Source organism: Onychostruthus taczanowskii, unplaced genomic scaffold (assembly GCF_017590055.1).
Source record: "Onychostruthus taczanowskii isolate IOZ18803 unplaced genomic scaffold, ASM1759005v1 scaffold74, whole genome shotgun sequence".
Classification (NCBI taxonomy): domain Eukaryota; kingdom Metazoa; phylum Chordata; class Aves; order Passeriformes; family Passeridae; genus Onychostruthus; species Onychostruthus taczanowskii.
In genome coordinates this window covers 330,044-469,648 of record NW_024505229.1, presented here as the reverse complement: position 1 = coordinate 469,648, position 139,605 = coordinate 330,044, and the positions used below count along the sequence as shown (strand labels likewise).

The 139,605-nt window shown below is 54.3% G+C and overlaps 5 protein-coding genes and 2 non-coding genes across 8 annotated transcripts in view; 4 read left to right on the top strand and 3 right to left on the bottom strand.

Moving 5' to 3' along the window:
• The window catches only part of NFASC (neurofascin), a 77,484-nt gene extending 63,248 nt beyond the window's left edge, over positions 1-14,236 (bottom strand). The window contains exon 1 of the mRNA XM_041422635.1: positions 14,123-14,236. The gene's annotated coding sequence lies outside the window, so the exon portion shown is untranslated. The remainder of the gene's footprint in view (positions 1-14,122) is intronic.
• Positions 14,237-49,810: 35,574 nt separating this feature from the next.
• Positions 49,811-53,538, top strand: LRRN2 (leucine rich repeat neuronal 2). The gene has a single exon (XM_041422616.1). The coding sequence runs from the start codon at positions 51,511-51,513 to the stop codon at positions 53,536-53,538; it is 2,028 nt and encodes a 675-aa protein (XP_041278550.1). The 5' UTR covers positions 49,811-51,510.
• A 1,695-nt stretch (positions 53,539-55,233) lies between these two features.
• Positions 55,234-74,388, bottom strand: MDM4 (MDM4 regulator of p53). The gene is made up of 11 exons (XM_041422637.1): positions 74,352-74,388; positions 71,233-71,338; positions 69,088-69,162; positions 67,500-67,633; positions 66,099-66,148; positions 62,175-62,236; positions 61,369-61,465; positions 60,016-60,176; positions 59,020-59,154; positions 58,416-58,496; positions 55,234-57,014 (listed from the first exon to the last, which is right to left on the bottom strand). The coding sequence occupies exons 2-11, from the start codon at positions 71,305-71,307 to the stop codon at positions 56,472-56,474; spliced, it is 1,413 nt and encodes a 470-aa protein (XP_041278571.1). The 5' UTR covers positions 71,308-71,338; positions 74,352-74,388; the 3' UTR covers positions 55,234-56,471.
• A 1,298-nt stretch (positions 74,389-75,686) lies between these two features.
• TRNAK-UUU lies at positions 75,687-75,759 on the top strand. The gene has a single exon. It is a non-coding gene; the product is annotated as a tRNA-Lys (tRNA).
• Positions 75,760-75,943: 184 nt separating this feature from the next.
• TRNAK-UUU lies at positions 75,944-76,016 on the bottom strand. The gene has a single exon. It is a non-coding gene; the product is annotated as a tRNA-Lys (tRNA).
• Positions 76,017-87,567: 11,551 nt separating this feature from the next.
• PIK3C2B (phosphatidylinositol-4-phosphate 3-kinase catalytic subunit type 2 beta) lies at positions 87,568-110,740 on the top strand. Its single transcript, XM_041422604.1, has 32 exons — positions 87,568-88,461; positions 89,455-89,555; positions 90,051-90,205; positions 91,185-91,305; positions 94,735-94,846; positions 95,729-95,808; positions 96,261-96,324; positions 97,002-97,148; positions 97,802-97,835; positions 99,092-99,287; positions 101,170-101,292; positions 102,337-102,504; positions 102,913-103,024; positions 103,106-103,248; positions 103,886-104,074; positions 104,165-104,258; positions 104,335-104,429; positions 104,798-104,978; positions 105,512-105,619; positions 105,718-105,810; positions 106,314-106,443; positions 106,632-106,768; positions 106,861-107,030; positions 107,336-107,492; positions 108,525-108,634; positions 108,718-108,919; positions 109,007-109,131; positions 109,210-109,327; positions 109,494-109,575; positions 109,668-109,774; positions 109,858-109,986; positions 110,068-110,740. The coding sequence occupies exons 1-32, from the start codon at positions 87,598-87,600 to the stop codon at positions 110,254-110,256; spliced, it is 4,836 nt and encodes a 1,611-aa protein (XP_041278538.1). The 5' UTR covers positions 87,568-87,597; the 3' UTR covers positions 110,257-110,740.
• Positions 110,741-111,249: 509 nt separating this feature from the next.
• Positions 111,250-118,308, top strand: PPP1R15B (protein phosphatase 1 regulatory subunit 15B). Of its 2 annotated transcripts, none has more exons than XM_041422630.1 (2): positions 111,250-112,905; positions 115,475-115,833. In XM_041422630.1, the coding sequence occupies exons 1-2, from the start codon at positions 111,496-111,498 to the stop codon at positions 115,823-115,825; spliced, it is 1,761 nt and encodes a 586-aa protein (XP_041278564.1). In that variant the 5' UTR covers positions 111,250-111,495; the 3' UTR covers positions 115,826-115,833. The 2 variants fall into 2 exon arrangements, with proteins under 2 accessions (XP_041278564.1, XP_041278565.1); XM_041422631.1 differs by lacking the exon at positions 115,475-115,833 and adding an exon at positions 115,843-118,308 and having other exon boundaries at positions 111,273-112,905.
• The last annotated feature ends 21,297 nt before the right edge of the window (positions 118,309-139,605 follow it).

The following is a 139,605-nucleotide window of genomic DNA, read 5'->3' as shown; positions in this document are numbered from 1 at the left end:
TTTTGGGAATTAAAAAGCCGGGTTGGAATTTAGGGTTTCCTTGGGAAAGGTCGAAGGATGGATTGAACCAGGGACGAATCAAGTGAGGATTTTTATCTGCCAAAACTTTCCAAAATCCCTGGAAAAGGTGGAATTCTGCAAATCTTTGGAAACACAAACACTACTGGAAGCAGGAGGGAAAATCCACAGGAAAATCGCGGAGTTTAAAGTCGAAGGAAAAAACAAAGGAAAGGGAAATTTCAATATTTAGCTCCTCCCACCTCATCTCCAATCCACCAAAGTTTCCTGCTGGGAATATTCAATGGGGAAAGCGTGAAAATCCATTAAAACCTCGGAGCTGAGTGAAACAAAGAGCAGAGGTTGGGACTGAGGGTTGGATCAGCAAATTCCTTGAATTCTGCACGTCGGAATTGGAGCTGGAATCCAACTTTGGTAAAATACTGAGAAGGTTTTCCATGAAAAATTCAGGAGAGGAGGAAGGATCCCACCTCTGGCACAGCTCGGGCACAGGATCCGGGCACGATCTGTCCTAAAAAATCATCCCAAGTTTTTCCATTCCTTTCCCAGGATAATGTAGGAATGTGCATTTTGTCCCACCTTGGATGAGGTGATGTGGAAAACTGGGAATCTCCCTCACATGGCTTTGGAAAGGATTTCTCTCCCTTTTTCCAAGCTCAAGATGGAACAAGTGCTCAGAGCATGGAAAAACCTGAATTTCCATATGGGAGGGATGAATCCCAAAAAATCCAGGCACAAAGAACATTTAGCATCTCACAGAATCCCACTAAAAGCTCAGAGTGGGATTACCTGGAGCATCCCTGCAGGACACCAGGCCCCTTTTTGGGATTTTCCCATTTTCCCAACCCTTTTCCCGCCGCTCTCCCGCATCCCTCAGGATCGCATCCCTCACTGGTGGCCATGGCAACGCCAATCCATGCAGGAAAGGGGAGGAATCTGGAAAATTATTCATGAAGAATGAGGAAGAGCTCGGAGCAGACCCTCTGGAAGCTGGTGGGAAAAGGCCCTTCCTTGGCGTTCCCATCGGGAAAACACTCCTGATTTATTATTAAAGAGGGAAAAATTCCTTTTTGTTGTTGTTGTTGAGCTTAATTAGGAGGAAAATCTTCCTGGAGGAATTCTCGGTGATCCCAGCCTTGCTCCCAGCCCCTTTCCCACTCCCCTGGTTTTCCAGAGACTCTGGGGTCAGAGCATCTGAGCAGGAGGGGAGTTTGGGAAAGCAGAGCAGGCAAAGCCTGCCTTTAAACAGTCCTGGAATTGTCCCATTCCTGGGTGCTGATTCCCTGCTCCCAAGGGAATTCTGCTCCATCAGCTCCCGCTCCGAATTTCCAAACCTCCTCCAAACCTGTGCTTCCTGCTGCTCCATCCCTGCCCTTGAAGGGGCACCCTGGCTGCTCTGGAATTACCCCCATCCCAAAAATCCTGCTTCCCTCCAAATTCCTGGAGGCTGCAGGGAGCTCCAAACCTTCTCCTGTGTCCTTCCCACTGCTCTGGAATGACCGCATCCCACAGCAGGGCAGATCCCACAAGGATTTGATAAATTCCACCTCCTCCTCCTCCTCCAAGGGCAGGGAGTCGCCTCCCTTTCCCTCTCCCATGCCCCGCACAGTTTTCCCTCTCCAGAGCTCAGGCTGAGGTTTCCCCTCTCTTTATCCCCCCAAAAATGTCTCAAATCCAAGGATTTATGGGAAATTCCCGCACAGTTTTCTCTCTCCAGAGCTCAGGTTGAGGTTTTCCCCTCTCTTTATCCCCCCAAAAATGTCTCAAATCCAAGGATTTATGGGAAATCTCCACCTTGTCACAGGTTATTCCAAGGATGGGGAGCCACTTCCCTTTCCCTCTCCCACATCAGGCACAGTTTTCCCCTCCAGAGTTCAGGCTGAGGTTTTCCCTCTCTTTATCCCAAATTAAAAAATGCCTCAAATCCAAGGATTTATGGGAAATCTCCACCTTGTCACAGGTTATTCCAAGGATGGGGAGCCACTTCCCTTTCCCTCTCCCACATCAGGCACAGTTTTCCCCTCCAAAGTTAAGGCTGAGGTTTTCCCTCTCTTTATCCAGATTAAAAAATGCCTCAAATCCAAGGATTTACAGGAAATCTCCACCTTCTCCCACATTATTCCAAGGGCAGGGAGACACCTCCCTTTCCCTCTCCCATTTTTTCCCCTCCAAAGCTCAGGTTGAGCTTCTCCTTCTCTCTATCCCAAACTCAAAGATTTTCCACATCCCGGGAAGGACGCCCTGAGCCCCCCACACCCAAAAAAATACCCATTTCCCTCTAAGGTTTTCCACATCCTGAGGACTCCCTGAGCTCCCCACATCCCAAAAAATCCTCACTTCCCTCTGAGGTTTTCCACATCCCAAGAAGGACTCCCTGATCTCCCCACATCCCAGAAAATCCCTGTTTCCTCCTAAGATTTTCCACATCCTGAGAAGGAACCCCAAGCTCCACACATTCCAAAAAATCCCTATTTCCCCCTAAGATTTTCCACATCCTGAGGACACCCTGAGCCCCACACATCCCAAAAAAAATCCCCCTTTCCCTCTCCCTGTCCTCCCCTGGCTTGTCCCAACCCCTCCACCCCGGAGAAGCACCGAGGCTTCACAGCCTTGATCTGTAATTCTGACTTTCTCCGCCCTTCCCTTCTTTCTCCCTTTTCCCGCGGGAACAATGGGGCCGTGGCATGGACACTGCCCACTCTGTGCCCTCCCCGTGCCCGAGTGCCAGCCTGGGCCTGTCCCCGTGTCCCCGGCGGGTGACAGCGTTTTGTTCCCAGATGCAGCTTCCTTTTGTTCCCAACCCTGCGGAAAAGCAGAGCAGAGACGTCCCCACCACTGAGAATTCCCAGCCTGGAGTTTCGGGCTATCCCACCCATATTCCAGCTTGGAATTGTTGGGTTTTCACCTCTGCAATGGAGCACAGCAAGAAAATTCCAGAGAAATTAGGGAGTGTATCACAGGGATCCGCATTTCCCAACCTCCCGCACCCTCGTCGCTCATCCAAGGATTTTCCAGCTGGGAAAGAGCCAACCCCAGCCAGGGAAAAGGGGGAATTTCACTGAAAATAAAATTAAAACTCCAGATGAGGACTGGCTGTGTATCCTGGCTCCAGCAGAAATTCGGGAATAGATGGGGGAAGGAGGAAGTGGGGAGAGGAATCTTTGTTGGGATAATTTTCCGGGATTTCCCTGGAGGGTGGTGCAGGAACTTCAGGAGAGACTTCCCAGAGGATAAAAGCGGGAATTTCCCAGTGAAGGGCAGCGGGAGATTAGAACTAATCAGGCGGGCCCAGGAGCGATAAACCCGCCTTAAAAACAAAGCTCCGCTTTGTAGCTTTAAATGAGGAGTCGCCGATCCCATCCACGGCTTCGTTAGCATCTCATTAATATGCAATTCTCATTTGCCTGATTAAACGGTTGGGAGTAGGGAAGACAGGGAGGAGGAGGTGCCCCGGTGCTGGCTCCGAGCCCTGGGGACACTTTTTGGGGTAAGAATTCCTGTTTTCCTGCTTTCCAAGGTGCTCTCCAAGGATTCACCTTTTTCCTGGCCTGGGTGAATCCAAACCCTGATATTTGGGAGTGAACACAGCAACATTCCCAGTTTTCCAGCTCCCCCATCCCAGTATGGAATGAACGTCGTGCCAGGGGGAATGTTCTTATCTCCGCCACCAAAATTCCCTCTTTAGGGCGACTCTGAGAATTGGAGCTTCCTGGAGCCGCTCCCGAGGTTTTGGCGCTTCCCCGAATCCCATCCCAGCTCCCTCCATCTCCAGGACCCCCCAAATCCTCCCTCCCCCACCACAAACCCTTTTCAGTTCCACTCTGAGCCTCATTAAACCCCCGGGAGCTGCCAGGATAATTCCAGCCTTGCTGATCTCGGATTTTCTGAGATTGGGCGATGCCCACCAGGCACGGCAGAGAGATTTCCAACAGCTGGAAAATTGGAATGGAGTCATGAGGGAGAAGGATGGGAAAGCAAGAGGAGCAAAACTCAGGATTTGAAGCCATCAAACCCCATCCCTGTTGATGGATTTGTTCCTTCTCCTGCTTTTCCCTGGGTTTGCTGGAATTAAAAGCTGCTCCAGCCTCTCAGAGAGAGAACATGAAAGGGAAGCAAGATCTGAGTGAGGGCAAGAAGGTTTTAATTTCATTCCCTAAAGCAGCTCCCAGGATGTTCCGTTGGGATATCAAAGGAAAAATGAGATGTTTTTGAGAGGATCTGTTCCTGCCCTGGGCATTCTGGCCGTTCCATGATTTCTGAGGGAGAGCAGGAGGAGGAGGAGGAGGGAACAGCAGCGTTCCCAAGGGTGCCCATGGTGGCACTTCCCAGACTCCCCCAGGTCACTCTGCCCAGTGCTGGACTGGTCCTCCACAAAGATTTTGGGATTTCCCAGTGCCCAGAATCGGAAATCCCACCTGGAGAAGCCTCAGCTTCCCGATTTCCCGGGTTTGGCTCTGGCTCTGTGGGGCTGGAGCTGCGGTGGCCCTGGGACATCTCCTGGTGGTGTTCCCAGGATCTTCCCTGAGGAGCGGAGATGTCCCCAGAAATTTCTCCTGATCCTGGAGATGTCCCCAGGAATTCCCCCTGACCCTGGAGATGTCCCCAGGACTTTCTCCTGATTCTGGAGGGTGGAGATGTCCCCAGGACTATCCCTGATTCCGGAGACACCCCTGGGACCTTCCCCGACTCTGGAGAGTGGAAATGTCCCCAGAAATTTCTCCTGACCCTGGAGATGTCCCAAAAATTTCTCCTGGGGGGAATAAAGGGAAGAACGAGGGGGAATAAAGGGAAGAATAAAGGGGGATAAAGGGAAGAATCTTCCTGATGAGGACTTGAGGCTGAATCCCGAATCCTCCGGAAATCCCAATTAACACTTCAGAAATCCCAATTATCGCTTCGGTGCACCTTGAACTTCCTGCTCCTCCTCCAGCATTCCCAGCTATTCCTGCATTCTCATTTCATCTTTCCCTGCTTAAAACCACATCCCACCACTTTCCCTGGCTCCCAGGGGAACCCTTTGGGTCATTTTCCCCCCAAAAAGCCCCTGAGATGAGGTTTTGGGATGAGATTCCAAGGATGTGGCTGGAACAGCTGGGTGAATCCCACACCGCTGGATCAGAGGGCTCAGCTCCACCTCAGGGCACAGTTCCCACTCTTTCCTCTCCTCCAGCAGAGCATAGGGTTAAAATTATCCCTGAGCAGCTCAAATCCCAACTCCTGGGGTTTTTTATGGCCTCTGGAGCCCAATCCCGAGGACAACTCCGGCTGCGGCACAGATCGGGGGCAGAAATAGCAGGAGGGTGGCACGGAGCGCTCCGAGGTGGCACAGTTTGGGATTGGCACATCCTGAATTGGCACATCCACCTGCACCTGGGGGATCTCCCAGGAACGGCCCCTTCAAAGCCTCACCTGGCTCAGGTTGGTGGGAATAAGATCCTAAAATTCCCAGTGCCCCTCCCTTAGTGGGAAAGGGATCCCAAAGCCCCTCCATGGCTTCTTCCAGATCTGGTTTAGTGGGAAAAGGATCCTAAAATCTCCCAAAGCCCCTCCATGGCTTCTCCCAGGTCAGATTTAGTGGGAAATGGATTCCAAAGTCTCCCACATCCTCTCCTGGCTCAGGTTTACAGGGAAGGGGATCCCAAAATCTCCCAAAACCTCTCCTGTAGTGAAAATGGGATCCCAAAATCTCCCAAAGCCTCTCCTTTAGTGAAAATGGGATCCCAAAATCTCCCAAAGCCTCTCCTTTAGTGAAAATGGGATCCCAAAATCTCCCAAAGCCTCTCCTTTAGTGAAAAGGGGATCCCAAAATCTCCCAAAGCCTCTCCTTTAGTGAAAATGGGATCCCAAAATCTCCCAAAGCCTCTCCTTTAGTGAAAAGGGGATCCAAAATCTCCCAAATCTCCTCCACAGCCTCTCCCAGCTCAGGTTTCCGGGAAAAAGGATCCCAAAGCCTCCCAAACCCCACACTGCCCATCCCATTCTGGATATAATTGAGCCATCTGTCCTCCCACATCCCAGCAGCTGTTTGGGATCAATCCCAGCCATTCCCACCCCCTTTTCACCAGACAATAGGGCAGGAACTGCTTTTCCCTTGGGAGAAAGGGTTTTGTTTTGCTTCCTGGGGGGTTTCATCCCTGGATGCTCCTGGATATCCATGTTTTTCACCTTGCTCTGGTTTGGAAGAGGAATTCTGCAAACCATCCATGGATGGGAATTCCCAAGAAGTGTCCATTCCCACCTCCATCCCAAATCCAGGATTCGGGTCAAAATCCTGCCAGGAACACTTTAAAAACCCCAAATTCCCCCCAGCTCCACCATGCCACTCCCAGGAATCATTCCCACCCCCATCCCAAGCCCAGGCCTGTCCAAAAAGGCTGGAAAAGGGAGACAAAGAAGCCAGAATTCCTGGAATCAAACATCCGGGAGCAGCCTGCTGTCCTGGGCCAGGGCCAGCTCAGCCTCGCAGCTGTCACCAGGGCCAGCATCATTCAGACGAGGTCAACCAAAAATCCCCAGGCTGGTCCCAGCTGCTGGGATGGCCAGGAATAAAATCCCTGGGGAGCGCTGGCAGCTGGATCCCGGAGCTGTCAGCAGGAAATGGCAGCCTGGGATGTGCAGAATCAGGTTTTGAAGGACATTCGGGAAAAATCCGCCCTCTAAAATGTGCAGTTCTGGTGTTGGGTGTAAAAAAATACGTGGATGAATTCGGCCGAATTCCAGCTTTTCTGGAAATTAAGGGGGTTTGGACAGGAAGTTTGGGTTTAAGATATTTTCTGTTAGAATGGAAATTTTCCAGGTACAGGGGAAGAAGGAAATGGGATTACCAATTTGTTGAGTGGATTTGAGGCGGAATCGTGGAATCACTGAGTGTTTGGGTTGGGAGGGAGATTAAGATCTTCCAGTGCCACCACAGGGACACCTTCCACTATCCCAGGTGGCTCCAACCTGGCCTGGGACACTTCCAGAGCGTGTGCCACCCATGGTTCTCTGGGAATTCCATCCCAGGGCCTCCTCACCCTCACAGGGAAAAATTCCTTCCCAATATCCCACCCAATTTTCCCCTTTTTCAGCCTGAACCCATCCCCTTGTCTTGTCACCCCAAATCCTGCAGCAGATTCCATTTTCCTTCCTTGTAACTCCTTCAGATCCCGAGGTTTCCAGACAAATCAAATCCCGAGGTTCCCATACAAATAAAATCCCAAAGTCTCCACCCAAATCAGATTCTGATATCTCCACTCCAAGGGATGGGGCAACCATGGATTCTCTGGGAATTCCATCCAGGGCCTCTCCACCCTCACAGGGAAAAATTCCTTCTCAATATCCCACCCAAATCTCCCTGAACCCATTCCCTTGTCCCATCACCCCAATTCCTGCTGCAGATTCCCTTTTCCTTCCTTGTAACCCCTTCACATCCCGAGTTTTCCACACCAATCAAACCCTGAGGTCTCCACACAAATCAAATCCTGAGGCTTCCACACAAATCAAATCCTGAGGTTTCCACACAAATCAAATCCCAAGGTTTCCACACAAATCAAATCCTGAGGTCTCCACACAAGTCAAATCCCGATATCCCCACACAAACCAAACCCCAGTTTCCTCACACAAACCAAATTCCATTATCCCAACACAAACCAAATTCCATTATCCCAACACAAACCAAATCCCAGTTTCCCCACACAAACCAAGTCCCAGTTTCCCCACACAACATTCCCTTCTCCATTCCCACCATCCCCAGCCTGTCGGAAGTGCCACCAGAGGAGCTCCCTGAGCGTCCTGGCACGTGCGGGTGGCACAAAGCCCCGTCCTGTCCCTCCTCTCCTCCTCCTCCCAGCTGGGATTGCCTCAACCGCATCCCAAAGGAGACCCCAACAAGGAGCCTTTGTGGTCGGGTCTGCTGGGAATGTCAAAGCCAGATTTCAGGAATGTGACAGCACCGAGGTGACAGCAGGGACGGGAGCGTCTCCCGCACCCCGCACTCCATCGGCCCCCGCCGCGCTCACAGAGGAGCCTTTATCCCGCATGGAGCGGGATTGGGAACCATCCCGGCCCCACAAATGGGGCTGTGTCTGCAAATCCAGAGTGGCTGGCGGTGTCACCATCCTGGATAGCTGAGAAGGCTTCGGGAAGAGGGGGGAAAATGGAAAAGATGGAGCAGAAGTCATCCAACTGCATGGAAAATGAAGTTGGAAAGGAATTCCCTTTGGGGCAGGAAGGAATCCAGAGCTCCCTGACAAGATTTGAGAAAGATTGTAAAGGAATCCAAAACCTGGATGGATCCTGGTGGGTTTAAAATCCAGGGGAATACTTTGGGAAGGGCAAATGAAACCCAGAGGAAGAGCCTGCGGAATTGGGAAGAGCCTGCAGGATTGGGAAGATCCTGTGGGATTGGCTGATTTTCACGTGGGGAAAAAGAGAGGACTGGGATTCTTTTCCTGCCCACAGGTTGGTGGATTATCCTATAAAAACTGCTGGGATTATCAAATAAAACCTGACAGGAATACAAAAAAAAAACCCTGCTGGGAATATCCAAAAGAACCACTCTGAATATCCAACAAAACTTACTCTGAATTTCAACCAAAAACTGTTGTGAATATCCAATAAAACCGCTGTGAATATCCAATGAAACTTGCTCTGAATATTCAATAAAAACTGCAGGGAATAGCCAATAAAAACTGCTGTGAATATCCAAAAAATCTGCTCTGCATATCCACCAAAACCTACTTGGAATATCCAATAAAAACTTCTGGGAATATCATAGCCAATAAAAACTTCTGTGAATATGCAAAAAAACTGCTCTGCATATCCACCAAAACCTACTTGGAATATCCAATAAAAACTTCTGGGAATATCCAATAACTCTGCTCCTAAATGATGGGCAGCTAAGCTCTGTCCAGGAGGAGAAAATTCCCCAAAGCCACAAAAAGAGGGAGCGGATTTTGTTCCCTGCTCCCAAAAATCCCGGATGCAGCCAGATCCCCAAACAATTCCAGCTGGAATTACCTCAGGGGTTCACCACCATCAAGATCAGCCCTAAGCTCAGCCCAGCAGAGCCAGGCTTTACCCACGTGGGTTTTTTAATCTGTCCTAAATTGTGGAGACCACCCAGCATCCAAACTGCAGCTTAAAAACCACACTGGGGGTGGAAAAGGGGGAATTCCCACATTCCCTGCATTCTGTTGTTCCAATGTGTCCCCGTTTTCCCTTTTCATCCTGGATTGCAGTGGGAGCAGGGAGATGGGAACTCAGGGAATAACGTGGAGTTCCCAAATCCCCCGGAGGGGCTTCAGCACCCTGGAGAGCGGCCGGATCCAGGAGGATTTTCCTACCCACTGACATTCCCAGCTTTGGCATTCCCACGTTTTCCAGAGAATTTGTGGCTGCCCCATCCCTGGAATTGTCCAAGGCCAGCTTGGAGCAACCTGGGATAGGGGAAGTTGTCCCTGCCTGGAATGGGATGAGCTTTAATTTTCCAACCCAAATTATTCCATGATTCTGCAGCTCTTTGAACTCGGAGATCTGTGGGATAAGCAGGAAAAGGGACCAAGTCAGAGGGGAAAAGGGAATTTTGGTGCATTTTCCACAGATCCGAGCAGAACCTTCCCACCCTCCCAGCTCCCACTGGAGCTGCCAGCCCGGCCTATCCCTGCCAGGAAATTTCAGGAGGAATTTGGGATTCAGGCTGACAGAGCCGCGGGATCAGATTCCGACTGTCCCTGGGAAAAGGAGCAAAATTCCGCTGCCAAGGAGGCAGAAAGCGGCGGAAAACCTGCCAGGAATTGCGATGAACCTCCGGCTTCACCTTGCACCAACCCCGGGGGTTGTGCTCCTGTTTTCCCACTCCCTGTGAGGATCCAGGTTTGCTTCCAGAGGTGGGAAAGGAGCATCCCGGAATCCAGGACAGGGATTTATCAGCTTTTCCCAAGGCTGGATTGCACAAAGCTCCCCCTTCCCTTTGGATTCTCCTCCAGCAAACTGGGAATGCGCCAACCTCTTGCTTAAGGCTCGCAGGCAGAGGAATGCAAGGGAAAAAAAACCCCAAATTCTCCTTTTACGGGAAATTCTCCGCTATTCCCTCTCTCCTGTGCCCTTTGGATGCTCCCTCCCAGTTGCATCCCTGAGGAAAACAGGACTGGGTCTCAAAATTCCAGAATGAAATCCAAAGGAACATAAGGAGGCGTTGTCAGGAATTTCTGTCCACGCGAACTCATCCCTGGTTTTTTCCGTGGATAATCCTTGTCCCCCGATCTCATTAAGTGGGAATGGTGATCCCAATAAGCCAAGGGATAAATCCTCCTCTTTTTTAATCCGTAATAACTCAGCCCGGTTTCTTTCAGCTCAGGATTAAAGGGGAAAAGAAAGGGAAAGGGAGGGGGACACGGATTATGGAACATTTCAACTTCCAGCAAGTTCATTCCAAGCCGGAATCCCTGGAATTACGCAATAATTATCCTGGACAGCCCAGAAAGGAACGAAGGGGCTTCGGGAAGAGGAGGGGGAAATGGAAAAGGTGCAGCAGAAGTCATCCAACAACACAGAAAATGAGGAAAATGAGGTTGGAAAGGAATTCCCTCCGGGGCAGGAAGGAATCCAGACCTCCCTGACAAGATCTGACAAAATTGTAAGGGAATCCAAGCCCTGGATGAATCCTGGCAGGGTTTAGGAATATTTTGGGAAGGGCAAATGAAACCCGAGGAGTAAAGGAAAGTGCCAGAGCTTTTTTCCTTGTTTTTTTTTAGGAGTCTCCCCACAGGTTTTGATTCTTAAATTCAAATAAAATCTGAGGGTTTTTTCTGAAAATCTGATTTTCTCACTGGGTTTGAATCCTCCCAATTCAGCTGCACCAGAAAAGTGAGGAAAACAGGGAATTCCACAGCTCCCAGAAAGCAAAGAAATGAAGGAACTCTGCCTGAACTTCCAGGTTTTTCTCCCTGGGAATGAAGTTCTGCTGGGATTTCAAGGGTTGGTGCTGCCCAGACGAGTAAATTACAACCCCACAGAAAATCCACCCCCACGTGGAAAACAAATCCAGAAATTCCTGCCGAGTGCTCCCAGATAAAATCAGAGCCTGAGGAACGTCCTGGGAATGGGGCTGTTCCATTTTCCCAGATTCCTCAAACAAATCCCAAACTTTTCCCCCGGAGACTCCTCCTTCCCTGAGCAAGGGCAGGATGGAGCCAAAAAATTCCAAAGCTCCAGATGGAACCAACAAATTCCAAAGTTTCCAGTTCCCTTTACAAGTCCTCCCTCCCCAGGTGAGCTCCACTGGTCTTTATCCAGAGAATATTTCCTTGGAGCATCCCATAACCACCAAATTCCTGATAATTTCTGCATTTCTGAATAACTCTGATCTTTACCGGGGGATGTTTCAATGGAACATCCCAGAACTGTCCCGTTCCTGCCATATTCTGAATTTCTGGATAAAAGTCATCTTTATCCAGGGAATATTTCCTTGGAGCATCCCAGAATTTCTCCACTCCTGCTATATTTTGAATTTCTGGATAAAACACATTCTTATCCAGGGAATATTTCTTTGGAGAACCCCAGAACTTCCCCATTTTTCTCAGCAGGGCAGAGCAGGTGACAGGACCAGAGGCAGGATCTGATCCAGGACCATGATCCCTGTGGATAATTCCTTTTCCCAAGGTCACCCCACCTGGGATGGAGCACTGGGATTAAGAACAGCTCCAGTAGGAAGTGAAATTTCCTTAAATCCATTTATTCCCCCTTTTCTCCACAAAGGAAGCACCCAAAAAAAAATCCTTTTTCCTGCTGCTCATGTCCATCCCTTTTCTCACATTCTTGGGAATCTCCAAGAGTTTCCTGGGATGGAATTCCCAGATTCCCATCCCCATTCTGCTCCAGACTCACTTTGTGGTTCACACCTGATCCCAACCCCTTCCCAGCTCATCCCTGAGATTTCAGGGTACAACCCCTCTACACCCAGGAGTATCCCATGAGTATCCTACTCGGAGTACCCCAACCACCTGCCAGGAGCAAAAACATGGAGAGAAATCCTCATTTTTCCCATTATTATTCAATATTTTTCCCCATTTTTGGGATCCTTTGTGGTGGACTTTTTCCAGCGGATTTTGGTGGATTTTATACCTCCCTCAAAACCCCTGGAGAGAATGAGAGGGAAACAAATCCTGCTTCATTCATTTGGAAAACTTTGGATATTCTCCATTTAATCATCAGTTGGGAGAAAGGAAGATTGGATTGGGCTGGGGTTAAACCAAATCCCTTGGGATGAGGACGAGGATGAGGATGGAGCTTTGTTAAGCCCGGAATTAACACAAAACCAGGCCCAGGTCCCAACTCCTGTAAACAAAGTCACTTTTCCAACCAAACAACTTCTCCCTGCCAGCCAAGCGCTTTTCCATGCATTATTTATGTTGGATTCACGTTACAACCACACCAAAAAAAAAAAAAAAGGGAAAATCAGCAAAGGCCCAGCCCTGAACTGGGAAGCAGCAAAATTTAAAATAGAAATCGAGCAGAAAATGCCAAATTTGAGTTTTCTTTCAGGAGAGAAAACAAAGTTTTCTTGGAACAAAGCAGCCCCTCGGTGTCTGCCAAAGAGGGGGAGGTTTTCCAGGAAAGAAAGGAGTCAGCATCCCTGGAAAAGTCACAGGATTCCTGCTTTTGTCCTCGGCAGCTGCCAGGAGCACCCCGGAAACACCACAGCGCCACAGGATCCATCTTAAAGCAGCCGGGCCCCTGCTGGGCATGTCAGAATTCCAGCTTTTCCCGCAATTCCCGCATCCCCCCGGCCCTCGGCACTGCCCCTCCGCCGGGACCCAGCCGGGAACAGCCCGAGGTGACTTTGGGGAGTGCTCCAGAGCCATCCCGAGGAGCTGACCTTGAGGAAGCAGCATTCCAAAGGGAAAAGCAAAACCCACCCGAGCAAGACGCACCGGTCATGCCCAGTTTTAGCAGGGATGGGATTTTCTGGGCAAAAACCCTATTTTCCCACTCAAACCTCCGGGTGCCATTCCCAGAGGCCTCCCCGGGATGGAATGCGCCCTTTCCCTGCTCCCTGCCCTCCAAGGAGCACCTGAGGCCATGGAAAAGGGAGGACCCCGCTCCATCCCCGCTCCATCCCAACAATCCCTGTCCCCCAGGCCCCAGCGCTCCCACGGCCTCCCCTCCCTCCTCACCCCATTCCCGAGCTTCTCGCGGCCGTGGAGCCGGGATCCCAATGATTCAGCACTTTCCCCGCTGTTCCCGATCGGGATCGATCCCCGGGAGCGGCTGCGGGAGGATGCGGATCCCGCACCCGCCATTTTCCCACCCAGACCTCCTCTGGGTGCCATTCCCAGAGGCCTCCCCGGGATGGAATGCGCCCTTTCCCTGCTCCCTGCCCTCCAAGGAGCACCTGAGGCCATGGAAAAGGGAGGACCCCGCTCCATCCCCGCTCCATCCCTCTCCATCCCAACAATCCCTCTCCCCCAGGCCCCAGCGCTCCCACGGCCTCCCCTCCCTCCTCACCCCATTCCCGAGCTTCTCGCGGCCGTGGAGCCGGGATCCCAATGATTCAGCACTTTCCCCGCTGTTCCCGATCGGGATCGATCCCCGGGAGCGGCTGCGGGAGGATGCGGATCCCGCACCCGCCACTCACCGCTCGCCGCCGGGCCCCGCCGCTTCCCGGCGCCGCATCCCGAGCCAGGTGCGTTTTCCCGATGGATTTTTTCCGGCCCAGGATGTTCTTCCGGAGGGAAGGCGACGGGGAAGGAGCGAGGCGCGTCCCCCGCAGAGCAATCGCCGCCCCCCGCGAGCTCTCGGCGCCCCAAAGATGCGCTGTCACCCCAAGGTCCCCACCCGGGCTGCGCTCGCCGTGCCCCCGCACTGCCACCGCGGGGTTTTGTCACACGCAGGGACACGAAGCCGTGACGTAAGAGCCAAAATCCCATCACATGCCCCAGCTCCCCCCTCCCGGGGTCCTGACAGCAAAAACCGGGAGATTCTGGGGGTCACCGAGCACGTTTAGGACCCCAAATCCGCGCTGAGGATGCGCGGACCCCCCCTCCCCCGCCCCGTGCGCATCCCCGAGCATCCCGGAGATCTTCCCGCATCCCGGCGCGTCCCCATCCCGGTTTGTCCTTACCGGGAGGAGCTGAGGTGGCCGCAGCCGGGGCTCGGTGCGGGCTCGGTGCGCCGCACTGCGCGCTCCCGGGCGCGGCCGCGCCGCACTGCGCGCTCCCGAGCGGGCGGAGAGCGAGCGCGGCCCGGCAGCGGCGGCAGCGGCAGGAGGAGGAGGAGGAGGATGAGGCAGGGAAAGGAGGGAGGAAGGCACGGGCTGGAGGGGAGGGGGCAGAGCAGGGGGAGGAGCTCATTAGCGGCGCCCTTAATGAGCAGCCGCAGGCGCTCAGCGCGGGGCTGAGCCCTTCCAAGGCTGAAGGCGCAATCCGGGGACAGAAATGAGAATTTTGGGCAAGGAAAGGAGGAGTTTGGCTCACCCCGAGGAGCTGAGCCCTCCCAAAGCCCCGCGCGCAATCCGGGGACAGAAACGCGGATTTTGGGCAAGGAGGGTGCAGAGAACCCCCCAAAGGCGAGGAGCTGACGCCTCCCTATGCCTCGCGTGCAATCCGGGGGCAGAAACGCGGATTTTGGGCAAGGAGAAGACGCGTTTGGGTCACCCCGAGGGTGCGGAGGGTCCCCGGGGGGTTGTGTGCCCCCCAAAAGGGCGAGGGGCGTCCCCCGGGGCTGCTGGAGAGGAGCGCGAGTGGCACCGCTCGGCTGGGGGGCGACATCGGCTGCTGGCACTGCTGGCACCGCTGGCACCGCTGGCACTGTCCCCTCGGGTGACCCCGCAGAGGTGACCGAACCGCTGGCACCGCTGGCACTGGTGGCACTGGTGGCACCGCTGGCACCGCTGGCACTGCTGGCACTGTTGGCACCGCTGGCACTGTCCCCTCGGGTGACCCCGCAGAGGTGACCGAGCCCGGACGTCCCCGCAGCCCCTCGGCCATCAGAGCTCTCTGTTTAATTAAAGCTCCCCCCGCTCCCAGGGAGATTTGTGGCCTCGCCTTCCCGGGTTTTTTATTAAATTCCCGGTTTTCTGCTGAGGCTGCAGGGCTGGAATTGATGGAGGTGGATGTCGGGAAGCGCCAGAGGGAGCCTGGGGTTCATCTCGCTGCTGAATGGAATATAAAATATGAAATATTTGATTTTAGAGATGGATTAATGTATGAATTAAATATATTAAATATGCCAGTGGAAATCATGGAGTCAGGAATCAGAGAACAGGTTGGGTGGATCCAATGGGTCCAATTCCATGGAATTCCATTCCATGATCCCAGGTTTTTCCAACGTGCTCTGGGACACCCAGGGACAGATTCTCTGGGAATTCCATCCCCACCCTGCCAGGGAAGGATTTATTCCCAATATCCAACTGAACTTTCCCCTTTTCCAGTCTGAGCCCATTCCCCCTTTCCTGTCACTCCATCCCTTGTCCAAAGTCCTTTTCCATCTTTCCTGTCGCTCCCTCAGCTCCTGGAAGGACACAGCTGGATCATCCCAAAGCTTCCCTCATCCAGACAGAACAATCCCAATTTCCCAGCCTGGAATTCCAGCTGGGAATTCCAAGGCTGGAGCAGCTCTGCAGGGGGGTCTCACCCAAGGGGACAGAGGGGCCGAATCCCCCTCTCCCGCTCCATTTTTATCCCAAAAATCCATTTCCAGGTGTCACCATCCCACGGAAATGAGGGAGGAATTCCTGTGGCAGAAATTCCATGGGGATCCCTCCATTTGCTGGATCGCCAGAGGGGGAAAAACTTCCTGGGGGGATGTGGGGACACAGCTGGAAACCCCAGGTTTGGAAATCTCAATTTCCCAATGGAATAAAACAGGAGCAGCTGCTGGGAAAGGAGGGAGATAAATCAATCAGGAATATTCTGGGATGGAGCAGAGTTCCAGACACCTGTCCCCAGCTGCTGGGAGCTGGGAAAAACCAGGAAAAAGCCATGGGGAAAAACAGGGAAAAGCCATGGGGGAAAATGGGGAAAATCCATGGGAAAAACAGGGAAAAAACCCTGGGGAAAATCAGGAAAAAGCCATGGGGGAAAACAGGGAAAAGTCATGGGGAAAAATGGGGAAAATCCATGGGGAAAAGTGGGAAAAAATCCCTGGGGAAAAACAGGGAAAAGCCATGGGGAAAACAGGGAAAAAAACATGGGGAAACCAGGAAAAAGCCATGGGGAATACTGGGGAAAAAACATTAGGAAATTTGGGAAAAAGCCATGAGGAAAAGCAGGAAAAATTCATGGGGAAAATTGGGAAAAAAAAAAGATGGGGAAACCAGGAAAAAGCCATGGAGAAAACTGGGAAAAAAACATGGGGAAAATTGGGAAAAAAACATGGGGAAAACTGGGAAAAAATCATGGGGAAAACTGGGAAAAAACCAAACCATCCTCAAGGATCAGCAACAAAGGACAAAAAAAAATCCAGGAGTTAAATTTGGGGACGTTTCTCCATGGATGTCACGGAAGTCAGGGACCTTGTCCCTGACACTGCAGCTCTGGGAACATCAGATTTCGCCGGGCTGTGCCTTTTCCACCCAGATCCTGCTGGATTTCGGGTGGGAGAAGGGAATTTCACTCCGAGCTGCCTCTCCAGCAGTGCTGACTGCTCCTCCAAGATGCTGATCCCGGAGAATTCCAGAGAGATCCAAGGGCACGCTGCATTTCTGAAGATGCTCAATGCCTTGTAAAGGTTTTTCCTCTTTTTTCCCCTATTTTCCCCTTTTCCCCCCCTTTTTCCCCTCTTTTTTTTCCCTTTTTTCCCCTTTTTCCCCTTTTTCCTGCAAGGGTTTTCCCACCTCTCCCATTCATGGCCACAAATGGCTGGGAAGGAATTGAAATGTCCCTTTTTTGGTGCAGTTTCCATGGGAAATCCCATCTGGAAGAGGCCACAGCCCTCACAAAATCTGATTTACACCACAAAAAATCTGATTTATTCATCACAAAATCTGATTTACAGGGCTGAGCTCTTTGGGCGATGAGCCAAAATTCCTTAATTTTTCCATGTAGATGCCTCTGGAAGAGGGAGAGAGCAGGAGGAAAAGCTTGGAATTTGCTCATGGAGGAAAGAAAACCGGGATGCATCTCCTGGCTTTATGGGAACAACTAAATCTGGTGTAAAAATGACCAAAATTCCCCCCCAAAAAATAGTTGGAAACACAAAAAATCACATAAATGGGATGGAAAATGCATCCTGAAATTCCAGGATCCGTTTGGGACAGGGGAGGGCTGAGATCAGCTGGAATTTGGGCGTTTCCCAGCAGGGAAATCCTTTCCCAGACCCAGCCTGGATCTTCGTCCTCGCTCCAGACCCTGTGGAAGGTCCCTTCCCTTGGCTTCTCCCTGGAGATTCCCAGCAATCCAATTATCCCGGTGAATCATGGGATGGAAAAGCGGGAAAATGAGTTTCTCCAGTCTCTTTGGGAAAACATCGATCTGCCTGAAAGCCTCAGGAATGATGGATTCGTGGGGAGGCTTTAGGGACAAGATGGTGACGGATGCGGGTCCCAGAATCTCGGATTTTATGGATGCGCATCCCAGGAACTCAATTTTCATGGATGCACATCCCAGGAACTCAATTTTTATGGATGCACATCCCAGAATCTTGGTTTTCACGGATGCACATCCTAGAATCTCGGATTTTACGGATGCACATCCCAGGAACTCAATTTTCATGGATGCACATCCCAGGAACTCAATTTTTATGGATGCACATCCCAGAACCTTGTTTTTTATGGATGCACATCCCAGAATCTTGGTTTTCATGGATGCATGTCCCAGGAGCTCAATTTTCATGGATGCACATCCCAGGAACTCGGATTTTATGGATGCACATCCCAGAATCTTGGTTTTCATGGATGCACGTCCCAGGAGCTCAATTTTCATGGACGCACATCCCAGACTCTCGGATTTTACGGATGCACATCCCAGAATCTTGGTTTTCATGGAGCAGCAGCTTCTCCTGCCCCAGGACATGGATGATCCCATCCAGGAAATCCTGGGATATGGAGCTTTTCCAGGAAATCCACAGGAGCACAGGCAGAGGGGTCATCTACTGTTTTTCCCAGTTAATCCAGGAATTAAAACCTGGAGTGGGATTTAAATGAACTCATCCTGAGTTTGTTATTCCAATACCAACTGGAAAACCAGCACAAATTCCAAAGTGGATTCCCTTGGGAGCCAATTATTGAAATTAAAGGAGAAGGGATGGCTCCTTTCAGCAATCCAGCTCCAGAGCTGTTGGAATTCCCAATCCCAGCACAAAAGGATGGAAAATCCCATTTGAAATTCCCCAAAATCCCAGAAAAATCCATGTTTGGAGCTGCCCGCAGTCAGGGAGTGCCACCTGCTGTCCCCGCCTGTCCCCGCTCCAGGGATTGACCCATCCCAAATCCCGGTACCAGGAATTCCCGACCATTCCCAAACATTCGGGAAGGGCCAAAAAGCAGGATGGGAAAATCGTCACCTGGAAAAATTGGTGACCAAGGGGGGAACCCAAAATTGTTCCCTTCATCGTGCTGGGATGGCAGCAGGAATTTCCTCCTGGAAAAGGAGGAATCCAGGCTTTGGAAGGAGCTGCTCAAAAAGCTTTGAAATCCCGGAATTCCTGGAGGTATCCAAGGAATTCTTGGATGCGGCGCTCAGGGTGGGGATCGGGCACGGGTTGGTGATCCTGGAGGGATTTTTCCACCCTCAGGAATCCGGGAATTCTCCATGGCCACGGCTCCTGGATTCCATCCCTGGCATCAGGGGATATCCAAAGGAAAAGGCCAAAATTCCCAGGAAGCAGAGGATGGGATGGGGCCAGAGCTGAGCAGGATTTGGGGGAAGGAAAATCACCGCAGAGAAAAGGGAAAAAATTCCAGCAAGGTAAGGTCAGGGAGTGCAGGAAAAGAGGGAAAAGCAACAAAGCTGAGCTTGATTGTTAATTAAAAACCTGCCTCTAATTAAGGATATTCCCCCTTGGGCAGAGGGATGATCCAGAGCTGATCCCATGGCAAAATTCCCACTTGGATTTGGTGATCCAGAGCTGATCCCATGGCAAAATTCCCACTTGGGTTTGTTTCCTGGGATGTGTCTGGAGCGTTTTTGGAGGGATCCGTGCCCGGGCAGGATTTGATGGAGGAACTGGAATCTCTTGGATCCTGCAGAAATCAGATTTTCCCGGGAAAACGGCCTGGAAAATCCTGCTTGGGAAGGCTGGTTCCATCCTGGAGAGAATTCCAGGATCTTCTTTCACCACTAGATCGCAGCACATCCTCAATTTCTGCTGCCAGAACATTCCCGGGCAGGGGAAAGGAGCCGCTGGAACATCTTGGAATTACTGGAGCAAAAATCCAGGTGGGAAATGGTGTGGAAAGAAGGACACGGCCGAGAACATTCCTGCCCTTAGGATGAATCCAACCCGCGGGAATTTCCTGGATGGGCTGGGAAAAAATGCCCCGGGCAGTATCCACTGTGTCCAGGGCTTCCCAGTTTCCCTTTTTCCACGGGGAAAAAGGTTGGAATGGGATCACTGGAGTCTGCTGGTCTCCCAAAATCCTTGGGTAAACTTGTCAGTATTCCCAAAATCCCAACCCCGGCCAAAAAAAAGATAATCCCTTTGGGAATGCTGAGCCCTCTCCTTGGAATTTGTGGGATTTGGTGGCCACAATCCTGGGAAGGCATCGAATGGCTCCAGAATCCCTCTCCTATGGGGTTTTTTTGGGATATTTCTCCCAGTTTTAACCCAGATCCCATTAATCCCATCTATTCCTCAGCAGGGAGTTGTATCCAGCTCCAAACTTCCATTTATTCCCATCAGCAAGCAAAGAAATCCCAGAACATCCCTCAGTTCATAAAATCAACATTTAAAATATCAGGGTTTTGTTCCCTTTTCCTCCTTTCCGAGCAGATCTTTGGAGTCATTTCATGGAGAAGCTGCCGTGATTCCAATCGATCCCAACCCCCTTCCCAGCAGAACCCACTGAATTTAAAACACTTCCAGCGCTGCCTTTCCCTCCGGAGGAAGATGGGAATAAATCCTGGGAGCCGGCCATAAATCAAAAATTAATCTCCTGAAGCGCCCGGCCTGTCCCAATCCCTCAAACAACAAAACAGCGGGAATTTATCACGGGAATTCATCCCGGTGCCTGCCAGGGGAGGATGGATGAGGGTGGAAGAGCAGGGAGTTAAAAAACATGGAAAAAAACCCCATGGGATTGTGGCTCTGAGAGGGTTAAATGTCACCTTCCATGGGATTGTCCCCCCAGATCCCTGGAATGCTGTCCCAGAATTCCCAGGGGAGCTCCAAGGAATAAATATCCATGGGGGTTTTTTGGGATTCAGCACTCACAGGGAGCAGAACAGGGAGGAGGCGAATTCCAAAGTCTTTCCATGGAGAAGGGAAATGAGGAAGAGAATTCCAAGGACTTTTCCATGGAAAAAGGACACAAGGAAGGGAATTCCAAGGTCTTTTCCATGCCCAAGGTGATTTTTATGTCCCAAATATTCCCATCCCGTTGGCACATCTGGATAACAACCCATTTAATCTCATTTTTTGGGAACATTTCACTTTTCCTTCTCTGTTCGTTCCCAGGATCAGGGATTTATCCCAAAATTGGGAATTTCCCAACTCTAAGGTGCTGCAGGAGGGCTCAGGTCGCATCCCACGGGTAGGAAAAAGTCCTGGAAAAAGGAATTGCTCCAAGTTTTCCAGAAAAATCAGAATGGAAACAGAACAGGAATGATTAGGGGAAGAAATCCCAGGATTTTTGAGGCTGGAAAAGCCTTCCAAGGTCACCGAGTCCAATCCCTGTCACCCAGAGCCCAGAGGAATTCCTTGGACACCTCCAGGGATGGGGATTCCAGGCAGGATGAGATTCCAGGAATTTTGGCTCCTGGAATTCCGAGGGGCTGAGCTCCAGCTCTCCCTGCCATGGGGTCATTCCTGGCCTTCCAGAGGGGCAGAAATCCCAGATTTTCCAGGGAAGAGGAGAAAATCTGCCTGGATTTTTGTTTGGATGGGAACAGTCCCGCAGCCAGCGGAGCTCCAAGGAATCCTCGGATGCTTTGATGTGGGAATCTCGTGGGAAGGGGAGAGAGGGGAACAAAGAGTTCCATGAATTCTCCAAAGGTCTCCAAGGAATATTTTTCCAGGGTGGGAAGCAGAGGAGAGCCCCAGCTCCTGAGCTGCAGCCTCCTCATTCCCACATCCCAAATCCCAATGGATCCATCCCAAACTCTGGCAATTTTCAAGCTGATTCCTATGAATCCCAAAATAGCTTTTCCCCCCCACAATTCCCAGCCTTTTTCGCCACTTTTCCTGCAAAAAAAAATTCCTTTTGATCTTTATTTTTCCCTCCCTCTCTTCAACAAACGAAGCCCAAACTCAGCAGCAGGAATAATTCCCATTGGAATTCCTCCGGGAACCTCTGGATCAGGACAGAGTTGTTCCATCTTCTAAAAAAATGGATTAAGGAATTAAAGGAATTTGTTAAAATATTTTCCTGGAAGTGGCTTTGGAGTCCCCTGGAGCTTTTGGGGACAGCTCGGACACTTCTCCCTCAAATTTGACTTTTATTGGAACTTCTCCTCCCCTTCAGTCAGGATTTTTTGGGATGTTGCTCCCAAATATTGGATAATTTAAGGAATGGGATTTAGAAGAGTTGGGGCTCCGAGGCTGCCTGGGTCATTCCCAGAGGATCCATCCAGTGCTTCCATTTCCCTTCTACCCACCCATTCCCACCCATCCCCACCCATCCCCCCCCCAATTCCCAACCCTTCCCACCCATTCCCACCCATTCCCACTCCTTCCCTTGCATTCCCACCCTTTCCCACCCCCATTCCCAAGGATTTCCATGCCACCATCCCACGTTAACCCTCGGAGCCCGGCACGTTCCTTTGCTGGATGCACAAACACGAACTCATTAGCAGCGCTAATTAGCAGCCCTAATTAGCGGGATGCTCCAAAGGGAAGGGAAATGAAGGAGAGGCGAAGGAAGGGATGGAGAAGAGGGGGGAGGGATTGGGAAGGGGGAAAAATGGGAATACAAAAGGCACGGAGAGAAAAGGTCAGGATAAAAATAGAACCGGGGCTGTTCCCTGGTTCTGCTCAGCTGGGATCTGGGATCTGGTACCAACAGCTCCGGAATATTCCTGATATTCCCAATATTCCCAATATTCCTGATCTTCCTGATATTCCTGATATTCCTGATATTCCCAATTCCCAGCTGGCACTCAACGTTCCAGGGAATTCAAACTGCCCAAGAGGAGTGACAGACAAATCCTTCCTCTCCCTCCTTCCCTCATCCTCATCCTCATCCTCATCCTCCTCTTCCTCTTCCTCCAGGTACCAAAAGCTGGATTTTATAGGATCCAGATCCCAATGGGGATGGGATGGGATGGGATGGGATGGGATGGCATGGGATTCATGGGATGGGATCCATGAGATGGGGTGGGATGGGATTCATGGGATGGGATCCATGGGATGGGATCCATGAGATGGGGCGGGATGGGATTCATGGGATGGGATCCATGGGATGGGATGGGATGGGATGGGATGGGATGGGATGGGATCCATGGGATGGGATGGGATGAAGTCACAGAGCCCAGGGCCCTGCAGCAGCCTGGAGCTGAGCTCCCTCTCCTTTTCCCATCAGGATCATTCCCATCTCTCATCCCATCCAGCAAATCCACATCTGCAGAAGCCGGGAAAGCTGAATTTTCCTAAAACACCTGGAAATTCCAAAACTCCAGCACTGGCACAAAAATCTCCACCTGTAGAAGTCATTCCCTCTGCTCCAAGACTCCAAGCATTCACCCACTCCAACCCCAATCCTGTGGAGCACAGGACAGATCCCAGCTGGAACCTGGGAATTTTGGGGTTGATATTTTTCCTGTTTGCCCTCTTTTTTCCCCTGTTTTTCCTGTTTTTTTCCCGTCCCTGTTTTTTGACCTGTCCCTGTTTTTTTCCCCTGCTTTCCCTGTTTTTTCCCCCTGATTTCCCTGGATTTTCCCATTTTCCCTGGGTTTTCCCCCCTGTTTTCCATCTTTTTTTCACCTGTTTTCCCTGGTTTTTTTCCCCCGTCCCTGTTTTTCCCCTGTCCTTGTGCCAGAGCCATTCCAAAAAACCTTAGGAATGACAAACGCCGCCCTCGCCTGCAATTCCGCTCACGGCACACGCGAAGGATTCCTGACCTTGCGGCCCTTTTTGACGGCATTCAAATCCTTCTTTCCGTCCCTCCCGGTGACTCCACAGCCATCAGGGCCGTTAATTGCCAGAATATTCCGAAGGGCGACGGAAAATTGCGGAACAACGGCCTCTCCCACCTCGCTGGAGGAATAATTGGGGACCCAGAGGTTGTCCCACGTGTCCCAGCCCAGCTCGTTTTTCGGGATTTGATGCCCCCTGTTTTCCCTGGTTTTTTTCCCCCGTCCCTGTTTTTCCCCTGTCCTTGTGCCGGAGCCGTTCCAACAAAACCTTAGGAATGACAAACCCCGCCCTCGCCTGCAATTCCGCTCACGGCACACGCGAAGGATTCCTGACCTTGCGGCCCTTTTTGACGGCATTCAAATCCTTCTTTCCGTCCCTCCCGGTGACTCCACAGCCATCAGGGCCGTTAATTGCCAGAATATTCCGAAGGGCGACGGAAAATTGCGGAACAACGGCCTCTCCCACCTCGCTGGAGGAATAATTGGGGACCCAGAGGTTGTCCCACGTGTCCCAGCCCAGCTTGTTTTTTGGGATTTGATGGCTCGGTGTTGCAATGGGAGCGCGGATGTAAATCAGTGGGAATGTGGCAGGGAGTGGGAAAACTGGGATTTTGGGATTTATGGCACGGTCTGTGATGTCTGTAGGGGTTTGGGATGATCTGTATGGACACGGAACCAAACAAAACCATTCCTGTGGCTTTATTCCCAATAAAAAAGCCTCATGATGAGTTCCATTCCCATCAGGGGGGCAGGAAAGTGGGATTTTCCCGTTGCTCCAGACCCTAAATTGGTAAAAAAATCCCTTTTTTGGGGCAGAAGTTCATTGGGATTTAATTAGGAAGAGAAATTGGGTTAATAAATCCAACATTTCATCCTGGAAATGCCTCTTCCCTCGGATCAGGGCTCTCTCCTGCCTTTCTTCTAGGATTGGGATTCTTGTCCTGCATTTTCCATAGGATCAAGGCTCTTTTCCTGCTTTCTCCTGAGCCCCCAGCAGGCCTGCAGTGAGGATTTGATTCCCAACCGAAATCTGAGCAGCAACAAATCAAGAATTAATCAGGTGCTATAAATATCAGTGTCCCTCTCCCCTTCCCTTCCAGCAAACCTCAGGATCTGCACATTCCCAAAAATTTCCAGATCCCTCCCGGCCTCCCATCATCCACCTTTTTTCATTCCACATTTTTCCTCCAGCTAGCCCAAATTGCAGCCACAGGAAGAGAGGGGGAATTTCCATTCCCAGTTCCCGGGCACTGCGGGTTTAACAGGTGGATGAACTTCCCAAGGATATTCCAGAGCCCTTCATTATCCTGGAATTCCTGGTTTCCTGCATCCAGGAGCCCCCAGCGTGGCCATGGCAACTGGTTTTGCTTAAGTGCAGCTCGAGAGCGGAGTTAATTTTAGATGGAGTGAGGAGGGAGCTGCTGCAATCCTTGGATTTCTCCTCCCAGAATGATTCCCAGGAATTCCTGCACCACGGCAGCCGCCTAAACTTCATTATCCAGAGAATAATTCATTATCCGTGGAATTACAATGAGGTTTGGGTTGGGAGGGGCCTTAAAATCATGTTCCAACCCCAAATTATTTAATTCTGACTGATCCATGGAGCTGATCCTGAGGAAAGGGAATTATCCATTATTCCCTCAGTTCAGGGAGGACATTTTGGGGCTGGAGCATGTCCAGGGAAGGGAATGGAGCTGGGGAAGGGTTTGGAGAATCCTGAGGGAGCTGGGAAGGGTTTGGAGAGTCCTGAGGGAGCTGGGGAAGGGGCTCAGCCTGGAGAAAAGGAGGCTCAGGGGGAATTTCTTGCTCCAAATATTTCCCAATATCTGAATTCCCAACATTTCTCAGTGTCCAGAGTCTGAATTCCCAACATTTCCCAGTTTCCAGTCACCAATCCCCATGGAGGAGCCAAATCTCTCCTCTGTGAGCTCCTCCAACTCAGTTTTTTTCCATTAATATTTTGCTGATGGATTTCTTGGCTCCTGTGCTGGAGCCAACAGCCAAATCCAAAGGAACTTTTGGAGAGAGCTTTCCAGAAAGTGCATCCAGAGCTGCCCATCCTCAGCAATCCCAGAGCCATCCTGCTGGGAAGGGGAAGGGAGGGAAGGAAAACGGAGCCAGAGCTCAGAGTTCATCCTGAAAATCTCCTCCTGTGCAGCTGCTGCAGGAGTCATTCCATCATTTATTTTTATCTGGCCAGGAAAATCCAAAGCTGCTCACAAGGAAGTTTTCCAGGTGAAATTTGTCCATGGAATTATTTTCTGGGAGGAATTCTCTCCGTTCCAGCCTTGCCCCAGCAAATCCAAGCTGGGGCTCCCGATGCTTCCAGCAGCACCAGCCCCGGGATAATTCCATGGGAACAATTCCATCCTGGATGGTTTGGGACTGGCCTGGAGCATCTCCAAGGACTTTCCATGAGTCCTGAGTTTCCCAAAAATCCTAGGGCAGCACTGGATGCATGGAGCTGTCTCTTCCCAAGGAGTGCTCTGCAGGATTTGCCCTCATTAAATCTCACCTTGTCATTAACCACAGGATTTAATTAATAAATTAGCATCTGGTTAGGCACAGGCAGGACGTGGAATGTGTCTCCAGAGGCCATGGATCTGCTGCAGTGTTGGGAATACCGGGCAAGGACAGGAAAATCCCGTGGGAAGTGGCGTGAGATGGATCCGGGATGGTCTCGCTGTGGTCGCCTGCCAGGATAATTCTTGGAATCTGGAAAGGGAATCTTCACCAGGAGCTGGAGCACCAGGACACAGGGAATGGCTTCCCACTGCCAGAGGGAAGGGATAGACGGGATATTGGGAAAGAATTCCTGGCCGTGAAGGTGGAGAGGGGCTGGGATGGAATTCCCTGGGGAGCCGTGGCTTCTCCTGGATCCCTGGAATGTCCAAGGCCAGGCTGGATGGAGCTTGGAGCAATCTGGGACAGCGGGAGGTGTTGGGGGATGAATAGGATGAGTTTTTGGGATCCTTCCTGCCCAAGCCATTCTGGGATAATGCCATTCCAGCCAGGAAAGGAACATGGATGCATCCCAGCTCCAGCAGCAACATTCCAGTGCTTCCATCCCATTCCAGCGCTGTCCCCTCTCCCCTGAGACCTCAGGATGATCCCAGCCAGGATCCCAGCCCCATCCTGGGTTTGGGATTAGCAAACGGGATTTGTCCCTCTCCCTGGTCCATTTACAGCTCATTTCCCCCATTTCCCTTTCACCTCCAGCTTTCCTGGGAATGCTCTGCCGGTGTTGCAAAAGCCAGGAATTATTATTCAGGGAAGGAGTGGGAGAGAGGCTCGAAATGCAAAGCGCGGGAGCAATCCTTAATCATCCCCATCATTAGTTAATTGCCGAGTCCATTCCGAGGAGAACATGGAATGCTAAATTTAGACGGAGCAACGGGATCTATTTTGGGGGATTCATGCGCTCCCCACCACGGATTCTGCCTCCCGCTCTTCCCGGGAATGTCAACACCGGGGACTGGCGGAGCAGCGCCAGCCTCGCCTTCCGTGGGCTCCCAGCAGGAGTTCCTGGGGATGTGGGAATGCAGCAGGGCCTGGGAAGTGGCTGGAAGGAGGATCCTGCTGGATCCTGCACGCGGCTTTTTGGGGAAAAACCTGCTCCATGCCCCGTTCTGATGGTGCAGTGTCCAAAAGAACATTGGGATGGGATGGGATCCATGGGATGGGATCCATGGGATGGGATCCATGGGATGGGATCCATGGGATGGGGTGGGATAGGATGGGATCCATGGGATGTGATCCGTGGGATGGGATCCATGGGATGGGATGGGGACAATCCCCCCCCAGTGCTCCACTGAGGAGGAAACTGTGGATCCATTTTCCTCCATTTCTGGTGTCCCAGCCTGGTAAATTCCTTCTTCTCCTCATTCCCTGCTCCCTGTTTTCAGAGCCATTTTCCAGGTCCTCCTGGAGACTTTCAGATGGAGCTCCAGGAGCAAGACTGGGATCTCCCACCTTGAGCCCTGATTCCCATTGTCCTCCAGGAGCAGGACTGGGATCTCCCACACCCATCCCTGATTCCCATTTTTTCCCATCAGTAGGGCTGGGATCTCCCACCTTGATCCCTGATTCCCATTTTTTCCCATCAGTAGGGCTGGGATCTCCCCCACCCATCCCTGATTCCCATTTTCCTCCAGCAGCAGCACCTCCCAAAAATTCGCCAGTGTGGCCACGCCCCCTCCTCTCCCTGTTCCCCCACCTCAACCCACACATTCCCAATTTTTTTGGGAGTCTGGCAGGAGCTGTGCCGCCCCTGCCCCTCACACCTCCCATCCCTCTGGATGCTGCAATTCCCAGGAAAACTGGCTGCAGGGGGGGAGGGGGAAAGTCAAAACTTAATAAGACATTAAGACAACAGATTCATTAAAAAGTCGTTAATCCCTGTCAGGAGCAGCTTTAATTAACAAATGCCAGGAACTGCGGCACTGCCACCGCTCCTGTGACCACCTGAGTGCCGCTAATTAAATGCCAGTTAAAATTCCCCGGAATCTGGCAGCGCGTTTTCCGCCCGCTGCCAAGATTTTCTCTGCAGCCTCCGAGTTCACCTCGTTTGTCATTGTCCTCCCCGTGCCAGAGCAGGGGGGTTCTTGGAAAACATTCCCAGCTTTCTCCTCCCCTTCCCAAGAAAGGCTGTTTGCTTCTCCCCGGGGTTTTTTGCCAAATTCTGGTTTTCTCCTGGATTTTTGGAGCTGTGGGAGTGTTGGCTGTGCTGTTTTCCATGGAATATCATCCTGCTGGTGCTGGGATAAGGTTTAGCAGGAGATGTCCCTGCTCAGGGACTCAGTGACTTCCCTTCCAAACTATTCCATGATTTTGGGAAGATTTTCTTCATCCAAGGCTCCTTCAGCATCCACAGCCAGGGAAAACCCTCATTCCTCCTCCTGCCCGTGAGTGACAGCTCCGGTGGGACCCTCATTCCCTGAGGATGCTCCTTGGCCTTCCCAGAAATCCCTTGGGGAGGGAATGGGGCCCATCAGCCTCGCTGGGAATGTGGGGAAAGGGATTCCCTTCCCTTCCTTTCCTTTCCCTTCCCTTCCCTTCCCTTCCCTTCCCTTCCCTTCCCTTCCCTTCCCTTCCCTTCCCTCTTTTCCCCTTTTTCCTCCTTTTTCCCTTTCCCCCTTTTCCATTTTCCCTTTCCCCTTTTCCCTTCCCTTTCCCCTCCCTTCCTCCTCTGAAAACATTCCCAGAATAACAGGATTTTTTCCCCAATTCCAGCCTTCTCCCCACTTCCCGCCGACCTCTGTTGGCAAAACCAAACTATTTTGAAATCAATTTTTCCACAGGGCTCCCGATTTCCCGGAGTCATTTTCCCTTTGATGTGACAATCCAAGGTGTCCCCTCAGCCGCACGAACTCCGCATCCATAAAATCCACAGCATTCCCACGCTGGGATTTACATAACGGGGACACTGGAGGCATCAAAAGGAATTGGAGATGAGGTTTAGGAGCAATTACGGATCCCTTGGAAAGGAGGGAGGGGGAGGGGGGACATGGCAAACACCGGGATGTTCCCAGCTCTGTCAGTGCATTTCTCCTGTTTTATCCCAAAATTCCAGCCCCAGACACCCCCAAGTGTCCCGGTTTTCCTTGGGAGTGGCAGCAGATGTGCAGGGACACATCTGGAAGGAGCATCCTGAATTCTTGAAAGAATTCCTGGAATGTCACCAGCCTGGCACAGGGGGCTGAGCCCCAAGGAAGGGACATAGGGTGGTTCTTCCCGAGGGGATTTGCAGCTGGATACAGCTGGAAACGCCTGGGATGCCCCAGTGCTCCAGGAAGGGACTGAGGGAGGCAATGTTTAATCCCAGGAATTGGAGGATCACTCCATCAAGCTCCTCTGGAATTCGGGAAATGGCTTTGGAAAGCGTTCCCAGCATCCAGCTGGCTCCACAGACAGGGCCAGAGCCTGATCCAAATCCATCCACACACCCAAATTATTCCCAATAAAGCCTGGACTCCATGGACCAGATCCCACAATGGAAATCCGGGGCAGATTTGGGATCACAGGATCCCTGAGAGGGCAAAAGCCCCATAAAACATCCCGAACTCCCCAATTTTGCTGCTCCAAAGGTGGAGCTGAGCCCCAGAGCTGGAATTTTAGGATTTCTCCTCTAGGATCAGAATTCCTGGACTCCCACACTCCTCTTCCTCACATCCCAACCCTCTTCCCACCCTCAAGGCTTTCCCTCAGCCTAAACAAACCCGGGGATAAATAATCCGAGGATTTGGAGATGCTGGATCGCCATGGCAACCTTGCAGGCCTCCTCCTCCTCTTCCTCCTCCTCTTCCTCCTCCTCCTTTTCCAGCCAGGAGCATTCCCAATCTCCCACCACCTTTCCAGGGTTCCCCTGCCGGGAACTGGGGCAAACTGGGAGCAAAACCTTGTCCTGCCCAGTCTGATCCTCATCAGCCCCTCAGGATGTGCCTGAACCACAGAAAAACATTTCAGTGCCCCCCCAAAAAAAGCAGCTCCCAGGTTTTTCTCCCATTTTTCCGGTTCCTGTGGATTATTCTCCCTGCTCCACCCTCTCCATCCCGATGGGTTTTGCCTCTCAGCAGTGCAGTGGTTTAGGCTGATCCCAACAGGCAGGAGCTGGGATTGGAGCCCTGGGAAACCCGCTGGGTTTGCGGGAGTTGTGCTCAGAACCATCCAGGGGTGAGCCCTGACCTGGGGAGCAGCTCAGAGGGAACGATCCAAGGAATCCCTGGAGGGGCTGGAGTAGGAGCAGGAGCTCCTCAGGGAGGGTCCCACCCTGCTGGGGCAGTGTTTCCTCTGGGAAAAGCTGCTCCAGGGATACCCCCAAACCTCTCAATCCCATTGAGATCCCATGGATGGGGCCTGTGGGGGGACCCGGAACATCTCAATGCCATGGACCTGGAACATCAGCATCCCGTTGGATGGGGTTTGGGGGGGACCAGGAACATCTCAATCCTGTGGATGGGGTGTGGGAGGGACCAGGAACATCGGCATTCCATGGATGGGGTCTGTGGGGTGACCTGGAACATCAGCATCCCGTGGATGGGGCCTGGAACATCTCAATCCCGTGGATGGGACCAGGAACATCAGCATCCTATGGATGGGCCCTTGGCATGGAACCGATGGGAGGGACAAGGATGAGGTTGAGGATGAGGATGAGGAATAAGGAACAAGGACAAGGATGAGGGTGAGGGCGAGGATGAGGATGAGAACAAGGACAATGATGAGGACAAGGACGAGGACAAGGACAAGGAAGAGGACAAGAACAAGGACAAGGACAAGGACAGGGACAAGGGCTGCTCACGGATGAGTCATTCCCGGTGATTAAAAAGGGCTCCTGGCTTTTTCCCTGTGAAGGAGCTGTGGGAAGTTGCCAGGGAACCCAGCCCCTGTCACAGCTGCAGGATCCTGCCGGGGAGCCGGGATGAGCAGCACGGGAAAACACCAGGAGTGGATCCAGAAAACTTCCCATTAAAAAAACAAACAAAAAAAAAAGCTAAAAAAATATCAACGAGGTGGGAAGAAAGTGCCACTCCTGGGATGTGGAGGGCACAGCACCCCTGATAAAAGACCTGGGAAACTTGGGAATGTGATGGGAATTCTGGGTGATGATTAATGAGGGATCTGCTTCAGGAGGTGACAATGTCACAAAGTGTCCAACCCCAGACAATGGGGACAATGACATTCCCAGCATCACCTGGATTCCCATTCCCAGCATCACCTGGATTCCCATTCCCAGCATCACCTGGATTGATGAGGGTGAGGACGAGGACAAGAACAAGGACAAGGACAAGGACAGGGACAAGGGCTGCTCACGGATGAGTCATTCCCGGTGATTAAAAAGGGCTCCTGGCTTTTTCCCTGTGAAGGAGCTGTGGGAAGTTGCCAGGGAACCCAGCCCCTGTCACAGCTGCAGGATCCTGCCGGGGAGCCGGGATGAGCAGCACGGGAAAACACCAGGAGTGGATCCAGAAAACTTCCCATTAAAAAAACAAACAAAAAAAAAAGCTAAAAAAATATCAACGAGGTGGGAAGAAAGTGCCACTCCTGGGATGTGGAGGGCACAGCACCCCTGATAAAAGACCTGGGAAACTTGGGAATGTGATGGGAATTCCGGGTGATGATTAATGAGGGATCTGCTTCAGGAGGTGACAATGTCACAAAGTGTCCAACCCCAGACGATGGGGACAATGACATTCCCAGCATCACCTGGATTCCCATTCCCAGCATCACCTGGATTTCCATTCCCAGGATTACATGGATTGAGCTCCCCACCCTCACTGGGATATCCAGAGGAATTCCCAGCTCCCCCTCACCCCTCAGCTCAGACCATTCCCACTTCTCCCTCCTGCTCCAGCTCTTCCAGCAGACATTCCCAAACCAAACCTGCTTCCAACCACGAGGAAACCCAGAGCTACTCCCAGTAATTGCTCCCTTTACTGGGCATAAAAACCAAAAAAAAAGCTGATTTTTATTATAATATTTTTGGAAATCCCAGTAATGAGCCATTCCCTGGTGAGCTGGGGCAGTGCCAGCATGGGAAGAGCAGAGCCAGGGAATGTGAGTGAGGAGAAATAAATAAATTTGGGGGTTTGTAAACACAGTTTTGGCCTGGTTTAGCTGGGATTTATCCCTGTCCAGCCTCCAGCGAGGGTTTGTGAGGAGCCAGAGGAGCCTGGAGCTCTGGGATGGGCGGGAAGGGCTGGGAAAAGGAGAGGGAGGCAACTCCGAGGGTGTGAAGAGTCAGGGATTCATGGAATGGATTGGGATCAAGAACCTAAAATTCCAGTTTTAGGATTTGCAATGATCCCATTCCATGAGCAGGAACATTTCCACCATCCCAGGTTTTCCCAGGCTGGCCTTGAACACTCCCAGGGATGGAGCAGCCCCGAATCCTCTGGGAATTCCATCCCAGCCCCTGCCCGCCCTCCCAGGCAGGAATTCCTTCCCAAATCCCACCGCACGCCCCCACCCCGGTTTGTGGCACTCAGGTGTGTCCCCACAGCTCGGAGGGAGGGGCGAGGTGGCTCCCGTTGCCATGGGAACGGTGGCACCGCCAGCGCGGGCTCTGCCGCCCACCCGGAATGTCCCCAGTGGGAAAAATGTCCCCGAGCAGAGCTCCGGGGGAAGGGAGGGAAACACGGCTGGGGTGAGGGGGTCACGGGGCCGGTGACACCCCCGTGATGGTGACACTGACACCCCACTGTCCTCTGTGATGGTGACACTGACACCCCACTGTCCTCTGTGATAGTGACACTGACACCCCACTGTCCTCTGTGATGGTGACACCCCCGTGATGGTGACAGAGACACCTCCATGATGGTGACAGAAACGCTCCACTGTTCTCTGTGATGGTGACAGTGACACCCTGCTGTCCCCTGTGCCACTGACACCCCTGTGATGGTGATGGTGACGGTGACACACCCATGGTGATGACAGTGACACCCCTGTGATGGTGACAGTGACACCCCACTGTCCCCTGTGATGGTGACACCCCCATGATGGTGACATCCCATGGCCCCTGTGACAGTGACACTCCACATTATCCGTTGAAAAATCCCCCACATTATCCATAGAAAACCCCCCATGTTATCCATAAAAAAACCCTCATTATCCATAAAAAACCCCACGTTATCCATTAAAAAATCACATGTTATCCATAAAAATTCCCCCATGTTCTCCATAGAAATTCCCACATTATCCATAAACCCCCTCCATGTTATCCATTAAAAAACCCATGTAATCCATAAAAAACTCCCATGTTATCCATTAAAAAACCCATGTAATCCATAAAAACCTCCCATGTTATACATAAAAAAATCCCATGTTATCCATAAAAAAAACATGTAATCCATAAAACCCTCCATGTTATCCATTAAAAAAATCCCCTGTTATCCATAGAAATTCCCATATTACCCATAAAAACCCCCATCATGTTATCCATTTAAAAAATTCCCATGTTCTCCATAAAAAAAAAAACCCATAAATGGGAGACTCCACCAGGTGTGTTCACCCTGGAATTGCTTCCCAAGGGCACATGAAGATGTCTGGGAATGAGGAAAGGAAAAATCCCGGCACATTCCCAGTGCTGGCAGAGGGAGCCGGTCCCGTTTGGGCCCTAATTCCAGTTATTCCTGGTTTTTATGGGATCGGCCCTGATTTATGGGCAGCTTTTATGGCAGCCATAAAGCAGCCCCAAGATGCAGGGGGAAAAGGGAGCAGAGGAACATTTCCCACCCCTGGATCATGGAAATTCCAGAGGATTCCGGGATGTCTCTGTGGGAACAAGCAGGAGGTGGGAATTTGGGGAGGCTGCTGTGATTTGGGATTGGGGTTGAAAATGGGATTTGGGAAGGGGTGAAAGGGTGGGGAATTCTTGGAATGTGGGAAGGGAGAGGGACAGCCCTGAATTCAGGGCTCTGGATTTGGGAATTCACCTCCAGCTTGGGAAAGGGGATGGGATCCCATTCCCACCCCTGCCACAGCGGTGACCTTGGCTCACCCCAAATTTATGGGAATTAAATTTGGGATGGGGAGAGGAGTTAAAAAAGGAATTTGGGATGCCTGCAGGATTCCTCCATCCATGGGGTTTTCCTGATCCAGGAGAGAATAAAAGGTGCTGGAGCCCTTTGTTCATCCGGGTCTGGTAGAGCTGAGCTTGGCTGAGCCTGGCTTAACCCCCTAAATCCCATGGTTCTCCAGGAAAATTCCTCAGGGCAGCTCCCCGAGGAGCTCACCTCGTGTCCTAAGGGATAAAAGAATGGGAATATCACAACCCCACAAGTGTGAGAGAGAAAAACCCACTCCAGACTCCAAGACTTTGAGGTTTTTTTCCTGATTCCAAGGAACATTTTTAACCCTTTCCCAGGGAATATTCTCCAGGTGGATCCCGGAGCCGGCCGGGGAGAAGTGCTGGCGCAGCAGGGAGGATAAATCAGAGCCATCTCGGCTGCAATCCCACGCAATTAAAACCTGGATCGGGATGTGCTCGGCAGCCTGAGGAGCATCTCGGGAGCCTCAGGAATTACTCAGCCTCTGCAGCAGCGCGGCAGGAGCCGGGCGAGGCCGGATGGGGCACGGACACGGCTCCGGGACATCTGGGAGCGGCTGCTCCATCCCCCGGGAATGTCTGGAGCAACAAAAAATCCACCTGGAAGGGTTTTTCCAGGAGTTCCACAGGACCTTGCACAGGGATTTGGGAAATTTCAAGGGGTATTTCCCTGCCAGCCCCACAACACAGGGGGTTCAAACCAGCCCCTGCTCCAGGTACCCCCAGCCCTGGCAGCGAGCACGGGCACAAAATCCACCTGGAAGGGCTTTCCCAGCCCATCAAATCCCTCTGGAAGGGCTTTCCCAGCCCACCAAATCCACCTGGAAGGGCTTTCCCAGCCCATCGGGAGCTCCTCAGCAGTTTCCACAGGATGCTAACGGGATTTGGGAAAAAATAAATGGGAATTTCCTCGTATGACCCAGCTCCGATTTTTCCTTTCGCTGTTGGAGAATCCTGGAGGGGCCGGTGCAGCTGAGCCCCCCGACCCCGGGGACGCGCTGCAAAGCCCGGCAGTGACGCTAAACCCGAGCCCAGCTCCCGCAGAAGGGCTCTGCCGAGGGGGGCGGGCAGGGACTCGATGCCATTGAAGTGCTGCCAATTAAATCAGGTCACTCCGAGCTCTCTGCGAGCTCTCCTCGGCGTGTGCGCGGCCCCGCTCCAGCCCCGCTCCAGCCCCGAGCTCCAACCCTGATCCAGCCCCCAGCCCCGCTCCAGTCCCGATCCAAACCCAATTCCAGACCCATGCTGGTCCCGATCCAGACCCAATTCCAGCCCCGAGCTCCAGCCCCGAGCCCAAACCTGATCCAGCTCCTAGCCACGCTCTGGCCCCGCTCCAGCCTCGAGTTCCAACCCTGATCCAGCCCCCAGCCCCGCTCCAGCCCCGCGCTGGTCCCGATCCAGCCCCGAATTCCAGCCCCGCTCTGGCTCCTCTCCAGCACCAGCCCCGAATTCCAGCCCCGCTCCAGCCCCGGGGCGGTGGCTCTGGGAAGGAGCCAAACCCCGGCTCCGCTCGCCAAGCCGGTGCGCGGCCCCGCTCCAGCCCCGCTCCAGCCCCGAGCTCCAACCCTGATCCAGCCCCCAGCCCCGCTCCAGCCCCGAGCTCCAAGCCTGATCCAGCCCCCAGTCCTGCTCCAGCCCCGAGCTCCAACCCTGATCCAGCCCCCAGCCCCGCTCCAGTCCCGATCCAAACCCAATTCCAGACCCATGCTGGTCCCGATCCAGACCCAATTCCAGCCCCGAGCTCCAGCCCCGAGCCCAAACCTGATCCAGCTCCTAGCCACGCTCTGGCCCCGCTCCAGCCTCGAGTTCCAACCCTGATCCAGCCCCCAGCCCCGCTCCAGCCCCGCGCTGGTCCCGATCCAGCCCCGAATTCCAGCCCCGCTCTGGCTCCTCTCCAGCACCAGCCCCGAATTCCAGCCCCGCTCCAGCCCCGGGGCGGTGGCTCTGGGAAGGAGCCAAACCCCGGCTCCGCTCGCCAAGCCGAGCGTGAAATGGGGACTCGATGGCCGCTGTCACCGCCCCCCTTCCCGGGGCCCTCTGTCACTCCCCGGGGCCCTCTGTCACTCCCCGGGGCCCTCTGTCACTCCCCGGGGCCCTCTGTCACTCCCCGGGGCTCTCTGTCACTCCCCGGGGCCCTCTGTCACTCCCCGGGGCTCTGGGGGTGCTCTGCTGCCCCCACCCCAAATCCTGCCCGTGTCCCAGCCCCACAGCTGCCGTTGGCAGGTCGTTGTCCCCGTGTCACGCTGGATGTCACCGTGCGTGGGGGTCTCCATCCCCCTCTGGGTGACGCAGCTGCGACCCCAGCTCTCTCCAGAGCAAAAGGCGGGTTTTTCCCAGTTTTTTCCCCCCCAAGGTTAAGAGTCCCTGAACATCCCTTTTTGGGGAAAACGAGCCCCTGGCAGCGCGTCGTGCTTGGGGACAGAGCCGGGGAGCCCCGCGGGGTGGCCGCGCTGTCCCCTCGGGGAGGGACACGGCGCTGCCGGGGCCGCACGCGGCCGCATCTTTGGGAATGCCGAGAAACCCCGGTGGGCAGAAGGAGATTTGGGACACAAATCCCAAATCCACCCAGTGTTCCCCTCCCACCCACCCCCGGGCTGGGCGCCCCCCGGCTGCGGGGAGGGGACGGCGGTGGCGCAGCGGGAGCACTGCGGATCCCGAGGACCGGCTCAGCATCCCCGGGAGCGCCTTCATCCCTCGGGATCATCCCCCGGGAGAGGCCGCGGGGGCTGCCAGAGCCGCAGGGGTTAAAGCAGGAGCTGCCTCGGGTGGGTGGCACGTCGTGGCGACAAGGCTGGAGTGAGGAGGAGGAGGACTGGGGAGGGAGGGGAGAAGGGAGGAGAGGGAGGAGGAGGAGGAGGAGGAGGGGGAGCGGGGACTGTGCGGCTGCGAAGGCGCCGGGCGAGCGAAGGGTGAAGGGCTCTCCTTCCCCTCCGCCTCCAGCCCTGAGGGTCAGCGTGGCCGGAGGGTCCTGCTGGCCCTGTCCCCGTCCTAAGCGACAAGGACGGGCCCCGCCAGCGGTGACAGCTCCGGAGGCAGCCGGCCTTTTGTCTGCCAGCAGAGCCAGATGTGCGGGCAGCTGTGGCGGGGGGTGGCAGGCGGTGACAGCGGCGCCGGGGGACGGGGACAGACTCGGAGGGTGAGTTGGGGGCCACCGCCGTGGTTCGGGTTTTGGGCCGGGGGTGACTTTGGGGGGGCTCCGAGGCTCTGCAGCACCGAGCCGGCGCCTCGGCCGCTCGCTCGGGGTTGTTTTTTTCCCGTTCCAGAGCTTTGCTTTCCCTGCTCGATGCTGGATTTGAGGAGAAACGCGTTTGGAAATAAACGGGGTGGGGAGAAAAAAAAAAATCAGGGAATGGACGGAGAGCGGCGCTCCGGGAGGGGATAAAGGGACGGGAGGCAGGCGGGGATGGATCCCAGGTACAGCGGGGAGCTGCATTCCCGCTCCTGGAAACTCCTCCGGGATCCAGCGGATCCTGGCTCAGCGCGGCTGGGAACGGGGGGTGGCGGCGGCGGGGCCGGGGGTGATGCGCTGGTCACGGAGCCGCCGGCGGGGCTGGAATCCAGGGATGCTGGCAGGATGCGATCCAGGCGGGAGCGGCGCTTCCCGGGCATTAACCCCTCGGTGCCCGAGCGACGCGGAAAATGTGACGGGAGGGACATTGGGTGTGAAATAGAGGAACAGCGCGGTCCTTGGGGCTCCTGGCCAGCCCTCCTTCAGCCGCTCGGCCACCCCAGGGAGGGGACAGCCAGCCGAGGAGGGGGCACAGCAAAGGTGATGGCAAAGGACACGTCGGGAAGAGCCATTTCGGTGTCATTTTAATGTCATTTTCCTGCTTTTCTGTGCCGGTGCCGTGTTTACCTCCCCCCGCTGCCCAGCCCTGCCCCTCCCCGCCGCGGCTGCACCCGCCCGCAGTGCCCGGCTCCCTGTGCCAGCGCCCAGCCCAGCCAGCCGGGAATGCCCGCGGCGATCCCGGGAGCCGCTCCGGGAAAGGGCTCGGGGCCGGCAGGGACCCCGCGCTCCGTGTGCGGCTGAGCCAGCGCTGCCCTCGCCTCTCCCGGTGCTCAGCCCGGAGCTGGCTTCTCCCGGAGCCTGGAAAAAGGGATTGGAGGCTCCGCGGAGGAGCGCTGGGCACGCAGGGCTGCTCCCGGCGAGAGGCCGGGCCCGGGAGGAGCCCTGGGAGCGGCGCTCCCGGGGATGCCGTGGCTGGAGCTGCGGGTGGGCGCTGCCATCGGGATCCGCTTCCTCCAGCCGGGATGTGCCAAGGCTGGCGGCTCCGGAGCCACGCGCGGGTGTCACCTCTGTCCCCTCCGTGTCCCCTGTGTGTCCCCTCCTGTGCCCTGTGCCGAGCCAGGAGCCAGCCCAGCGTTCCCCGGAGCAGCCTGGAAAAGCTGGGATGGGAATGGCTCGTCCCTGCCTCCCTCATCCCGAGCCGGGAGGTGGCTCAGGACAAGATTCCCTGTCCTGGGCATTGTCCTGGGATGTCCCTCAGGTCACTCCAGGGACATGGGGCAGCACGTCCCGGCTGCAGTCCCGGCTCCCTGTGCCCGAGGATCCCGATCCCGCCCTGCTGAGGCTTTCCCTGCCATTCCCGGCTCTCTGTGTTCCCTCTGCGGGCAGTGGGAGCGGCTTTGTCACCTGCTGGCGCCGCTGGAAGTGGCAGAGCAGGATCGGGATCTGAGAGCCGGGCTCGGCCTCTGCTCCTCGGCCGCTCCCAACCCTTTTCTTCGGCTGGAACCTCTCTTCCCATTCCCAACCCTTTTCTTCGGCTGGAACCTCTCTTCCCATTCCCAACCCTTTTCCTTGGCTGGAACCTCTCTTCCCATTCCCAACCCTTTTCTTCGGCTGGAACCTCTCTTCCCATTCCCAACCCTTTTCCTCGGCTGGAACCTCTCTTCCCATTCCCAACCCTTTACTTCGGCTGGAATATCTCTTCTCACAGAGGAAAACCAGCAGCTGAGCCATGCCCAGATCCCCAGCAGAGCCCTGGGATCCCTTTGGCACAGGGAAAAGGGCCAGGAATTCTGCAGGATACCCATCCAACCCCATCCAGCCTCAGCGGGGCTGCAGGAATTGGCTTTTCCCAAAACCGAGGGTGTTGAGCTGGAACTGTCCCCTCGGGGCTTCAGAGGGGCTATTCCCATTCCCATCAAAGCTCGGATTCCCATGGAATTCCCTCGGATTCTCATGGAATTCCTTCAGATTCCCATAGAATTCCGATTCCAGAGGTGGAGCAGCGCTTCTGCCACCCTGCCCATCCACAGCTCCTTCTCCTGAAGGCCAGGGATCATCCCTGCTCCTGCTTTCAGCTGGAAAAACACTTCCTTGCCCTTTCGGGATGTGATCCTGGATTTCCTGGCTAGGACAGGGATTTGGAGGGATGCTGGGAATGTCCAGAGCTGGCGTGGGGGAGGTTGGGAATTCCACCTGTGCAGGTGAATCCCGAACACAAGGCTTTGCCCCTTAATTCCCAGATTTTCCCCTGGATCGCCCTGTCATTAACACCTCTTCCCTTCCCTGGGAGATTCCATGGGATAACATTCCTGATGTCCCAAAAGGACACAAAAAATTCCTCACTATGCCCCCTTTTGCTCCCAAATCCCTTTTCCAGGACATGAAGGAGCTGTTCCCACTGTCTGTTCCCAATCCCAAGGTTCCAGCCCCTGGAATGAGGGCTGGGATCTCTCCCTCCCCCTGACTTTGGTTTTATGGGATCATTCCCAAGGGAATAATTCCCAGCCCAGCTCGGGAAGGAGAATCCCGATCCCAGCCACTGCTTCCCACCAGGGATAAGCAGGAAAATGGGATGAGTTCAAAACTCCTGAAATTTGGGGGCGTTCCCTGTGGATAAAACCCCGCACTGGGATTTTGGGGTTGGAATTTTGGGATAGGGATCGCTGCTCCTGAGTCGAGGGATAAACCTGGATAAACCTGGCCACTTCCAGCATCCACCTATCCAGGACTCAGGCAGCCTCTGGAATTCCCAGCAGCATTCCAGGCCACCCATTTATTTATGGAAGGCTTTGGAAAAGGCGGATCCAGCAGCTGAGTTTTAGGAATTTTTGGGAAAATCGCCTCAGGAGCCTTTGCTGTCCCCTCTCCATCTGGCCAGGAGATCTTGGGGATCATTTCCATGAAAATTCCCACAGATTCCAAGGTGGGATAGGGGCTGGAAAACCCCCTCCAAATGCTGGCAGTGGGAGCTGTTTGCAAACACTCGGGAAAAGCAGGAATTGTGCAGCGGCTCCGTTTGGAGCGTGGTCCCGGGTAACAAATAAATATGGGAAAAATTGGGATCCGTTCCCAGACAATTCACAAAGGCCTTAATTGGGACTCAAGTCTGGGGCTCTTCTCACCCAGACTGGATCCATAAATTATCCGGGATAAATTCCTTGGGATAAATTATCCGGGATCAATTCTTCACCAGCTCTGCTTGGAATTAAGGCCAGGTTTTCCCTGCAGGAATGATCCTGGAGCTTCCCGACCCTCTCCAGGCTCCAGAATCTCCCAATCTCTGTTAAAAATCCCATTTTTTATGGAATTTAGAATGATCCTAACAAAAAAGAATCAATCCCAGGTGAAATTTGAGGTTTGGTGCTTTGTCCTTCCCGGTGGTCAAAATGAGGAGAATCCAGGCTGGGGAAAAAAAAAAAAAATTGTTTTTTTTTGGGAAGAGAGAGGATTTAATAAGGAATTTTAAATGAGGAATTTGGAATCAGCAGGAAAAGGGGTTTTGCATCTTAACCATCTTTTCCCAAAGGATCAGAGCAGCCAGCTCCAGATCTTTTTTAGGAAGGAAAAGAAGCAGCTTTGCTTTCCTGATTCCCATCAGGACCTTTGGGAATAAAGAGGGGGGGGGGAAACATTAAAAATACAAATTTTACCTGGAAAAAGAGGGGGGAAAAAAGGGATTTTTCCTATTTATGATCCATTAAAAAAGCACCAATTCGGTCTGTGCCAAGAGAAGCTTTTCCAAAGCTTTTCTATCGTGTGGTTGTCGCCCTTTCCAGGATGATCCTTAAATTCCAAGGAATATTTTGGCTGCTCCCAGCGGCGTTTGACGCCTCATCAAAGCCTCTCCCTCGCCTTGGAATCCCAAAAGGAAAAAGGAAACGGGGCGGTGGCTTTGATCCCGATTTGCAAATTGCTGCGGAGATGCGTTTTTCCCAGGAATGTTCGGATTCCCATGGAAAATTCTGACTCTGTCCCATTTCTGAGTCATTTTTCCCAACTCCCACGAGCTCCCGGGGTTGGTTGTCCCAGTCCTGGCTCTGGGAAGCTCCAGCATTCCAGAATTCCCGGAGTTTGGCAGGATTCATCCCTCTGGAAGAACCCAGGGGCAGGATCAGGGTCAGTGCTTCAGAATTCCGGAATTCCCTGGATTTCCATCCACTCTGAAATCCCGCGCTGGAATTCCCTTTCCATGGAATTCTTGTTTATAAAAGAGATTTCAGGGACATTTTCCAGCTGTTTTTATGGCTCTTTAATTATTCCTTGGCTCCCTTTTTCCCAGTAAAATCCTCTTGGGCAGAATTGTCCTGGCTTGGCCATGGATTTTCCCAGTTTTCCTGGAATTCCCAAGATGCTGAAAAGATGGGAGAGCAGGAATTTCTCCTGCTCAGTTAGGAAACAGATTGGGAAATGGATTTGGGAGATGGCTTTGGGAAATGGATTTGGGAAGTGGATTTGGGAAGAAAAGATGGGAGAGCAGGAATTTCTCCTGCTCAGTTAGGAAACAGATTGGGAGATGGCTTTGGGAAATGAATTTGGGAAAATGGATTTGGGAAGTGGATTTGGGAAGTAGATTGGAAAATGGATTTGGGAAATGGATTTGGGAGATGGATTTGGTTCCATCAGGAGCCCTCGAGGTCTGTGGGGACAGGGATCAGCTTTTCCTGCTGCATTTCCCAGGTTTTCCCATTTCCTGTTGCAGAATCCCTGGATACTGAGGGGTTTTTCCATGGGAATGAGGGGGATGAGCAGCTGGGATGTTCCTTTCCTCTCCAAAGCTTTTCCTTCCTGCTCCGGAGCCATTCCAGCTCCAGTTCCAGACCAGCAGAGTTTGATCTCACCCTCGCTCATCCCAGTTTTTCCTCCATGGATTAATTCCCTTTTCCCCCCTCTGGCAGCGCTCAGTGGGATGATTTTATTCCAGATAAGCTGGAAATGGAATTTACCGGGAACCAGAGAGGGTTTTTCCACCCGGTGGGCGCAGGGGGGATGAGCAGGATCCACATCCCGCTGGAAAATCCCTCCCTGGGAGGCTCAGCCCCCAAAATTCCATAAAAACAGCGCTGCTCCGTGCCCTCCCCAGCTCCCCGAGCCTTTCCCGGCGCTTCCAGAGGGATTTGCCTCCATCCCACGGATCCGCTCCGTGCCCGGGGAGGGGGTGAGGCAGCCCCGGAGCCGTGCCTGGCAGTTGCCATGGCAACCGTAGGTTTTCCTTAGGATTCCTAATGACTCCTTGGCATCCGCGCCGATCCACGGCTTTTTTTGGGATGCTGGAGGTCGTTCCCCTTCCTTGGCGGGGCTGGATCTGCTTGAAAAGCTTGGATTTGATCTTTTCCCGTTTTTTTTTAACTGCTGGAGCTTCCCTTCTTTCCGCCCTGACCGGCGACCAGCGATTCCAGACTTGGAATTTGTCGGGAATTGGGAGCTGGGCCACCTCGGGCTGTCCCCTGGCATCAGGACCTCGTGTCCTTGTGGAATTCCAGAGTCCTTGTGGAATTCCAGAGTCCTTGTGGAATTCCCGAGTCATTGTGGAATTCCAGAGTCGTTGTGGAATTCCAGAGGGATCCCAGCCCTGGAGCAGCGGCTGCAGGATCCAGGGATCCCCAGGGCAGGATCGGCTCCCCCAGGAGGATCCCAGATCCCGCAGACACAGCTGGGATGTGATTCCAAGGGTTTGGTCACTCCAGGCCTTTCTGGCATCCAAGGAGGCCGGAATGTTCCAGGAGAAAAGCAGGGAGAGGCTTCCCTGGGATTGGGAATGGCTCTGATCCCACGGCGCTCCCACAGGCGTCACCCTGAGCTGGAATTCCCTGGGAGCAGCCCTGGGGGTCTCCCTGCTCTTTGTGAGCCCATCCCAGGGCCCATTCCCGACTCTGCAATTCCCTGGAATCGCTGCCCCATCCTTGCCTCCATTTCCTCTGGGAGGAGCAGATTCATCCATGGATGGAGAGACAAAAAACTGGAAGAGGGAAGGGCCCAGCAGAGCATCCACACCTGAATGAAATTCCCAGTTCTCCAGCAGAATTCCCAGTTCTCCAGGGAGATTCCCAGTTCTCCAGCAGAATTTCCAGTTCTCCAGTGAGATTCCCAGTTCTCTAGGGAGATTCCCAGTTCTCCAGCAGAATTCCCAGTTCTCCAGTGAGATTCCTGGTTCTCCAGGGAGATTCCTGGTTCTCCGGCAGAATTCCCAGTTTTCCAGGGAGATTCTTGATTCTTCAGCAAAATTCCCAGTTCTGCAGCAGAATTCCCAGTTCTCCAGGGAGATTCCCAGTTTTCCAGCCAGATTCCTGGTTCTCCAGTGAGATTCCCTCTTCTCCAGACCTCTCCAGCCTCTTCCCTGAGCAGCATTCCCGCCTGCAGCAGCAACACTGAGGCACAGGAATATTTTTCCTAACCACAGGAATATTTTTCCCAACCACAGGAATACTTTTCCCAACCACAGGAACCTCTGGAGAAACAACAGGAGTGCTCCCACCACGGATTCAGTTTTAATCATACCCAGGGAATCATTCCCAGTTTTTTTTTCATTTTCCATAATCTGGATTTCCGCTCCAAGCCCTCCCTCCCTCCCTGGGGGAAGCTGAAGGAGCCTGGATTTATCCCTCCGGAGGGAATCCCATCCCAACGCCGTGCTGCAGGAATATTGCTTCCCAAAATACCCCAAAGGGCCACTCTCCCAGCCATTCCCAGCCTCTGGATCTGGGGGCTGGCAGGTTTTCCACCCAATCCAGGATCCTGGAATGCTGGGAGCATTCCAGCTGGAAGATTGCTTGGGATGCACTCCCCATCCTCTGTGTCCTTTGGATCCCACAATTCATGGAAAACCACGGGGATTTGGGAGCTCAAATCCTTTGGCATTCTTGGGGGCTCAAATCCTTTGGCATTCCCAGGAGCTGAAATCCTTTGACATTCCCGGACATTCCTGTCCCCATCCCGCTGCCCTTGGAGGGGGAAGGGAAAGGGGGGAGGTTTGGGGGGAGCTGCTCTGCAAACGAGGCGGCGTTAATGAGGAATTAATTATCGATCATTCCCGATCCGCTGGGAAGGTCACAGGGAATGACACAGCAGCGTCCCTGCTGCGCCCTGCATGGAGCAGCGCTGGTTTTATGGAATTCTGGGGGGCTGAGCCCTTCCCTCGGCTCCCAGAGAGGGATTTTCCAGGGGGATGTGGATCCTGAGCCTTCCCCCTGCACCCACGGGATGGAAAAACACAGCCTGATGCCAGGAAAATCCCTCAGCTCCTTTAGGGGATGGGATGGGATGGGATGGGATGGGATGGGATGGGATGGGATGGGATGGGATGGGATGGGATGGGATGGGATGGGATCCATGGGATGGGATGGGATGGGATGGGATGGGATGGGATGGGATGGGATGGGATGGGATGGGGATCCTAGTGTTTCTCAGCAGGTGGGATCCATTTTCTGATCCATTCTCAATCCATTTCCAATCCACGTCTGATCCATTTCCTGATCCATTCCTGATCCATTTCTGATCCATTTCCAATCCATTCCCGATCCATACTCAACCCATTCCCAATCCATTCCCATTCCTGGTCCATTTCCGATCCCTTCCCAATCCATGCCCGATCCAGGCCCCACCTGGGAGCCAGCACAATTAACTCTCCCAATCTGCGGAGCCATCAGAACAATTAACACTCACAAATTGCAATTGTCATCTCATCCCGTTTTAATTTTCCCTAATGAAGGCTGAGTGATTCCGTTGCTGCTCCCTCGGCCCCTCTGGCATCCCCGGCCCTTTTCCCGGGAATTTCTCCGTGAATTCCCGGCGTGTCCCAGATCCCAGAGCTGATAAAGGTTTAATTTAAGGGTTGTGTCCGTGTGTGTCACAGCCTGTCAGCGCGGCCGCCCGCCCTCTGTCACCAAACCTCTCCGGGATGTCCAGGGAATCCTGAACATTTCCTGGGATCCTCAGGGAACCCTGGATCTCTCTGGGATCCTCAGGGAACCCTGGATCTCTCTGGGATCCTCAGGGAATCCTGGATCTCTCCGGGATGCTCAGGGAATCCTGGATCTCTCTGGGATCCTCAGGGAATCCTGGATCTCTCTGGGATGCTCTGGGAATCCTGGATCTCTCTGGGATGCTCAGGGAATCCTGAACATTTCCTGGGATCCTCAGGGAATCCTGGATCTCTCTGGGATGCTCTGGGAATCCTGAACTTTTCCTGGGATGCTCAGGGAATCCTGGATCTCTCTGGGATCCTCAGGGAATCCTGGATCTCTCTGGGATCCTCAGGGAATCCTGAACTTTTCCTAGTTTTCTCAGGGAACCTGGATTTCTCTGGGATCCTCAGGGAATCCTGGATCTCCCTGTGGGAATGCTGGGGGCTCCCAGCTCCCCACAGTTCCCAGTGCAGGGACTGGAGCAGCGCTGATCACAGAACTTCCCAAAATCTGGAAGCAAATTCCATGTGGAAGCTTTCCCTGGAACCCTCAGCGACGGCTTCGAGAGGCTGAAGGGCTCTAAATTATCCCTCAGGAAGGAGATCCTGGGGATGGCTCAGGAAAAACGAGGCAGGAACAGCCGGGAAGGGCCTGGGGCAGGAGGGGAATGTTTGGGATATTCTGGGAATGCTCCTGTGACCTCTCCTGCCCGGATGGGAAGGGGTTGGATTGGGAATTTCCATGGAACCAGCCCTGTGTGGGAGGAAAACGAGCCAAAGCTCTGCAAATCACCACAAAAAAAAGAGGTGGCAGGGAGATAAATACCCAAAAATCAGCTTTTTCCTCCTCCCCACCCCCTTCCTGTCTGCAATGTTCTCATTTGCCGATGGAAATGTGGGATTTGGGAAGGGCGATCCGAAGGCACAGCCGGAGTTCAGCTCCTGCTGCAGCCCGGGGCCGCTGCCAGGCGCTGGAGCTGCTCCCAAAAATGCAGAGAGCTGCAGCCCAGCGTGGCTTAGGGGGATAAAAAACCTGGATTTTCCAGAGGGAAGGACAATCCAGCTGAAATTCCATCCCCCCCCCCACCCCAGTCCCGGATTTCTCCAGGGGCAGAGCTCAGCCAGCTTTTTCCCTCGTGGAATTGGAGCAATTCCAAATGCTCCAGGTTAACCCCATGGCCTGAGATTCAGGGATAAAATGAGATGGCCCCAGGGCTTCTGGGCTGAAAATCATGGATTTGAGGTTTCCAGGCTGAATGAAAATCATGGATTTGAGGCTTCTCATCTGAAAATTGTGGATTTGAGGTCTCCTAGTTGAAAATCAGGGATTTCAGGCTTCCTGACTGAAAATCAGGAAAATCTTTTTGGTTAAAAATCATGGATTTGAAGCTTTCTGGGCTGAAAATCGTGGATTTGAGGCTTCTTGTCTGAAAATTGTAGAATTGAGGCCTCCTGGTTGAAAATCGTGGATTTGAGGCTTCCTGACTGAAAATCAGGAAAATCTTTTTGGTTAAAAATCATGGGTTTGAAGTTTTCTGTTTGAAAATCATGGATTTGAGGCTTCCCACGTCCCGGAAGGTGCCACACACAGGGGACAAAGCTGCCACCTTTTGTGGTATTTGGAGGAGGCAGCTCCTGCGGGGCAGGGAGGGATGATCCTCATGGATTTCACTCCTGGATTTCACTCCTGATCCTGGCCATGGTCTGGGATGTCCCAGGAGGAGCTGGAAGTCACCCAGGAGCTGTCGCTGTTCCCAGCAGTGCCCACCCCTCTCCTGATTTTTCCAAGCCATGGAGGGAGAAATGTTGGGAAAATCCCTGGGGATTTATCCCGACAGGAATGAACCTTTGGAAAAGCCAAACTCCAAAAGCTGAATTTTGGAGAAGGGACCCAGCCAAGGGACCTGGGCACCTCCTCAGCCTCCAAAGCTCCCTTGGGATGGGATGTGCGATCCCTAGGGAGTGACTGTGGTATCCAAACCCCTCTGGAATGTGCAGTTTGTGGCAGAGAGGGCCAAACTCTGCTCCTTTTTCCAGGCTGGAGGCTGAGCCTGGAATGGGGAAGCCATCACCTTTTGTGGTATTTGTGCCACCCAGAGGCAGCTCCTGCGGGGCAGGGAGGGATGATCCTCATGGATTTCACTCCTGGATTTCACTCCTGATCCTGGCCATGGTCTGGGATGTCCCAGGAGGAGCTGGAAGTCACCCAGGAGCTGTCGCTGTTCCCAGCAGTGCCCACCCCTCTCCTGATTTTTCCAAGCCATGGAGGGAGAAATGTTGGGAAAATCCCTGGGGATTTATCCCGACAGGAATGAACCTTTGGAAAAGCCGAACTCCAAAAGCTGAATTTTGGAGAAGGGACCCAGCCAAGGGACCTGGGCACCTCCTCAGCCTCCAAAGCTCCCTTGGGATGGGATGTGCGATCCCTAGGGAGTGACTGTGGTATCCAAACCCCTCTGGAATGTGCAGTTTGTGGCAGAGAGGGCCAAACTCTGCTCCTTTTTCCAGGCTGGAGGCTGAGCCTGGAATGGGGAAGCCACAGGAACCTGTGGGAGCGTTTGGAGGGGGAAAACCACAACCAAAACAATTCCAGAGCTGAGACAACAATTCCAGAGCTGAGATGACAATTCCAGAGCTGAGACGACAATACCAGAGGCAAAACAACAATTCCAGAGCTGAGACAACAATTCCAGAGGCAAAACAACAATTCCAGAACTGAGACAACAATCCCAGGGCCTGGAAGCGGCCGGATGAGCACACCAGGCTGGTTTCCCAGCCCTCCTCATTAAAATGCAGCCGGAGAGAGGCAGAGAAGCACCGAGATAAGAGATAAGAGATAAGAGGCGGCTGCTGCCCCCGGGCTCCCCAGCCAGAGCCGAGCTCTCCGCTGCTCCCGGCTGCGTTTTTATCTCCCGGCTGCCTCCCAGACAAGCAGGAATAACAGGGATCACGTTATCGCCCTCCCTGCCCGCGGAGATGCAGGAGGATGGGAAAAAAAATTAAAATTAAAATCCCATCCCTGTGCACAAAACAAGGATTAAATGAGGAGAGAAATCGCTGGAAAAGGGAGTTTGGAGCAGATTCTGCTCATCCTGGTGGCTCCAAACCCTGCCCAGCCTGGCCTTGGACTCTTCCAGGGGTGGGAAAGCTGTGCCAGGGCCTTGCCACCCTCGCAGGGAAGGATTTCTTCCCAAAATCCCATCTAAACGGCCCCTCCTTCTGCTGGGAAAAGCTCCAAGCAAACGCTTCCAAAGCCGCTTTTCCTGAGCAAAAATCCCGGCTCAGACCTCGGCAGGGACTCGGCCAGGTGCTCCCTGACCCGTGGAAATGGTTTTTTTTAGGGAATAACATCCCGAAATGGCAGCTGGAGGCTGCTGTGAGGGACAGAGGGTGGCACACGATGGGGACGTGTGTGGGGACATCGCTGTCCCACGCTGTGTCACCCTTGGGTTGGTGTTGGGTTTAGGGGGCGAAGCTGCTGGAAAGGGGGGTGGGAATGGCCGGGTATCCCAGGAAAACCTTCCCATCCCAGGAAAACTTTCCCATCCCAGGAAAACTTTCCCATCCCAGGAAAACTTTCCCATCCCAGGAAAACTTTCCCATCCCAGGAAAACTTTCCTATCCCAGGAACAGCCTTATGATTCCAGGAAAACCCTCATATTTCAGGAAAACTCTCTTATTTCAGGAAGAGCTTCCTATCCCAAGAAAACCTTCCCATCCCAGGAACAGCCTTATAATTCCAGGAAAACCCTCATATTTCAGGAAAACTCTCTTATTTCAGGAAGAGCTTCCTATCCCAAGAAAACCTTCCCATCCCAGGAACAGCCTTATGATTCCAGGAAAACCCTCATATTTCAGGAAAACTCTCTTATTTCAGGAAGAGCTTCCTATCCCAAGAAAACCTTCCCATCCCAGGAACAGCCTCATCATTCCAGCAAAACTCTCATATTCCAGGAACAGCCTCGTATCCCAGGAAAACTTTCATATTCCAGGAACACCTTCCCATTCCAGGAACACCTTCCCATCCCAGGAAAACCCTCGTATTTCAGAAAAACTCTCATATTCCAGAAACACCTTCCCATCCCGGGAAAACTCTCCCATCCCAGGAAAACTCTCCCATCCCAGGAACAGCCTCGCACCCCAGAAAAACCCTCCCATCCCTGCAGCATCCTTTTCGGGAACACCCACCCCGCAACTGCCGAGCTCCAAAACCCCCCGGAATTTCCGAAAACGCCCCAAAAGCACGCAGTTCTCCCTGTGGCAGCTCCTCAATCCCATCTCCCGCCTCCAGCCCGGGGTTCCCGGAGCTCGGGGTTTCCATGGAGCCGCGGCGGCCGCGGGGCTCAGCCCGGGCATACAGATGAGGGGCGAGGGGGGGCGGTTGCCACGGTGCCGGCGACACTCGGGGCCCTTTGTCCCTCTATTTATTTCTCTTTTGTCCTTTTATTTATTTCTCTTTTGTCCTTTTATTTATTTCTCTTTTGTCCTTTTATTTATTTCTCTGTTGTCCTTTTATTTATTTCTCCTTTGTCCCTTTATTTATTTCTCTTTTGTCCTTTTATTTATTTCTCCTTTGTCCCTTTATTTATTTATTCCATTAAAAATAGGTTAGACAACGAACAGTACATGCTTAACAATTATCAACTATTTTACAACAGTTTCTAACCTATTTTTAACACTTCTTTGCCCCTCTATTTATTTCTCCTTTGAATCTTTATTTATTTCTTCTTTGTGCCTTCATTTCTCCTTAGTCCCTTTATTTATTTCTCATTTTCCCCTGTATTTCTCCATTATCCTTTTTTATTTCTAATTTCTGTCCCTTTATTTCTCTTTTATCCTTTTATTTTCTCATTTTTCCTTGTATTTCTCTTTTTTTTCCCCTGTATTTCTCCTTTCTCCCCTGTATTTATATTTTTTTTATATTTTTCCTTTTTCCCTGCATTTATTTCTCATGAATTTTAGTTTCCCCAAATCCACCATTTTCCCACAAGTTCCCATCCTGTGACTCACACAAACCCCTGGATTATCCCGTATCCAAGATTCCTCCCAGCCATCCATGCTGCAACCCTGCCCCGTGCTGGGAAAAACGAGATCAAATCCAATTATGGATAAAACCAGCAGAGCTGGGGGGCTTTTCCCTGGAAAATCAGGGTTGGAACCAGGCAGCTTTTCCAGCCTTTCCTTCACACCTCTAAGAAAAGAAACAAAACTCCCCCAAATTCCTCCATAATTTTTTTTTTAAAGGAGAAAAGATTCCCGAGATATTTGAACAGCTGGAAATTTTACATACCCGAAAACGCCGGAGCACTTAAAAGGAAAGGTGTGGATCCATCAGAGGGAAGCGGGAATCGATGGATCCATCCTTTCCTTTCATGCTGGTTCTGCAGGAGCTGCTTTAAAAGCAGCGGGGAAGGAGGGAAAAGAGCGGGATCGATCCAGGAGGAGTCGATGGGGAATAAACTCGGCTCAGGAGCCCTTTCCAGGGAGAGCACGGCGGAGATAAAACCAAAACTTTGCCTTTCTCGCTCTTTTAATGTTTTTTGTTTTGGTTTTTTGGGTTTTTGAGAGGCTTTTAAAGGAAGAAAAGGTTGGACTGGGGTCAGCGCGGGGCGGGAGAGCTGGAGGAAATCATGGAATCAAAGGCTGGATTGGGAGAGGAGCAGGAGATGCTGGGGGGTTCAAACCTGTCCCAGATCCCCCCTGAGAATTCCCGGTGTTTGGGGATGATTTTCCCTAAGGAATATCCCACTGGAGGGCTGCAAAAGGGGCTGGAGCTCCTGGGTGGGGGAAGCTGGAGCTGGGAGGATGAGGAGCAGGGAGCAGAGCCTGCAGGAAGATTATTCCCATGGATAATAATTATTCCCAAGTCCCACAGCTCTGGTTCTGCTCAGCCACAGATCCAGAAGCTGCTGCGGGTCCTGGGCAGATTCCATGGGATAATTCCTCCCAGATTTTCTGGGATGAGAGGGCACAGAAAATGCCATGGATATAAGGTGGAAATCATGGATTTGTTTCGGGGATCCTGGGAAGATTCCATGGGATAATTCCACTCAGATCCCACGGGATGGGAGGACACAGTTCAATCAGGGATATAAAGTGGAATTCATGGATTTGTTTGGAGGGTCCTGGGCAGATTCCATGGGATAATTCCACCCAGATTCTCAGGGATGGGAGGGCTCAGTGAATGCCATGGATATAAAATGGAATTCATGGATTTGCTGGGCAGTTTTGAGGGCACTGGGGGTCCCGGGCAGAGTCCTGGGGGTGCCATCCTCAGGTTTTTACCTCCCCAACCTGCCCCTTGTTCTCCACGAACCCAACCCCTCCTCTAACCCAACTCTGTAATTTTTCCAGGAATGACCTCGAGGAGGAGCCCAGAAGATGCAGCCGAGCATGAGAACGACTCCTTTGGGGGGGAAGAAGAGGCCCAGCTCTGACTGAGGTGCCCCCAGCACTTTGAGCTCCCATTTTGGGGGCACCAGGCCGGGGCCGACGCTCCCAGGGGCTCGCATGGATCATCCCCCACCACGGGCGCCGTCCCCACCTCACCATCACTGCTGTCACCCCGTGGCCAGCTCTGGATGCTCCCTGTGACCTTCTCCAGCCCAAAATGAGAGGCCTCCAGGCCAGCTGCCTGCTGCTGTGCGTGGTGGCGGCCAGCGCCACGCCCACGGTGCCCTGGCGGGTGGCGTGTCCCCCGCGCTGCGTGTGCCAGATCCGGCCCTGGTACACGCCCCGCTCCGCCTACCGCGAGGCGGCCACGGTGGACTGCAACGACCTCTTCATCACCTCGGTGCCCCCCGGGCTGCCCGAGGGCACCCAGACCCTGCTGCTGCAGAGCAACAACATCGCCAGGCTGGAGCAGGGCGAGCTGGGCTACCTGCGGAACCTGTCGGAGCTGGATCTGTCGCAGAACAGCTTCTCCGACGTCTGGGATTTCGGGCTCAGGAACATGCCCCAGCTGCTCAGCCTGCACCTGGAGGAGAACCAGCTCTCCGAGCTGCCCGACAGCAGCTTCCCGGGCTTGGGGAACCTGCAGGAGCTCTACCTGAACCACAACCGGCTCCGCAGCATCGGCCCCCGCGCCTTCGCCGGCCTGGGCAGCCTCCTGCGGCTCCACCTCAACTCCAACCTGCTGAGGACGCTGGACAGCCGCTGGTTCCAGATGCTGCCCAGCCTGGAGATCCTCATGGTCGGGGGGAACAAGGTGGACGCCATCCTGGACATGAATTTCCGGCCCCTGGGCAACCTGCGGAGCTTGGTGCTGGCCGGGATGCAGCTGCGGGAGATCTCGGATTACGCCCTGGAAGGGCTGAGGAGCCTGGAGAGCCTGTCCTTCTACGACAACAAGCTGGCAGATGTCCCCAAGAGGGCTCTGCAGCAGGTGCCCGGCCTGAAATTCCTGGATCTGAACAAGAACCCGCTGCAGAGGGTCAAGCAGAGCGACTTCACCAACATGCTGCACCTCAAGGAGCTGGGCCTCAACAACATGGACGAGCTGGTGTCCATCGACCAGTTCGCCCTCATCAACCTCCCCGAGCTGACCAAGCTGGACGTCACCAACAACCCCAAGCTGTCCTTCATCCACCCCAAGGCCTTCCAGCACCTTCCGCAGCTGGAGACGCTGATGCTCAACAACAATGCCCTAAGTGCCTTGCACCGGCAGACGGTGGAGTCGCTGCCCAACCTGCAGGAGATCAGCATCCACGGCAACCCGCTGCGCTGCGACTGCGTCATCCGCTGGGTCAACAGCACGCGGCCCCGCGTGCGCTTCATCGAGCCCCAGTCCACGCTCTGCGCCGAGCCCCCCGACCTCCAGCGCCGCCACATCCGCGACGTCCCCTTCCGGGAGATGACGGAGCAGTGCCTGCCGCTCATCTCCGCCCGCAGCATCCCGGCGCGCCTGGAGGCCGAGGTCGGCGACGACGTGGCCCTGCACTGCCGGGCGCTGGCGGAGCCGGAGCCGGAGATTTACTGGGTGACGCCGGCCGGGGCGAAGCTGCTGCCGTTCGGGGACGACGGGAAGTTCAAGGTGCACTCGGAGGGGACGCTGGAGATCCGCGGGATCGCGGCGCGCGAGGCCGGGCTCTACACGTGCGTGGCTCACAACCTGCTGGGCGCCGACACCCGCGGCGTCCGCGTGCTGGTCAACCGCTCCTTCCCGCTGGGCCAGGCCGAGCTGGAGCTGCTGGTGGTGGACGTCCAGCCCCATCACGTCCTGCTGGCCTGGCGGCCGTGCCTCAACGCCGTCTCCTCCAACCTCACCTGGGCCAGCCCGGCGCTGGGCTGGCGGCTGGGCGCGGCGCGGATCCCGGCGGGCACCCACAGCTTCAACGTCACCCGGCTGCGCCCCGACACCGAGTACCGGGCGTGTCTGCACGTCACCTTGGTGGCGTCGCCGGTCAGGGTGGCTTGTGTGACCACCAGGACTAAAGAGGCCAGCCAAGGGGTGCCGTGGGGACAGGGGACGCTGGTGACGGCGCTGCTGCTGTGCCTGCTGCTCCTGGGGGCGGCGGCGCGTGCCGGATCCCGGCGGGAATCGCTCCGTGGGGCCGGGGCCGTGCGCGTGGTTTATCCTGTGCAGCCCCGGGGACAGCTCCTGGCCGTGGAGGTGCAGGCAGCACCCCTGGAGTGCTGAGGGAGGATGGATTTTGGGGGGTTCAGCGGGGTTTTGGGGTGGGTGGGGAGAGGGGAAAGGGTTTTTTACCAAAAAAAGACGGACGCTGGGAAAAAAAGGGATTTTGTGGACGTGACCTTGAGGAGCCCCAGGATCCATGGGAGAAGAGCCTCTGGTGGTCCTGGATTTGGCCATGGATCCCAAAAAAAACCCCGCTGGGAAGATGGGAGGGAGCGGAGAACACTGTAGGGACAATGCCCCGAGTGGGTGAAGAGCCATAAAAGGAACCCCAAACCTGCATCCCCCTGGCACCAGGGACACCCCAGAGGTGTCACCTCCCTCGCTGGACACTCCCTGCTTTGGAAATACAAAAAAAACCCTTAAAAAAAAGGTTTCTTCCTTTGGGATCTCTGTGGGGGCTAGGGTTTCTTTTTTGGGGTTTTTTGGAGCCTTGGGATCATCAAACAAAGCAACCCCAGTGTCGCCTCCCTCGCTGGACAGTCCCTGCTTTGGAAATACAAGAAAAACCTAAAAAAAACCCTAAAACAAAAAGGTTTTTTTTCCTTTGGGATCCGTGTGGGGTTTGGGGTTATTTTTTGGGGTTTTTGGAGTGTTGGGATCATCAAACCAAGTGTCACCCCTTGCTGTGTCACTGCTGTCACTTGGGGGGAAGCAGGAAGGGAGGATTTGGGATAGAAGCACGGAAATGGTGACGGTGACACTTCCCTGTGGGGCTGGATGGATCCTGGATCCCACAAGATCCCCAAAACTTTTGTGGATAAAGGGTAAACCAGGGAGACAAAAAATAAAAAAAAAGAAAGGAAGAGGGGAAGAAGTAGGAAAAAAACCTGGGAATGTTGAGATGCAACTGGAGGGGTCCAGCTGGCATTTGGGAATGGAGAAATCTTGGATTTGTGGGTTTGGGAAATCAGGACAACCAACCCTCAACCACGGGATCGTGTCCCTGAGCACCTTCTCCAGCCGGGAATGTGGATCCTGGGAGGAGGGAAAGTGGCAGGAGCTGGGCATGGGTGCCCTCTAGTGAGCTCTGCTTTCTGCAGGAGCAATGATCCCAAAAAACAGCTGGGAAAGGGAGAAAATTGTCACAGGGATGGGGTGGGGTGGGTGATCCCACGGGAATGTCAGAGGAAATGGGATTGGGAACGGGCTGGAGAACAAAGGGTCAAATCCAGAGGATTTACTGCTGTCATTCCTGAGGGATTTTGCAGCATTGGAAAGGGAAAAACCTGCCTGGAAAGAGGAAAAAATTCCTAAAAAGGGGGAAAAGTTTGCCTGGAAAAAGGGGAAAAAAAATCTGTCTGAAAAGAGAAAAATCTACCTGGAAAGAGGAAAAAATTCCTAAAAAGGGCGAAAAGTTTGCCTGGAAAGGGGGAAAAAAATCTGTCTGAAAAGAGAAAAATCTACCTGGAAAGAGGAAAAAAATGTATTTGAAAAGGGGACAAATCTGCCTGAAAAGTGGGAAAATGAGCTTTTAAAGGAATTATTTTATCCCTCAAAACAATGTGTTTCATTTTTAAGCCACTTTTCACTCAAAAATGAGGATTGTTTTAGCCTAAAGGATAGGTGAGGGCAGGTGGAACATCCCAAAATATCCCAAAATGGTTGGAATTGAATGCTGCTGAACAGAGGTGACACAGACTAGATTTAAATATACAAAAAAGAGAAGAAATAGAAATTAAAGAGCCCAAAAAGAACGAAAAATAGAACACTATTATTATTTTTCCATCTCATTTGTGACCTGAGAGGTGTGGATTAAAAACTTGGATTTATTTCCCATCTGCGAGCAAGGAATTCTTCACCCTGCCGACCTTAAACAATAAAAAAACTAGGAATAAAGTTCTTTTTCTTCTCTCCAAAACAAATCCCCTGCCCTCCAACCATAAATATTTATTTCTGTTTTTAACTCTCGGCTCCAAAGGAATTGCACAAGTCAGGATTTATGGAAAAAAACCACAGGTTTCAATTTTTCCCAAATCTGCTGTTCTTGGTCAGGAGAAAGAATCCCAAGGGATAAAATCGGGCTGAAGATGGGAAATTGGGAAAATTTCCAAGCTGGGTTTTGATCTCGAGGTGATTTCCATGGAAAAGTGGATTCTGTAGAGGATTCTTGGTGGGTTTAAATCTTGGTACTCTTTGGTTTCACTGGCTGAGCTCTGGAATTGGGGTTTGAGTGCAAACATCTTTATTTTGGGGTTATTTTAGGGGCAGAAGGTCCTGCTATCCCATAAAGATCCCGATGACCATCTTGATCCTCCAGACCAAGCTCTGGAATTGGGGTTTTTGTGCAAAAAAACCTATTTTTGGGGTAATTTTACTTGAAGGTCCTGCTAGGCCAGGAAGATCCCAAGGGCCATCCTGATCTCCTTCCTGCACACACTGAAATTGGGATTTGAGTGCAGAAATCCTCTTTTTGGGATTATTTTAGGGTTAGAAGATCCTGCCACCCCACGAAGATCCTGATGACCATCATGATCTCCTTCCTGCACACACCATAATGGGAGTTTGAGTGCAAAAATCCAAATTTTGGGGTTATTTTATGAAGATCCTGATGACCATCTTGATCTCCTTCCTGCACACACTGTAATAGAGGTTTGAGTGCAAAAATCCAAATTTTGGGGTTATTTTATGAAGATCCTGATGACCATCTTGATCTCCTTCCTGCACACACTGTAATAGAGGTTCGAGTGCAAAAATCCAGATTTTGGGTTTACTTTAGAGGCAGAAAGCCTCCCTACCCCATGAAGATCCTGATGACCATCGTGATCTCCTTCCTGCACACACTGTAATAGAGGTTTGAGTGCAAAAATCCAAATTTTGGGGTTATTTTATGAAGATCCTGATGACCATCTTGATCTCCTTCCTGCACACACCGTAATAGAGGTTCGAGTGCAAAAATCCAGATTTTGGGTTTACTTTAGAGGCAGAAAGCCTCCCTACCCCATGAAGATCCTGATGACCATCTTGATCTCCTTCCTGCACACGGGACACGGCGATCTCTTCTTCTTCAGCATCCTGGCACACCTGAAGCAGGCCACCAGGTGAGCAGTCCTTCCGTGGACAATATTCCCATCCCGAGGCCTGTGCTGGCACAGGAAGCAGGGATTCAGCAGGGTTTTGATGCTCTCCAAAGATTCCATCTCCTCCTCTTTGTTCAGCTTGGCAAAATCCCGATTTTTCCCCTCCCGCGCCAAATCCAAGGACTCGATGGAGCTGCTGGGATCCACGTGGGGTCTGTTTTCTCCCAGGAAAAGATGTTTGGGTTGGCCAGCCGGGGCTGAGATCGTCCTCCTGCAGTCTGGGACGTCAATCCCTTCATCCTGCTCCTGGTTTTCCATGGAATTGATGTTGGAAAGGGACAGGGAGTGGGGCAGTTTGGGGCAGTCCCGGTACCAGTCCTTGCGCAGGGCCCAGCAGCGGAAGCAGTACCTTTTGCCTGGAGAGTTGAATTTCCTGCACTTGGAGCATTGCCAGCAATCCTGAGGGATTTAAGGCAAAAATTCCAGCAAAAAATCAATTTGTTTTTTGGGTATTCCTCATATTTGCCGTGTGGGGAAAGCAGCAAGTAAGCCTCGTTAAAAAAAAATTATTTATGAGTGATTTGTAAGCTGGAAAATCAACATTTTGTGGCTTGGGATTGATTCATCCCAGATCTGTCCCTCACTAATTCCTCTCCTTCCTCTCTCCCAGCCCTCTGGAAGAATCCAAGTTGGGGCAGTTTATTTTTATTTAATTTCAAGAGAATTTTCAATATTTTGCTCAAAATTTAAGAGGCAAGCTCCTGGAATTTGGCAGGAATTTTTGCAGGCTCACCCATCACTTACCAGCTGTTGAATCTGCACAATTAACGGATTTATTAATTCATTATCTCACAGAAAAGGGCAGGAGCTGCACAAGTGCAGAACCAGGACTCAGCTGTCCAAAGCCACGGACATCCCCATTTATTCCAGGCTGGAAAATTCTGCTAAGAACCATTAAAATTCTGCTAAAACCATTAAAATTCTCCTAAAAATCACTAGAATTCTGAGTTTTTGAGTGATTATAAAGTGCTGCTTGAGATTTCCAGGTCCCTTCCAAGGACAACCCTCCAGATTTCCATCCAGAGGACAACATGGAATTAAAATCTTATTAAACCATGCCTGGGTATCAACATAACTACACCCACTTTTCTTTTTGAAAATCCACAAGAAAATCAGCTTTTCCCACCCCAAAACCAGCAGCAGATGTGGGATGAGCCCTTGCAGCCCCAGGTGATCCCAAAGAATTCCCACCTCAGAAGCAGCCTCTGTGTCCGTGTCATCACTCAGGCACTGGGAATCCTCCAGCTCATCCAAGCACACATCCTCAGGCACCTGGAATTCCAGGAAAGCATTATCAGAGGGTGGGAATGTTGGAATATTCCCTATTTATCGTTTTCCTGGTGCTGCACACCCAATTACAGGATTATAGCATCACCCTGTTTATTAAATCACTTCTAAATGTGAATTAAAAACCATTTTTGCAGTGGTTCTTTTGAAGAATATTGGTAACTTTTGCTGGTTTACCATGATCAGATTCTCCTCTTTGAGTCTTTAGCTGGACTCAATTTTTAAAAGCCTTTTCCAAAATTAATTCCATGATTTTTGATTCATAACTTGTGCAGGTATTGGTTAGAAACCCACTTAAGTCACTGCAAGGAGTTTAATTCATTTTCAATTGATTTTATGCCTTGAAAAATTGAATTTAAACCAAAACCCAAGCAGGAAAACCATCAAACACATGAGGAATGGGACACTTTTCTTTTTGAAAACCCACAAGAAAATCAGCTTTTCCCACCCCAAAACCAGCAGCAGATGTGGGATGAGCCCTTGCAGCCCCAGGTGATCCCAAAGAATTCCCACCTCAGAAGCAGCCTCTGTGTCCGTGTCATCACTCAGGCACTGGGAATCCTCCAGCTCATCCAAGCACACATCCTCAGGCACCTGGAATTCCAGGAAAGCATTATCAGAGGGTGGGAATGTTGGAATATTCCCTATTTATCGTTTTCCTGGTGCTGCACACCCAATTACAGGATTATAGCATCACCCTGTTTATTAAATCACTTCTAAATGTGAATTAAAAACCATTTTTGCAGTGGTTCTTTTGAAGAATATTGGTAACTTTTGCTGGTTTACCATGATCAGATTCTCCTCTTTGAGTCTTTAGCTGGACTCAATTTTTAAAAGCCTTTTCCAAAATTAATTCCATGATTTTTGATTCATAACTTGTGCAGGTATTGGTTAGAAACCCACTTAAGTCACTGCAAGGAGTTTAATTCATTTTCAATTGATTTTATGCCTTGAAAAATTGAATTTAAACCAAAACCCAAGCAGGAAAACCATCAAACACATGAGGAATGGTGACAGCCTTTTCTAAACAGGATTTAGCCTCTGGATGGGAACAGATCCAGCCTTTCCAAGGGCAGCATGGGATGGATTAAACCAGAGAAAAATGTGCCAGAGGTACCTTGGTGTCACCTTCTGTGACCTCCTCACAGTCCAGCACTTCCACCTTGAGCCCAGCAGTGCTCTGGTCCAGGGGACACTCGTTGAGGAACCACAGGTCATCAGTGGTGTCTGAAACTATGGCAGTGTCAATGTCCTGAGGGGCAAAAAGCAGGAAAAATCATTTAGGAGAACTCCACATCCAGCACTGTTCCATTTTCCTCTCCAAAACCTCCAAAGCCCTGGGCACCTCACTGCCCTCAGACACACCTTTTGAAAATTTCTGCCTCTAAGGCCCCCCTTTTCCCACCTCACTGGTTTTCATTTTTAAAATTTTCACCTCACAGATTCCCTTTTTTCCAATTTCCACCTCACAAGTTCCCCATTTTCCCAATTTCCCCCTCACAGGCTCCCCCTTTTCCCAACTTTTTCCCAATTTCCACCTCACAATTTCCCTCTTTCCCCCTCACCAACTCAGTTTTTCCCAATTTCCACCTCAGAGGCTGCCATTTTCCTAATTTCCCCCTCACATGCTTCTCTTTTCCCAATTTCTCCCTTACAGGCCCCCCTTTTCCCAATTCCCACCTCACAGGTTTCCATTTTCAAAATTTTCACCTCACAGATTCCCTTTTCTCCATTTTCCATCTCAAAAGTTTCTCTCTTCCCAATTTCCACCTCACCATCTCCCCTCTTCCCAACCTTTTCCTAATTTCCACCTCACCATCTCCCCTTTTTCCAACTTCCACCTCTTCCAGCTCAGCCACCACCCTGCAATGTTCACCCCAATAAAAAAAAGGAAAACTCCTGAAATCCAGGCACCTCTGAGGGCTTTAAAAAAGAGTTTGGTCGATTAAAAACCCTAAAATTCACCAACCACCCAATGGGAAAGGCCCGGAGTGGGAAAAAGGCTGAAAATCCTGGAGTGGGAAGGGGAAAGAGAGAAAAAAAACTAGAATATTTGATTTCCTTGGAAGCCAAAAGAGGAGAGGAAGAGGACACAAGGCCCCTTTTTACACACCTGGTTAGTCTGAATATCCGTGGATCCATTACTCCTGGATTTGTAATTGCTTCTGAGATTCCCCAAAAACCACCACGGCAGCCCAGCCACATCCCATTCCTCAAAAACCAGGTCCAGCTTGGGCTTTTTGCTTTTGGAGAGGTTTTCTATCAAATCACTGTCTGGAAGAGCCAAGCACAGTCCAAGTCATTGGGTAAGAGACACCAGCAGAGAAAAAAATGGGGCTGAAATCTGATTTTCTTTTACTTTGTGCATCAAGCTGAGAGCTCTGGGGTTTGGATGTCCCATCTGGTAAAAATCCATGCACAAGTCAGGAACATCCCAGTGTCCCCAGTGCCCCTGCACTGGGATAGGCTGGGTTTAATTTCAAGTTTCACCACAGAAACACAAACATTTCCCCAGCCAGCCCCGAGGGGATTTCTGCAGTGATTTAAAATGCAGAAAGGATCAGTTGGAATTCAGGTGGCAGCTCCTGAATTCCCAAGAAGTGGGATCCATCGTGCCCATGCTCCAGCCTGGGATCCCAAACTGAGCACTCTGCATTCCAGGATCACCTTGGATCTCCCTCCCTCCCTCCAGTGCCTGCAGTTTCCAAGGCACAGCCAAGACTGGTTGGTAAATCCAGGTAATTTTACAAGGGTTTCCAAGGCTGGTTTGGAAATCCAGGGAATTTTACAAGGTTTTCCAAGGCTGGTTTGTAAATCCAGGGAATTTTACAAGGTTTTCCAAGGCTGGTTTGTAAATTCAGGGGATTTCCAGCTTTCCTATTTGAGCCGGAAACAAGGAGCTGCTTTTCCAACTGAGATTCCTTCATACAAGAGAACAGTAAGTGGAAAAATAGGAAAATTGCTCCCAAAACTTCTGAAATCTCCATGTGTGGCCCAGTAAAAAAAAAATCCCATAGGGAAAATGTCAAAATATGACAGATCCACCCAAAAATCCCCATTTTTGTTCAGTTCCCTGCTTGGTTTGCAGGGAACGACTGCAGCCAGCCCAGGCTGGGTTCTGTGAGCTCAGGAGCCTCCCTTGGGAAGGGGGATGGATCCAAAGATCATTCCAGCATTTAAAACACCCTCCAGCAAGGTCTGGAAGATTTTTTTTCTCATGGCATTGCTCAATGAGAGATGGGATTTTGGGGCTTAACCTGTCACTGCATTCAGAGCATTTATTTATGACCAGAAATTAAGAAAATACCTGTGGTGAACTCTGTAATTTCTCAGTCTTCAGCACCAAGATTTTAAATGATAATGTTTCAAACCAGGGCTTTTTTGAGTCCCTCCTCCAGAATTTTGCTGCTGTGTCCCACACAGGTGGTTTGTAAGTGCTGTGATAATGCAGAAATTTGTCCCTCACCTTCACAAGTGTCACATTTGGACTCTGAGGTAGCAGGAGCTGAGGTTTTGCTGTCACCCTCCAGGATCCCAGAGTCAGATCCTTCCTCCTGGCTGAGCTGCAGGAAGGAAAATCCAGGAATGAGCCCAGCAGAGCTTGCAGGGACAAGGGGATGCAGCACTTCCATCCCCAGGCACCAGCTGCAGGATGAGACCAAGCAGGTAGGAAGAGGAAATAATTCAGAATAAAAACTACAAACTATTTCTCTTTAAAGCCTCTGGAATCAGCACGAACAACCAAGGAAAAATCTTCAGCTTGGCAAAAATCCTAAAGTTGGTGTTTTCCATGCATTAAAAGTTGATTTTGTGGCTCTGACACCTCCCAGCCTTCACCCCAAACCACACCCGGAAAAAGCTTTGGAAGCGCCAAGATTTTTCCTAGGTTTTCACCTCTGCCTGAAAAGCTGCTGGAAACAAATCCTAACTAGGCACAGTGAATTATTTATTTGGCAATTCCTAGTGGGAGAAAAGAGGGGGAAAAGCAGGAAAACAGGGCTGGAGAAGCTGAGGCCTGGAAGTGCTGCACCCCAGAAGAACGCGCTCAGAGACTGGCACTCTGTCACGAGGAGAACAGAGAAGGGTGGCTCTGTCCCTGCTCTGTGGATTCCAGAACTTTTTCATTTTTTGGAGGGGATTTTTCTCTCAGGAAAAAAAAGGTGAGGAGCAGCACAACAACAACAACAAAAAGTTCTGGCAGTCCACCATGCAGAGGTACAGAGAAGGGGCGGCTCTGTACAAAAAAAGAACCCACTGGGCAGTGGGGTTTACCTGCAGCTGGTCTGGGCTGGGCTTAGCGACGCTCTGCTCCTTTGGGAGAGTCTGTGCAGCATCTGCAGATGGCAGGCAAAACACAAGGAAAAGCCTTCCCTGGAAATTCCCACTCTCACAGCACGCAGGGCTCGGGGCAAGCAACCAACCAGGCAGGCTTGGCAGACCTGGGCACTCCTGCAGGGAAAGGCTGGGCTGCTCAGGGGGGACCCGGGCATTTTGGGGAGAAGCGGCTGGGGGGAAATGCAGAGTATTCTTCCCAAAGGGAAAAAGCATTCTTCTTGCTACAGCTAAATTCAGAATACTCTTCCCAAAGGGAAAAACAATTATTTTTGCTATAGCCATCCCAAATTCAGAATATTCTTCATACTGGAAAAAAGTATTCTTCTTGCTACAGCTAAATTCAGAATACTCTTCCCAAAGGGAAAAAGTATTCTTCTTGCTGCAGCCAAACTTCTTCCCAAAGGGAAAAACAATTATTTTTGCTATAGCCATCCCAAATTCAGAATATTCTTCCCAAAGGAAAAAAGTATTCTTCTTGCTGCAGCTAAATTCAGAATATTCTTCCTAAAGGGAAAAAGTATTCTTCTTCCTACAGCTAAATTCAGAATACTCTTCCCAAAGGGAAAAGTTATTCTTATTCCTACAGCCATCCCAAATTCAGAATGTTCTTCCCAAAGGGAAAAATGATTTTTTGCTACAGCCATCCCAAATTCAGAATACTCTTCCCTAAGGGAAAAATAATTCTTTTTGCTATAGCCAAATTCAGAATGTTCTTCCCAAAGGGAAAAATTATTCTTTTCCCTACAGTCAGCTCAAATTCAGAATGTTCTTCCCAAAGGGAAAAATTATTTTTTGCTACAGTCAGCTCAAATTCAGAATATTCTTCCTAAAGGGAAAAGTTATTATTCCTACAGCCAAATTCAGAATATTCTCAAAAGGAAAAATTATTATTTGTATGTTGAATTGTTCCTGAGGTTCCCTAAAAACCACCAGGGCTTTGTGTGATTTTCCCTGGAGTTTCCAAGGCTCTTTTTTACATCCAGGGAATTTCCCCAATCCCATTTCAGCTGGAAACACCCACGTTTACAAGGAGCTGCTTTTCCAACTGAGAAAAGAGAATAAAAAATGGAAAAACAGGAAAATTGCGGTTTTGTGTGATTTTCCCTGGAGTTGCCAAGGCTCTTTTGTACATCCAGGGAATTTCCCTAATTCCATTTCAGCTGGAAACACCCACGTTTCACAAGGAGCTGCTTTTCCAACTGAGAAAAGAGAATAAAAAATGGAAAAACAGGAAAATTGCTCCAAAAACTTCTGAAATCTCCATGAGTGACCCAGCAAGAAATCCCACGGGGGAAATGTTTAAATATGACAGATCCACCCAAAAAAAAAAAAAAAAAAAAAACCAAACATTTGAGTTCAGTTCCCTGCTGGGTTTGCAGGGAATGGCTGCAAAGCCATTCCTCAAACACCAGGATTGCACAGGGAATCCAGCCTGGAAGGTGAACAGGAATTTTTTGGGAATTTCTGAGGATTTCTTGCTCTTCTTGAAGGGTTTGGGCTTGAGGATAAAGAGCAAAGAAGGGAAAATTCCATGCACAGGCCTGGACACAGCTGGATCCAGCTGCTCCCAAGAGTTAATTAAAAGGCCGAGCTAAATTAACAAGAATCCAATTAACAGGAATCTTTCTGAGCCTGGCTTTGAGCAGAGAGAACAAAAGATGCCAGGCTGGCTCCTGCCTGCTCCCCTTCCCATGGAACAGGAAAATTCCCTTTGGATGAGGCTGAATCCCACCAGGAATCACACCTGGATAGGGAAGGTCTGAAAATGGCAGAAAATTCCACCTAAAAATGGCCTTTAAATGGAGCAAAATTCAGAAGTTCCTGGGTTTTTTAATTCCTTTCATCACCTTCCAGCTGCTGGGGTTTAATCCCTGATGGAAAACAGGAGCCTGGGCTCTGCAGGGAGATGGGAACAGGGAGAAATCCTTCAAAAATCTGATTTTTAGAGAGTGAAAATACTCCAGGTGATGGAAGGCTTCCTTCTGGGGCTGGTAAATTCCATAAAAACCAGCCTGAAGGGAGGGATTCCTAAATGCAGCCTGGGGGAGTCAGACTGGGGAAAAGTGGGCAGGGAAAGGGGGAAAGTTAGAAAAGGGGAAAAAATAGAAAAGGGGGAAAGAATTAGAAAAGGGGGAAAAAATTAAAAAAGGGGGAAAGAATTAGAAAAGAAAGGGAGGGGGAAATCAGAAAAGACAAGGGGGGAAATTAATAAAGGGGGAAAAATTAGTCAAGAAAAGGGGGAAAATCATACAAGAAAATGGGAAAAATCAGGGAAGAATGGGGTGGGAATTATAAAAAGGGGGGAAAATTGACTAGGAGGAAAATTAGGCGAGAAGGGGGGGAAATTAGAAAAGGAAGGGAGAAACATTAGACAAGGAAGAGGAGGAAAATTAACCAAATCCAGTCATTCCTGTGCTGGGCTGGAGGCAAGCAAACAGCTGGAAAAGGAGGAAAAGAGCTGGAAAAGGAAGGAAAAGAGCTGGAAAAGGAAGGAAAATGGGAGGGAAGAAGGAAAAGAGGTGGGAAATTAAGGAAAATGGGAGGGAAAAAAGAAGGAAAAGGGGAGGGAAAAGAGAAGGAAAAGGGGAGGGGGAAAAAGAAGGAAAAGGGGAGGGGGAAAAAGAAGGAAAAGGGGAGGGGAAAGAGAAGGAAAAGGGGAGGGGAAAGAGAAGGAAAAGGGGAGGGGGAAAAGAAGGAAAAGGGGAGGGGAAAGAAGGAAAAGGGGAGGGGAAAGAGAAGGAAAAGGGCAGGGAAAAAGAAGGAAAAGGGGAGGGGAAAAGAGAAGGAAAAGAGCCTGAGGCTCCCTCCCTGTGCACTCCCAGGTCTGGGCTGCCAAGCCTGGTTGGTTTGGGTCTCACTCACACTCAGGCAGGTCTAACTCAGCCCTAGGACAGCTTTTCCTGAGCCAGGCTTAACGTGAGGCCAGGGCTGGCCCAGGAGCAGCCTGGGTGGCAGGAAAAGGCAGCAATCCTCAGCTCTCCACACACACAGCTTGGTTTGGGAGCAGGGAGCAGCACTCACACAATCTTCCTACAGGTAGAGTCCAAATAGAATTGAAAAGATTCTTCTGGAAAATAAATCCAAATGGAAAAAAAAGACTCTTCTGTAAAAAAAATCCAAGGCAGAAACGGCCACGTTTTAAATTTTAATTTAATTTTTTTTCCACACGTGCCTGAGCCCTCCTAAAGGTTTAAATCCATTTTATCTGGTTAAAAAATGGGAAATGTGGAACAAAATTCCACAGCTGTGGAACAAATCCCTTTTATCTGTTTAAAAAATGGGAAATGTGGCACAAAATTCCACAGCTGGGGATTAAATCCATGGGTTTTGTTTTAAAAAATGGGAAATGTGGCACAAAATTCACCTGCTCTGCCAGTGGAGTTGATTTTTTTCCCAGTTCTACACCAAGAACTGGTTTCAAAGAAGCCACCCCAGCTCAGATTAATTTGAGAATAAATTTCCATTTTGATGGAGTTTAATTGAATTTCTCCCATGAGCTGGGGAAGCTGCAAGGTTCAAGGTTAAAGCCTTGCAGAATTTTTAGCAAAGTAATCAAAATATAAAATGAGGTGAGAGCAAGAAATTGCAGCTATGAATCTGAAAAAACATCAAAATATTAATTCCAGTCAAGGATGGGATTTTAGGATTCAGCTTTGACCCAAATTTGGGGTTTTTTGGCACCACTCAGACAGCTCCTGGCACACAGAAAAGACACAAACTCCGAGAGATTTGCTTGGCAAAGTTTTTCAGAGAAGTTTATTCCTCCTGCAGCGCCAGGATTTGGCATTTTCCTGGATTTTTTTGTGGTTTTTTTGGTACTTACCAGGTCAGAGCAACATTTATGGAACAGGACCAACCTACCTGGGAGGGCTGCAGGGCTCAGGTTCCTCTTCAGCATCTCGTACACGGGGCTGGGGAGGGCCAAAAATCCCCTTTTAGTGGCCAGAAAGAGCCCAAAAATCCCAAAACCATTTGGTCTCACATGGATTTAATTATAAAAATTCTTAGGGAGTTGATTTTCCCACAGATCTCAGAAATCAGGGAGGTTCTTTTTCTAGAGACCTCAAAAAAAAGGGGGTTTTTACTAGAGAGACCCCAAAAAATGGGGTTTTTTCCTAGAAGGATCCCAAAAACCATAGGGAATTTCTCCCTAAAGCCCAAAAAAACCAGAATTTTTTTCTAGAGAGGTCCCAAAACCACATGGAATTTTTCCCTAGAGACCCCAAAATCACAGTGGATTTTTTCCTAGAGAAATCTCAAAAACCACTGAGGTTTTTTTCCTAGAAAGCCCCAAAAAACCCAGAGGGAATTTTTCCCTAGAGATCCCAAAAAACAGTGAATTTTTTTCCTAGAGAGACCTAAAAAACCAGTGGGTTTTTAAACTAGAGGGACCCCAGAAACCACTGGTTGTGGGGTTTTTTTGAGGTCGTTAGCTTTTTTCTAGAAATCCTAAAAATCACAGTGATTTGCCTTTTCTAGAGAGGAATGGGGATCTTTTTTCACTTTCCAGATAAAAATGGAACATTTTTTCAGCTTTTCCAGGTAAAAATGGGAAATTATTCTCAGCATTTTCAGATAAAAATGGCAATCTTCTTCAGATTTTCTGGATAAAAATGGTAACTCTCCCCCAGACTTTCCAGATAAAAATGGAAAATTTTTTCAGCTTATCCAGGTAAAAATGGGAAATTATTCTCAGCATTTTCAGATAAAAATGGCAATCTTCTTCAGATTTTCTGGATAAAAATGGTAACTCTCCCCCAGATTTTCTGGATCAAAAGGGCAGGTTTCCCCCCAGATTTTCTGGATAAAAACATGAACTTTTTCAGCTTTTCCAGATGAAAATGGGTCATTTTTTCAGATTTTCTAGATAAAAATAGGAAGCTTTTCCAGATAAAAACTGGGGAAATTTCAGGTTTTTTGTCCAGATAAAAGCTGCTAATTTTTTCAGATTTTCTGGATAAAAACAGGTACCTTTTCCAGCTAAAAATGTCTTTTTTTTTTTCAGCCTTTCCAGCTAAAAATTGGGGTTTTTTTAGATTTTCCATTTTTTTATCCAGATAAAAGCTGCTAATATTTTCAGATTTTCTGGATAAAAACAGATAGCTTTTCCAGCTAAAAATGTGATTTTTTTTTCAGCCTTTCCAGCTAAAAATTGGGGTTTTTTTAGATTTTCCAGATAAAAACAGGGTGTTTTTTAGATTTTTCAGATAAAAATTGTTATTTTTTCAGCTTTTCTGGATAACAATGGGATTTTTTCCCTACCTGGGGTCCTTGACAGAGAAGCTCTGCAGTCCCAGCAGCTCTCCCAGCTGATCTCCCCCGCAGTGCACCAGGTGCTGCTGCCTCTTGTCGTAGAGCTGCCGGGCCATGATGTACTGGCCCAGGAAATGCATCACCTGTGGGCAAGGTTCACAGCTGCCACATGTGCCTGGGGGTTTGGATTCTGTTCATCCATCTTCCTCCCTGATCCTCCCACCAGGAGATCTCTGCTGTTCATGGACCGTTAATTATTAATTATTAATTATCTTCTGTCCATGGCCAGGGAGTGTCCCTGCAGGGCTGATCAAATTCCAGCATCCCACTGGGAGATGCTCTGCCCAGGGGAGGAACCCAGGACATTCCCTCAGGTGCCAAAATCCTGGGAATTCCTGGGATTTGGGATATCCTGCAGGTTGGGATGGTGGGAGGGGAATTAGATGGGATTTTGGGGGTGGCAGATATGGGGGGGTTGTGTTGGAGTAAAGTTTTGGGGTTGAGGTGGAGGATGGAAATGTCCTGGTTCAAATGGGGTTATCCCAGTTCAAAATGGGACTATCCCAGTGACCCCAAAGTGTCTCCAGAAAGTCCCCAAAAAGTGACCAAGCGTCCCCAAAGTGACCCTGAAGTCTTCTCAAAAACTGACCCTGAAATGTCCTCAAAGTGTTCCCAGGAAATGACCCTGAAGTGTCCCCAAAGTACCTTCAAAGTGTCCTCAAAATGACCCCCAAGTGCCCTCAAAAAGTGACCCCAAAGTGCCCCTGAAGTGTCCTCAAAAAGTGACCTCAAATGTCCCTACAGTGTCTCTAAAAACTGACCCTGAAGTGGCCCTGAAGTGACCCCACAGTGATCCTGAAGTGCCCCCAAAATGACCCTGAAATGTCACCAAGAAGTGACCCCAAAGTTCCCCCAAAAAGTGACCCCAAAGTACCTTCAGAATGACCCCAAAGTGCCCATGAAGTGCCCCTGAAGTGTCCACAAAAAGTGACCTCAAATGTCCCTAAAGTGTCTCTAAAAACTGACCCTGAAGTGGCCCTGAAATGACCCCACAGTGATCCTGAAGTGTCCTCAAAATGACCCTGAAACGTCCCCAAGAAGTGACCCCAAAGTGACCCTGAAATTCCCCCAAAAAGTGACCCCAAAGTACCTTCAGAATGACCCCAAAGTGCCCATGAAGTGCCCCTGAAGTGTCCACAAAAAGTGACCTCAAATGTCCCTACAGTGTCTCTAAAAACTGACCCTGAAGTGACCCCACAGTGACCCTGAAGTGTCCTCAAAATGACCCTGAAATGTCCCCAAGAAGTGACCCCAAAGTTCCCCCAAAAAGTGACCCCAAAGTGCCTTCAGAATGACCCTGAAGTGACCCAAAAAGTGACCCCAAAGTGCCTTCAGAATGACCCTGAAGTGACCCAAAAAGTGACCCCAAAGTGCCTTCAGAATGACCCTGAAGTGACCCAAAAAGTGCCCCCAAAGTGATCGCCAAGTGTCCCCGAAGTGTCCCCACAGGTCCATGGGAACATTTCCCAGGGAACGGAGGAGGGAATGCCCCCAGATGCCAGCTGAACCCCAGGCAGGGCCCGGAAGGTGCCCCCACCTCTTTGAGCGTGAAGGAGTCGCCCTGGGCACCCGCAGCCTGCAGGATCCTCAGCAGGGGCAGCTTGGGAACCACCTGCAAAACACAGCAGGGATCCCTGCAATTCTGGGATCACACCTGGAGCCATCCCAAAAAACCCACAGCAGAAAAAATGCACAGCAAAAGTAACCCACACCAAAACATCATCCCACTATTTATCAATATTTTCAGGCTATTTAACAAAACTATCAATATTTCCCACCATTTATCAATGCTATCAATATTTCCCTACTATTTATCAATATTTCCCCACCATTTATCAGGATTTCCCCATTATTTATCAATACTATCAATATTTTCCCACTATTTATCAATACTATCAGTATTTGCCCACCATTTCTCAATATTATCCCACCATTCATCAATACTATCAATATTTTCCCACCATTTATCAATGCTATCAATATTTCCCTACTATTTATCAATATTTCCCCACTAATTTATCAATGCTATCAATATTTCCCTACTATTTATCAATATTTCCCCACCATTTATCAGGATTTCCCCATTATTTATCAATACTATCAATATTTTCCCACCATTTATCAATGCTATCAATATTTTCCCACTATTTACCAATACTTCCCACCATTTATCAATGCTATCAATATTTCCCTACTATTTATCAATATTTCCCCACTATTTACCAATACTTCCCACCATTTATCAATACTATCAATATTTCCCCACCATTTATCAAGATTTCCCCATTATTTATCAATACTATCAATATTTTCCCCACTATTTATCAATACTATCAGTATTCCCCCACCATTTATCAATATTATTCCACCATTCATCAATACTATCAGTATTTCCCCACTCTTTATCAATACTATCAGTATTTCCCCACTCTTTATCAATATTAACAATATTTCCCCACCACTGATCAACATTTCCCCACCATTTATCAATATTATCCCATCATATCAATACTATCAGTATTTCCCCATCATTGATCAATATATTCCCATTATTTCTCAATATTATCAGTATATTCCCACTATTTATTCCTTTTTTTCTGAATTTGGCTCCATTTCCAAGCTCCTAAATTTTCCTCCAATGGAAAATCCAAATTTATTCCCACTCCCACCACATTTTCCCTGATATTGGAAGGATTTTTTTTTCCCCCCAAGAAACTGGAATTATTCCACCATTCATCAATACTATCAACATTTCCCCACTCTTTATCAATACTATCAGTATTTCCCCACTCTTTATCAATATTAACAATATTTCCCCACCACTGATCAACATTTCCCCACCATTTATCAATATTATCCCATCATTTATCAATACTATCAGTATTTCCCCACCATTGATCAATATATTTCCATTATTTCTCAATATTATCAGTATATTCCCACTATTTATTCCTTTTTTTCTGGATTTGGCTCCATTTCCAAGCTCCTAAATTTTCCTCCAATGGAAAATCCAAATTTATTCCCACTCCCACCACATTTTCCCTGATATTGGAAGGATTTTTTTTTCCCCCCAAGAAACTGGAAGTTTGAATTTTTGATTTTTTTTTTTCCAGCTGATTTTTATTGTTTGGGAATTTTTCTGCTCTGATGGTTTTTTTTATTCCAGGAAAACTCCAGGAATTTTGAATAATGGGAATATTCCAAGTCCAAATGTTCCCTAATTTACCTTAAAAAAAAAAAAAAAACAAACAAAAAACCCTGAGGATTAATTACTAAAGAAAACTAAAGAAAATTTAAATATTATAAATTTAATCAAATTAAGGTGAAAAAGCTCCAATATTTTGAAATCTAAATCCAGGATTTTTTCCTACTTCAGGAAAAAAAAAAACAAACTGTCATATTTTAAATAAAAATCCACCACTAAAAATAGCCACAATTCCTTGGGTTTATGACATTTTAAATCTATTTTTTCCCTTGAAAATATTCCTAAATCATGGATGTGAAAGAGAACAAAATCCTTGAGATAAATCCCAATTTTCTGGGAAAAATCCCAATTTTTTCAGGATAAATTCTCCAGATTTAAATATATTTTGGGTTTTATAAAAATCGTCGCTCTGAGGAGGAAATAACAGATAAATGATGGGAGGGAGGGGTAATTAGCTGATAACTAATTGATAATTACCTGATTGGCTTGGCCCAGGGTGATCCTGCAGGAATTCCCAGCTCCTGGAGTTTGGGTGGAATTTGGGAAGCTCATCCTGGCAGTGAGGAGCTGCTCAAGCACCGACCTGCAAATGGATTTGGGGTTAAAATAAGCCCTAAAATCTTATTTTTAATCGTGGCCCGGGCCCCTCCTGCTCTGTGCTGCTCCGGGATGGGGAGGGGAAAAAAGGAGAAAACAAAAAAAAGGAAAAGTATTTGGGAAGGGTTGATTCAAGCACATCAAAAATTCAAATCTCTAAATTATAATTCAAATTATGACAGCTTTAATCCCTTCCCCAGTTCATATTTCCCTCAATTTTAACCGATTTCTGAGGGAAAAAATTAAAATATTGCCCAGAATCAACTTTAAAATGAGCTGGACAGGGTAGAGTCAAACTTTTTAAATTTATGAGGAGCATTGACACTGACCTGGAATAATTCCAATTATAACAGCTTTAATCCCTTCCCCAGTTCATATTTCCCTAAATTTTAACTGATTTCTGAGGGGAAAAAATGAAAATATTGCCCAGAATCAACTTTAAAATGAGCTGGACAGGGTAGTCTTTCCCAGTTCATATTTCCCTAAATTTTAACCAATTTCTGAAGGAAAAAAATGAAAGTATTGACCACAAACAACTTTAAAATGAGCTATACATGGCTGATTCAAACTTATCAAATATTTAAATTTGTGAGGAGCATCACCAGTGACCTGGAAAAATTCAAATTATAACAGCTTTAATCCCTTCCCCAGCTCATATTTCCCTAAATTTTAACCAATTTCTGAGGGGAAAAAATGAAAATATTGCCCACAAACCCCTTTAAAATGAGCTGGGCAGGGCTGATTCAAACTTATCAAATATTTAAATTTGTGAGGAACATCGACACTGACCTGGAATAATTCAAATTATAACAGCTTTAATCCCTTCTCAGCTCATATTTCCCTAATTTTTAACCAATTTCTGAGGGGAAAAAATGAAAATATTGCCCACAAACCCCTTTAAAATGAGCTGGACTTACCGACCTTGACTCTTTCTGCCTGGCAGGAATATCCTGGGATTATTTTCCCGGGATTTTGCTGCGGGATAACTCCCGAGGATGCTCCCGGAGTTTTTCTAAAATTGGCTTTTTTCAAACCTCGCCCGAGGGAGGGACCGAAAGTGGCCGATAACGGCTGGGCTGGGCTGAAAATCAGCCCGAAAAAAGGGAAAAAATTCGGATTTCTTCTCCCTCCCCTTTCCCGGAAAGAAATTCAAGGCTGAGGGAGATGAATTTTAACCTTTTCAGCGCTGATTTTATCGCTCAAAACCTCCGGGTTTTGCAGAGAATTTTTTTTTTTTTAGGTAGTTTGCTTCTCGTTAATATTTGTATTTGATCAGGAATTAATTTTGGCGTTAATTAAGGTTTTGTTCACGAGTTTTAGAATATTTCCAGGGGAAAATAGAAAGAAATTTCGGGGTATAGCCCCATTGAAAAGCTGCCACGTGGTGGAAATTCCTAAAAAAAAAAAAGGAATTTCGTGCTCTGCCAGCTCAGGAATTTGGGGAATTTCAAATCCCGATTTTGGGATATTTCCAATCCCAAATTTGGGATAATTTCACCTCCCGACCCTCATCCAGAAATGGATTTCCGGGGATTTTTAGGTGCTGAAAATCTCGAGAGGAAATGGTGAATCACCCCCGAGTCATGAGCTGAGCAAATTTTCCACTCCAAAATTTCACCCCAGCCAGGGGAAAGATTCATTTGCCTCTTTTATGACTAAAAAAAAAAAAAAAATGCCTTTTTTATGACTAAAACTTCCTTTTTGAGCCACCAAAAACTCCCCGAGAAACCGCAGCTTTTTTAAAACTAAAAAGTTCAAGTGGCTGAAAAATCAAATTAAAATTTATTCAAGCTTTGATGGGTTTTTTAAGGTCTAAATTGAAGGAAAAAATTAGGTTTTAAAATTGTTTAAAGCAGAAACAGAGCAGGGGTTGGGGCTCAGGTGACAGCGATTTTTCCAGCTTTCAAATAAAGTAAAATATTGAAAATAAATTTGGGATTTTAGGTAATTTTAGGTAAAACAGCCCCGAAGGGGAGGATTTAAACAGGCACTGATGCAATCAAGTCACTGATTAATTAAGTTTGTCCTTGAGGGGTTTCACACCTTAAATTTAGCCCTCTTAATTAACAATATATTTTCAAAAATTCTGATTTATACCTGAGTTTTGTGGCCGGCACGATTCATCTGGAATTTTAGGCGAATTTTGGGAATTTTGCCCCAAAAAATGCCATCCAAACCTTGGGTAAATAAAAGATAAGAAATCGAAAAGAAAAAAAAAAAACGTTGTGCAACTGCTCCTTTGGTTGTGAAGTGTTGTGAAAGAGGGAGGAAAACCAAAGGTGAGCAATTAAAATGACAAAAAAAGCGAATTTCCCTGCAAATCTCCCTAAATCCCCGCAGGAATTTGGGATAAGGAAACACTTCCACCACCCTGAATGTTCCTGGTTTGTGTTTGTTTTTATTTTAGGAGGAAAAATTTGGCTTTTTTGGGGGTTTTCCCACAATAGTTGAGGCAGTTTAACCAAATAAAACAAGAATTTTTATTTAAAAAGTGGGATCAATCAATCCCTCAGCTCGCGTTTATGGGGTGAAATCCTGGAAAAATGGAATTCCAGAGCGGTCTGGGATGGAAAAAAAACTAAAAATTCATCCCATTCCACGGCCAGCGACATCTTCCACAATGCCAGGTTTGTCCAAGCTGCCACGGATTCTCTGGGAATTCCATCCCGGGGAAGGATTCATTCCCAAAATCGCGATTTATTCCCAAAACTCCTGTGTGAGCCTGCAGCCATTCCCCCTTCTCCTGTCCCTCCAGGCCTTTGGGAACATTCCCCATCCATCTTTCTCGCCCGGTTCACAATTCAACCACCCCGAAGCTTTCATTTTCCAGGCGGGACAATCGCAATAATCTCAGAATTTGCCGGGAAGAGATAAAAATTCCCGGACGCTGCTCAGGCCCCTCCCGCCGGCACCGCCTCCCGCCCCCCCTCAGCCGCCTCGCCGCCCCCTCAGCGCTGCGCCCCCGGGGGTCCCCGCGGTCCCCTCAGCGCCGTGCTCACCCTACAGCCGCTCCATGGGCTCCGGGCAGGGGGTCGGGGAGGGGAAGGAGCCCCTACACCCCCCGAGGGCTCCGCGCCTCCATTTTAGCGGGGTCCGGGCCGCCGCTTCCCCTCACGGCCAACATGGCGGCGGGGCCATAGAGCGGAGAGGGATGTGCGGCTGGAAGGGACGTGGTGGGGCAGTAGGTGTGTGGCGCTCCCTAGCGGGTTGGAGGACCAGGGCGGTGCGTCCTCTCAGCCCTCGTGGAAAACATTGAAATAAAAAATAAATTAAAAGAAATAAAATAAATAAATAAATAAAATTAATTTATATAAATTATATAAAAGTGTATCAATTTATATAAACTCTTAAACTTAGTGTGCGTCCTCTCAGCCCTCGGGGAAAGCATTGAAATAAAAATAAATAAAAATAAATAAAAATCAAACTGAAAACTAACTAAATAAAGTATATAAACGTATATAAACTATTAAACTTGTATAAACTTCAATACTTTATTTATTTATAAATCGAAATAAAAATAAATATAAATAAATCATTTAAAATTTTAACTTGGAAAAATATTTTTTCAAAAACAACAATAAAGGCATAAAATAATACTAAACTACAAATACACAATACATATTATGTATTATATAATACCTTATGCAATATAACAACTTCTAATAAATAAAACCAATAATTAGTGATAAACATTAATGAAAATAACAAGAAATGCCTGGAAAAACAGAACACTATCTCATTTCAATTCATATTCATTTAAAACCCCACACTTTCCTGCTCCAGTCACCCTGCCTTGTCACAGGCGCGGAGTGAATTCTTTCCAGAGCTCCCTTCCAAGCTGGGAATGTTTTCCACGCGTTTGGAAAATTCCGAATTCATTTCAGCACGGGGGCAGCGCTTGGGAACCGCTGGGAGCCGACAGCAAAATCCCCTCAGGTGGGCTGGGTTTGTGGCCGGCTGCGCTGCTCGGAGAGAAATAATTAGAATATTTTGAGGAGTAATTGGAATATTTTTAGAAATAATTAGAATATTTGGTGAATACTTGGAATATTTTGAGGAGTAATTAGAATATTTGGTGAATAATTGGAATATTTTGAGGAGTAATTGGAATGTTTTGAGGAGTAATTAGAATGTTTTGAGGAGTAATTAGAATGTTTTGAGGAGTAATTAGAATGTTTTGAGGAACAATTAGGATGTTTTGCCTAGTGATGCGTTTGGGCCGGGGGAAGGAGCCGCGCGCCGGGAGCGGATCCAAATTCCTGGAAAAAGGAATTTGAATCCGCGGCCGCCCCGCTGTGCGCTGATAAGAGCAATGAGCAAACTGCATGCTCAGAGCCCGGATAGCTCAGTCGGTAGAGCATCAGACTTTTAATCTGAGGGTCCAGGGTTCAAGTCCCTGTTCGGGCGTTACAGTTTTTGTTCATTTTTTTACGGCCGCATTTTTTTTTTTTTTCCCCAAAAAACACTTTACAACACCCGCGGCACGGCCGGAGCTGCCTGCCGGAGGGTTCCGGCTGCGTCTGCGGGGAATCCTGGCAGGAAATAAAAAAAAGGAAATTTAAAAAAAATTTAATACGTATAAAAACACAGCCGCCCGAACAGGGACTTGAACCCTGGACCCTCAGATTAAAAGTCTGATGCTCTACCGACTGAGCTATCCGGGCTCTGCTGGCAATGTTGGTGCTGCAGGTATATCCCCGTGCACAGGAACTGCGTGGCTGCCCGGACTTCCCGGCCTGTGACCCTGCCTGCACCCCCACTGCCTGCACCCCCACCGGCACCCCACTATCTGCACCCCCTGACTGACCCCTTCTGCCTGCACCCCGATCTGCACCCCACTGCCCCGCCCCACTGCCTGCACCCCCTGACTGACTGCAGCGTCCCGGGGGTCCCGTGGGGCAGCCGGAGCGTGCTGGGGACACTGGGGGGCACTGGGGGACACCGAGGGACACGGCGGGGGATCAGCTCGGGCTCCGTGCAATGCGGAGGGACACCGGGAACACCCCGGGGATGTTCACCGGGGGACACCAGCCGGGGCTCTGTGCAATCAGGAACACCCCGGGGACATTCAGGGGGACACCGGGGGACACCAGCTGGGGCACTGTGCAATGAGGAGGGACATCGGGAACACCCTGGGGATGTTCAGGGGGACACCAAGGGACACCAGCCGGGACTCTGTGCAATGAGGAACATCTCGGGGACATTCAGGGGGACACCGGGGGACACCAGCTGGGGCTCTGTGCAATGAGGAGGGACACCGGGAACACTCCGGAGATGCTCAGGGGGACACCAAGGGGCACCAGCCAGGGCTCTGTGCAATGAGGAACATCTCGGGGACATTCAGGGGGACACCGGGGGACACCAGCTGGGGCACTGTGCAATGAGGAGGGACATCGGGAACACCCTGGGGATGTTCAGGGGGACACCGGGGGACACCGGCCGGGGCTCTATGTAATGAGGAACATCCCGAGGACATTCAGGGGGACAGCGGGGGACACCAGCTCGGGCTCTGAGCAATGAGGACGGACATCGGGAACACCCTGGGGATGTTCAGGGGCACACCGGCCGGGACTCTGTGTATACATAGAGGAACATCTCGGGGGGACACCAGCTGGGGCACTGTGCAATGAGGAGGGACATCGGGAACACCCTGGGGATGTTCAGGGGGACACCAAGGGACATCAGCCGGGGCTCTGTGCAATGAGGAACATCCTGGAGACGTTCAGGGGGACACCGGGGGACACCAGCTGGGGCACTATGTAATGAGGAACATCTCGGGGACATTCAGGGGGACACCGGGGGACACCAGCTCGGGCTCTGAGCAATGAGGACGGACATCGGGAACACCCTGGGGATGTTCAGGGGCACACCGGCCGGGACTCTGTGTATACATAGAGGAACATCTCGGGGGGACACCGGGGGACAGCGGCCGGGCTCTGTGCAATGCGGAGCATCTCGGGGGGACACCGGGGGACAGCGGCCGGGCTCTGTGCAATGAGGAGCATCTCGGGGGGACACCGGGGGGCTCTGTGCAACGAGGAACATCTCGGGGGGACACCGGGGGACAGCGGCCGGGCTCTGTGCAATGAGGAGCATCTCGGGGGGACACCGGGGGACAGCGGCCGGGCTCTGTGCAATGCGGAGCATCACGGGGGGACACCGGGGGACAGCGGCCGGGCCCTGTGCAATGAGGAACATCTCGGGGGGACACCGGGGGACAGCGGCCGGGCCCTGTGCAATGAGGAACATCTCGGGGGGACACCGGGGGACAGCGGCCGGGCTCTGTGCAATGCGGAACATCTCGGGGGGACACCGGGGGACAGCGGCCGGGCTCTGTGCAATGCGGAGCATCTCGGGGGGACACCGGGGGACAGCGGCCGGGCCCTGTGCAATGAGGAACATCTCGGGGGGACACCGGGGGACAGCGGCCGGGCCCTGTGCAATGAGGAACATCTCGGGGGGACACCGGGGGACAGCGGCCGGGCTCTGTGCAATGCGGAGCATCTCGGGGGGACACCGGGGGACAGCGGCCGGGCCCTGTGCAATGAGGAACATCTCGGGGGGACACCGGGGGACAGCGGCCGGGCCCTGTGCAATGAGGAACATCTCGGGGGGACACCGGGGGACAGCGGCCGGGCTCTGTGCAATGCGGAGCATCTCGGGGGGACACCGGGGGACAGCGGCCGGGCCCTGTGCAATGAGGAACATCTCGGGGGGACACCGGGGGACAGCGGCCGGGCCCTGTGCAATGAGGAACATCTCGGGGGGACACCGGGGGACAGCGGCCGGGCTCTGTGCAATGCGGAGCATCTCGGGGGGACACCGGGGGACAGCGGCCGGGCCCTGTGCAATGAGGAACATCTCGGGGGGACACCGGGGGACAGCGGCCGGGCCCTGTGCAATGAGGAACATCTCGGGGGGACACCGGGGGACAGCGGCCGGGCTCTGTGCAATGCGGAGCATCTCGGGGGGACACCGGGGGACAGCGGCCGGGCCCTGTGCAATGAGGAACATCTCGGGGGGACACCGGGGGACAGCGGCCGGGCCCTGTGCAATGAGGAACATCTCGGGGGGACACCGGGGGACAGCGGCCGGGCTCTGTGCAATGCGGAGCATCTCGGGGGGACACCGGGGGACAGCGGCCGGGCCCTGTGCAATGAGGAACATCTCGGGGGGACACCGGGGGACAGCGGCCGGGCCCTGTGCAATGAGGAACATCTCGGGGGGACACCGGGGGACAGCGGCCGGGCTCTGTGCAATGCGGAGCATCTCGGGGGGACACCGGGGGACAGCGGCCGGGCCCTGTGCAATGAGGAACATCTCGGGGGGACACCGGGGGACAGCGGCCGGGCCCTGTGCAATGAGGAACATCTCGGGGGGACACCGGGGGACAGCGGCCGGGCTCTGTGCAATGCGGAGCATCTCGGGGGGACACCGGGGGACAGCGGCCGGGCCCTGTGCAATGAGGAACATCTCGGGGGGACACCGGGGGACAGCGGCCGGGCCCTGTGCAATGAGGAACATCTCGGGGGGACACCGGGGGACAGCGGCCGGGCTCTGTGCAATGCGGAGCATCTCGGGGGGACACCGGGGGACAGCGGCCGGGCCCTGTGCAATGAGGAACATCTCGGGGGGACACCGGGGGACAGCGGCCGGGCCCTGTGCAATGAGGAACATCTCGGGGGGACACCGGGGGACAGCGGCCGGGCTCTGTGCAATGCGGAGCATCTCGGGGGGACACCGGGGGACAGCGGCCGGGCCCTGTGCAATGAGGAACATCTCGGGGGGACACCGGGGGACAGCGGCCGGGCCCTGTGCAATGAGGAACATCTCGGGGGGACACCGGGGGACAGCGGCCGGGCTCTGTGCAATGCGGAGCATCTCGGGGGGACACCGGGGGACAGCGGCCGGGCCCTGTGCAATGAGGAACATCTCGGGGGGACACCGGGGGACACGGGGCTCTGTGCAATCAGGAACACCCCGGGGACATTCAGGGGGACACCGGGGGACACCAGCTGGGGCTCTGTGCAATGAGGAGGGACACCGGGAACACTCCGGAGATGCTCAGGGGGACACCAAGGGGCACCAGCCAGGGCTCTGTGCAATGAGGAACATCTCGGGGACATTCAGGGGGACACCGGGGGACACCAGCTGGGGCTCTGTGCAATAAGGAGGGACATCGGGAACACCCTGGGGATGTTCAGGGGGACACCAAGGGACATCAGCCGGGGCTCTGTGCAATGAGGAACATCCTGGAGACGTTCAGGGGGACACCGGGGGACACCAGCTGGGGCTCTATGTAATGAGGAACATCTCGGGGACATTCAGGGGGACACCGGGGGACACCAGCTCGGGCTCTGAGCAATGAGGACGGACATCGGGAACACCCTGGGGATGTTCAGGGGCACACCAGCCGGGACTCTATATATACATACAGGAACACCTCGGGGGGACACCGGGGGACACCGGCCGGGCTCTGTGCAAAGCGGAGCATCTCGGGGGGACACCGGGGGACAGCGGCCGGGCTCTGTGCAATGAGGAACATCTCGGGGGAACACCGGGGGACACCGGCCGGGCTCTGTGCAACGAGGAACATCTCGGGGGGACACCGGGGGACAGCGGCCGGGCTCTGTGCAATGCGGAGCGCGGCCGGGAGATGGCCCCGCACCGCCCCGCGCTGCGCCCGCCATTGTCCGCCGCCTCCGCCGCGGAGCTCCCGCCTCCCTCCGGCTCCTCCCGCATCGCTCCGGCTCCTCCCGCATCCCCCCGGCTCCTCCCGCATCCCCCCGGCTCCTCCCGCATCCCTCCGGCTCCTCCCGGCTCCTCCCGCATCCCCGGCCCCGCCGCCGCCGCAGCCGCTCGGAGCAGGTAGGGCCGCGGAGGGAGCGGGGGGCTCTGCTCGGCTCGTCCCGCTAAAAAATGATATTTTCTATTTAAATGGAGGGTCGTGGATCCGTAATTTGCCCTGCCGGGTTCCCGGAGCTTTCCAAGAGCTGCGGCTCATCCCGGTGCTGCTCCAGGGAGCCCCAAAAGGGAGCGGGGGGAGCGCGGGGCTGCCCCTTCCCAGGGCACGCCGAGGGGTCGGGGGTCTCGGAATGTCCCCTCGGGAATTTGGGGGGGTTGGAACAACGAGATGGTGCCCAAGGAACGGCGAAGTTGGGCGAAGGGGACGGCGGGGTTGGGGTCCTGTCCCCTCCCGGAGGGGCAGGGGGAGGGAGAGCGATGGGGACAGGGGTGGGGACAGAAATAGGGAAGGGATGGGGACGAGGATCACGGAATCCTGGAGTGGTTTTGGGCTTGGTTTTTGGTTTTGGACCCTCTGGTCCCCACCCCCCTGCGCTGGGCAGAGATGCCACCCTTTGGATCAGTGGCTGGGGACGGGGACAGGGACAGGGACAGGGACAGGGACAGGGACAGGCCAGCCGTGGTTGAGGCCGAGCAGGGTCAGCTCAATCCCAGCCCTAAACCCGCACAGCTTTAGGGGCAGGAGGCTCTGCTGAGGATGCTGGTGGGATCCTGGATCCCTGCGGGAATGCTCGTGGATCACGAATTCCAGAGGTTTGGGAGCTCCAGGGGCTCCCTGCTCGTGCGTGCGAGGCCGAGCACGGCTGGGATTGTTCCCGGCATCTGGGCCCGGCTCCATGAGCACCAGCGTGACCGGGAAAATCGATCCTTGCCTCCCGGAGCGGCAGGGACGGGGTAACAGGGAGCTGGGGGGTGAGGGAATGCTCCTGGAGCCCGGTATTCCCAGGAAAATCAGTCCTTCCTTCCCAGAGCAGCAGGGACGGGATAACAGGGAGCTGGGGGTGAGGAACCCGCCTGTCCCGGATTTCCCGGGGTAACCGCCCCAGCCAGGCACCTGCCCCACCTCGGAGCACAGCCCTAAATTCCAGAGGAGGGGATCCAGAGGATCCGGAGGATCTGGAGGATCGGCCCTTCCAACCCTGCAGCCGGGAATTCCCAGCCTGCTGCAGTGGGAGCAGGTGCTCCACGTGGGAGCAGGGCTGGGATGCAGCAGGATTCACCAGGATAGACTGGGGTTCACTGGGATGCACTGGGATGTACTGGGATGCACACTGGGATGATCCCAGTCCTCCCCACATCCCTGGGATGACAATCCCAGTCCTCCCTGCATTCCTTTTTTCCTTCCAGACAATTGGATTTGCTGGATTTTGGATTGATGGATCCATTTGTGGCTCCAGAAGCAAAACCCTCCAGGGATTATTTTTTTTTCCCATGATTTTTGACAGCTGGTTCCCTTTTGGGACTTGCAATTTCAAACTGGGATGGGAATCCTGAATTTCCCTGCATTTCAGGATGATCCATGTGCTCCCTGGGATGGGAATTCTGAATTTTCCTGCATCCCAGGATAATCCATGTGCTCCCTTCTCCTGATGGAGCATCTGGCTGCGGGAGAGGCGCCCCATGGCAACAGGGAAGGGCTGGGAGCGTTTTCCATGGATACAGCGCCGGGATCCATCCCCCGGGGCCGCCCGGCAGCGCCGGGATCAGGGACAGGCAGCGGGATCAGGGGTGGACAGCGGGATCAGGGATGGACAGCGGGATCAGGGGTGGACAGTGGGATCAGGGGTGGACAGCGGGATCAGGGATGGGCAGTGGGATCAGGGGTGGGCAGTGGGATCAGGGGTGGATAGCGGGATCAGGGATGGGCAGCGGGATCAGGGATGGGCAGTGGGATCAGGGATGGACAGCGGGATCAGGGATGGACAGCGGGATCAGGGATGGGCAGCAGGATCAGGGACAGACAGGGGGATCAGGGACAGACAGCGGGATCAGGGACGGACAGGGGGATCAGGGACAGGCAGCGGGATCAGGGATGGACAGCGGGATCAGGGGTGGACAGTGGGATCAGTGATGGACAGTGGGATCAGGGATGGACAGTGGGATCAGGGGTGGACAGTGGGATCAGGGATGGACAGTGGGATCAGGGATGGGCAGTGGGATCAGGGACAGACAGCGGGATCAGGGATGGACAGCGGGATCAGGGATGGACAGTGGGATCAGGGATGGACAGTGGGATCAGGGATGGACAGCGGGATCAGGGGTGGACAGCGGGATCAGGGACAGACAGCGGGATCAGGGGTGGACAGCGGGATCAGGGACAGACAGCGGGATCATGGATGGACAGTGGGATCAGGGAGGGATCCCAAAGCGATCCCAAAGTGATCCCAAAGCAATCCCAAACCCTGCTGCTGCTTCCCAAGCTGTGCTCCGCAGGGATCACCCCCAGGGATGGTTTTGGGGCAGGTTTAGGGTTATTTTGGGTGGTTTTAAGGCGTTTGGGGGGTAATTTGGAGGTAATTTTACAGTGTTTTGGGTTTTAGGGGGGTGGTTTTGGAGTGAGTTTGAGGCATTTTTGATGCATTTTTTGAGTGTTTTTGAGGTGGTTTGAGGTGTTTTTAGGGCATTTTGGGGGTGATTTTGGGGGCGTTTTAAGGGTGGTTTTAGGGTAGGTTTGGGGCATTTTTGGGCCATTTTTTGAGTGTTTTTGCAGCCTTTTGGGGGTGTTTTTGGGGTGTTTTTGAAGTGCTTTGAGGGCAGTTTTGGGGCCTTTCTGAGGTGGGTTTGAGATGGTTTCGGGGCATTTTTTTGAGTGTTTTTGCTGCATTTTTGGGGAGGTATTTGGGTGTTTTGGGGGTGTTTTTAGGGCTCCAGCCCCTCCTGTCCCCGCTGCCCCTCCTGTCCCCAGGTGGGCGGCAGGAAGAAGCCGAGCTGAGATTTGCATAGGACACGGGTGGTGGCATCGGGGACAGCGCAGTGCCACCTCCAGCGTCCCCCGGGGGTGGCCCTGCCCCCCAAAAACCCCAGCCCCGGTGGGGGGGGGTTGGGAGATTCCGAAAGTCCGGGCGTGGGTGTGACACGGGGACAGGGACAGGAGGTGGCTCCGGGGTGGGGGTGGGGTCTGGAGCTGCTTGGGGACACCGTGGGGACACCGTGGGGACACCATGGGGACAGGAGTCAGGGTCTCTTTAAAAGGGGGGCTCTGTCACCCCCCTGTCCCACAGGTGGGACCCTGGGGGATCCTGAGAGGGGGAAGGGGGGGATGGGGGTGCTCAAGGAGCCCCTGGGATCCCATCCCTGGCCATGGGGAGCCAGGGATCTGCCATGGGATCCCATGGGACCCTGCCAGCTTTCCCGGGATCAGGGTGGCTCTAGAGCCCCCTTTAACCATGGCAGCATTAAAATTCCCATTAAATTCCCATTAAATCCCCATTAAATCCCTGGAGCAAGAGGCTCTGAGCGAGCATCACTTCCTGCTCCTGGACCAGCACTTAGAGGGCGATTTTGGGGCTTTTCCATGGGATTTTTTTGCTCTTTCTGAGAAGGGAAGAGGCTGAGCCACCTGCTCAGGGTGTCCCCAACCCAAGTGACATCCCCTGGTGGCAGCAAGACCCCTCAGCAGGGCAGTACTCAGCTCTGTGGGGTCAAACCCCATTCCCGCCCCATTCCCACCCCATTCCCGCCCCATTCCCTGGCAATCCCAGCCCCACACGTGGCTGGAGGGGATGGAGATGTTTGTCTTGGAGAGCAGCACGGAGCTGTGGCTTCGTCAGCCACAAAATTCAGCCGGGGTTTTGTTGCTTTTGGGTTAAAAGCGGATTTTCCTCTGTTCGCCTTCCAGCTTTTGGGATTTCTACTTTTCCAGGAAAAAGCCACAGCTGCCAGCAGGGCCCGAAATGCCAGGGAAGGGAACATTCCCAACCTCTCAGCCCCCCCTGGAGCCACTTTTTTCCAGCTGGAAAGCACCAAAATCCCTGGATGAGCTGGTGCTGGGGGGCTGAGAGGCACCTGGAGAGGGACAAATCCTGTGGGAATTGTGGAGCTCATTAGGAACCATCTGGTCCTGCAGAGCTCGGGGTCAAGAGGACAAAAAAAACCCCAGGAGCAACCTGGGGACACCCTGGGCTGGAGGGAGGTGGCCACTGCTCACTGGGGGGGGAGGGTGTGGGGCCACTTGTGGGGCTGGGGGAGGTCCCAGGGCTCCCCTCGATCTGGGATTTAGGATTTTGCTGCTTTCCCCAAAATGGGCATGGTGATGGCCAGGGGTGCCAGTAAAACACCCATCCAGCACCCCAAAAATAGGAGGTCCCATGAGCCAAACCCATCCAAAACCCCAAAAAATGGGGGTTCCACTGCCAGTAAAACATTTGTTGTTACTGGGAAGGGGGAGGGGCCCCTTTTGACCCTAAATTGGGGCATCAACAGAGCCCTGTGTGGGGCAGAGGAGAGCCTGGGGGGGGGCTCTGGAGGCAAACCCATCCAGCACCCCAAAACCAGGACGTCCCATGAGCCAAACCTGTCCAAAACCCCAAAAAATGGGGGTTCCATGAGCCAAACCTGTCCAAAATCCCAAAACCTGGAGGTTTAATGAGCCAAACCCATCCAAAACCCCAAAAACTGGGGATTCCATGAGCCAAACCCATCCAAAACCCCAAAACCAGGACGTCCCATGAGCTAAACCTGTCCAAACGCCAAAAACAGGAGGTTTAACGAGCCAAACCCATCCAAAACCCCCAAAACCTGGAGGTTTAATGAGCCAAACCCATCCAAAACCCCAAAAACAGGAGGTTCCATGAGCCAAACCCATCCAAAACCCCAAAACCAGGACGTCCCATGAGCTAAACCTGTCCAAACGCCAAAAACAGGAGGTTCCATGAGCCAAACCCATCCAAAACCCCAAAAACAGGAGGTTCCATGAGCCAAACCCATCCAAAACCCCAAAACCAGGACGTCCCATGAGCTAAACCTGTCAAACCCCCAAAACCTGGAGGTTTAATGAGCCAAACCCATCCAAAACCCCAAAAACAGGAGGTTCCATGAGCCAAACCCATCCAAAACCCCAAAACCAGGACGTCCCATGAGCTAAACCTGTCCAAACGCCAAAAACAGGAGGTTCCATGAGCCAAACCCATCCAAAACCCCAAAAACAGGAGGTTCCATGAGCCAAACCCATCCAAACCCCAAAACCTGGAGGTTTCATGACTCAAACCTGTCCAAAACCCCAAAAACCTGGAGGTTTAACGAGCCAAACCCATCCAAAACCCCCAAAACCTGGAGGTTTAACGAGCCAAACCCATCCAAAACCCCCAAAACCTGGAGGTCCCTGCTGGTGATTTTTAGAGCTGAGCAGTGCCCTGCGTGGGTGCTGGGGAATATCCATGAAATCCAGAAATTTCCTGGCTCTTCCAGGCCATTCCCAGTTCCCTCTCCTGAACTAAGAGACGGGAGCTGCCCCCTCAGCACCCTCATCCCTTCCTTTCCCATCTCTCCTTTCCCATTCTGCCTTAAAAATCCCTGGATTTGCTGCCAGGGGCTGATTTTTTCCCTCAAATCATTGAATTTTTATAAAATCCCGGTGCTGGGGCAGCCTGGTGGGGTTTGGGGTGGCTCAGCCACAGCTGATCCCGCTGCCCTTCCCAAATTTGAAGCTGGTTTTGCCCTTTGGGGAAAAAATTGGGATTCCAGCTCAGCCCCTTCCCTGCCTGGTGTCCGTGGGCTCCTGGGGAAGTGGAAGCAGCAACAGCTGCAGCCAAATTTTTATTTTTACCCCCTGGCCCTGCGGGGCCCCCGCTCGTTTCCCTTTTTTCAGGCACACAGGAAGGGCTGAGCCAGCCCGGCCTTCCTTATCCCAGAGATTCCAGAGGGTGGGAAAGGACCTTGGGATATTCCATCCATCATCCCAGGGTGCTCCAAACCCCGACAAACCCAGCCTTGGACACTCCCAGGGATGGGGCAGCCACGGATTCTCTGGGAATTTGCAGGGTGGGAATGAGCTTGGAGTGCTGAAAATGGGATTTTTTTATGGAATCCTGGAATGGTTTGGGTTGCAAGATCCTAAGGATCATCCCATTCCCAGCCTGTGGTCCCAGGGTGCTCCAAACCCCATCCAGCCTTGGGGGCTCCCAGGGATCCAGGGGCAGCCACGGATTCCCTGGGAATTCCAGGGAGGGATTTATTCCCAATATCCCACCCAAAGCAGCCCAGGGAATGCTGGAATGGGTTGGGATGGGAGGGATCATCCAGTGCCATGGGCAGGGACACCTCCCACCGTCCCAGGGTGCAATTTGATCAATTTGATCAGTTTGATCCACTGTCCAACCCAGCCTGGGACACTCCCAGGGATGGGGCAGCCACAGCTCCTCTGGGAATTCCATCCCAGCCCCTCCCCACCGCCACAGCCAAGAAATCCTTCCCAATATCCCATCTAAATCTCCCCTTTCCCATTGGGAACCCATTCCCTGTGTCCCTTTCCAGCTCTCTGGGAGCGCCCTCCATCCAGCAACCTTCCCCTCCCACCTGCTCATCCCAGCCTTCCCTATTCCCAACATCCATGGGCACCACCCATCAATCCCTCGCCCTTCCTTATTCCCAACATCCATGGGCACCCATCTCATGTTTCCCCATTCCCACCATCAATCCCTCATCTTTCCCCATTCCCAACATCTGTGGCTACCATCTGTTAACCTCACACCTTTCCCCCTTCCCAGCAATAACCCCTCACCTTTCCCCACTCCCAGCATCAATCCCACACCTTTCCCCACTCCCATCCTTAACCCCTCACCTTTTCCCATTCCCAGCAATAACCCCTCACCTTTCCCCATTCCCAACATCAATCCCACACCTTTCCCCACTCCCATCCTTAACCCCTCACCTTTTCCCATTCCCAGCAATAACCCCTCACCTTTCCCCATTCCCAACATCCATGGGCACCCATCTCATATTTTCCCATTCCCAACATCAATCCCACACCTTTCCCCACTCCCAGCAGCCATGGCCACCATCCGTTAACCCCACAACTTTTCCCATTCCCAGCATCAATCCCACACCTTTCCCCACTCCCATCCTTAACTCCTCACCTTTGCCCATTCCCAGCAACTCCACACCTTTCCCCATTCCCAAAATCAATCCCACACCTTTCCCCATTCCCAGCAGTAACTCCACACCCTTCCCCACTCCCAGCATCAACCCCTCACCTTTTCCCATTCCCATCCTTAACCCCTCACCTTTCCCCATTCCCAGCATCAACCCCTCACCTTTCCCCATTCCCAGCAGTAACTCCACACCTTTCCCCATTCCCAGCATTAATCCCACACCTTTCCCCATTCCCATCCGTTAACCCCTCACCTTCCCCACTCCCGTCCCCACGGCCACCACCCGCTAACCCTGTCCCTTCCCGGTCCCAGGAGCAGCAGGATGCCGTTCTCCTGACCCCCATCCCGCAGGATGTCGTGCCGCCGCGGCCCGGGCGAGCCGTGGCCGGCGCTGGAGTCGGTGGGGCTGAGCCGCAAGGAGCTGGCGCTGGCCGAGGCGCTGCAGATGGAGTACGACGCCTTATCCCGGCTCCGCCAGGACAAGGAGGAGAGCCGGGCCAGGAAGGAGCAGCTCCAGGAGCGCTCCCTCATCTCCTGGGACGACCCCGTGGACAGGAACGCCATCAAAGCGGCGCGGGGGCTCTCCGGCTCCGACCCCGCGCTCGGCCGCGCCGTCCCCGCCGTCCCCGAGGGTCCCCAAGCGCCGCCCGGGCCCAGCCCACCCCGGCCGGAGCCGCAGCCCTGGAAGGGCCCCCTGAGCGGGGATTACCTGCTCATCTTCGAGGGCTCCCAGCGGGATTTCCTCGGGGAGCCCCTCAACGGCTCCGAGCCCCACGACGGCGGCGGTTCCCCCAAAAAGCTCTCGCCGCCCCCGCTGCCCCCGCGGCACCCGCTGTGGGGCTGTCCCGAGGGCGGCCAGCGCTCGGGGAAGGCGTCCCCGCTGTCCCCCAAGGGCCAGGCCCAGCCCAGGGACATCAACATGTTCTCGGTGGCTCAGGACAAGCTTTTGGGGCGCCGCATCTCCCAGGAGGATCCCTACGGCGTGGACGCCATCACCTGCCTCAACCTCAAGTCCACCTACGAGTGCGAGGTGCTGAGGGAAGGTTCCCGGGGCTGGAAGGAAGGCAGGAGCATCCTGGAGAAGGAATCCAGCGGGAAGCCGGTGGCGCGGAGCAAGACCATGCCCCCCCAGGTGCCCCCGCGCACCTACGGAGCCCGCGCGGGCACCAGGAAGAACCTGGCGGCCAACAGGAACCGCAGGATCTCCGTGGAGCCGGTGGGGCTTCCCGGGGGGAATTGGAGCTGGGCTGGGATGGAGCTGGGAATTCAGAGCTGGGAATTCAGAGCCGGGAATTCAGAGATGGGAATTCAGAGCTGGGCATTCAGAGCCAGGAATTCAGAGATGGGAATTCAGAGCTGGGAATTCAGAGATGGGAATTCAGAGATGGGAATTCAGAGCTGGGAATTCAGAGACGGGAATTCAGAGCTGGGAATTCAGAGACGGGAATTTAGAGCTGGGAATTCAGAGGTGGGAATTCAGAGACGGGAATTCAGAGACGGGATGTCCCAGAGCTGGGAATTCAGAAATGGGAATTCAGAGCTGGGAATTCAGAGATGGGAATTCAGAGCTGGGAATTCAGAGACGGGAATTCAGAGATGGGAATTCAGAGATTGTCCTCCTGGGTGGGTTCTCCTTGTGCTGTCATCGTGGGTCCATGGAATGGGATGTGGGAAGAGGCATCTTAGGATGGAGATGTCCCATGAGACAGCCCTGCGCAGAGCCCCAGAAACTGAGCCAGACCTGGCCACAACCCCAAAACTGAAGAGTCCCATGAACCAAACCTGTCCAAAACCTCAAAACTGAAGGTCCCGTGAGCCAGACCTGCCCAAAACCCCAAAACTGAAGGTCCTGTGGGTCAGACCTGGCACAGCAGTGCCACCTGCCCTGCTGGGGACAGCAGCGGGCAGTGTCCCCTGCAGCACCCCCGTGGCCTGGGGACACTCCCTGCCCATCCTGTTGCTCCTCCCTGCGGGATATCCCTGGGAATGGCCATTTTTGGGGGGGCTCTGAGGGTCTCCCATCTATGGGGAAGGCAAACCCCCCCCCTTAATGGCCCACAGCCCCCACACCACTGCAGGGCCACCTCTGTCCCCACCACAGTGGCCCTGGTGTGGCACAGGCTGCTCCAGCGGGGGGTCTGGGGGTCCCCATGGGGGTGTGGGCCCTGGGGGTGACCCCCAGCTCACAGGCTCGTGCCGTGCCCCACAGGTGGCTCCCAGGCCCCACTCCTTGGCCAACGGCTACGAGCTCTTCGAGGTGTCCGAGGAGCGGGACGAGGAGGTGGCCGCCTTTTGTCACATGCTGGACGTGTGAGTACCCCAAAACATCCCCAAAACAACTCAGAGGGGCTTCGGGGCCACCAAAAGGGGATCCAGGGTCACCAAAAGAGGATTCAGGACCACCAAGAGGGGTTTCATGGCCACAAAAGGGGATTCAGGGTCACCCCGAGGGGATTCAGGGCCACCCCAAGAGGATTCACGGCCACCAAAAGGGGATCAGGGTCAGCCAGAAGGGTTCAGGGCCACCCCAAGAGGATTCAGGGCTACCCCAAAAGGATTCAGGACCACCAAGAGGAGATTCAGGGCCACCAAAAGGGGATTCAGGGCCACCAAGAGGGGTTTCATGGCCACCAAGAGGGGTTTCATGGCCACAAAAGGGGATTCAGGGCCACCAAGAGGGGCTGTTCCCAGGGGTGCTGAGCCCTTGTGGTGCCAAAAGGGGATTCAAGTTCCTCGCCGGTGATTTTTGGGGCGGGGGACCCCCCCAGCCCCAGCAGGAGCCCTGAGCCATCCCTGCTCCCGCAGGCTGCGCTCCAGCTCCGGCTGCAGGGACGGCTCCGGCTCGGGCTTGGTGTGGAGCGCGGTGAGCCGGAGCGCGGAGCAGCCGGGCCACGGCGCCAGCCTGAAGGTGACGGTGCTGTGTGACGGCCTGAGGGAGCCGCTGACCTTCACCTGCGACTGTGAGTGCCACGGCCGCGGGAGGAGCCGGGATGGCCACGGCCACGCATTCCCGCATTCCCGCTGCTCCCATCGCTCCTGCGGTTCCGGCCGTTCCCGCTGCTCCTGCCATTCCCGCCATTCTCGCTGTTCCCACTGTTCCTGATATTCCCATCATTCCACCATCTCCGCCATTCCACCACCATTCCCCCCATCCCAGCATTCTCCCATTCCCGCATTCCCGCCATTCCCACCAATCCCTCCATCCCCACCAATCCCACCATCCCCACCAATCCCACCCATATTCCCCCATTGCCACACCCCCACCAATCCTACCATTCCCACATCCCCACCATCTCCACCATTTCCCCATTCCCCCATCCCCACCATTCCCATCAATACCACCATTTCCCCAATCCCACCATCCCCACCAATCCCTCCGTCCCCACCATTCCCACCAATCCCTCCATCCCCACCATTCCTACCATGCCCCCATTCCCCCAATCCCACCATTCCCACCAATCCCTCCGTCCCCACCATTCCCACCATTCTCCCATCCCCTCCAACCCCATTGTTCCTACCAATCCCACCATTCCCATCAATCCCACCATTTCCCCAGTCCCACGATTCCCACCATCCCCACCAATCCCTCCGTCCCCACCATTCCCACCATTCCCCCATTCCCCCCATCCCCAATATTCCCCCATTGCCACATCCCCACCAATCCTACCATTCCCACCATCCCCACCATTTCCCCAATCCCACCATCCCCACCATTCCATCATTCCCCCATTCCCACATCCCCACCGATCCCACCATTCCCATCAATCCCACCATTTCCCCAGTCCCACGATTCCCACCATCCCCACCATTCTCCCATTCCCACAGTTCCCACAATTCCCTTCATTCCCCCAACCCAACCATCCCCACCATCCCCACCATCCCCACCACTCCCACAATTCCCAGGATTCCCGGGATTCCCCGGCGTCCCACGTCCCTCAGGCTCCTCCACCGTGGACCTGCTGATCTACCAGGCGCTGTGCTACACCCACGACGAGCTCCACGCCGTGGACGTCGAGGATTTCCTGCTCAAGATCTGCGGCCTGGAGGAATTCCTGCAGAAGTGAGCGGCCGTGGGGGAAAAATGGGGAAAAACCGGGGGAAAAACCAGGGAAAAACCAGAAAGAAATGGGAAAAAGGAGGGGAACACCAGGGAAAAAAAATGGGAAAAAGCAGGGAAAAACCAGAAAAAAATGGAAAATCAGGAAAAAATGGGAAAAACAGGGAAAATTGAAAGAATAGGGAAAAAGCAGGGGAAAGAACACAGGGAAAATGGGGAAAAATGGGGATGGGGAAGAATGGAGGAAAATGGGGGGAAAAACAGGGAGAAACAGGGAAAAAAACAGGGGGAAAATGGGGGGAAAACCAGGGAAAATGGGGAAAAACAGGAAAAAATTGAGAAAACAGGGAAAAATTAGGGAAAAATGAGAGGGAAACAGGGGAAAAGTGGGGAAAAAACAGGGGGAAAGTGGGGAAAAAACAGGGGAAAACAGGAAAAGAAGTCTGGGAAACCAGGGGAAAACCGGTGAAAATATGGAATAAAATGGGAAAAACAGGGGGGGAAAAGCAGGGAAACCAGGGAAAAACCAGGGAATGGAAAAAACTGGGAAAAACAGGAAAAAAAGTCTGGGAAACCAGGGGAAAACCAGGGAAAATATGGAATAAAATGGGAAAAACAGGGGGGGAAAAGCAGGGAAACCAGGGAAAAACCAGGGAAAATATGGAATAAAATGGGAAAAACACGGGGGAAAAAAAGCAGGTAAACCAGGGAAAAACCAGGGAAAATCCATGGCAAGCACTCCAGGGTGTGATGAAGGCCCAGGGTTGATCCCAGCGAGCACAGCAGGAGCTTCTCAGCTCCTTTTCCTGCCTCTGGAGCTGCTCCTGCCAAATGCAGCTCTTTGGGAATGTCTTGGGAATGTCATTCCTGGTCAGGCTGACTCCCAAACCCTTGGAAAACCAGCTGGGAGCTGCCAAAAATGCTTTTTGGAGGAGAATTCCGTAAAAGCCGTGTCGGGGAGTGGAGCTTGGATAAATCCCAGCTCTGGATAAATCCCAGGAGAAGGTGGGAGAGGGATTTGGGGGGCTCAGGAATATCAGGGATGGCCAAAGTGGATCCCATCCCTGCTTCCCTGGAGGAATTCTGGTTTTCCAGAGGGTTTGGGGGAGCTCTGTGCAGAGGGAGAAGCAGCAGCCACGACATTCCTGGCCTTTCCTGGGGCTGCAGGCAGCTCCTGCCTCTGGAGAGCTGCCCTGGAGCTGGATCAGGACCTAAAGGGATGCCTGGGGATGGGTTTGGGATCGGGAGAGAGAGCCCAGAGCTGCTCCAGCAGCCCCAGGGGCTTCAGGGACACCCTGAGAGGGTTCAGGGACATCCAGAGGGGGGATCAGGGCCACCTTGAAGGACTTCATGACTACCAAAGGGGGTTCAGGGACATCCAGAGGGGGTTCAGGGACACTCAGAGGGGGTTCAGGGACACCCAAAGAGGGGATCAGGGCCACCTCGAGGGGGTTCAGGACTACCAAAGGGGGTTCCCCACCAATCCCATTGTTCCTACCAATCCCACCATGCCCACCAATCCCTCCATACCCACCATTCCTACCATGCCCCCATTCCCCCCATTCCCCCAATCTCACCATTCCCATCAATCCCACCATCCCCACCAATACCTCTATTCCCACCATTCCAACACTCAGAGGGGATCAGGGCCACCTCGAGGGGGTTCAGGACTACCAAAGGGGGTTCCCCACCAATCCCATTGTTCCTACCAATCCCACCATGCCCACCAATCCCTCCATACCCACCATTCCTACCATGCCCCCATTCCCCCCATTCCCCCAATCTCACCATTCCCATCAATCCCACCATCCCCACCAACACCTCTATTCCCACCATTCCCCCATTCCCACCATCCCCAGCATTCCCCACCATCCCCATTCCCCCCCCCCCAAAGCTACCAAAGGGGGCTCAGGGCCACCCTGAGGGGGTTCAGGGCCACCAAAGGGGCTGTTCCCAGGGGTGCCGAGCCCTTGTGGTGCCAAACAGCCCCAGCAGATGTGTCCAGGTGTATCCAGATGTGTCCAGGTGCATCCAGCTGTGTCCAGGTGGGCACGGCAGCCCTGGGGCTGTGGGCTGCCATTCCCTTTTGGGGCAGGGAGCAGACCCCACAGGACATTTCCTCCGGGAAAGCCCAGGGACACAAAGCCCCTTTTGTGGCCGAGGAGATGCTGGAAGTGCCAAAGGCCTCCCCGAAGATCCGGGCAGGCCCTGAGGCTCCGCTCCCATCCCGAGCTGCTGGCACGGGATTCCCGTGGGATGGACCCGGCCCCAGGGGGCTCCTGCTGCCCAGAGCCTGCCAAGGAACGGGGCTGGAGGGGGGAGTCAGGGTGGCATTCCCAGCTCCAGAATTCCCCCTGTCACTCCCAGCTCCAGGGTTCTCCTATCATTCCCAGCTCCAGGATTCTCCCTGTCATTCCCAGTTCCAGAACTGCCCTGTCATTCCCAGCTCCAGAATTCCCCCTGTCATTCCCAGCTCCAGAATTCCCCCTGTCACTCCCAGCTCCAGAATTCCCCCTCTCATTCCCAGCTTCAGAATTCCCCCTGTCACTCCCAGCTCCAGGGTTCTCCTATCATTCCCAGCTCCAGGATTCTCCCTGTCATTCCCAGTTCCAGAACTGCCCTGTCATTCCCAGCTCCAGAATTCCCCCTGTCATTCCCAGCTCCAGAATTCTCCCTCTCATTCCCAGCACCAGGGTTCTCCTGTCATTCCCAGCTCCAGAATTCCCCCTCTCATTCCCAGCTCCAGAACTCCCCCTGTCATTCCCAGCTCCAGAATTCCCCCTGTCACTCCCAGCTCCAGAACTCCCCCAGTCCCACTCTCAGATCCGTGCCCTGCTTCCCACAGATCCCTGGGCAGGTCCTGGCAGGCCGGACCGGCTCCGGAGGGGAAGGAGGGAAAACAATTCCTCATTCTCTGGATTTCCTGGTGCCACAAAGGTCCCTGCGCAGGCAGGGCGGCCACCCTGAGCCCCGGCCAAGCTGCCTGGCTGGGGGATGTCGGGATGGGGCACCCCAGGCGGGATTTTGGGGCACCCAGACAGAATTTTGGGGTGTGGGATGAGCCTGTGGAGCTCTCCCTGCAGGAACGAGTTCACCCAGCCCTGCAGGAAGCCTGGTCTCACTGTGAACCCCAGAAAAGGCCGCCTGGCCAGGGGATTTTGGGGATTTTGGGGCAGCCAGATGGGATTTTGGGGCACCAAGGTGGGATTTTGGGGTGTGGGATGAGCCTGTGGAGCTCTCCCTGCACATTTGGCAGACACAAGTTCACCCAGCCCTGCAGGAAGCCTGGTCACACTGAGAACCCCAGCCAAAGCTGCCTGGCCAGGGGATTTTGGGGCAGCCAGACAGGATTTTGGGGCAGCCAGGTGGGATTTTGGGGCAGCCAGGCTGGTTTTTGGGGCGTGGGGTGAGCCCGTGGCCCTGTCCCCACAGCAAGCACGCGCTGGGCAGCCACGAGCACATCCAGCACTGCAGGAAATTCGACATCGACATCCGGCTGCAGCTGCTCAGGAGGAAGGGGGTGCGCAGCGACCTGGCCCGCACGGTGGGTGTCACCTCCCGGGGACACTGAGGGGTCAGGGTCACCTCCTGGGGACACCAGGGTCAGGGTCACACCAAGGGGTTGGTGTCACCCCCCTGGGACACCCAGGGGTTGGTGTCACACCATGGGGTCGGCGGTGTCACCTCCCTGGGACACCGGGGTCAGGGTCACCTCCCTGAGACACCGCAGACTTGGTGTCACCTCCCTGGGACACCGGGGTCAGGGTCACCTCCCTGGGACACCCAGGGGTTGGTGTCACACCATGGAGTCGGTGGTGTCACCTCCCTGCGACACCGCGGACTTGGTGTCACCTCCCTGGGACACCATGGGGTCAATGTCACTTCTCTGTGACACCGTGGGGTCAGTGTCACCTTCCTGGGACACTGAGGGGTCAGTGTCACACCAAGGGGTTGGTGTCACCTCCCTGGGACACCCCACCTTCCTGGGACACTGCATCCTCAGTGTCACACCAAGAGGTCAGTGTCACCTCCCTGGGACACTGGGGGTCAGGGTCACCTCCCTGGGACACTGCATCCTCAGCATCACACTGAGGGGTTGGTTTCACTTCCCTGGGACACTGAGGGGTCAGTGTCACACCAAGGGGTTGGTGTCACCTCCCTGGGACACCGGGGGTTTGTGTCACCTCCCTGGGACACTGGGGGTCAGGGTCACCTCCCTGGGACACTGCATCCTCAGCATCACACTGAGGGGTTGGTTTCACTTCCCTGGGACACTGAGGGGTCAGTGTCACACTGCATGGTCAGTGTCACCTCCCTGGGACACCGGGGGTTGGTGTCACCTCCCTGGGACACTGCAGGGTCAGTGTCACACCGAGGGGTTGGTGTCACCTCCCTGTGGCCCCGCTCAGCCTCTCTGTGTCCCCAGGCCAGCGATGACCAGAGCCCGTCCACCCTCAACCACCACATCCACCTGCAGGAGCGACCCATCAAACAGACCATCAGCAGGTAGGGCTGGGGACACGGTGGCACTGTCCCCAACACCCTCCCAGGGGGACACGGTGGCACTGTCCCCAGTGCCAACCACCCAGGGGACACAGTGGCACTGTCCCCAAAGCCCACCCAGGGGACACGGTGGCACTGTCCCAAACGCCCTCCCAGGGGGACACGGTGGCTCTGTCCCCAACGCCCACCCAGGGGACACGCTGGCACTGTCCCCAATTCCCACCCGGGGGACACGGTGGCACTGTCCCCAGTGCTCTCCCAGGGGGACACGGTGCCCACCCAGGGGGACACGCTGGCACTGTCCCAAACGCCCACCCAGGGGACACGGTGGCTCTGTCCCCAATTCCCACCCAGGGGACACGGTGGCACTGTCCCCAATTCCCACACAGGGGACACGGTGGCACTGTCCCCACGTGTCCCCTGGCCGGGGCTGAGCGCTGTCCCCTGTCCCCCAGGCAGGCCCTGAGTCTCCTCTTCGACACCTTCCACAACGAGGTGGACGCGTTCCTGGCGGCCGAGGTGAGGCCGGCGCTGGCTTTGGGGTTTTTGGGGTTTTTGGGGATTTGGGGGGGGTTTGGGGTTTTTTGGGTTTTGGGGGGGTTTTGATCCTCTGGGAATGCAGTGGGCAAAGGCTGCTGTGCTGTTCCAGGCTCAGATTGTATCCAGGTAGGAATGCTGGGCTCCTCCCCTGGGCGGAGCATCTCCCAGTGGGATGATGGAATTTGATCAGCCAGGCAGGGACACTCACTGGCCATGGACAGAAGATAATTAATAATTAATGGCCCATGAACAGCAGAGATCTCCCCAGAGGGAGGATGGAAGAGATAAAAATATAAAGAGACAAACAGTCAATGTAATGTAATGTAATATAATATAAATACTATAAATGAAGAGATAAAGAGATACAATATAATTATAACTATAAAAATTAATATTATATTAATATAATATAATATGAGACCATATATGATATATGAGATGATATAATGTAATAATATATAATAATATAATATTATATTGTGATATTATATAATATATATAATATATAACACTATAATATGACATAATATAAATATAAGAGATAAAGAAATAAAGAGACAAACAAAACTGCCCCACCTCTAACTGCTCAATAGAACTCCCACCCCCAGGCACATCTTCCGTCCCCCTGAGCCCGGCTCCCTCCCTGTCCCCCTCAGGGCGACGTCCCCCTGAAGGCCGAGCGGGTGATCCAGTCGGTCATGGCCATCTGCAGCGCCCTGGCGGCCGTGGAGTCGCAGGAGATCACCGCCGCCCTCAACCAGATGCCGCCCTGCCCGTCCCGCATGCAGCCCAAAATCCAGAAGGTGAGCCTGGGGTGTCCTGGTTTCACAGCCAGGTTCTGCTGAGGGAGGCAGGAGACCCCCCTGAAATGGGAAATGGAAACCCCTCCCTCGGAATTGTTATGATTTTGGAATTACGGGGCTCTCAGGCAAAGGTATGGGAGCAGGAGTAACAGTTCTTTAGTGGGAAAATTAAAATACAAATGCAATAGTGCAAAAAAAAAAAAAAAACGTGCAAGAGATAAAGCAAACTGCCCAATGAGCAGCAGATAACTGCTCCTCCTTTAAGAGGTGGCAATAGAATCCACACTTATCTTGCAATCCAGGAGCTGAAGGAACTCAGCCAGGAGTGGGAGGAGAACAAAAATTGTCACATCTGGCTCTTTTCCCTCCTTTCCACCACGTGGAAAATCCCTCAATAGCCGGGAGCAGCCAGGATCTGGCAGCCTGGGGTGGTTACGTAAAATCCACCTTGGCAGCGCTCAGGGGTTTCTTCTTTTTTTTGTGGTTTCTCTCTTTTTTTGGTGGTTTTTCTCACTTTTTTTTTTTTTTTTGGTTTTTTTTTTTTTTTTGGGGTTTTTTTTTTTTTTTTTTTTTTTTTTTTTTTTTTTTTTTTGTGGTTTCTCAATTTTTTTCTGTGTGTTTTTTGTTTTTTTTTTAATTCTTTCCCTCCACAGGATCCAAACGTTCTGGCCAAGAGGGAAAATCGAGGTATTTCTCTTCTCCTGCTCCCCTTTCTGGGCTCAAGTTCATGCCATGCTTTTCATCTTCAAACCCCTCCTCCCCCTTCAGTTCTTGAGGCCAAAAAACGGGTTGGAAACCGGTCTGGTTAAAAAAAAAAAAAAAAAAAAAAAAAGGAGGATTTTTGGGGTGTTGTTCCTCCTTGTGAGTTCCAAATGGAAAATTTGGAATTCCCCTTACTCCAAATGGGGAGTTTGGAATTCCCCCATCATTAATTCATCCCTGAGTAGGGGGGAAGCAGCGTGGGGGTCCCAAATCCAGATTTGAGGGATGGATCCCTGAGGGATTGAGGGATCCATGTGTGATCAGTGGATCCCTGTCCGTGTTTCCTTGAGGAAAATTGATCGATCCCTGAGGAACTGATGGATCTGTGGGGGATTGATGGATCCCTGTCTGTGTTTCCCTGAGGGATTCATGGATTCCTGAGGGATTGATAGATCCATGAGGGATTGATAGATCCCTGTCAATGTTTCCCTGAGGGATTCATGGATCCCTGAGGGGTTGATGGATTCCTAAGGGACTGACTGGTGGATCCCTGTCTATGTTTCCCTGAGGGATTGATGAATCCATGAGGGATTGATGGATCCCTGTCCATGTTTCCCTGAGGTATCCATGGATCCCTATCCATGTTTCCATGAGGGATTGATGGATCCTTCTCCCTGTTTCCCTGAGGGATTGATGGATCCCTGAGATTTTGATGGATCCCTGTCCATGTTCCCCTGAGGGATCCATGGATCCCTGTCCATGTTCCCCTGTGGGGTCAATGGATCCCTGTCCATGTTCCCCTGTGGGGTCGATGGATCCCTGTCCATGTTCCCCTGAGGGGTCGATGGATCCCTGTCCATGTTCCCCTGAGGGATCCATGGATCCCTGTCCATGTTCTCCTGAGGGATCCATGGATCCCTGTCCATGTTCCCCTGAGGGGTCGATGGATCCCTGTCCATGTTCCCCTGAGGGGTCCATGGATCCCTGAGATTTCGATGGATCCCTGTCCATGTTCCCCTGAGGGATCCATGGATCCCTGTCCATGTTTCCCTGAGGGGTCGATGGATCCCTGTCCATGTTCTCCTGAGGGATCCATGGATCCCTGTCCATGTTCCCCTGAGGGATCCATGGATCCCTGTCCATGTTCTCCTGAGGGATCCATGGATCCCCACCCCCGTTTCTGAGGCAGAGGCGGATCCCCGAGGCACTGCCGCATCCCCGCCCCGTGTCTCCCTCTGCAGAGAGGATCGTGGAGAGCCTCACGGCCGCCATCCTCAACCTGGTGGAGCTCTACTGCAGCACCTTCAACGCCGACTTCCAGACGGCCGCGCCCGGCAGCCGCGAGCTGGGCGTGGCGCAGGAGGCGCGGCTGCTCACCTGCCCCCTGAGCTTCACCGTCTACGCCACGCACCGCATCCCCATCACCTGGGCCGCCAGGTAAGGCCCTCCTCACCTGGTGTCTTGCTGTGCACAGCCAGGTGTGTGCTAAGGCCACCCAAAGCCACCCCATCGCCCGGGCCCTCCTCGCCCGCTGCCTCGGTGTCCAAACCTAGCTGGCTGCTGAGGAAAGGCAGGACCTCCCCTGAAATGGAAAATTTAAAGCCTCCCTCCCTCTGAATTGTTGTAATTTTGAAGTTAAGGGGTTGTCAGGTAAAGGTGTGGGGATGAGGAATGAGAGTGCTTTATTGGGGAAATTAAAATACAAATGCAATAGTGAAAAAAAAAAAAATCAAAAACATAAAAAAGAAACCTGACAGAGTCAGCAAAAAAACAAAATGTTCCTGGCAATGTTGGCACTGGGACACTCCAAAATCCCACTGTGTGTCTGGGACACCCTAAAATCCCAGTGTGTTCCTGGGAATGGTGGCACTGGGACACCCCAAAATCCCAGCACATTCCTGGGAATGCTGGCACTGGGGCACCCTAAAATCCCAGCATATTTCTGGGAATGCTGGCTCTGGGAAACCCCAAAATCCCACTGTGTGTCTGGGACACCCCAAAATCCCAACGTGTGTCTGGGACACCCCAAAATCCCAGCTCACCTGGGAATGCCGGCACTGGGACACCCCAAAATCCCAGCACATTCCTGGGATCGCTGGCACTGGGACACCCCAAAATCCCAGCCTGTTCCGGGGATCGCTGGCACTGCCAGGCAGGCCGGGATGTCACCGCAGCTCAGGCCGGGCTGGCTCATCCCGAGGCCACCCGGGGGAGGTGACAGATGGCCCCGCGCCCCGCGCCAGCGGCGTGGCCCCTTTGTTCCGCTCCTCCGTGCCCGTGCCCGGCGCGGGGGGGACCGGAGGGGACCGTGAGGGGACCGGGGGTTGGCGACAGCGGCGCCGGCAGAGCCGCCCCGCCGGGGACCCCTCGCCTTTGTCCTTGTCCTTAATGTATTCCCTTGGTGAGTGGCTCCGAACAAAGCGGCGAGCCTGGGAAATGCCGCCAGCCCCTGACCCCCGCGCCCCGCAGCCCTGCCCGGATTGTCGCAGCCCTGCCCGGATTGTCGCTCGGCACCTGCCACATGGCAGGGCCCCCCCGAGTGCCGGAATGCGCCGTGCCATATGGTGCTGGGGACATCGGGGCGGGGGGGGGACGTGTCCCCGTCCTGTCCCCCTTTCCCATCCTCGGGGCAGCATTTAGAGGTTCTGGTGATCCGGGTTTTCCCCTCCTTGGGGCAGGATTTAGGGGCTCTGGTGATCCTGGTAAAGCTCCCCCTGCCTTTCTCATTCTTGGAGCAGGATTTAGGGGTTCTGGTGGCCCAGATAAAGCCCCACCACCCCTTTTCCATCCTTGGGGCAGGATTTAGGAGTTCTGATGATCTGGGTTTTCCCATCATTGTGGAAGGATTTAGGGGCTCTGGTGATCCGGGTGAAGCCCCCCCTTTTCCATCCTTGGGGAAGGATTATGGGGCTCTGGTGATCCGGGTGAAGCCCCCCCTTTTCCATCCTTGGGGCAGGATTTAGGGATTCTGATGATCTGGGTTTTCCCATCATTGTGGAAGGATTTAGGGGCTCTGGTGATCCAGGTGAAGCCCCCCCTTTTCCATCCTTGGGGAAGGATTATGGGGCTCTGGTGATCCAGGTTTTCCCATCCTTGGAGCAGGATTTAGGGGTTCTGATGATCTGGGTTTTCCCATCATTGTGGAAGGATTTAAGGGTTCTGGTGATCGAGGTGAAGCCCCCCCCTTTTCCATCCTTGGGGCAGGATTTAGGGATTCTGGTGACCCTGGTAAAGCCCTCTCTCACCCCTTCCCCATCCTCAGGACAGGATTTAGGGGCTCAGGTGGCCTCACCTGGCTCATTTGGTGTTTTCCCCGCAGTTATGAAGATTTCTACCTCTCGTGCTCCCTCAGCCACGGCGGGAAGGAGCTGTGCAGCCCCCTGCTCACCAGGAAGGCCCACGTCTACAAATACCTCTTCCACCTCATCATTTGGGACCAGCAGTAAGGCCACGGGCTGGCCACGGGGGTCCCACCCACGCTGCCTTCATCATCCTCACCACCATCCTCCCCTCCCCTGCTCCTCCTCTCCTCTGCGCGCGTTTTGGAAGTTTTTGTGTCATTGCCCGGAAATAGCAACCCCCGGGAAAGGGGATCTGCTCCCAAAATAGCGCCGGGAGCAGGCGGGGAGGCCGTGCTGAGCCCTCGCCACGCCTGGCATCCGCAGCGGCCCGGGAGGTGGGGATGGCACGGGATAATTTTAGACGGCGCCGGTGCCCCCAAGGACGGTGCCCGGCGGGACAGCGGCGAGCGCAGCGATCCCGGGGATCCTTCCCCTTCCTTCCCGCGGGATGTAGCTGCCACCCCGAGCTCCCTGGGAGCGGCAGAGAGGAATCCCAGCCCCGGGGGTCCCACACGGCCCCTTCCCCCCGGGTTGTGGGGCAAGGTCAGTGCCCGGTGGGGCTCCCCGTGGAGGGCCCTGGCCCTGCGGTCACCTTTGCGGGACGGAGAGCGCAGCCGGGCTCCCCGGAGCTGCCGCAGCACCAGCTGGCTGTCCCCAAACCTGCGGGGTGGCTGGCACTTCAGGGACTTCAGGGACTTCCTGGGACTTTCTGGGACTTCCAGGGACTTCCAAGGACACCCCGGTGCCCGCAGAAGAGGCGGGTGTAGGGCCAGGCTCTCCCGGGGCATCCCAAGCAGGGGACTGGGAGAGCCTGTCCCTGGCACCCCAAGCCTGTCGCTGGCACCCTGAGCTGGTCCCTGCACCCTGAGCCTGTCCCTGGCACCCCGAGCCCATCCCGGCACCCTGAGCCTGTCCCTGGCACCCCGAGCCCATCCCTGGTACCCCGAGCCTGTCCCTGGCACCCTGAGCCCATTCCCAGCACCCTGAGCCTGTCCCTGGCACCCTGAGCTGGTGCCTGGTAGCCTGTGCCCATCCCTGGCACCCCAAACTCATCTCCGGCACCTCAAGCCCATCCCCAAGCCCATCCCTGGCACCCCGAGCCCATCCCTGGCACCCCGAGCCCATCCCCACCCTCTCTCCTGCAGGATCTGCTTCCCGGTCCAGGTGAACCGGCTGCCCCGGGAGACCCTGCTCAGTGTCACCCTCTTCGCCGTGCCCGTGCCACCCCCGGGCGGCTCCTCGGACGCCAACAAGCAGCGGCGGGTCCCCGAGGCCCTGGGCTGGGTCACCACCCCCCTCTTCAACTTCAGGCAGTACGTGGGGTGTGCCAGCACCCTGGGCATGGCAAGGGGCTGGGCTGGCATCCCTGGGGGGCACGGGAGAGTCCCCAGAACCTCAGTGTCCCCAGTGCCATGGGGTCCCCAGCACCCTGGGTGCAGGGAGGGGCTGGGCTGGCACCCTTGGGGGGCACAGTAGGGTCCCCAGAACCTTGGAGTCCCCAGAACCTCGGTGTCCCCAGTACTGTGGGGTCCCCTGGGCACAGTGAGTGGCTGGGCTGGCATCCCTGAGGGACACAGAAGGGTCCCCAGTGCTGTGGGGTCCCACAAACCTCGGTGTCCCCGGTGCCAGGGGTCCCCAGTGCCTCAGCTCAGCACCAGCAGCGGTGCCACCCTCGTGCCCCAGCAGAGTGTCCCCCCAGTGCCACCCTTTGTCCCCCGCAGGGTCCTGACCTGCGGGCGGAAGCTCCTGGGCTTGTGGCCGGCCACTCAGGACAACTCCAGGGCCAGGTCGAGCGCCCCAAACTTCAACCAGCCCGACAGCGTCATCCTGCAGGTACGTCCTGGCATTCCAGGGGCACAGACCTCCCCCCCAGAGCTCCTGGCGGGGGTCCCTCACCCTGTGCCTCCGCCCCAGATCGACTTCCCCACCTCGGCCTTCGAGGTGAAGTTCACCAGCCCGCCCGCGGCCGAGGGCAGCCCCCGCTACGAGTTCGGCAGCCTGGGGGAGGAGGAGCAGCGCCAGCTGCGGGAGGCCATGCAGAAAAAATCCCTTTATTGGTAAATAAAGCCGGGGGGGGGGGCATTGCCCTGCTGGGGGGACACCGGTGACACCCACCAGCATGCACAGGGGGTGTCCCTCCCTCCAGGGCTGGAGATTTTGGAGCTGGGGGGTTCTCCCGTGCTCTGCCCTCGCTGTTGTCCCCTCCTCGGGGACAGCTGAGCGGTGCCTCGGCCAGGCTGGCACGGCTGGAGCTGTGCGGGGGGATCGGGTGTCAGCAGCTGCCCAGAGGGTGCAGGGGCTGGCAGCAGGGCTGGCTCGGGGGTCCCTGGGCAGGGGGACAGCCAGGGACAGCTCTGTCCCCCCTGGGCACGGCTCCTCCTGGCTGTCGCTCAGCAGGGCCCTGCTGCCATCAGCACCTCTGGGCAGTGCGGGCATGCAGGGGGGGCTCGGGGCATTTATTGGGGCTCCAATAAATGTTTTGGGCACAGGGGACACACACCCCATCCTGCCAGCCCTGTTCTGTCCATGAGGAGGGCACAGGGCTGCCACCTCCCCAATTAATCCATGCACAGTGGGGCACAGGGGTGCCACCTCCCTGACCTTCCAGCCCCATCCCATCCACGTGTTTTGGGGTCACATGCCCCACGCCACCCCTGCCACGCCCTCCCTGACGCTGTCCCCGTGTCCCCTCAGGCTGACGGACGCGGACCGGCAGCGGCTGTGGGAGAAGCGCTGTCACTGCCACGCGTCCCCCGGCGCCCTGCCCATGCTGCTGGCCAGTGCCCCCAGCTGGGACTGGGGCTGCCTGCCCGACATCTACGCCCTGCTCAGCCAGTGGAGCTCCATGAGCCACCAGGACGCCCTGGGGCTGCTGCACGCCACGTAAGCCACCCGCGGGCCGTGGGGACGCCCCGTGTCGCGTGGCGGTGGCAGGAGGGCACCGTCACCCCACGGAACGTGTCCCTGCTGCAGGTTCCCAGACCAGGAGGTGAGGAGGACGGCCGTGCAGTGGATCGACTCCATCTCGGACACGGAGCTGCTGGATTACCTGCCCCAGCTGGTGCAGGTGCGTGGTGGCACCGGGATGTGCCACGGGGTGCCCGCGGGTGCCACCGCGGCCCTGTGACACTGTCCCTGTGCAGGCCCTGAAGTACGAGTGCTACCTGGACAGCCCCCTGGTGCGCTTCCTCATGAAGAGGGCCATCTGTGACCTGAAGATCACCCACTACTTCTTCTGGTGGGTTTGGGGGGCTCTGGGAGCGGTGGGGGCACCCTGACCTGTGTGTCCCCAAGGCAGAGGGGACACTGAGGCTGGCCTGACCCCGCATGTCCCCAAACCAGAGGGGACCCTGAACCTGGCCTGGCTCTGCATGTCCCCAGACCAGGCAGGACCCTGAGCCTGGCCTGTCCCCACGTGTCCCCAAACCAGAGGGTCACTCCGAGCCTGGCCTGACCCTGCATGTCCCCAAACCGGGTGGGTCCCCGAGCCTGGCCTGTCCCCACGTGTCCCCAAACCAGAGGGTCACTCCGAGCCTGGCCTGACCCTGCATGTCCCCAAACCGGGTGGGTCCCCGAGCCTGGCGTGACCCCGCGTGTCCCCAGCAGGCTGCTGAAGGATGGCCTCAAGGACTCCCAGTTCAGCATCCGGTACCAGTACCTGCTGGCGGCGCTGCTGTGCTGCTGCGGGAAGGGGCTGCGCGAGGAGTTTGACCGGCAGTGCCTGTTGGTCAGCACGCTGGCCAGGCTGGCACAGCAGGTCCGGGATGCCGCCCCATCCGCCCGCCAGGTGGGTGCTGGGGTGCTGGGAAAGGTGCAGGGGTGCAGCCCCTGTCCCACACTCACCCCTCCTGTCCCATGCCCGCCTTGTCCCATCACATTCCTACCCTATCCCATGTCCACCCTGGGTTTTGTCTGCTATATTCCATGCCTACTCCATCCCATGCTGATCCCTTCCCGTGCCCACCCCTCTCTATCCCATTTCTATCCCGTGGTCACTCTCTTCCTTGCCCATCCCATCCCGTCCTATCCCATGCCCATCCTATCCCTATCCCCTCCCATTCATTCCCACCTTGTCCCTTGCCCATCCCACCCCATTCCCATGGATACCATCCCATTCATTCCCCTGGATCCCATCCCATCCCACCCCATTCCCATGGATACCATCCCACCCCATTCCCCTGGATCCCATCCCATCCCATCCCATGCCCATCCTATCCCCATCCCATTCCTACCTTGTCCCTGGGCCATCCCATTCCCATCCCATCCCATCCCACCCCATTCCCATGGATCCCACCTTCTGTCCTTGTCCTGGTGCCCCAGGCCATCCTGCGCGAGGGGCTGGAGGACGTGGCGCAGTTCTTCAAGGCCCACGGCTCGTGCCGGCTGCCGCTCAGCCCCAGCCTGCTGGTCAAGGGCATCGTGCCCCGGGTGAGTGCCAGCCCCGGGGGGCTCAGGGGGCTCGGGGGGCTCCTCTGCCCGCTCCTGGCTCGCCCTGACCAGCTGCCCCTCCCTCCTTCCCACGGCAGGACTGCTCCTACTTCAACTCCAACGCCGTCCCGCTGAAGCTCTCCTTCCAGAACGTCGATCCGCTCGGAGAGAACATCCGCGTCATCTTCAAGGTCAGCCTTTGGAAATGCCCAAATCCTGGCACAGCCCTCCGAGAATCCCCCTGCTCCGTGCTCTGAGGGCTCTGGTGGCTCTTCCCCTGGCACTGATGGTTCTCCTCTGGTTCTGATGACTTTGGTGGCTTTGGTGGCCTTGATGGTTCTCCCCTGGCTCTGGTGGTTCTCCCCTTGCTCTGGTGGCTCTGGTGGTTATCCCCTGGCTCTGATGGCTTTGGTGGCCCTGATGGCTCTCCCCTGGCCCTGATGGTTCTGGTGGCTCTGATGGCTCTGGTGGCTCTGGTGGCTCTCCCCTGGCCCTGATGGCTCTGGTGGCTCTGGTGGCTCTCCCCTGGCCCTGATGGTTCTGGTGGCTCTGATGGCTCTGGTGGCTCTGGTGGCTCTCCCCTGGCTCTGATGGCTCTGGTGGCTCTGGTGGCTCTGGTGGCTCTCCTCTGGCTCTGATAGCTCTGGTGGCTCTCCTGTGGCCCTGATGGCTCTGGTGGCTCTTCCCCCGGCAGTGTGGCGATGACCTGCGGCAGGACATGCTGACGCTGCAGATGATCCGCATCATGAACAAGATCTGGGTGCAGGAGGGGCTGGACATGCGCATGGTCATCTTCCGCTGCTTCTCCACCGGCCGCGGGCGAGGTGAGACACAGTTTGGGTGTCCCCAGATGGTGCTGGGGATGGCCCAGGACATCCTGGGGTCTAATCCCACCAGCCCATCCCCGTCACACAGTGGTGACAGGTGGGGAGCGGTTGGGTTGGTGACAGAGGGGGTTGGGGTCGTGGTTCTTGGGGCTGGAAGGGTCTCACCCCGCTGTCCCACCTGCCAGGCATGGTGGAGATGATCCCCAACGCCGAGACCCTGCGGAAAATCCAGGTGGAGCACGGCGTGACCGGCTCCTTCAAGGACCGGCCGCTGGCAGACTGGCTGCAGAAACACAACCCCGAGGAGGACGAGTACGAGAAGGTGAGGAAGAACCCCTGCTCCTTGTGTCCCCCATTCCAGGGAACAGCCCCTTGCTTCCATCCTTTCTCCACGTCCTTCCCTCTTCCTCACAGGCCGTGGAAAACTTCATCTACTCCTGCGCCGGCTGCTGCGTGGCCACGTACGTGCTGGGCATCTGTGACAGGCACAACGACAACATCATGCTCAAGACCACGGGCCACATGTTCCACATTGATTTTGGCCGGTTCCTGGGCCACGCCCAGATGTTTGGCAACATCAAGAGGTGAGAGAGGCCCCTGGGACCTCCTGTCTCACCCCTGCCGAGGGGGAAGCTCCCTGTCCTTGTCCTTGTGGTGGGTGACGTCTCCTTCCTCATGTCCTGGTGATGGGTGACCTCCCCCTGTCATCCCAGTGGTGGCCACGGTGACCTTCCCTTCTCCTTGTCCTGGTGGGAGGTGACCTCTTTCTGTCCTTGTCCTGATGGCGGGTGACCTTTCCCTCTCCATGTCCTGGCAGTGGGTGACCTCTCCCTCTCCTCGTCCCGCCCCCTACCCCTGCTCACTTTGTCCCTCCTGTCCCCTGGCGCAGGGACAGGGCACCATTTGTCTTCACCTCGGACATGGCGTATGTCATCAACGGCGGGGACAAACCCTCCAGCCGCTTCCACGACTTTGTGGACCTGTGCTGCCAGGCCTACAACCTGATCCGCAAGCACACCCACCTCTTCCTCAACCTGCTGGGGCTGGTGAGAGCCGGGGGGCCACAAAATTCCCCTCAGCGTGGCACGGGGGTCCCTTTGTCCCCTGTGCTCATCCCTGCCCTCCCTTCTGTCCTTGTCCTGGTGGGAGGTGACCTCCTTCTGTCCTTGTCCTGGTGGGAGGTGACCTCTTTCTGTCCTTGTCCTGATGGCGGGTGACCTTTCCCTCTCCATGTCCTGGCAGTGGGTGACCTCTCCCTCTCCTCGTCCCGCCCCCTACCCCTGCTCACTTTGTCCCTCCTGTCCCCTGGCGCAGGGACAGGGCACCATTTGTCTTCACCTCGGACATGGCGTATGTCATCAACGGCGGGGACAAACCCTCCAGCCGCTTCCACGACTTTGTGGACCTGTGCTGCCAGGCCTACAACCTCATGTCCTGGTGATGGGTGACCTCCCCCTGTCATCCCAGTGGTGGCCACAGTGACCTTCCCTTCTCCTTGTCCTGGTGGGAGGTGACCTCCTTCTGTCCTTGTCCTGGTGGGAGGTGACCTCCTCCTCTCCTTGTCCTGGGAGTGGGTGACCTCTCCCTCTCCTCATCCTGCTCATCAGTGACCTTTCCCTCTCCTTGTCCTGATGGTGGGTGACCTTTCCCTCTCCATGTCCTGGCAGTGGGTGACCTCTCCCTCTCCTCATCCTGCTCATCAGTGACCTTTCCCTCTCCTTGTCCTGATGGTGGGTGACCTTTCCCTCTCCATGTCCTGGCAGTGGGTGACCTCTCCCTCTCCTCGTCCCGCCCCCTACCCCTGCTCACTTTGTCCCTCCTGTCCCCTGGCGCAGGGACAGGGCACCATTTGTCTTCACCTCGGACATGGCGTATGTCATCAACGGCGGGGACAAACCCTCCAGCCGCTTCCACGACTTTGTGGACCTGTGCTGCCAGGCCTACAACCTGATCCGCAAGCACACCCACCTCTTCCTCAACCTGCTGGGGCTGGTGAGAGCCGGGGGGCCACAAAATTCCCCTCAGCGTGGCACGGGGGTCCCTTTGTCCCCTGTGCTCATCCCTGCCCTCCCTGCCAGATGCTGTCCTGTGGCATCCCCGAGCTCTCCGACCTGGAGGACCTCAAGTACGTCTACGACGCGCTGAGGCCGCAGGACTCTGATGCCGATGCCACCACCTACTTCACCAGGTAGGGGACACGGGTGGGTGACACAGCAGCGGCTGGAGGGTCCCTCGGATGGTGGCACTGAGCGCGTGGTGGCCTCCTTGCAGGTTGATCGAGTCCAGCCTGGGCAGCGTGGCCACCAAGCTCAACTTCTTCATCCACAACCTGGCGCAGATGAAGTTCACGGGCTCGGACGCGCGGCCCACGCTGTCCTTCGCGCCCCGCACGCACACCCTCAAAACGTCCGGCCGGATCCGCGACGTCTTCCTCTGCCGCCACGAGAGGGTCTTCAACCCCAGCAAGGGCTACGTGAGTGGGGACAGCTGGGGACAGGCCCAGGCTGGGCTCGGGGCGCCCCAGGTCCCCATCCCACGTCACGGCCCTGCCTCCCCGCAGACCTACGTGGTGAAGGTGCAGAGGGACAACCCGGGCGAGGTCACCTTCGTGCAGCGCACCTTCGAGGAGTTCCAGGAGCTGCACAACAAACTGCGCCTCCTCTTCCCCTCCTCGCTGCTGCCCAGGTACCCCTGACGCCCCTCAGGACCTCCAGGGACTCCCCAAAACCCCCCCGGGACCCCGCTGAGTGTCTGTCCCCGCAGCTTCCCCAGCAGGTTTGTCATCGGGCGCTCGCGGGGCGAGGCGGTGGCCGAGCGGCGCAAGGAGGAGCTCAACGGCTACATCTGGCACCTGATCCATGCCGCCCCCGAGGTGGCAGAGGTGGGGACACGGGGTGGGGGCTGCGGGGAGGTGGGGACAGCGCCAGGGCCACCAGCGGGGTGGGGAAACGCTTGGGGACAACACAGCTGCATCGGCGAGCCCCGGTTTTGAATGGCTGGGGTGTTGTCACCTCTGTCACCACTAATGTCACCTCCTGACCCTGCAGTGTGACCTCATCTACACCTTCTTCCACCCCCTGCCCCGGGATGAGAAGGCGGCCGGAACCAACCCCACCCCAAAGCCGGCAGGTGGGGAAGGGGTGATTTTGGGGGGTGACTTTGGGGGGTGGTGGCAGGGGGTGACATCAGGGGTGTGCCATCCCTCCTGTCCCCCTCTGCAGACGCCACGTGGGCTCGATCCCTGGGCAAGGTCGGCGGGGAGGTGAAACTCTCCATCTCCTACAAGAACAACAAGCTCTTCATCATGGTGATGCACATCCGCGGGCTGGTAGGACCACGGCACCCACGGGAGCGGGGCTGGGGGGCTGTCCCCTCCCTGCGCTCACGGCGTGTCCCCACTCTGCCCCACAGCCACCCCTGCAGGACGGCAACGACCCCGACCCCTACGTCAAGACCTACCTGCTGCCCGACCCCCAAAAAACCACCAAGAGGAAAACCAAAGTGGCCCGAAAAACCTGCAACCCCACCTACAACGAGATGGTAGGAGGAGGGAGCGGGATGGATTTGGGGCGTCCCCAGGGGTGGCCGTGGCTGAGGGTTTGTCCCCGTTGTGTCCCACAGCTGGTGTACGACGGGATCCCCCGGGGGGACCTGGAGCAGCGGGAGCTGCGGCTGAGCGTGCTGAGCGAGGAGGGATTTTGGGAGAACATCCTGCTGGGGGAGGTGGGAATTCGCCTCCGCGACCTGGACCTGGCCCAGGAGAAGATGGGCTGGTTCGCCCTGGGCTCCCGCGGCCACGGCACCCTCTGAGTCCCCGTGGGGACCCCCGGGTGTCCCCAAAAGTGGCTTCTTTTTTAAGTTTACCTTGTGTCAAGGGAGCAACGCGGGGAGGGCGGGGCGTGGGGCGGTTCGGGGGTTATTTCTTCCTTTGGGATATCCGTATTTTAATTTTTTTAATAACGAGTAGCGTGAGCACCGGGGCAGAGGTGGCACGGGGGGGGTTGGGGGGTGTGTGGAACCCCCCCACCCCAGGAATCGGGCAATTCCCACCGCGGGGAATTCGCTCCCAAAGGAGAGCGGCGTGGCGAGTTGCCCGTCCCGTGTGGCTGCCGGCCACCCTTGGTGTCCCCATGCCTGGGGACATCTGTGTCCTTCCCGCCTGCCACCCGGCCCCGGGTGCGGGCTTGGTGCCTGTGGTGCTTTGTTTACAGCGACAGCTCCGTAAACGGACGAAATGTTTCTCAGGATCGAGAATAATTAACTTTAACCTTTATATTAAAAGTTTTAAATATTGGATCTGGTGGCAGCTGGGGCGTGGGAGGTGGTCTGGCTTCTCGAGGGTGGGGGCGTTGGGAATCTCCTGCCTTGGAACCCTCCAGTGTTGGGACCCTCCTGCCTGGAACACGGGGATGGGATCAAAAAAGGGGACGAAAGGCAGGGGTGGCATGCCTGCACATCTGGGCGCACATCTGGGCGCACATCTGCCCGCACTTCTGCACCTCTGCCCATCGCCGAGCCCTGGGGGTCTGGGGTCTGCCTCCCTCAACCCCCAGCGTCCTCCAGCTCCTCTCCCAGCGCGCCCCCCACCCAGCGCTGTCGCTGGGGCTGACAAAGTGTCCCCACAGTGTCCCCAAAGTGTCCCCAAAGTGTCCCCAGGTGTCCCGTGACCAGCCCCGGGTGGGCTCGGGGACCCCCGCTCCCCCCACACCCGCCGCGCCGCTAGGAGGCGCTGCCGTGCGCCGCGCGCCGGCTGATGCAATCCCCGTGGGGCGTGGCCACATGTGAGAGTGGGCGTGGCATCGCCGACACCGCCCAATGGGAGGCGGTGACGCGAAGTAGGCGGGGCATGCGCTGACGCCCCGCCCCTCCCTCTGGGGGCGGGAAGCGCTGAGGCGGCGGCGCCGCCATTTTGTGCTGAAGCTGCCTCAGGATGGAGTCGAGACCCGAACCGGAGCTGCCCGCCGCCCCCCGAGCCTTCAGACTCACCGCCCCGCCACGGAGCGCCGCTCCACACACCCCTCCGCACCGCTGGCAGCGCTGAACGGCCTCATGGAGCACAGCGGACGCGAACGCGCCGGCCCCGGCTTGGGATGGGCCCGACTGGGCCTGGCCGCGGCCTGGCCGAAGCTGGCGGCGCCCAGCGCGGCGCCCGCCGGCGGCTCGTCCCAGGCGAGCCCGCCCTTCTCGTGGCTGCGCGTGGTGTCGCAGCTGCTGTCGCCGCTGCCCGCCCTCCTGCAGCGGCTGCTGCCCGGCGCCGCGCTCAGCTCCGCGCTGTGCCCCGCCAAGGCACCGCCGCCGCTGGTGCTGCTGCCCAAGGCGGACACCTCGCTGGACTGGACCGAGGAGGAGCCCCCGGAGAAGCGGCCGGAGGGCGGCCCGGAGCCGCCGGCGGGGCTGTGGGGAGCAGGGGTGGTGCGGAGCAGCCTGAGGGCTCTTCCCATGGATTGGTACGTGCTGGGCTTGGAGCAGGGCAAGAGCCACCTGCCGCAGCCCCTGCGAGCCGAGGGCTTGCCCGAGGTTGAATTCCTGCGCAGCAAGCGCCTGGCGTTCCTCCAGCGCTGGCATCTGCCCGTGCCCGACCCCGACCACGGCTACCACAGCCTGGAGGAGGAGCAGCAGCAGCAGCACAGGGGTGTCTGCCGGGAAATCGGGGAGCAGCGCGGCAGTAGCGGGGATTTGGAGCAGCCCGAGGATGCGGGGAGAGAGCCCGGAGGTGTCCCCGTGGAGCGGGAGCGGCTCCGGGGTGAGGCTGAGGAGGGAGAAGCCTTGGGTGAAGAGGAACGCGAGGACTCGGAAACGGAGCAAAGCTTCCCAATTTCCTCCAGACCTGCCTGCGCGAATAAATTAATCGATTATATCATCGGGGGAGTATCCAGCGGGGAGGAGAGTGAGGGTGAGGAAGACTGGGATGATGATGATGATGATGATGATGATGGTGATGAGAAAAGTGATGACGGGTTTGACAGCGAAGAGCTGCCCTCGGACTCAGACGCCGGCAGCCAGGACGGGGAGAGGCTTCATCTGTGGAATTCCTTCTACAGCTTGGATCCCTACAACCCTCAGAACTTCACAGCCACCATCCAGACGTCTTCCAGCGAGCCGGGAAAGGGAATGTCGGACATGGAGGAGGAGGAGGAAGACTCGTGGGCAGAGTCCTCCGAGGGCTCTCCCAGTTCCGAGGAGGACGAGTGGGACTGTGAGAGCGTGGATGAGGCTGAAAACTTGAAACTTTGGAACTCGTTCTGTAGCTCGGACGATCCCTACAACCCTTTAAATTTCACGGCGGCCTTTCAGACGGCCGAGAAAAAAGGGACGCCGGGTTTCCAAGGGGCAGAGAGGGCGAGTTGTGTCACCTCGGAGCATTTCAGCTTGTGTAGGGTACAGCTGGAAAAACACAACTGCGGGAGCACTGAGCCGGGGCAGAGCAGGGAGAAAACTGCGAGCTCCAAGCGGAAAAAGGTACGGATTTTATTAATATTTTTGTGGTTTGGGATTGGTAAAGGGAAAAAAAAAAAGAAAAGGCAACCACGCTGCGCCAAGTGGGGGTGAGGTCAGCGTTCGTATGTGCTGATAATTCCCTGGAATGCTGCGCCTCATCCTCTGCACGTGATGGGAAATTCTGAGACTCAGAACGAGTCCCGCTGACAGCCGGGACGGAGAATTTTTTTCTCCAGTCTCAAAGTTCGATTTTCGTTTTCAGTTGTGATTTTTCTTCTGTTTCTCTTGTGGTTTCGACGTCACACAAACTCCAGGGCTGGGGTGGAAATTTTTGCCTGAGAAACTCCAGAGCTGTGAGGAGTTTCCCTGAAAAGCAGCAGTTTCTTTTAAAAGGAAGTTACTTAGGACCTGAAACCAAAAGATTTTTTAGGATTTTTTTTATAACCCAGGTGGCCTTGTTGAGTGTTCTGGAGTAAACTGAGATTCCCGTATAAATTATCCCAATATTCCCCTTTCTGTTTAAGGTATTATTAAATATTATAATAGTAAATCATATTTATTAGTATTACATTTATATTGTAAGTATGAATAGTTATTTATGGGATAGTTATTTATAGGAGAGATGTAATCAAAAATTAGACTTTTGAGCTCAAACTAAATAATATGATTTTTAAATTAATTTGGGCATTAATAATAATAATAACAGTAATAACAATAAAAACAACAACAACAATAATAATATCTGTGCTGGGATGCAGATAAACAGGAATTTATCCTAAATTTTGTGGTGCTGCAGATGTTCAAGGTGGATTCCTCAAACATCTGGATGAGGAACGACTTGGAACACCAAATCCCTTGGCAACCCAGTGGTGGATCACACCATGCAAACAGCAAATATTTACAATTCTTTCCCATTTTTCCAGCGGATACATTTATTTTCTCCCTTAATTGCGATTAGTAATTAATTGAGGTCCCTGCCAGGGGTCAGGGGCCGGGGCTGTGCCGAAAGCAGGGATGAGCTGGCTGGAATACCGCGCATGATGTCAGAGCCCCGGGAATTGTGCCTCCGACTGATGTAAAAAAGCTGCAAGGTGGGGACGGGCTGATGTAACAGCCCCTAAAGCAGCTGCTGCAGGGGCCGGCCCCGTTGCTGGGGATTCCCGGGAATTTTTGGGGTTATTCAGCCAGCTCGCGGCCGTTCCCCGCTGGAGCCCTGCAGTGCTTTGCTCCTAAAGCCATAAAGTCCGGGAGTGTTTGGGCTCAGCCGTGTCGGGCACGTGGCGCCTGCTGGCTCTGCTCCCAGAGATTTTTGGGAGCAGGGAATTTCTGCATCCTCCTTTTAAAGTCACCTCTCCATCCTGTCCTTGGACAGAGCACCCCCTGGGATAGTGGGAAGTGTCCCAAACCCCTCTGGAATTCCAGGTTTTCCTGTTTGGAAGCTCCCTGCAGCACAAACACCCTCCTCGTTGTGCTGAGAAATCCTGGGAAAGGAGCAGTGCTTTTTTTTTTTTTAACATTTCCATGGTTTTTTCATGTTGCCAGGAATATTTTCCTGTAGCAGAGTTTGTTTTGAGGAATTAATCCTGATTTTAGAGGTGCTGGCAGCTCAGTTTGTGCCTTTTTATAGCTGAATGCAAAATAAAGTCAAAGAGTTCAGCAGGAACCTAAAATAAACTGGGTTTAACTCAGACTTAAATCCTTGTTATAATCTTAGTCTGAACCCTGCCAAGTGCAGATCTCAAGCCTGTAAATTCCTTTATTTACTAAAAATAGCTGAATAGCTGCTAAAGGAGTTAAAAGCGACAGTTTGGTTGTATATTTTTAATTAATTTCCTTACATGAACTGCACCCTGGAGTTCCAGGAGGGATTCGTGACAGTTTAGTGTTTGTATTTTAATTTCATTACATGAGCTCTGCTTCCTGGAATTCCAGGAAGGATTCTGACAGTTTAGTGTGTATATTTTTAATTAATTTCGTCACGTGAACGCCACCCCCTGGAAATCCAAGAGGGATTGTGACAGTTTTTGTGTGAATATTTTTAATTTCCTTACGTGAACTCCACCCCTGGAATTCCGGTAGGGATTGTGAGTTTTGTGTGAATATTCTGAACCCAGGACGGGCTGTTCTGGTCACGTTGCAGTGAGTGTCCCTTGTTCCTTCCTTATCTGTCCCCGTGGTGACTCACGGGGCTCTTGACTCAACAAAACCTTTCTGCTTTTTTTTTTTTTTGGGGGTTGTTTCCTAATCCTGGGCAATCCCCCAGTGCCAGCAGCAGGAACCCCACAATCCCACCTCACCTATTTTAATAATATTCTATTCCTAATATTTTAAAATCCATGTTTTTAATCCGTTTTTATCCACATTTTATTTCTTTTTTTCTAATTTTTGTCCGTTTTTTATCCACCCTCCAGCCTGACCTTGGAGCCTTGCAGGATGGAGCAGCCAGAGCGCCTCTGGCAATTCCATCGCTCCAATACCCCTCAGAAAAAGTTCCCAACCCTTTCACCACTCAACAACTTCGACTTAAACCCCAATCCCACCACTTCCAACCTCATTTGCAGAGAATTCCTGACTGACAGCCTTCTCCCAGGTGACATTCCACGAGGAGGTGACAGAGTATTACATAAGCGGCGAGGAGGACTGGAAAGAGCCTCATATTCTGTTTATTTCTGTGCTCTTTGAAATCCATCTTTCCAATCTATATTTTATTTATTTTTATCTATTTTTATCCACTCTGCAGCCTGGCCTTGGACACTCCCAGGGATGGAGCAGCCACAGCTCCTCTGGCGATTCCATCCCAGTCAGGAATCCCTTCCCAACATCCCACCTCGCCCTCAGGAAAAATTCCCCCACCCTTTCACCGCTTGTAACCACTCAACAACTTCGACTTAAACCCCAATCCCACCACTTCCAACCTCATTTGCAGAGAATTCCTGACTGACAGCCTTCTTTCCGCAGGTGACATTCCACGAGGAGGTGACAGAGTATTACATAAGCGGCGAGGAGGACCGGAAAGGGCCCTGGGAGGAGCTGGCTCGGGATGGGTGCCGGTTCCAAAAACGCATCCAGGAGACCGAGGAGGCCATCGGCTACTGCCTGAGCGCTGAGCACAGACTGAGGGTATTCCACAGGCTCCAAGAGTCCCATTCCCAGAGGACTGACCCCTTCTAGCACCTTCAGACTCCTGCAATTTGCCTGACCCTTAAATTAATGAACTCTCATCCGCGAGTGGCAGCTGCATGTGCTGAAATGGGGAGGGGAAAAAACGGGATTTTTTTTGGTCCCTTTTTTTTCCCCCCCCCCCCCAGTTTGATGTTCAGAAATTCTCGTTTTGATATCCAGATAAAATCCCTGGAGCTCCCTGAAAAGGGTGCTCTGATTGCATTCCTGTTAATTAGCACTTGACACAACCAGACTGCTTGGGGGTTCAATCCATTCCCAAAAAATGCCTTTTCCTGCCATACCTTGGGAAGTGTGGGGACTGTTCTGTTGGATTTTTGCACTTTGGAGAAAAAAAAAAAAAAAAAAAAAAAGCAAAAGCTATTTTGAAGGAAATATTTATGGGGTTCATTCCTTGGAATTGCAGTTTTGATTTAAAATTCCCTGAGGAATGTGCAGTTGAGGGTTGGTTTTGGTTTTTATTGTGTTTCTCCATTTTTTTTCCAGCTTCTCCAAAAGCCTCATTTTAAAAAATCTCTTTCTTTAAGGGATTTTTCCCCCTTTTTTTGCTTGGAATAATCCAATATTTGAGTGTTTCTGGAGCTTTTTGAGGTTTGAATATTCCAGCCAAGCTTTGGTTTGATTGATTTAAATAATTCCCTTTTCCAGGATTATTCCAAAGGTTTCTGGCTGCTTATCCAACAAATTCCTTGATTTTTAGGGCAAGGAAATTCCTCATCCCAATTAATAATTCAAACTTAATGAGGCTGTGGATGATGCTTGAATTTAGGGAGGAAAATTCCTGAATTATTTAATTAACCTTTGCTGTAATTCTGCTCTGGGAGAGGGAAGTGAATTTTTATATCCAATCTGCTTGTCCTGAAAATTTTCTTGAATTCAAGGAAATTATCTTGGATTTAAGGAAATTTAAAGGCAAAAATTCCTTGTTTTCTTTCCCAAAAATCAGTATTAACTCTTTGTGTCTGCACTGGGGTCACCAAAAACATTTCAGTGGGAGGACAAAACTCTTTATTTCTGTTCTTCATTTAAAATATTACATTATTTAATCAAAATCCTTGAGGGATAAAAGGGCTTTGGAGCTGGAGGCTGGTGTGGGAATTTTCCAAGCAGGGAATAAAAATGGAAAAATTCCAATGTTTGCACAAAGTTGGGTCAATAAATCAATTATTTGTTCAGCTGGCCAGAATAATTTCCATTGTGTAGAAGAAAAACCTTCAAGTGCTTTAAATTTATTCTAAATTCCTTCAGTTTTTAATTTGGAAGAAAATGATTTCTTCCTGCTTTATCCTGACTTGAAAATCCCAGAATTTTTGGATTTTTTCCTTTATTTTTATTGCAGGGAGTGGCTTCTTTGAGTTGAAAAATCCCTTTTTTGTGGTGCAATTAGAAAAATCAGGGGATTAATTAAATTACAGTTCTGTTAATTCAAATTCCAGCTGTTTGCCATCCTAAAAATTTGATTTTTTCCTCCAAAAAACATTTGAAAAATTGCATCACCCCCTCAAATCCTGAGAAATCCACCTGGAATTTTGGAGGATTTTACTCACATTGGATCTGCTTTTTAATTTGGGGGGGAAACCAACCAAAAAAAATGGAATTCCAAGAAGAAAAAAGTGTGGATTTCTGATCATTCCAAGGAAAACACACCAGCTGGATTTTTCCACGGATCTCCCAGTTGGTTTTTCCCACGGATCTCCCAATCCCTGGGATTTTGGGGATTTTTGGGATTGTGCTGCTTCAGTTCTTTCTGGACAACTCGGATTTCTTGGTGCTCAGGAGAACCTTGGGAGCTCTGGGAATCCACAGCTGCTTGGAAAAATGGGATCCCAAGAAGGAACAGCTGCTTCCAAAGGGTTGAAACCTCGGGAAAAAAAGAGATTTTTATAACAAAATTCCCATGGATCAGCTCTTCCCACTTCTCCATCCTCCTTTTTTCCTGCTATTCCAGCAGGAAATGGAATTTAATTACCATCACTGAACACCTCAGAGCTCCTTTTTTCCCCTTTAAAATTCCTTCAAATGCATGGGAAGCAAAACTTGGAGGGATTTAAATCAAAACTGCGATCTGCAGATTTTTATTTTTGTATCATTTGGGGGGGAAAGTTTGGATTTGGCTTTCTATGGATCTTCCTTGATTTGTGGCCTCTTTGTTGGGTTTTTTTCTACCTAAAAACTCTATTTCTGTACATAAGAAACTATTCAGGACTAATCTGTGTGTTGTAATAAAGAGATTTGCAAGATAAATTCGGGGAAAACAGCTGGAAAATCCAATTTTGGATTGGATTTCCTGGGTGGTGAGAAGCTGGGTTTGTCATTCTGGGGGGTGCAGAGCAGGGAATTCCATCCAGGGGGCTCCTCTGGAGCTGGAATTCCTGGCAGGAGCTGGGGAATTATCCCAAAAATGAAGATTTGAAGGTGCCTGGAGGAATAAACTGGATTTTTTCCAGGGATTCTCAAGGTATGGGATGAAGGATTTTTGGGATTTAACCAAAATCGTGCTGCCACATCCCTTTGGAGGTGACACCCCCAGGGTTTTGCTCCACCCTGGGAATCTCTGGAATTCTGGGGGAGTTTTGGGAAGAAATTCCAACTTCCTGGAGGTTTATTCCTTAAAAAAAGGAAAAGTTTCACTCAGAATTCCCACCCTGGAGCACAATCCGTGTTTTCCTCTCTTTGTTTTCACCTTGCTCATCCCTAAAACACCCCAAGGTTGATTTTCCTGATAGTCAGGATAAAAAAATTGAATAATAAAGAAAAAAAAACCAAAAAAACACAGGGAATTTCCTGCAGCATTCCTAAAAAAAAAAAAAAAAAAAAAAAGCCACAGGGAATTTCCTGCAGTATTCCTTAAAAAAAAAAAAAAAAAAAATGCTGGATATGGGGAATGTGGGGATTTTTGAAAGCAGATTTTTTAATCCTGAAGAAATGAAAATTGGGATTTCTCCGTGCTGGCAGGGGCACAGCTGGGGTGCAGGGAAAGCTTCCCTGGCCTTGGCAGCACATCCAGCTTCCACCTGGAGCACACAAATCCCACTGGGAATTCTTCATCCCATCAGCACCAGGCTGCACTTGGAGGAGAAGAATTCCTGCTCCAGAGCTGCAGCTTCTCCACAGGATGGAAGAATTAATTTGTTGGAGCCCCTGAGGTGCTGCTTTGATCCCAAAATTCAGGTTTTTTCTGCAGCTGGGAAGCAGGAGAAGGAAGAAATGTGGAATTTTGTCACATTCCAGGGAGAGCCCGGAATTCCAGCCCCACCTTGGCCTGCTGGGCTCTCAGTGGGGTTTAATCCAAGGTTTATTCTGGTTTTTGGAGGGGATAAAGGAATTTAAATTAGGAATAAAGGATTGGAGCTGCCCTCAGGGTAAAATCTCTGGCTGCGTTCCCCTTGGATTCCCTGCTTTCCTGGCCTGGGTTTTTGGGATGCACGTGGAATTTTTCCTGAGCTGTCCTCACCTTCCATTGCTGCATTGCCAAAAAAAAAAAAAATCATGGAATGGTTTGGGATGGGAGAAACAGCAAAGATCCCCCAGGCTCACCCCTTTTTCCTGTCCCAGGCTGGCCTTGGACACTCCAGCGATGGGACAGCCAGGGATTCTCTGGGAATTCCTTCCCAGGATCCCATCTGAGCCTCCTCTGGGAAATCCAGCAAAACCTCAGGATGTGGAAATGGTGGAGGAGCTGCCTTTCTCCTTTCTCCTTTCCTTTGCTGGATTTTCCTTTCCCTTTCCTGGATTTTCCTTTCCCTTCGTGGATTTTCCTTTTCCTATCCTTTTCCTTTCCTTTTCCCTTTCCTTTTCCCCTTTCCCCTTTCCTTTTCCCTTTCCTTTTCCCTTTCCTTTTCCCCTTTCCTTTTCCCCTTTCCTTTTCCCCTTTCCTGTTCCCTTTCCTTTTCCCTTTCCTTTTCCCCTTTCCTTTTCCCCTTTCCTTTTCCCCTTTCCTGTTCCCTTTCCTTTTCCCTTTCCTTTTCCCCTTTCCTTTTCCCCTTTCCTTTTCCCCTTTCCTGTTCCCTTTCCTGTTCCCTTTCCTTTTTCCTTTCCTTTCCTTTCCTTTCCTTTCCTTTCCTTTCCTTTCCTTTCCTTTCCTTTCCTTTCCTTTCCTTTCCTTTCCCCTCTCCTCTTTCCCCTTTCCCCCCTCTTTTCCCTTCTTTCCTTTTCCCTTTCATTTTTCCCATTCCTTCTTTTCCCTCCTTTCCCCTCCCTGCTCCCTCCCTCCCCTCTCCCCACACGAAAGGCTCCCATGGGCAGTGACTCCGTGCCAGCCGTGCCCTCTCTGCGTGCCAGGCACATCCCCTGGCTCTGGAACATCGGGAATTTGGGATCCAGGCCCAGCTCCCTCTTTGTGCCAGGCAGGAGCAAAGCCCCAGCAGAACGTTTGGATTCAGCTCCTCTTCCTGGGATAATTTAGGTTGGATTTGAGGTGCTGGCAAAAAGGGAAAGGCAGATCCTGGTGGAAAACATTCCCAGAGCTGCAAGCTGGCATCACCCTCCACCGGATTCCAGGAGATCAGGGCTTGGATGGAGTTCCCAGGGGGATATTCTGGGATGGGTGAGCAGAGGTTCACCAACATCTGCTCCCTGCGTGTCCAGGCCCAGCATTCCCAGCAGGAATGATCCAGGGAGCAGCAGCAGCAGCATTCCCTGGCAGCATCCCCCAAACCAGCAGGAATTTACACCCAGGAGTGAAGAACGGGAGGCAATTCCAGTTCTTCCCCAGCTGCCCCCGCTCACCTGGGCTGAGCCCCGGGGTCTGCTCCAGCTGGGAATGCCAGGAGGAACCAACAGCCCGGGGCCTTGGAGGAGGGAGGAGTGCCAGGGACACACCTGGAGTGCCAGGGACACGCCTGGAATGCCAGGGACACCCCTGGAGTGCCAGGGACACGCTGGTGAGGACACCCTGGCACAGAATTCCCAGAGAATCCGTGGCTGCTCCATCCCTGGAAGGTTCCAAGGCCAGCTTGGAGCACCCTGGGACAGTTGGAAGTTGCCCCTTCCTTCCCTAAATCCTTAAATCCTCCCCATCCCAACCATTCCATGATTTCAGTCGGGGAGGGGACATCGCTTGGGGACAGTGGCAGCACCGCATCCCTCGCTCTCAGCCGCATTCCCGGGTTTTTTGTCCCCGGGAATCTTTTGTCCAGAAGGTGGTGCCAGAACCGTTCGGGACGCGCCGCCTCCGAGGCCACCGCCCACTCTGAGGCTGTCCCCAAGGTGCCACCGCCCCCGCTGAGGTTGTCCCCAAGGTGCCACCGCCCCCATCCTCTGGATGAGTTTTGGCACGGGAAAATCCAGGGCGGGAGCAACAACCGCCCCTTGGTGCGGAGCAGCGCCCGGTTCTGTGACATTCCTGCTGCCTGAGCCACAGGATCCAGCAGGAAACGTCCCCAGCCGGGCTTTGTGTCACCCAGCAGGGTCACCGCGGGCTGGGTGTCCTCCCTGCCGGGGTGACAGCGCTGTCACCTCACCACACTTCCCTTTCCCAGCCGCTTCCCTCCCTTTGTTCCCTGGTCCCGGCGTGATTTGGAGACTGGGAGTGGTGTGGAGGAGGAGGTGACAGCTGGTGGCTTCTCCATGGGGACATCGGTGCTGGGAGGAAAAGGAAGGGAAGGGAAGGGAAGGGAAGGGAAGGGAGAAAAGGAAAATGCTCATCAGATTGAATGTTAATGCTTTATCTAGAAAAGGTGCAATGAGCAGACCCTCACAGGTGGTTTTGGTGAAGAAAAAAGAAAAAAAAAAGGGAAAAAAATAAATAAAAAAGAGATAAAAAGAGAAAAGAAAGACTAGTAGACAGAAGAAGGGAGGAGGAAAAATAAAAAATAAAAATTAAAAAAAGGAAGTTCCAGGAAAGGAAGTTCCGGGAAGGGAAGGGAAGGGAAGGGAAGGGAAGGGAAGGGAAGGGAAGGGAAGGGAGAAAAGGAAAATCCTCATCCCCCAAACCAGCGTCCCTGTCCAAGGCCATGGATCTTCCTACAGGACACATTCCCTCTCATCCCGCTGTCCCCAAGGTTTTTGTTATCCCAGGAAAAGGCCTGTCTTGGAAGGGGATGGAATTTGGGCACCCTGGGAGTCACCACAACCCTGAACTAGCTCCAGCCTGAGCTCCTGATTTATTTCCCTCAATCCCAGATCCCTCCACTTCCCTGTCTTGCTCCTCCTTTGGGGATCATCCCGCTGTCCCCTTCCTGCTGTCCCCAAGGTTTTTGTTATCCCAGGAAAAGGCCTGTCTTGGAAGGGGATGGAATTTGGGCACCCTGGGAGTCACCACAACCCTGAACTAGCTCCAGCCTGAGCTCCTGATTTATTTCCCTCAATCCCAGATCCCTCCACTTCCCTGTCTTGCTCCTCCTTTGGGGGAGAAATGAGGAATGTGGGGCACAGTCAGGGATGGATGGGGAGGGTGGGAGTTTGGGATTCGTGTTGGGAACATAGCAAAGTCACCCAAAGGGACAGATCCCTGTGGATAACACTGGATTTCCATCCCTGGGAGTGTCCCAGGATGGGGCTTGGATTAACCTGGGATAAGGAAAATGTCCCTGGTCTTGGCACTGGATGAGCTTTAAGGTCTCTCCCAACCCAAACCAGTCTGGGATTCCGTGGAAATAAAAAGCCCTGCTGGTATTCCCAGGTTCCACTTGGAATGGTTTTCCAGGTGAAACAATACCCAGGGAACAAAGCTTTTCCTGGTGAAACAATGCCCATGGATTGCAGTTTTCCTGGTGAAACAATGCACATGGAATGGAGTTTTCCTGGTGAAACAATGCCCAGGAATGGAAGTTTTCCAGGTGAAACAATGCCCAGGGAATTGAACTTTTCCAGGTAAAACTATGCCCAGGAATGGAGTTTTCCCAGAGAAACAATGGCCAGGAATGGAGTTTTCCCAGAGAAACAATGGCCAGGAATGGAGTTTTCCTGGTGAAACAGTGCCCAAGAAATGGAATTTTCCTGATGAAACAATGCCCAGGAAATTGAGCTTTTCCAGGTGAAACAGTGCCCATGGAGTGGGGTTTTCCAGGTGAAACAGTGCCCATGGAGTGGGGTTTTCCAGGTGAAACAGTGCCCATGGAGTGGGGTTTTCCAGGTGAAACAGTGCCCATGGAGTGGGGTTTTCCAGGTGAAACAGTGCCCATGGATTGCAGTTCTCCAGGTGAAACAGTGCCCAGGACAGTGGCAGCGCCAGGCTGCCATCAGCTGCTCTCCCAAAGGGACCAACCAGACGTGTTTTTCTCATCCAGTGCTTCAAAGAACTCCCGGAAAAGCTTCTGGGGAACTGGTTTCCCCAAATCCCAGCTCTGATGTGGGGACTGAGCAGGAAAAACCCCAAAATGCTTCAGTGGCCCTGGTGGTGCTCAAACACCCAGCTCGATCCTGGAAGTCTCTTCCAACCTTAATAATCCTAAAATCGCTGCTCTGAGAACCAGGGAGTTTTTGGGAACCAGGAATTTTTTTTTTTAATTTTTATTTTTATTATTCTTTTCCACCTCTGGGGCCTCTCCTGAGCCAGCATCTCCCTGCTGGTGCCACGAGCAGCTTTGCAAAGGCGCCGCTGAGACAGGAGGGCAAATTGGCTCCTTCAATCAGCGGCCCAGGTGCCTCCCAGACCCCACCTCTGGCCTTAAAAGACTTTTAATTGAGGGCTGCGAGAGAAAATACCCGGTGGGCAGCCCCAGAAGTGCCGCAGATAATCATCAGAGTGCCCTACATACGGCTTGGCTGCGAGATCAGACGGGCCAGAAGAATCCGACATTGTTCCAAAATGAACAGGAGAGGGAAGTAACAACTCCATAATTACTCACCTCGAGTTAATTGATGGTAATTACAGCGAGCAGGCACTGGAGGAAGCAGTCACGGCGAGGGCTGGGAGCGTGCCCTGCGCACCGCGGCTCCGAGGGGGTTAAACTCCATGGGTTTGGTCGGGAATTTTTTTTTTTTTTTTTTTTTTTTTTTTTTCCCTCCCCCCCGGGTTTTTGACAGCAAACAGAGCCGGGCTGGAAGGGCTGAGCTGAGCCTTTGCTCCCGGGGACAGCCCGGCACTCGTTGCCGGGGGGAACATGGCAAAGTCACCCAAAGGGACAGATCCCTGTGGATAACACTGGATTTCCATCCCTGGGAGTGTCCCAGGATGGGGCTTGGATTAACCTGGGATAAGGAAAATGTTCCTGTTCTTGGCACTGGAGGAGCTTTAAGGTCTCTCCCAACCCAAACCAGTCTGGGATTCCGTGGAAATAAAAAGCCCTGCTGGTATTCCCAGGTTCCACTTGGAATGGTTTTCCAGGTGAAACAATACCCAGGGAACAAAGCTTTTCCTGGTGAAACAATGCCCATGGAATGGAACTTTTCCAGGTGAAACAATGCCCAGGGAATTGAACTTTTCCAGGTAAAACTATGCCCAGGAATGGAGTTTTCCCAGAGAAACAATGGCCAGGAATGGAGTGTTCCTGGTGAAACAATGCCCAGGAATGGAACTTTTCCAGGTGAAACAATGCCCAGGGAATTGAACTTTTCCAGGTAAAACTATGCCCAGGAATGGAGTTTTCCCAGAGAAACAATGGCCAGGAATGGAGTTTTCCTGGTGAAACAATGCCCAGGAATGGAACTTTTCCAGGTGAAACAATGCCCAGGGAATTGAACTTTTCCAGGTAAAACTATGCCCAGGAATGGAGTTTTCCCAGAGAAACAATGCCCAGGAATGGAGTTTTCCCAGAGAAACAATGGCCAGGAATGGAGTTTTCCTGGTGAAACAATGCCCAGGAATGGAGTTTTCTAGGTGAAACAGTGCCCAAGAAATGGAGTTTTCCTGATGAAACAATGCCCAGGAAATTGAGCTTTTCCAGGTGAAACAGTGCCCATGGAGTGGGGTTTTCCAGGTGAAACAGTGCCCATGGATTGCAGTTCTCCAGGTGAAACAGTGCCCAGGACAGTGGCAGCGCCAGGCTGCCATCAGCTGCTCTCCCAAAGGGACCAACCAGACGTGTTTTTCTCATCCAGTGCTTCAAAGAACTCCCGGAAAAGCTTCTGGGGAACTGGTTTCCCCAAATCCCAGCTCTGATGTGGGGACTGAGCAGGAAAAACCCCAAAATGCTTCAGTGGCCCTGGTGGTGCTCAAACACCCAGCTCGATCCTGGAAGTCTCTTCCAACCTTAATAATCCTAAAATCGCTGCTCTGAGAACCAGGGAGTTTTTGGGAACCAGGAATTTTTTTTTTTAATTTTTATTTTTATTATTCTTTTCCACCTCTGGGGCCTCTCCTGAGCCAGCATCTCCCTGCTGGTGCCACGAGCAGCTTTGCAAAGGCGCCGCTGAGACAGGAGGGCAAATTGGCTCCTTCAATCAGCGGCCCAGGTGCCTCCCAGACCCCACCTCTGGCCTTAAAAGACTTTTAATTGAGGGCTGCGAGAGAAAATACCCGGTGGGCAGCCCCAGAAGTGCCGCAGATAATCATCAGAGTGCCCTACATACGGCTTGGCTGCGAGATCAGACGGGCCAGAAGAATCCGACATTGTTCCAAAATGAACAGGAGAGGGAAGTAACAACTCCATAATTACTCACCTCGAGTTAATTGATGGTAATTACAGCGAGCAGGCACTGGAGGAAGCAGTCACGGCGAGGGCTGGGAGCGTGCCCTGCGCACCGCGGCTCCGAGGGGGTTAAACTCCATGGGTTTGGTCGGGAATTTTTTTTTTTTTTTTTGCTTTTCCCTCCCTCCCGGGTTATTCACAGCAAACAGAGCCGGGCTGGAAGGGCTGAGCTGAGCCTTTGCTCCCGGGGACAGCCCGGCACTCGTTGCCGGGCACTTCCCGAGTGAATTCCCGGGAAGTTGTCCCGGCTGGCAGCGCGGGGCTGCCCCGTGCCCGAGCCCCCCGTGCCACCCCCATGGGGGATGACATCGAGTGGCTGGACCTGCCGGGCAGGTGGACCTACGGCGTCTGCGGGGACGGCAGGATCTTCTTCATCAAGTACGGTCCTGCCCGGAGCCGGCCTGGGGTGGGGAGGGGGCTCTGCTGGGGCTGGGGGGAGCGGGGTGAGTGCTTGGGGGGCTGCAAAGGGTGGGGGGCTCGGTTCGGGGTGCAAACAAGAGGTCCCTGTGCTGTCCCATGGCACAGCCACCTCTCCTGTCCTCCCCTTTCTCCCTTCTTGGGGACATCGCTGTCGCAGTTCCCCTCTTCCCTAAAATCTGGAGAAGTCCCCCGTGGTGCCAGGAGCCTCCCCCAGAGATGGGAAGGGGCTGCTGAGCCCCCCGGGGGTGCTGACAGCCCCTCTGTCCTTGTCCCTCGCAGCGACGACACCAAATCCACCAGCTGGGTGCACCCCGGCTCGGGCTACGCCATCCAGAGCGGGCACTTCTCCTGCACAGGTGAGCCCCGAGCCCGGCTCCTGGGGACCAGCGCTGGGAAATGTGGGGCGAAATCCCCCGGGAGTGCAAGGGAGACCCCCCAAAAGTGAGCCAGCAGGAGCTGGCTGCAGCTGGGGAGGGCTGGGGGGCTGTACGAGGTGATGCTGTCTCTCCCCAGCTTGGGTTTTCCTGGTGGATTTTCCCCTCCCTCCTGTGGTCCCTGATGAGGAAGGGCCTCAAACTTCTCCAAAAATTCAGTTTGAGCCTTGTGAGAGCCAACCACGGCAGCACAAAGTGTCGCCATCACCCCTCAATCCCTGCCCTCACCATCCTGCCCTTCCCCGGGGCAGGGTGACACCGGGGTGGGGACAGCGAGGGTGACCCCGCTGCTGGCCTGTCCCCGCAGGGCTGCCCCGAGGCTGGGAGGTGGACACCACCATGCACGGCGGCCTCTACTTCATCAAGTAAGTGACAAGGGGCCGGGGGAGAAGCTTTTGCATGCCGGGATGCTGCGGGATGCTCCCCGGGCCGGGCTCCGCAGGGATCGGGCGGGACCAGCCCCAGCTCCGGGCCCTGCACCTGCAGCTCCTGCTCCAAACGCCCGTCCCACATGCAAAATTCTCCTCGGAGGCTCCGGGGTGGAGTGGGCGAACCAACCACCCCCTTCCCCGCGTCATCCCGCAGGGAAACATCCCCCGGAGCCCGGCGGGGAATTCCTGGAGCTGCCGGATGCTGTGGGAAGGAGCCCGGCGGCGCGGAGGGTCCCTGGGGCGCGGAGCTGAGGCAGCAGGAGCGCGGCTCCGTGGGGCTCCAGCCCGAGGCGCTGCTCCCGGTTCATCCCACTGGGTTGTTCCCCGTTTCCTCTCGCCCCTTTTTTGCCTGCAGTGCTGGGATCGGGGCCGTGGCGAGGCGATTTTGGTGTCTAGACAGGCTGAGAGCTGCAGGCTGTGCCTCGCCTCGCGTGGGGCTCCGGGCCCTGCCGGGTGAGGCTGCTCCAGACGGGATCTTTGAGCCCGTCCCTATCTGGCTCCCGGAGCTTTCCCTGTGTGCCCAGACGGCAATAAAAACCCGGCAAAGAGAGCAAAGATCCCCCGGCGGGCTGGAGCAAAGCGCCGGGATTAGCCGCTCTAATCTGGGCAGCGTCCTTGAGGCAGCCCCAGACGGGGCCGGGACTGCGGCTGGGGCTGCTCCGGGAGCCTCCTGGTGGGCTGTGACCTCAGGAACCTTCCTGCGTGTCCTGGGACCCGGGAATGTCACAGCAGAGCAGGGAATGGGATTGGGGCTGCTCCGGGACCCTCCTGGTGGGCTGTGCTGGGACCCGGGAATGTCACAGCAGAGCAGGGAATGGGATTGGGGCTGCTCCGGGAGCCTCCTGGTGGGCTGTGACCTCAGGAACCTTCCTGCGTGTCCTGGGACCCAGGAATGTCACAGTGGGGCAGGGAATGGGACTGGGGCTGCTCCAGGAGCCTCCTGGTGGAGTTGGAGCTGTGACCCCAGGGGCAGGGACCACCTTCCTGTGTGCCCCAGGACCTGGGAATGCCAGAGTGGAGCAGGGAATGGAATTGGGGCTGTCCTGGGAACCTCCTGGTGGGCTTGGAGCTGTGACCTCAGGAACCTTCCTGTGTGCCCAGGGACCTGGGAATGTCACAGCAAAGCAGGGAATGGGACTGGGGCTGCTCCAGGAGCCTCCTGGTGGGGTTGGAGTGTGACCCCAGGGGCAGGGCCCACCTTTCCTGTGAGCCCCAGGACCTGGGAATACCAGAGTGGAGCAGGGAATGGGGTTGGAAGGTGGTGGCCACCAGGCCAGGGCTGGGAAGGATCCTGCCAGCCCTCCCAGGGGACAGAGTGGTGGCCGTTGTCCTCCAGAGGTGGCACCAGGCCCAGCTGTGAAGAAGGGAAGCTCCGGGGGATGCCAGGCACCCCCAGCCCGGAGTGTGGGTGGGCAGCACCCAGCGCCCTATCCTGGTGCTCCCACCCAAAAACTGGGATTTTGCATCCCAATCCTGCCCCCAGCTCTGCCTGCAGGAGAGGCCCTGCTGTGTCCATGGCTGCTCCAGCAGCTCCCGTGTGCCATAAAGGGAGCGGGGAACAACCAGACACCAAACTGGGGTGCTCGGCCTGCCTGGGGGCTGGGGGGCTCCCCCGAGAGCTCCCCAGTTTCTCCTGGGCTTCCTGGGCTCTTTTTGGGGAGCAGGAGGACACTGGGAGGTGGAGCAGCCCCTGTGGATCCCCTCTGCCTGCAGACAGCAGAGCAGGGAATGGGATTGGGGCTGCTCCGGGAGCCTCCTGGTGGGCTGTGACCTCAGGAACCTTCCTGCGTGTCCTGGGACCCGGGAATGTCACAGCAGAGCAGGGAATGGGATTGGGGCTGCTCCGGGAGCCTCCTGGTGGGCTGTGACCTCAGGAACCTTCCTGCGTGTCCTGGACCCGGGAATGTCACAGCAGAGCAGGGAATGGGATTGGGGCTGCTCCGGGAGCCTCCTGGTGGGCTGTGCTGGGACCCGGGAATGTCACAGCAGAGCAGGGAATGGGATTGGGGCTGCTCCGGGAGCCTCCTGGTGGGCTGTGACCTCAGGAACCTTCCTGTGTGTCCTGGGACCCGGGAATGTCACAGCAGAGCAGGGAATGGGACTGGGGCTGCTCCAGGAGCCTCCTGGTGGAGTTGGAGCTGTGACCCCAGGGGCAGGGACCACCTTCCTGTGTGCCCCAGGACCTGGGAATGCCAGAGTGGAGCAGGGAATGGAATTGGGGCTGTCCTGGGAACCTCCTGGTGGGCTTGGAGCTGTGACCTCAGGAACCTTCCTGTGTGCCCAGGGACCTGGGAATGTCACAGCAAAGCAGGGAATGGGACTGGGGCTGCTCCAGGAGCCTCCTGGTGGGGTTGGAGCATGACCCCAGGGGCAGGGACCACCTTCCCTGTGAGCCCTAGGACCTGGGAATGTCACAGCAAAGCAGGGAATGGGGTTGGAAGGTGGTGGCCACCAGGCCAGGGCTGGGAAGGGTCCTGCCAGCCCTCCCAGGGGACAGAGTGGTGGCCGTTGTCCTCCAGAGGTGGCACCAGGCCCAGCTGTGAAGAAGGGAAGCTCCGGGGGATGCCAGGCACCCCCAGCCCGGAGTGTGGGTGGGCAGCACCCAGCGCCCTATCCTGGTGCTCCCACCCAAAAACTGGGATTTTGCATCCCAATCCTGCCCCCAGCTCTGCCTGCAGGAGAGGCCCTGCTGTGTCCATGGCTGCTCCAGCAGCTCCCGTCTGCCATGAAGGGAGCAGGGAACAACCAGACACCAAACTGGGGTGCTCGGCCTGCCTGGGGGCTGGGGGGCTCCCCCGAGAGCTCCCCAGTTTCTCCTGGGCTTCCTGGGCTCTTTTTGGGGAGCAGGAGGACACTGGGAGGTGGAGCAGCCCCTGTGGATCCCCTCTGCCTGCAGAGCAGGGAACGGCTGGGGACACGGCCTTGGGGAGGGGACAGCTGCGATTTTGGGGTCCTGCTGTGGGCTGGCAGGGAGGAAGGGTGTCCCCCCGTGCTGTGGGGACACAGGAGGCAGCAGATCCAGTGAAAGCCACCCCCGTGGCCAGCCCTAAAGCCCCGTGGCTAATGGGGGATGACAGGATCACGGGCGGCCGCCGGTTTTCCCTGCCCCGGACAGGAGATCCCTGCGGGCTCTGAGCCCCAGCTGGGTGCCACCATGGGCCTGGCAGGTGCCAGCAGGGTGCCACCACGAGCCTGGCAGCTGTGACAGGCAGAATGAGGGCAGTGCCATGGATTGGGGCACGGTGCCATGGCTGTAGGGCTGCAGGCTGCAGGGTCAGTGCCCCCGTGCCCAGCTCCAGGAGCCACCGGGCCGGGCTGGGGGCTTGAGCAGGGTCCTGCCAGCCCCACCTGAGCCATCCTGGCCACCAGCTTGGCTGTTGGGGGCTGTCCTGCTGCCCATCCCCTCCCCGTGGGGGGCAATCCCGGGATGCAGAGCCTGGGGGTGCAGAGCCCACCCTGCTCCAGGGGGTTCCACTCCCAGCTGGCACCAAAGGGGCTCCCCTGCCCCGCCAGGTGCAGGATCCCGAGGTGGGTGCCACCACGGGCCTGGCAGGTGCCAGCAGGGTGCCACCACGAGCCTGGCAGCTGTGACAGGCAGAATGAGGGCAGTGCCATGGATTGGGGCACGGTGCCATGGCTGTAGGGCTGCAGGCTGCAGGGTCAGTGCCCCCGTGCCCAGCTCCGGGAGGCACCGGGCCGGGCTGGGGGCTTGAGCAGGGTCCTGCCAGCCCCACCTGAGCCATCCTGGCCACCAGCTTGGCTGCTGGGAGCTGTCCTGCTGCCCATCCCCTCCCCGTGGGGGGCAATCCCGGGATGCAGAGCCTGGGGGTGCAGAGCCCACCCTGCTCCAGGGGGTTCCACTCCCAGCTGGCACCAAAGGGGCTCCCCTGCCCCGCCAGGTGCAGGATCCCGAGGGATGCACGGTCCCAGGGATGTGGAGGGATGTCCTGTCTGATCCAGGGGGATGCAGGGACCTCTCTGCCCCCATCCCAGTGCTGGGGTGCCTGAGGAGCGTTGTCCAACGCTGGGGTGCAGGATCTGGGATCCTGGGATGTGGGAAAGGGAGCAGTGACCCCTCTGTGCCCCAACACGGGGATGTGCAGGGCAGCTCGGTCCCTGCTGTGCCCAGGCTCTGGAATTCGGGTCCAGGCTGTGCCCAAGTTTTGGAATTCAGGTCTGCTCTGGCCCCAGGTTCTGGGGTGCAGGTCCAGGCTGTGCCCAGGTTCTGGGATGTGAGTTCCTGCTGTACCCAGGTTCTGGAATTCCGGTCCAGCCTGTGCCCAGGTTCTGGAATTTGGGTCCACTCTGGCCCCGGGTTCTGGAATTTGGGTCCACTCTGGCCCCAGGTTCTGGAATTCGGGTCCAGCCTGTGCCCAGAGTCTGGAATTTGGATCCACTCTGGCCCCAGGTTCTGCAATTCGGGTCCAGGCTGTGCTCAGAGTCTGGAATTCGGGTCCGCTCTGGGATGCGGGTCCAGGCTCTGCCCACGTTCTGGAATTCGGGTCCGCTCTGGGATGCGGGAGCAGGCTCTGCCCACGTTCTGGGATTCGGGTCTGCTCTGGCCCCAGTTTCTGGGATTCGGGTCTGCTCTGGCCCCAGTTTCTGGAATTTGGGTCTACTCTGGACCCAGATTCTGGAATTCGGGTCCAATTCGGGTCCAGGCTCTGGGATGCGGGACCAGGCTCTGGGATGCGGGAGCGGATCCCGGCTGCTCCCGCGGGATGCGGGGGGCGTGCGCGGGGTGGGCAGCGCTCCCCAGCCCCCCCCGCAGGGTCGCGGTCCCCCCGGCGCGGCACAGGGGGGCTCGGCGCGGTCCCCCCGGGGGCTGCGGAGGTGGGGGGCGGTGGGGGCGGCGCGGCCCCCCCGCCCTGCTCGGTGCCAGCCCGGCGTCACGTGCCGCTCGGTGGCCCCCGAGCATGCCCAGCTCCGGCTCCGGCTGCGGCTCCGGCTCCCGCTCCGGCTCGGGCTCGGGCTCGGGCTGGGGGTGGCCGGGAAGATGCTGCGCCCGTAGGCAGCGGGGGGGGACCGGCCGCTGCCCGCCCCGCACGGTGAGTGCCTCCGGCTCGGCTCCCTTCCTCCTCCTCCTCCTCCTCCGCTCTTCCTCCTCCTCCTCCCCGCGGGCGCTGAGCGGGGGGCGCGGAGCGGCAGCGCATCCCCTCAGGGGGCTGGGGGGCTCTTTTAGGGAAGGGGGGGCTGCGCTCCGGCCCCATGGGCAGAGCAGGGCGCGCTGTGGGGGTCGGCACCCGCCGGATGCCCGAGGGGCTCCCCCTGCACCCCCTGCCCCTCGTGCCGAGCTTTGGGTGACGAGCGGGGCCCCCCGAGCTGTCCCCGCCGTGTGTTTACGGGCTGCGAGCTGGTTGGTGTCCCCAAAACCCCAAATGCTGCGGGCTGGGACTCGCTGGGTTTGGACCCCCCGACTCCGTGCAGGGGCAGAACAGCGCCGAGGCTTTGGGGGAGCCCCGCTATTCGCTGTCTCAGCACCCCCAAACCCCACCCTGGTGAAGGGGGGCTCGGAAGGGCCGGACCCGCCGCGCTGGACCCCGCGCTGCTCTGGGGACGGGATGTGATGGATGGGGCTGAGAGATGTCGTCTGGCGCTTCCCAGGAAAGCCGAGACCTTCCCTTGGCTCCGCGGCTCGTTTCGCTGCCTGCTGCGAGCGGAGAGCCGTCCTCCTCCTCCTCCTCCTCCTCCTCCTCCTGCTGGGCAGAGGAAGGGCAGCGCCGCCGCTCCGGGGCCCCCCTGCACCGGGGGGTGTCTGGCGGTGCCGGAGACGCGCGGGGAGCAGCCGCTGCCCCGAGCCCTCAATCGCAGCTTTGTTGCGCCGCTCGCAGCTCGGAGGGAAACAGCCTCTGATTCATCACATGATGGGGATGTTAATACGCCACGAGTCTATTAAACCCCAGCGGAAGGGGCCGGGCCGGCCTCCTCCCCCCGGGGGGCTCGCCGGGGACCCCACTGCTGACCGCGGGCCGGGGGCGTCCGCTCACTCCGGCACCTCCGAGGGCTCCGTGCCGCTCCTGGCCCTGCCACCCCGCGGGGCCTCGGCTGCAGGGGGGCGGCCCCCCGCTCCAGATGGCCGCGGGAGCCGCTCCGGTAATCCCTGCGTGCGGGGAGGGCGCCGCGGCCAGCGCGGGGTGCGGGGAGCGCCGGCAGCGGAGGCAGCCGGGGCTGCGTTTGCTGCAGGATCCGTCCCTCCAGGCTGGCGGCGGCGCTGCGGGCGGCTCTGCAGCCGGGGATCGGCAGCACCCCGCTGCCTTCTCCCGCTCCTGCGCGTCTGCAGGAGCGCCTGCAGCCCGCAGGATCCCGCTGTGAATCCCGCCATGAATCCCGCCCTGAATCCTGCCGTGATCCCGCTGTGAATCCCTCCATGAATCCCACTGTGATCCCTCCATGAATCCCATTGTGAATCCCACCTTGAATTCCTCTGTGATCCCTCCATGAATCCCTCCGTGATCCCTCCATGAATCCCACTGTGAACCCTCCATGAATCCCATTGTGAATCCCACCTTGAATTCCTCTGTGATCCCTCCATGAAACCCTCCGTGATCCCTGAATGAATCCCACTGTGAATCCCGCCTTAAATCCCTCTGTGATCCCTCCATGAATCATGTTGTGAATCCCACCATGAATCCCGCTGTGATCCCTCCATGGATCCCATTCTGAATCCCTCCATGAATCCCATTCTGAATCCCTCCATGAATCCCACTGTGAATCCTGCCTTGAATCCCTCTGTGATCCATCCATGAATCCCACCATGAATCCCATCATGATCCCTCCATGAATCCCTCCATGAATTCCATCGTGTTCCCTCCATGAATCCCACTGTGATCCCATTGTGAATCCCGCTGTGATCCCTCCATGGATCCCGCTGTGATCCCTCCATGAATCCCACTCTGAATCCCGCCTTGAATCCCATCGTGTTCCCTCCTTGAATCCCATCGTGTTCCCTCCATGAATCCCACTGTGATCCCATTGTGAATCCCGCTGTGATCCCTCCATGGATCCCGCTGTGATCCCTCCATGAATCCCACCATGAATCCCTCCGTGAATCCCGCTCTGCATCCCCAGCACCGAGCTCGTCCCGTGGTGCCCAGCCCTGCACACGCCGGGCTCGGTGTGCACGTGTGGCTGCTCCAGATCCTTCCCCTGGGTCCTGCTGGTATCTCCTCATGGGAAAGGAGATCTCCTGCAGCTCCTGTCCCACTCAGACCTGCACCTGTCCCTCTTGTCCCCGGGACACGCTTCCCAAGCCAGCTCCTTCCCTCCTGGTCTGGCAGAGCCGTGGCTGGGGGACACCTGGGCCTGTCACCCACTCCGAGGGGACGCAGAGCCAGGATTAGGATCCCAGAGAGGGAGTGGCTGAGGAATTACAATTCCTGAGCTAAAAAATCCCATGGGAAGCACAAAATCCAGCCTTTATGGACATCGGTGTTTGTGGGGAGCCCCCAGCCCACAGTGGGGACCCCCTGGCACCCATCCTGCTGGCCACCAGGGACATCCCACAGGGACAGGGGCTGAGGCGAGGGGTCCCCAGGTGCCCAGAGGTGCCCCCGGCAGAGGCAGTGACAGGGTGACAACGGCTGGCACGGGGCTGGCGCTGCAAGCCGCGTTTTCCTGCCGAGTTCCCATAGAAACAGGCGGGAGCAGCCGCGGGGCTGGCGAGGACGAGGCAGAGGAGGGACGGGCGGGAGGGTGAGGGACACGGCTGGCACTGCCTGGGTGAGGCCACAGTGCCAGGCAGGAGGGTGAGGGACGCGGCTGGCACTGCCTGGGTGACACCACAGTGCCAACACCTCGAGGGCACCGCTGACCAGTGGCTGCTCCCCGCCGTGGGGAAGGGACAAGTGACAACAGCGTGGCCCTGGCCGTGTGTCACCGTGACACGGCTGAGTGTGTGAGTCGTGCTGCCCACACCCCCCACGCCGCTGCTAGGCACAAAACCCACCCCAGACGGGCACTGAGGGGTTTTTAATCCCCCCGAGGCCTCCTGAGCCAGGCAGGCAGGGCCGGGCTTGTTTTCTGCTCCATCTGAAATCCCCGGGCTGGGATTTCTCCCAGAGCTGGGCTGGAAGGGGCCACGCGGCTCCGGCTCCGTCGCTGCTCCTCTCTCTCTCCCTCTCTCCCAGGATTTGGTAGTAGCATCCCCCACTCCTGTTTTCCTCGGAAAACACGCTCATCCGCAGGAGCAGCGCCTCGAGGAGCGCGCTCCCTCCTCTCCAGCCTCCTTCCTCCGCAGCGTTCGCGGCTCTCCGCCCACCCAGGGAAGTCCTGCCCCGCCGGCAGCCCCTTCCCCCTGCCCCGCGGGGAGCGATGATCCAAAACATCCCTGCTTCTCCTGGCACGGCTGAGGAGCGCAGGGCACGGGCAGATGGTGACCTGCGGGCAGAGGGAGGGAGGGGGCACGTGTGGACGCCCCCTTCCACCCTGCCTGCTCCTTCCACCATCCCAAGCTGGAAAATCCCTCGGGATTGGGATGTTCTGTGCGGGCAGCGCTGCTTTTCCGCGTGGATTTGGTTTGATTCTGGTTTTCACCCCGCGGTAGCAGCACAGGGAGCTCTTCCAGGGCCTGTCCAGAGCTCGTGCGGAGCTCCAGAGCCAGGATGGAGCAGGGAAAAGGCTCTGGAGCAGCGGCTGTGGGGCTGGATGGTGACAGTGAGGCTGGATTGTGGTAGGAATGAGGCTGGATGGTGACAGTGACCCTGGATGGTGACAGGAACAAGGCTGGATGGCAGCAGTGGCAGCGGCCGGTTGTGCCCTTAATCTGCCAATTCACTAAAGCTCTTTAATAAAGATTCAAAGTCACCAAGTTCTCAATTAAGGGATGAGGCAGCTCTTGATCCGCGTTTCTGGGTCAGCCGGAGAAAGGCCATTGAAGACCTTTGATGTTTCCAGGGAATAAACACCTGGCTGTGCAGGAGGACGGGCAGGAGCCGCAGCCCCGAGTCCAAGCCCGGCTGCTCCTGACTCATGGGCTCCTTTTGGGAGAAAGTGGAGCTGCTGGAGCGGGTCCAGAGGTCACGGAGATGCTCCGAGGCCTGGAGCATCTCTGCTTGGAGCCAGGCTGGGAGAGGAGAAGCTCCAGGGAGAGCTCAGAGCCCCTCCCAGGGCCTGAAGGGGCTCCAGGAGAGCTGGAGAGGGATTTGGGACAAGAGTGGAGGGACAGGACACAGGGAACGGCTCCCACTGCCAGAGGGCGGGGTGGATGGGATTTTGGGAAGGAATTCCTGGCTGTGAGGATGAGGAGGCCCTGGGATGGATTTCCCAGAGAAGCTGTGGCTGTCCCGTGCCTGGAAGTGTCCAAGGCCGGGTTTATGGGGTTGGGAGCCGCCGGGGACAGGGGAAGGTGTCCCTGTTCCCTGCCCAGCTCTCCCGGAGGCACTGCGGGGCTCTGGAGTTCAGCGGGACCCTCTGGACTCACGGGTGGTCCCCACCCCGCCAGGGCCCCCGGCTCTCCAGGGCTCTTCAAACCCTCTGTTTACCTCAACAGCAGCCGCCTGCACGGGTGTTAATTGCAGGAGCCGGCAAGGCACTAATTAGGGGATAATGAGACGCCTTTGTGTGTGTTTGGCAGCCCGGCGACAGACGCCCTGCTCCGAACACCCGGGGGCCGGGGATGGGCCGGGGCGCTGGGGAAGGGCCGAGCCCGTGATCCTGGATCGTGTCCGTGATCCTGGACCGTGTCCATGATCCTGGGCCTGAGTCTGTGACCCTGGATCGTATCCGTGATCCTGGGCCGTGTCCGTGATCCTGGATCGTGTCCGTGACCCCTGGATCGTGTCCCTCATCCTGGGCCGTGTCCGTGATCCTGGGCCTGAGTCTGTAACCCTGGATCATATCCGTGATCCTGGATCATATCCGTGATCCTGGATCGTATCCGTGATCCTGGGCCGTGTCTGTGATCCTGTATCATGTCGGTGATCCTGCGTTGATCCTGGATCGTGTCCGTGATCCTGGACCGTGTCCATGATCCTGGGCCTGAGTCTGTGACCCTGGATCGTATCCGTGATCCTGGGCCGTGTCTGTGATCCTGGGCCGTGTCTGTGATCCTGGATCGTGTCCGTGACCCCTGGATCGTGTCCATGATCCTGGGCCGTGTCTGTGATCCTGGGCTGAGTCTGTAACCCTGGACCGTGTCCATGATCCTGGGCCGTGTCTGTGATCCTGTATCATGTCGGTGATCCTGAGCTGTGTCCGTGATCCCTCCGTGCCGTGATCCCCCCACACCGTGTCCCAGGATCGTATCCCTGATCCTGGGCCGTGTCCATGATCCCCCCACACTGTTTCCACAATCCCCCCACGCCGTGTCCGTGACCCTGGACCGTGTCCGTGATCCCGGGTGGTGCCCGTGACCCCCTCCCCACGTTGTTTCCATAATTCCCACGCCGTGTCCGTGATCCCCTCACGAGTCGTGTCCGTGATCCTGAGCCGTGTCCCTGATCCCCCCTCTCCGTGTCCCTGTTCCGTGTCTGTGATCCCCACACCGTGTCCCTGATCCCCCCTCTCCCTGTCTGTGACCCCCCACACCGTGCCCCTGATCCCCTCTCTCCGTGACCCTTTTCCGTGTCCGTGACCCCCCTCTCCGTGTCCCCCCCGCCCCTCTCCCGGCTTTGTCCAAACCCCAGCCCCGCTCCCACCCGCGGTGGCCCCGCAGCTGCTCCCGAGCATCCCTTTGTTCTCGGAGCGGGAGGCCGGACCCGCTGGGGACATCCCGGTGCCCTCCGCCAGCCCGGGGACCGTCCCCCCCCTCCTCGGCACCTCGCCATTCCTGGGGGGGCTGGAGCCGGGGGGGCTGGGGCTTGTCCTGGCGAACACCCCGCGTCCTCCCGGTGAACACCCCACATGCTCCGGGTGAACACCCCGCGTTCTCCTGGTGAACACCCCACATCCTCCCGGGGAACACCCCACGTTCTCCCGGTGAACACCCCGCATCCTCCCGGTGAGCACCCCACATCCTCCTGGTGGGCACCCCGCATCCTCCCGGTGAACACCCCACATCCTCCCGGTGAACACCCCACATCCTCCCGGGGAACACCCCACGTTCTCCCGGTGAACACCCCGCATCCTCCCGGTGAGCACCCCACATCCTCCTGGTGGGCACCCCGCATCCTCCCGGTGAACACCCCACATCCTCCCGGTGAACACCCCGCATCTTCCCGGTGAGCACCCCGCATCTTCCCGGTGAACACCCCACATCCTCCTGGTGGGCACCCCGCGTTCTCCCGGTGAACACCCCACATCCTCCCGGTGAACACCCTGCGTTCTCCCGGTGAACACCCCACATCCTCCCGGTGAACACCCCACATCTTCCCGCCGCTTCCCGCATCCTCCCGCCGCTCCTGCCCCCGCGTTCCCGCCGCTCCCGCCGCTGCCGTTCCTCCCCTCCCGCCGCAGCCACCGGCAGCCGCCGTTCTCCCCCTCCGAGCTTTCCTTACGTAACACCGGCAGCGGCTCCGGCAGCTCCTCCGAGGCCTGGGCGCCGCATCCAGGTGGAAAAAGCCGGGATGTGGCTGCTGGATTTCTCCAGGGTGGGGTGGGAGATCCCTCTCCATGGACGGGGGGGGGTGGGAGCGGCGCTGGGACGGGTTTGGAGGTCCTGGAGCTTTTGGAGAGACCCCAGGAGGGTTTTGAAGGCCTAGGAGGATTTTTAGGAACGCCCAGGAGGGTTTTAGACATGCAGGAGGATTTGGAGGGACCCCCAGAAGGGTTTTGGAGGTCCAGGACTGTTTGAAGAGACCCCCAGGAGAGATTTTGAGATCCAGGAGCATTTGGAGGGACCCCCCCAGGAGGGTTTTGGAGGTCCAGGAGGGCTTGGAGAGACCCCCAGGAGGATTTGGAGGGACCCCCCCAGGAGGATATTGGAGTTCCAAGAGGGTTTGGGTTATCCTCAGGGGAGTTTTGGAGGTCCAGGATTGTTTGTAGGGACCTCCAGGAGGGCTATGGAGGTCCAAAAGGTTTTGGAGAGACCCCCTAGGAGGGATTTTGCGCTCCAGGAACATTTGGAGAGACCCCCAGGAGGATTTTGGAGGTCTAGGAGGATTTTTAGGAACCCCCACGAGGGTTTTGGAGGTCCACGAGGGCTTGGAGAATCCCCCAGGACTGTTTGAAGAGACTCCCAGGAGGGATTTTAAGATCCAGGAGCATTTGGAGGGACACCCCAGGAGGTTTTTGGAGGTCCAAGAGGGTTTGGAGAGACCCCCACGAGGTACTTTGACATCCAGAAGCATTTAGAGGGACCACCAGAAAGGTTTTGAATTTCCAGGAGTATTTTTAGGGACCCCCCCAGGAGGGATTTTGGAGGGCCAGGAGGGTTTGGAGAGACCCCCAGGAGAGTTTTGGACATGCAGGAGCTTTTGGAGGGAACCCCTTGAGGGATTTTGAGATCCAGCAGTATTTTAGGGACCCCCAGGAGGGATTTTGAGATCCAGGAGTATTTTTAGGGACCCCCAGGAGGGATTTTGAGATCCAGAAGCATTTTAGGGACCCCCAGGAGGGATTTTGAGATCTAGGAGTATTTTTAGGGACCCCCAGGAGGGATTTTGAGATCCAGAAGCATTTAGAGGGACCACCAGAAAGGTTCTGAAAGTCCAGGGGCCCCCCAGGAGGGATTTTGGAGGTCCAGGAGGGATTTTGATATCCAGGAGTATTTTAGGGACCCCCAGGAGGGATTTTGAGATCCAGCAGTAT

Bases quoted from the DNA above. Each gene is read 5' to 3' on its own strand.
- PIK3C2B (XM_041422604.1), top strand. From the start codon at position 87,598: ATGTCGTGCCGCCGCGGCCCGGGCGAGCCGTGGCCGGCGCTGGAGTCG. The intron at 105,620-105,717 runs GTGAGTGCCAGC...TTCCCACGGCAG, and splicing joins TCAAGGGCATCGTGCCCCGG to GACTGCTCCTACTTCAACTC. The intron at 109,987-110,067 runs GTAGGAGGAGGG...TGTGTCCCACAG, and splicing joins ACCCCACCTACAACGAGATG to CTGGTGTACGACGGGATCCC.
- PPP1R15B (XM_041422630.1), top strand. From the start codon at position 111,496: ATGGAGCACAGCGGACGCGAACGCGCCGGCCCCGGCTTGGGATGGGCC. The intron at 112,906-115,474 runs GTACGGATTTTA...GCCTTCTCCCAG, and splicing joins CGAGCTCCAAGCGGAAAAAG to GTGACATTCCACGAGGAGGT.
- MDM4 (XM_041422637.1), bottom strand. From the start codon at position 71,307: ATGAGCTTCCCAAATTCCACCCAAACTCCAGGAGCTGGGAATTCCTGC. The intron at 69,163-71,232 runs GTAATTATCAAT...TGTGTTTTGCAG, and splicing joins CCCTGGGCCAAGCCAATCAG to GTGGTTCCCAAGCTGCCCCT. The intron at 57,015-58,415 runs GTGGGAATTCTT...TAAATCCCTCAG, and splicing joins ACACAGAGGCTGCTTCTGAG to GATTGCTGGCAATGCTCCAA.
- LRRN2 (XM_041422616.1), top strand. From the start codon at position 51,511: ATGAGAGGCCTCCAGGCCAGCTGCCTGCTGCTGTGCGTGGTGGCGGCC.